The sequence below is a fragment of the Paroedura picta genome, chromosome 7 (genome assembly GCF_049243985.1).
Source record: "Paroedura picta isolate Pp20150507F chromosome 7, Ppicta_v3.0, whole genome shotgun sequence".
Classification (NCBI taxonomy): domain Eukaryota; kingdom Metazoa; phylum Chordata; class Lepidosauria; order Squamata; family Gekkonidae; genus Paroedura; species Paroedura picta.
The window spans coordinates 50792437-50910678 of NC_135375.1; the positions used below are offsets into that span (position 1 = coordinate 50792437).

The following is a 118242-nucleotide window of genomic DNA, read 5'->3' on the forward strand; positions in this document are numbered from 1 at the left end:
TACAGATATTGGTTGGAGCCATAAATTACAGATCTCATTCAACCACTCAGCTACACTTTATAATGAGTTTAGTATAAATATTTTATATAGAGTGTATTGTCACAGTTCTGACCTCTGAGGAAGACCCAGTAGGGTCGAAACACGTTTGATCTTATGTGCTGTTAGTTCTGTATAGTTTTTATTTATTTATTTATTTATTTATTATATTTATATACCGCCCTCCCCGGGGGTTCAGGGCGGTTTACATAAGAACAACAACAGTACATAAAACACTCTATAAACATGTGAATAACTTTACAATAATAACCGTATAACAATGTAACAGTATAAATAATATAGGCAGTACAACAATGCAACAATACGAACAGGTCCAGAGCATGTTGGTGGACTTCTGAGGGGGGGCAGGGGGGGAGCAGGGGCCTTTCAGTCACTGTTGATTGTGTCTGGTCTCAACCAAATGCCTGGCGGAAGAGCTCCTTTTTGCAGGCCCTGTGGAACTGTTTAAGCTCCATCAGGGCCCTGATCTCCTCTGGGAGCTCGTTCCACCAGGTGGGGGCCATGACAGAGAATGCTCTGGCCCTGGTTGAGACCAGGTGGACTTCTTTAGGGCCAGGGATCCTTAACTGGTTGGTGGCAGTGGAACGCAGAGCTCTTTTGGGGGCATAGGCGGGGAGGCGATCCCTCAGGTACACTGGGCCCTGACCGCATATGGCCTTGAAGGTAATTACCAGGACCTTTAGTCTGATCTGGAATTCAACTGGCAGCCATTGCAGCTGGTGGAAAACAGGCCGGATGTGAGACCTCCACGGTGTTGCTGTGAGGATCCTGGCTGCTGCATTTTGAACCAGCTGTAGTTTCCGGGTCAAGGCTAAGGGCAGGCCTGCGTAGAGCGAGTTACAAAAATCCAGTCTAGAGGTGACCGTTGCATGGATCACTGTGGCTAGTGTTCCGGGGCCAGGTAGGGCGCTAGTAGTTTGGCTTGGCGGAGATGGTAGAATGCCAGCCGTACTACCTTTGTGATCTGGGCTTCCATTGTGAGGGAAGCGTCCAGAATCACGCCTAGATTCCTGGCTGAGCAAGCCGTAGAGAGCTGTACACCATCCAGGGCAGGCAGACGCGCTTCCTCGCATGGGCCCTTCCTACCCAGCCACAGGACCTCCGTCTTTGAAGGATTGAGCTTCAGACGACTCTGCTTGAGCCACCTCGTCACTGCTTCCAGGCAGCTGGCTAATGCTTCTGGGGGAGAGTCAAGGCGGCCATCCATCAAGAGGAAGAGCTGGGCGTCATCTGCATATTGATAGCAACCCAGCCCGAACTTCCATACGAGTTGTGTGAGAGGGCGCATGAAGATGTTGAATAGGATAGGGGAGAGGACCGCCCCTTGTGGGACTCCACAAATAAGTTGCCGGCAGTCTGATGTTTTTTCTCCTATTGCAACCCTCTGTCCACGATCCCGGAGGAAGGAGATAAGCCATTGAAGGGCTGTCCCTTGTATTCCGGCATCGATGAGGCGGCGAGCTAGAAGCTCATGATCGACTGTGTCGAACGCTGCTGAGAGGTCTAGTAATATCAGCAGTGCCGACCTGCCTTGGCCCAACTGGCGACAGAGGTCATCCGTCAGGGCGACTAGCGCTGTCTCTACCCCATGGCCAGGCCGGAAACCTGATTGGGATTGGTCTAGGACCGAAGCTTCTTCCAGGTATTCCGTCAGTTCGTTTTCGACTGCCCTTTCTATCAACTTCCCCAGAAACGCTAAATGCGAGACGGGTCTGTAGTTGTTATGCTCTCGCGGATCTAGAGATGTTTTTATCAGCAGTGGGAGTACCACAGCCTCTTTCAATCCCTCCGGGAATTCTCCTGTTGTGAGAGATAGGTTGATTATCTCCCGGAGGGGGCCCTTTATCCTTATGCTAGCTGTTTTTAGTAGCCAGGATGGGCAAGGGTCTAGTGGGCATGTGGTTGGCCTTGCTGTTCTGTTTTTAATTGTGCACTTTAATAATCAACATTTTAAAATTATTTTATTGTACAGCTCCACTTCTGGGGGTGTGGCAGGGGATGTGGTCAGCTGACATCACTTCTGGGCTGATTTCAGAGGTTCCTCCATGGTCAAAATATTGAAAAAGGCTGAGCTAGATGAAAGACATAACTCTATATGAAACAAAACAAACACTGAAGGGAAGCGGAATCAAGGACACACAGCCTAAGTAGTGGCACCTCTTGCTGTCCACTAAGTCAGTGGTCCCCAACCCCCAGTCCGGAGATTGGTACCAGACCGCAGCTCCTCCTCGTCCTCCATCCCAGCTGCTGCCTTGGGGGCTGCCCTGCCACTGTGCCGCCAGCTCACTTTTGGTGCTCTCCAGCGGCTGTCATGGCGGGGGCTCCCCTTCGGAGTGGCAGTGCACAGCTGCTGCTGGCATCACCCCCCAGTGGGCAGCGGGAAGTCAGGGGTGCCGGCGGGAAAGAAAGTGGAGCAGGGGCTCAGTGATAAAATGGTTGGGGACCACTGCATTAAGTAATACTTACCAAGACAAATGGAAAGCAGTATGAGGGGTATAATCAAATGGTTGGGGGCAATAAACAGGAACAAGGTTACCATAAGAGATTGTCAGAAAAAAGGCAGAACCTATAGATACATAGATGCATGGCAGAATTAATCATTTCTGACACTGAGCCAGCTTGATCTCATCATATGTTGGAAGCTAAGCAGGGTCAGTCTTGATTATTCCTTGAATGGAAGAACACTCTGGGTTGCAATAAGTCAATTGAACTCGATGGCAATTTCTACTACCAGATGATATATTTGCCCAAGGAAGTTTGTGATTAATATATTTTTGTTTTGCATAATCAGAAATGAGTCTCCAGTCTCTGATCAAGTGGCAGATCAAAGTGCTCTCCACAATGTAGTGTGCAGAGTGCTGACAAGTTGCAGTTGATTGTAGGCTTTCAAGGCAAGACACCATCAGAGATGGTTTGCCTTTCTCTGTATAGCGATCCTGGAATTTTCTGGTGGTCTCCCATCAAAATACTAACCAGGACAACCCAGCATAGTTTCCAAGATCTGGTGAGATTGGACTAGCCTGGGCCATCTATGTCAGGGCATGCTCCATAATATTTTCTTGCACTTGCAGGGTGACAAAAAGCCTTTCCAAGATTCCACCCACTAATCAATGAAGACTTAGTCTAGGACAAAGAACTTTGGAAAGATTTTAGAAGGGTATATTGAAGAGACCAGAGAATGAGGTGGCTGGATGGAGTCACTGAAGCAGTAGGTGCAAATTTTTTTTTTTATTGTAATGATTTTTTTTATTTTCATAAAGATAGAAATATAGGATGCAACACGAGTTATTGATACAAAAAGCAGTAAATAAAATATAATCATCATTTGAAAATATACGACCCCACATTGACTCCACAGTGATATAAACTTTTGCCCAAAACTCTAAGAGCCATCCACATTTCCACTACATTAAAAAAAAGAGGCCTGTTTAGATATACAAAAGAAAAGTTATTATTAATCAACTTACTTGAGAGATCGTAGACCTCACGTTAACTGCTTGATACAATCTAAGAGCTATCCTGGCAGATATTTCTAGGTTTAAGTGAGATGCTTAACATTAAACATTTCTTATAGAACAGTATGAGTTTTGGCCCTGTATCAATACCCTGATGAAGGGAGAGGAAAGTTGGGCTTTGCCTTAAAGATGTACAAAGAAAAAAAATTACAAAAGGATTTCATAATTTCTCCTTATCGTTAATACAGATACATCTACAAAACCATTTATACTTGACCCATTCTAAGAGCCATCCTGACAGGTATAAGTTGAGAGCTTTGCATTTTGTACAGATCAATATGAGCTTTGGCCCTATAACAATACACCAATAAAAAAAATAAGGGGGGAAAGCCCCATTTTATATTTCCAACACTAACGATTATATTACCTATATGCCTACTAAGGAAAAGAAACAAGAGAGAAAAAAGCTACTGCTTCCCCTTTTTCATAAAAATAGCAATGTAGGATACAGTATATGTTGTTAATACAGAGAATAATAAGATTTCCAGGTTTAGATTAAATGCTTAACATTAAACATAGAACAATATAAGCTTTCAGTATTCTATAGCTTCTCCTTATCCTTAATTCTGATACATCTACAAAACAATTTATACTTGACCCATTCTAAGAGCCATCCTGACAGGTATATTTTCAGATTTAGGTTGAAAGCTTAACATTAAACATTTTCTACAGGTCAGTGTAGGCTTTGGCCCTAGAACAATACACTAATAGAAGAAAGAAAAAATAGGGGGGGAGAACCCCATTTTATATTTCCAACACTAATGATTATATTACCTATATGCCTACAAAGGAAAAGAAACAAGAAACAAGAGAGAAAGAGACACTGCTTCCCCTTTTTCATAAAAATAGAAATATAGAATACAGTATAACATTAAACATAAAACAATATGAGCTTTCGGTCTTCTTAAGGGGGTCTCATCTCGAGGCTTGCTACATCTCGTTGTTCCCGTAGACTTATATTCTGTCCCATTGGCCTTTGGCGTAGAAAGTGCAGTTGTACTCTTTCCCGCAGAATATGCATCGATAAATCTTGAGGCCGTTGCACCTCCTGGACTCCAGTATCAATACAATTTTTTCCCCAAAGAGCTCCTTTAAATCGGTTACTTTCACTGCAGATCCATATTTCTTTTGATTGATTTTTGTACACTGTTGCTTTGAGATGGCTGTATGTCTTTTTAAAAAGGGTGTCCTTATCTGGGCTGCAGAGCTCCGGCATCCCATTTTCCGTCTCCAGAATTTCAGATTTCTCTTCTACTGTTGGTTTTCCACCTTGTTTAGAGCTGTCATCAGCCACTGTTGTTGATCCATCATTCATATTGGAGACTTCTTCCTTGCCATCTTGGATCTCCTTGGAGATATTTTTGACCAATCCATCTATAAATACTTTGAAATCTTGGGTTTGTACCCCTATTAGATGAGCCAATCTTTTTAACATAGACATGTTTTTGACTTTAAAAAAACCCGGCCTCAAACAATTTTACAAGTGGCCAGTAGAGGTCCTCTGTTTTATCCTCTGGCATGTGACGTATTGAAGTCAGTTAAGGCAGATATTCTCGTGCTGGCACAGAGTTCTCGTGAGATCTTCCCATTCACAGCTCTTATCTCTTATCTCCGAAAACCAAAACAATTACAATAAGAGCTTTTGCCAATTAATTCGAGTTGATTTGAGTCTTTCTTCTGCTTAGTTAGGAGAATTAGCCTGCCTCATAACGAGATGGCTTCGGGCAGAGCAGAGTAAGAGGAGGGGGGAAACAAAGGGCTTTGATGCAGGAAGAGAGACGGAGAAAAAAAAACCAGAGATACTTGCAGTAAATGATGTTTTGGAACTCAGACGATGTCCTCCCCTCAGTTCAAAACGTTCATTTGTGGTAAATCATTGTGTAGGGTTGAAGCAGATACTTTAAGATTAAAGAAAGAAAAGAAAGTCCGAGATAGAAAATGGCAGTCATCCTCTGGACCTGGAGCGCTGACAGCCTATAATGCAGGGAGATATACTCCCTAAAGGATTGGAGACGGCCCCAAGAACTTCCTGGGTAGAAAGGTGAGGTGGGGTTTGCGTACCCCTCCTCTTTTCTGCCAATTGCTTGCGCAATTGACCCCTGTCAGGCTTCAGAGATAGCAGAGCAGATGCCCTGCCACCCTCTCAGGGCGACATCTTTAGCCACACCTCCCAGTAGGTGCAAATTTAAATGGACTCCGGGGAATGGTAGAGGACAGGAAGGCCTGGAGGAACATTGTCCATGAGGTCACGATGGGTCGGACACCACTTCGCACCTAACAACAACAACAACAATTGAAGAGACTATTAATTTTTTTTAATACTGTGTTTTGAATAAATTTGCAAGGAATCCCACCCCTCACCCACAATTAAATCAAACTATGACATATTGAATACATGTGATATTGTTTTGCTACTTGTATTGATAATAACAAGGGATAAAATATGACATTATGATCTAATAACAATTTAAAGTACCTACAAAATACATTTGATCGAGACAATGGAGAAAGGAACTGGGTATCTACTAAAGCATGGGAAATATTGGCTCTACAATACCACTTTTAAAATTATTGTCTGTCTCCAGCCTTGGATGCAATCATAATTTTTTAAAATGCAAAGGTGGAAAAGGCTCTAATTGATGTAACTGAAATAAGTCTCTAATCTCTGCCACCAATCTCAGCCACCACGAGCCAGTTCGTCTGGGAGTGGTAGGATAAAAGTCTAATAAATAAATAACTAAAAATAATAAATAATAATTGCATTGCCAATTCTGATTTTCTTGTTAGTTTTGTTTTTATTTTATTTATTATTCCTTTTTTATTCTGCCTGCCTGGTAGACCAGCTCAGAGCAGTGCTCAGCATCAATAAAATTATAATATAATTAAAATAATACATATAAAAATAATACATATTAAATACCTCCTATTTAAAGCCATATTTAAATAACAGCAAAATCAATTACTGCTAGGGTTTCTAGTGCCATCCCCTTTGTCTGTTGCCAGATTAAGATGTAGACATGGGAGTGTTTTTTTAAAAGGGGGTCCATTAGATGTGATGATTTAAAAGAGAGGTAAATCTGCAACCAGAAGAAGGAATACCGCCACTATTCCTATGTTCATGGACCATAGTAGTCTTATAAGTCTAAATGTCATGAGTAAATGCTTGGAAATACTTCCCAGGCATGCAGCAGGAAAACAATAAGGTAAATCAAGCAGATGAAGGCAAATAATAGTTTCAAGAAACTGAGCTGTTGTTTGTACTACTACCTCTTCATCCAGGCACTTCAATAGTATAAATAGCAATAAACCTTATAATCTCTATTCTGTTGCCACTGGCAAATATAGCTAGCCCTTTGGAATTTATTTGAGATAATTCAGTGGTTCCCATACTTTTTCAGGCTCTCACCCGCTTGGCTCCCAGGCCACATCCCTAGTGCCTCCCCCCCTCCCCATATAAATATATACACTTCTTTCCTGGTGTTAGGTCTATTGCAAATTCAAAACACACTATATTGCCTACACTTCTGCTTTGGTTGTTGTGGAGCAGCCATATTTTAGTATGGAAAAACCATATAAGTTCTTCGTAAAAATCATTTGTAAAAGCCACTCTGAGTCCTCATTGGCGGTAGAAAGAGAGAGGGAGGGAGAGAGAAGCAAGTAGCAGAAAATCCAATGACCAGGAGGAACCAGCCTCCCAAAGACGGAGACTTTGAGGAACTTTGCCAACCCTGGGTTAAGAAGTTCCTGAGACCTGCGGTGGAGCCTGGGAAGGACAGAAGGAAATGAGCTCATCAAGACCATGCTCTCATCCAGCCCACCTTCAGGAAGCTAAGCTGAGTTTGCTGTGGTCAGTATTGGGATGGGAGACCACTAAGGAAGTTCAGGGCTGCTACTACCTAGAGGCAGGCAATGGCAAGCCACCTTGGAATGTCTCTTACCAGGAAAATGCAGCCACAGCAGGAAGAGTCTGCTACTCCCCTACTGCCCCCAAATTCCTCACCGCCCCCTAGAGCCTTCCACAACACACAGTGGGGTCTATTGCCCACTTTGGGAGCCCCTAATGCAATTAGTTCTGGCTCCACAATAAATATATTTCCTCCACTTTAGTTATGTAATCATATAATCTTTCACATTTTCCCAGTTTTGCTATAAGTATTGTACATGTTTTAAGATGAGCTGTCATTCATTTTACGTTCTACCATTTGCAGCTGTACTTGGTAGCAAAACTCCAGGAATACAATGCTATGCATGATTAGTATTTTTTTGGTGGGGTTGCTTTCAAGTCACAGCTGACTTATGGTGGTCCCACAGGGTTTTCAATGCAAAAGATGCACAGAGATGATTTGCTATTGCCTGTCTTTGCATCATGACCCTGGTTTTCCTTGAAGATCTCCTATCCAAATATTAGCCAGTCAACACTGCTGAGCTTCTGAGATCTGAGGAGAGCAGGTTAACCTGGGGTATCCAGGTCATGCCCCACTTAGTACAGGTAAGATATTAAGGCCATACATATGCTAACATGTGAATCTGTGGAATTGGGCTGGAGTAACTCTACACAGGATTGCACAGCACCTTAGAGACTGGAATATGTATCTTCTAATTTTTTATGCAGTGTTCAGGATTAATTGCAATTTCTCATGGCTCATGCCAATTAATTTCTAGTAATGGCTTTGGGCATCTCTTAAAAATATTTTGATTCAAAAAAATCTGGAAACAATATTTCTTCTCTGTTCAAATATAAACCATAAATTGCACCAAACAATTCCCAATAAACAATTCCTTTAAAAAAATTAACAACTATAGATGTTTTTGTTTTATTTATTTTTATTTTCATAATCTGCTCTCCCTGGAGGCTCAGGGCAGGACTTTGCTAATTTAACTGTCCAAACTACAAAGAATTTAGGAAACAATTTTCTGTGCAAGGCAAGAATGAGATTAACTGGCTTTTGAGCATTTCTCATAGCTCCAGATTCCAGGCAGCAAGTATATACAGCACACTAGGAGGAGGATGGATTGGGCCTATGTCAACCCAAGCTGATGCAGTTTTTTTTTGCAACATTTAAATATGCAAAAAGTTACTCATTGAATCAATGAAAACCTACTAAGAATGGTACGCGATAGAAAAAGTGAGAAAGATCTAATGAAGTTTCACGAAGGTCTGGAATGTATAGTAACATGCACACGCACACACCCCTTTACAAATCCTATGCAAGGTCCTGCGTCTACTGCTTTGGACAGCGACAGAAGGGGGATCCCGGTCACTTCAGGAATACATCCGTGGCTCTTTGCCCCTTGCGCCCCGCCTCCTGCGTGCTTAATCTCAAACGCGGCAAAGGGCAGACTAACTATGCAAATTCCAACCCTCGCTACCGAATGGCTTCATTGTCAAGCGCCGGATCCACCCCAGTCCCGCCTCGCCAGCAGCTGTTCTCGCAGCAGGTGTGAGAGGCTGTGAATGAGACGCCACATCGCTTCGCGCAGGCGCCATTGACTTCTCTCGCCCCCCCCCCCCCCGGCCGGTCTTCGGCAAGCTGCCCGAGCTCCGTTGTAGCTGGGATTCCCTCCCCCGCACATGCGCTTTCTGTAGTCTCCAGACAAGATGGCGCCGTAGAGGCTAGTCCGGGAGCTGAAGAGAGGGAAAAGGGGGCGGCGGCAGCAGCAGCTGCTAAGTAGGACCGTGCCGAGGGAGAAGAGGCCCGGCGGGCGGGCTGAGCGGAGCAGGGCAGCAGGCGGGCCTCGCCTGTGCCCGCTGAGGAATGAGGCGCTGGGGCGGCGGGATGACCGGGACCAGCCCCGAACCTTCCCCCCGCTGCTGCTGCCGCCGGCGCCTCCCCCTGTGAGGAAGGGAGCGTGTCCCGCACGGCCTTCACTGCGGCGCCCCGGATGCGCGAGCGGCTGCCTTCTCGCTTCCCCGCGGGGCCGAGTCCCCCGAGCATCGGCCGCGACGGAGGCAGCGGCGGAGTCCCGGGAGCGGCAGCCGTGGCGCTGCACACAGTGGCCAACGACCGCGAGGGCAGGTGAGTGTGAGGTGCGGCTCCAGCCCCCGGGCAGGCAGGCAGGCAGGCAGGCAGACCCACGCCCCCTCCGCGGGCAGAGCGCCGCCATCCCGGCACTTCCTCTCTCGGGCAACTGGAGTCGGAGCTTTAGGGCGGCTTTTGAAGGGGCGTGCCTCTTTCAGAACCTCCCACCTTCTCAGGGCAGCAGACCCCATTGTCTGTGTGACTTCCTTGCATCCCTGCTCGGGGACTCTTATTTCAGGGAAGAGACAGGTTAGTCTCCCTGTATCGAGTATTGCTGGTAAGCCAGAGTCTGGGCAAAATTTGTGGCCTTAAAAGTTTCCTGTAGTGTACTGTTTCTGGGTTGGGATTCAACGTGGGGAGGAAGGGGAGGGGTTTTCAGTGCGTTAAGGTTATCAGGGTTGGTGGTAAATGTATCGCAAGAGGGAAAACTTGCATGGGTTCCCTTACAAGTAGTAGAATGTGGAGCCAGGAGATGAGAGTCCAAAACATAGAACAAATCCCATTCGTTAGATTCTGGTGGTAGGAAGTTATGGCTTAGAGCAGTACCTGTTCATATGAAACAGTTTTTGGATTTGAAAAACGTAGTTCTGAAACTGACAACTATATATCAGTTATATACACACATGCTGCCCCGTCTTTATAGGCCAGGATCTGTACCCTACTTGTTTAATGGGGAGGTCCTTCTTTTATTCTTAGTAACTTATTAATACCCTAAACTTCTTGCTACACTTAATACATCTCTTGGCAGAAAGATTTTTTAATTTTTTGTCTATTCCTAGCTATGGTGGATCTGTGTCAGGGCCTGTTCAGATGTTACAAGTGCTGTTCCATGCTTCCACATGGCAGCAGTGCCTCTAGGTCTGTAACATTTGAAAGCTGACTGTTTACTTAATGTAGAGTAGCTTGATTTTGTGGTGCACTTTTATACCACGTTTGCAGATTTTACTGATAGTAGGAGAGACAGTATAGAAATTTAATAAATAATACTTGATGCTGATGTGGAGATATTGAGCCAACCAAAATAATAAGCAGTCTTACAAGTCATAGCACTGATACCAAGCAGAATCATTTTCAGGCTTATGACAGAAAATGTAATGCTTGAATAAACATTCAGAAATAGTGAATAAAAATGGTGACTAGTTGCTGTAGATTAATCCTGAGTGGAAAGAGATTGTGGTAGATGACATAAATATCAACAATTCATTATTCCAGGGATATCCATTATTCCTCATGCCAATACATATTTTGATTATCAGATGGAATGAAGATGATTGTTAACTGATTGGCATTTGTAGACAGGGAGGGTTGAATTCCCAATTTTGCCATATTTTGCCAGTCTTTGAGTTGCTGTTCATCCATCCAATACTATTTTTGTCTGTTCAGATATCGAGCTGTATGGAGACAAGGGGAGTCTAGCTTTGCTTCTTGGTGAGTGATCTCTGCTGCTTTACTTTTACTGATCTTCTTTGGGACAAGAATTGTTGCAATGGTAGTGTCTGCTTGATTAACTTTTATTCCTATGTGATTATTCTCTGTTTTAGTTCATGTTATGAATTGTGATAAACACCAGTGAATCTGAGAACAATTTGAATTTGTTCCTGAAACTTCTAGAGCTGCTATTAGAGATTTTCAAGATTTGTAAGCCATGATGAACCTGATTGTTGGATGCTGGATCTGCATTATCTTGCCATAGCCAATAATGAGATTTCTGTCTACTTCCTATCTGGGAAATGAGTCTATGTGGAAGGAGTTGTGAGAATGACTGAAAGAAGTTCTATGTGCTATCACAAATGATTAATAATAGATGCTTAAGCTTGCTTTTATGTTACTCTTCTTCCTTGACACCAGTAAGTGGCTGTTGATTATTTAAGGAAATTCTGTGCTAGTGGCAGATCTCCTCAAGATGGCTATTACTGACATAGTTGATTCTCCTTTGTTGGGAGTATGTGTTTGGTAGGCTGATCTAAATTTTGAAGCAGGCTTTGAATGTTTCCATATGGTGGTAACCTTCCATGCACAGAATGCAGTAGGTAGACTTGGGAACAGACATTCAAAACAATGTTTATTTATTTTATTTATATTTATATACCACTGCTCTCAAATGTTTTGTGGTGGTTTACAAGATCAATAAAATCCTCTAAAATAGCAGTCCCCAACCTTTCTCAGGTCGGGGACAGCCGACGGCCCGGGTGCTGCGAAAACGTGCACACGCAGTTGCCGCGCATGTGCGTTTTCGCCACCAGGTGGCGCTAACGCGCATGCGCGGCAACTGCACATACACGTTTTTGCCACCAGGGGCGATACGTACGTGCGTGCGTGGCAACTGCGCACATGCGTGTTTGCGTCACTGGCGTGCCGGCGGCTGCACCTGCCTCTTCCCTTCCTTCTCACTGCAGGCGGGTGGAGGCAGGCGTGGCTGCCGGTAGCCCGGCACCGTGGCCTTTGCAGCCCGGCACCGGGCTGCAGACCGGTGGTTGATGACCCCTGCTCTAAAATACCCCATTAATACAATAACATAATAATAGTAACATAACAATATGGCGGACAATAAAATACCACCCATTCCCCCATTCAGCATGGGTCAAACTCTCTTTCTACCGGGAAGCAAGGAACCTAGTTGGCCTCAGAGATCCTCAGATGGCAACAACTGGGTACTGCTCTGGCCTTAGCCATACACGGAAGAGCTCCATCTTGCAGGCCCTGTGGAAAGCTGACAACTCCAACAGGGCCCTTAGCTATTCTGGGAGCTCATTCCACCAGGTTGGGGCCAGGGCTGAAAAAGCCCTGGTCAAGGCCAGGTGTATATCTCAGGGGCCTGGGACAACTATTAAATTCATACCCACAGAGCGAAGAGCCCTGCGGGGGCATAAACAGATAAGTGGTCCCGCAGATAGATAGGACCCAGGCCGTGTAAAGCCCTAAAGGTTAAAACCAAAACCTTAAATTTGATCTGGAAGCAGACTGGTAACCAGTGCAGGTGGCATCGCACCTGCTGGAGATGGGCCCTCCGAGATGTTCCACTGAGGACCCTTGCAGCTGCATTTTGTACCAGCTGCAATTTCCAGTTCAAAGCCAAGGCCCGCGTAAGGCGTAGAGCGAGTTACAGTAGTCTAGTCTGGAAGTGACGGTTGCATGCAACACTGTAGCCAAGGGCAGGTAGGGTACTAGTAGCTGTGCTTGGTACAGATGAAAAAAATGCCATCCAGGCTACTTTCGTGACCTGAGCCTCCATGGAAAGGGAGGCATCAAAGGTCACCCCCAAATTCCTGACTACTGGTGCCAGTGTTAATTTCACCCCATCCAGGCATGGGAGGCATGCTTCCTGGTCCTGCCCCCCTCTACCCAGCCACAAGACCTCCGTCTTGGGGGGGTTGAGTTTCAGGCAACTTTGCCTGAGCCATCCATGTTCATGATGGTAATAGCAGAAGCCTAATGGTCATCCTCAGCCGACCTTGAAATAATTCTAATTCAGTGAATTTATGTATATGGTGGATTTGGAATTTAGTGTGTGTGGTGTTTAAATACTGTGAACTTAAATTAGATGACTTTGGATCAGGAGCATCCAGATACCTTCTGGTTTGACAGCCACAATGATAGAAACCCTTTGGTAGAAAGGTGGAGTCTGCCCCATTTTACAGAATCTTCTGTCTCAACAACGCTGAAAAGTAAATAATGCTTTAAACAACTACCTCAACATTTATGATTGCACAAGTATATAAACTATATTAGAAATATCAAATAATATTAAGAACTATGCAGAACTTAGGTATGCTGGGAGTGCTATAATGCTATTCAATTCAGTTATGCGAAGAGACTGCCAAGTGACCAAAGAGTCAGGAAACAGTAGTTCAGTAAAGATCATAAGGTCCCTTAGCATATTCTTACTCTTGCATGTGTTTCCTCTTGAAATCCTGTTTTTATTTCCCCTTTAGAGAAGGCTCCATTACGGATGCAGATATTCATCCCAAGGGAGTTACCATCTTAACTGAATGGGTTTTTTTTAATAGAAGAGTAACTATGATATGAAACTTTCAGGAATGTAGAATTATTCTTGATTTCTGCAAATTGAGAACATCTGTTGTCCTGGAAGCTTTACTCGTCATGCCTTTCAAATAGGTTATGTTTACAGGAAGCAAAATTTAAAAAGTATTGTCTACTGCCTTGTGTACACTCCTGTTGACTACCCCAAAAAAGACTGAAGAGCAAAAATATAAATAAAAATTAAGTTCACTATTTAGAATCAGTACAATTTTAACATATTAAGTATTCTTTAACAAATAAATAATAAAGGCTATTTAATATGTTTAGATTGTATGGATTCCAAAAAAGTGGACTTGTTTTCGCTCCTCAACCATTATTTTGGCAAGGTTTGTGTTATTTGTGCAGATATACTCCCCCCCTTTCCACATAGTCTCATTATACATAAGAAACTCTTCAAAGTTACAGCTTTAAAAAACCTTTCATTTTTCTTTCTGTATTCTATTCATTTGGTTTCATTGATTTTGTACTGGTTATGTATTTTGGATTAGTAAAGAATTGACCCAGAGTTAGACAGATGTACATGTAACCTGGAAACCAAATAGAAGCGTGTTGGAATTGTATTCTTCAAACTTCATTAAAATGTAAATAACTATCCATAGTTTATTCCTTCCTTTAAACAACTGTGTTGCAGATAACTTATTAGAGGAAATCCTGAACTATGATGGTTTATAGGCCAGTCACACACATTCTAATGTAGATTAAAGATTTACCTCATGAAAAGATACCTTCATACCATTTGTTATCCTAGTGATTGATATATTCATTTATGTACTTTATTTCTATCCAAACTTCCCTGCTACATTTCAAGTCAGATTATTACAGAATATAAAAACAGCACAAAACATAAAATAAATAGTGCAATATAAGATGATTCTGTAATTTACCCTGAAAGGAATACCCCTTTTCTTTTCAGGTTTTCTCTCTCTTTTTTGCCCAAATAGTAGGATTGCTTTTAACAGACATCTGATGTTTTATTTGGCACAACCATAAAAGTATCCTAAAATAGCTGTAGGATCCGGAGGTGTAGTGCATTTTCTGATACCTCTGCCTAAAGTATAATGAATTTGTCCTTCATGAAAATTTGCTGGTGGTTTTCATTGTGGTTGTACTGATGTAATATCCTGGGTGGGCTCTCTTGTGAATGTTGTATTGCATGGTAAGAATCAATACAGTAGTCAAAACCAGTCCCAGCGTTTTTGTGAGCCCTTAAAGAAATCCCCCCCCCCCCCCCGTTGTCAGTCTTCACCTGGAAGAAGTGAGCTGTGCAAATTGAGAATTTTCTTATGCTGTCTCTGATTTTTTGGGGTGCTCTGTTGAAAGTGAGAATTTTGGTGCTGTTGGGTAAGTGGGCCCTTTTCCAGTCCTCAGAGCATGGACAAATGCCTGCCCTTATAACCTTATGAAGCCAACCCTGGCAGTTTGTCCTCCTACAAAACATACACTTAAGGGAGACTCTTCCCTCCCCAAAGAATTACTTGGAAATTGTCTGAATGTGGTACTTTATTTAAATTGACAATTTTCTGTTTTTATTAGCAATGTTAAGAATTGCCGTTCTGTTAGACTTGTAAGATATTTGAATTAGTATGGATTTGGTGGTTTCCATGAAAGTTCGGATGCCAGTTCAAGTGACAGCTTTCTAATTAAATTCTAAATGTCATTGTTAGACCTTGAGAACTGGACTTGGTTCATGAAGCTTTTTCCAAAAAAATGTTTCAAGTGCAATAAATTGAAAAGAGTGAATTGAATGGGAAAGGAGTTCTCATCCTCTTTAACCAATGGATTTGTGTACTGCTTTATTTGCATGAAAAAGTAGATTTCTGTACATGGCTGTCTTTATTCTTTTCTCATTTACTGGGGAACAAAATGTCTTGACTCTTTAGCTCTTAAATAGTGCTTACATTCGTTGACAAAGTATTCAGTAACCTTGTTAGCTTGTTAATAATACAAAACAATAAAAAGTAGGGTTATTTTTATATGGTTGTGGTGGAATATATGGTATTGTTTTTATCTTAATAATTTAATTTTAAAATTGCTACTATTACATTGCTTCTAAGGCACTTGCTTAGCTCTAGTGAACAGTCAACGACAATATGATTCTTTAGGAAAATATTTATTATATACTTTTATATAAATTGTATATATAGCTTGTCTGGAAAAAGAATGTTTAGTTTTTCCTTAGGCTTTCAAAATTGTGTGTTTGGAATTTTTTAAATGACAAACTGACATACCCTTTAAAGTACTATATTGTAATAATGGCTAGGGCAGTCTCACTTAACCCATTATTGATTCCTACTCATTGTTGCTTATTGTCATTTAGACAGTTTTTAATCCATATGAGAACCTGTCCTCTTATCCCCTGACTGCTAAGTTTATTCAGGAGTCTTTGGTGAGGTATCTTGTCAAAAGCCTTGTGAAAGTCCAGGATCTAATTTGTATTGGGTTACCGCTGTCTGCATGCTTATTCACTTTCTCAAAGAACTCCAAAAGGTTGGTGATGCAGGAATTCCCTTAGCCGTAGCCACTTTGATTTGCCATCAGCAGGCTTTGTCGCTCTATGTTCCTAACAAGTCTATCTTTGAGCAGTATGACTCTTTCTGTTTATATCATTCATATGTGTTGACTTGATCTTGTTCTAGTATCTTTCTGTACAGGATTATTTAATGCAGTATCTATGAAAATACAGCAGCCCTGTCTAGAACTGCTTAGGAGTGTAGGATAGAGCAGCTATTGGCTGAGAGTAAGCTCATACTTTAGAGCAGCCTTTCTCAACTTGCTCAGGCTTTAAGAAATGACAGAAGTGGCACAATTGTGCAGGAAAATATGGTTTTGGGGGAACAAAAATACAAGGACTTTAGTAAAAGGTGAAAAATTTATACGATCTGAAGAGAAACCAGAGTATACATTTATGTACTATGGAGCACTAAAATACTTCATTAAAAAGAAAAGACTGATCTTTTTCTGTTTTCTGTTTCCACATGCTGAAAATATACTTCAAAACAATATGAAACAAAAACTGACAAGAGAATTTCATTTGAACAAGGTCTTTTGAAATAGAGGAGGCTAAGTTAACCCATGTAGGCAGATTCTAGCTTGCCTTGCTCAGATAAAAAAATGATAATCTTGATAACTGCCAGAAGTTTTATTGACTATGAGTAATAAGTTACCGTCATACCCGTCTTAATACTTGTAGCTTTTTGACCAAATATACTCCTGAGGAATTTAAATGAAACTTTGTAGATACAGGTCATTCAAACTATATTCTGTACCAATGTTACTCTTACATTAGGAAAAATCTTGTCTTTAAAAAAATAAAAAGCCATAGTTACAGTCCAATCCTTGTGATAGATCAGTTGTTAGTTTTGTAAGTATTATACATAATTTTAGTTGTGATTAACATCAGGTTAGGAACTTAATGGATTCGTGAAATTTAGAAGGAACAGAATATGTCAAACTTTAAGCAGACCTTGACTGTCACCATTTAGCCTTCAGGTGTGGTGATTCGACACCTGAGGTTGTTGATTCCTGCTTTATAATAAAATCCTGAAAATCTTAGTAATAACTATAGTTCTCATATCTTTTTAAAGCCAGGATCCTATAATTTAAATAATGATCAGAATCTTAAGTACTGTGGATGCCATGTATTCATGGGGCTGTAACATTCTGTTGCTTTTGTGAAACCTCTTATATGTAACATGGTAATGATGTGCTGTTTTGGGGTTTTAACCAACACCACCTTCACACATTTAGATTTTATTTTTATTTTTTTAAGATTTCAGGGTTTTTTCCCCTGCAAATTTCAGGCATTGTTCAGGTTTGTAGAAACATCTGTCTTGTCTGTTCACTGCTCCAGTCACCAGATTTAAATATCCTGATATTTGCCCACTTTTGCTGTTATTTATTTATTTTATTTATTTATCTTTATATTTCTATCCCACTGCTCCCCCAAGGGCTCACGGCAGCTCACAATAAAACCCAATAAAAACTTATCAAAACCAATAATTAAACTACATAAAACAATCCAAGCACGGCGGTAAAAACAGGGGTGAGGGATAATTCCCTTCCCAACACTAACCTTGGGATGGATGGGGGCTGATGACCTCAGTCTACCTAATGGCCCTGCTAGATTTCAAAAGTGGGGCAAGGCAGGGAGGGGGGCCAGATGCACTCTTGCACGCCGACCTCAACCATAGACCTGGCAGAAAAGCTCTGTCTTACAGGCCCTGCGGAATGCTGGAAGCTCCTGCGGGGCCCACAGCTCTTCCGGGAGCTCATTCCACCAGGTGGGGGCCAGGACCGAGAAGGCCCTGGCCCTGGTTGTGGCCAGGCGTGCTTCCTGGGGGCCGGGAATGACCAACAAATGAGACCCCACAGAGTGTAACGCCCTGTGTGGGGACATAGGGCGAGAGACGGTCCTTAAGGTATTTGGGTCCCAGACTGCGGAGGGCCTTGAAAGTAAGAGCCAGCACCTTAAACCGGATCCAGGCAGCAACTGGCAACCAATGCAGCTGCCTCAGCACTGACTGAACATGGGTCCTCCAAGATGTCCGAGTGAGGACCCTAGCAGCGGCATTTTTCACCAGCTGTAACTTCCAGATCGAGCCTAAGGGCAGGCCTGCGTAGAGCGAGTTTCAGAAATCTATTCTGGAGATAACTGTCGCATAGATCACGGTGGCCAGATGTTCATAGGACAGGTAGGGCACTAATAGCTTTGCCCGGTGAAGGTGGAAAAACGCCTGGCTAGCTACCTTCTTGACCCGGACCTCTAATGTCAACGAGGCATCCAAGGTCACCCCCAAATTCCTGGCCGGTTAGAATACATGATAATTTAGAAGTAAAATAGCATAATAGTTTCAGTAGGATTCCTAAAGGGATAGTTTCATATAAGTACAGTTCTTTAAAGTTCCTTAAATAGACCTAGCCACAAAAGATTTTATTTATTCACTTGCCCTAGGCTAACAGCTTCCATCAAGAAAATGGATTTTTCTTAACCTCCACAGTACCTCATTCACTCTGTTCACCCATCAGCTCTCAAATACCCTTACATACAAACCTTCTCTACAAACCCATTTAACTCCACCCCCTAAGGTGCAACTACGATCCAATCATAACATGTCACCCAATCAAATGCCCCTTCTGATTCTAGTGTTCATCATTTTAAACAACACCCCACACATTAAATCATTAATTAAATCATAGAAATAACAAGCAAAATATTTTATAGAGCAAAACACGACAGGGGTTTTCAGCTTCTTGTTACTGTCAGTACCCCCTCCCTTCCTTGAACAGCTCCCTTGAAGTTCAAGGAGCTGTTTTTGGAATGAAAAACTAGCAACACACAGTGTGTGTTCAGAAGTATAGAAGCATGAGCCGGTTTGGTGTAGTGGTTAGGTGCGGACTTTTAATCTGGCATGCCGGGTTCGATTCTGCACTCCTCCACATGCAGCCAGCTGGGTGACCTTGGGCTTGCCACAGCACTGATAAAACTGTTCTGACCACCAGTGATATCAGGGCTCATTCAGGGTGTCTGTTGTGGGAACAGGAAAGGGAAGGCGAGTGTAAGCTGCTTTGAGCCTCCTCCAGGTAGAGAAAAGCGGCATATAAGAACCTACTCTTCTCCTCCTCCTCCTCCTCCTCCGGATCTTGTTCAACCTGAGTTGTAAAGTCTCTTTCTTGAGGCAAGAGAATGATGTTGGCAATACTTTTGGAAATGTGTTGCTCTTCTTGTAAGACTTGTTTTGCTTGCACCTCCAGATCGGTTATCCTCCAGATGGTTTAAGTCTGTGTGGATATTACTAGCAAGGGGCCTCAGATAAGGCAGGAAATGCCCCTGTGTTCTTAATCATCACTATCATCTATCTGTCTGTCTGTCTACCTATCTATCTACCTATTTTTGGCCTGCCACTCCCAAAATGGCTCGTGGCGGGTTACAACATAAGTAAAAACCCCAATAAATGTACCCCTAAAATGCCCAACTATTCAAAGCACACACAAAATCAGTATACAAGATGTCCAGAAGTGGCGGAAACTACATAAAAACTAACCTGGCCCACTGTTAACCATGGGGGGGGCAGAAAAAGGGGTTGCTGACCAATCATCCGCTGTAAGGGTAACCCAGGGGGCGGGGTTCAGCTCTTCCTTAGCGCGCTGGCCTCAACCATAAACCTGGCGGAAGAGCTCCGTCTCGCAGGCCTTGCGGAATGCCAGAAGCTCCTGCAGGGCCTGTAGCTCTTCTGGGAGCTCATTCCACCAGGTAGGGGTCAGGACGAAAAAAACCGTGGCCCTGGTGAAGGCCAGACGTGCTTCCTGGGGGCTGGGTATGACCAACAGATTTGTACCCACAGAGCGTAAAGCCCTGTGGAGGGGACATATAGCGAGAGGTGGTCCCTCAAGTATGTGGGTCCCAGACCATGCAGGGCCTTAAAGACTAATACAAGCACCTTGAACCCGGATCCAGGAAGCATCCGGTAGCCAATGTAGCTGCCTCAGCACAGGCTGGATATAGACCCTAGGGTCCCTAGCAGCCACATTTTGCACCAGCTGTAACTTCCGTATCAAGCCCAAGGGCAGGCCTGCGTAAAGCGAGTTACAGAAATCTATTATATGTACACACATGCTTGTTTTCTGTCTTGTACTTTTACCTCAAATTCCCTGCTTTATTTTCTGTATCCAGGACACAGAAATAAAGTCACAAGCTGGTTAAGTGCTTGTCTCCTTTCTATCTTTTTCTTTTCTCTAAGATTTATTGTACCGAACTGGGCGCCTTAAGTACATCAGTCTAAAGGTCTCTTTTTTACTCCTGGTCTCAGGTTAAATTGTTTTTACAAGCAGGAGATGATCTTGCTTGGCACAGGAGCAGATTTGGATAACAGCCTGTTTGGGAAAGCTTTTGGAGTAACTAGATCTGCTTGTTTTGAATGAAGGGAGGTTATTTTTTCAGATCAAATGAGGAGCTTGGAAGTGCTTATGGTCCCCAGCATTGTTGTTTGAAAAACAAATTGTTATAGTGAGCAAAAGTGCCTTCTACCAGCTCCATATAGTTCACTAACTCTCCTTTTGTTACAGTTAGAGTGATGGTCCCCAACCAGCGTGAAGGCCCTGGCACTGGGTCACGGCTCCCTGCCTCCGCAGTGCCGCGCCGGGCTGCACATGCGCGTTTGCGTCCGCGCATGGGCCACAGAGGGCCACACATGCGTGTTTGCATGGGCCTCCGCAGGGCCGAGCCGAGCCACACATGCATGTTTGCGCCCGCGCATGAGCCACAGAGGGCCACACATGCACGTTAGCATGGGCCTCCGCAGGGCCGCGCATGCACGTTTGCACCTGCGCCTTGGCCACAGAGGGCCACACATGCGCGTTTGCATGGGCCTCCGCAAGGCCGCGGAGTGCCTCATATGCACCTTTGCGGCCGTGCATGGTGCAAACTCGCATGCATGGCATGCACGGCCGGGCGATCGCTGGTCTGCAACCTGAAAAAGGTTGCGGACCACTGAGTTAGAGGACTTAGCCACATATTAATTCATGAAAGCTTGCAGTTGGATTGCTTCATGTGGGGCCTTCTGGGAAACATAGAAACGTCAACTGGTGCAGAATGTAGCAACATAATTATTATGGGGAACTAGCCAACAGGAACACACCTTATCTATTTTAATACAGCTGTATTAGTTGCTAGTTCATTTCAGGGTGCTGTCTTTAACACTTTAAGCCCCTCACAGCCTGGGACTTGCATATCTAAAATATCGTCAGTTACAGTCCATCTACTCTCCCACTAAGGGTCACCTGCTTGGTCTCCACCAGAGTCTGCTGCTTTTAAATAGGAACTCGCCGTTTTATGGAACAGACTAGTAATCAAGCCCGCTGCAGGGGAATGCAGCGGGCGCTAGAACCTTACAGTGGTCTTCGGCGTGCTGGTCTGCGGCTCCTTCAGCGGTGGCGGCGAGCTTCTGGCAGGCTGGTCCGAGGGTCCACTTCTCGGCGCTCTCGCGGCCAGGCATGGCAGCGGCCGGGGCTTCGCTCCTCCTCCGGCGCCGCCGCCTCCTTCTGCTCCTGCCGGCCGCCTGCGCGTCCCCTTCGGCCGCCGCTTGTCCGCCGATGCCGCCGCTCCTGCCCCTGCTGTTCCTGGTGGCCAGCGGGCCCGGCCCCTCGGCGGCGGCGCGGGGAGAGCCGGGCGGCGGCGGCGGCGGCGGGGGAACGGCAGGCGGCGGTGCGGCGGCAGGCAGCGGCGGCGGCGGAGGTCCGGGCTTCTGGCAGGCTGGTCCGAGGGTCCCTCGTCGTCATCGGCGAGCTTCTTTCGCGACTGCCGCCGCCGAGCTTCGCGCGACTGCCGGGGGCTCCCCCGGGCGGTGGCCTGACGCGGTGAGAGGCGCTTCGTGCCTCTCACCACGTCAGGTCAGGAGGAACTGCGAGCCGCGCTGCGCGCGGCTCGCAGTTGCTGGAGCTGGGAATCGGAGGGACTAATCGGCAGGCGCTTCGCGCCTACCAATTGGTCCCTCTGATTGTCTGTCATGAGGAAGGGTCCAATCCGGACCCTTCCTCATCATGGATTAATCCCACCTCCAGACCCCTTACCGAATTATATAGTCCGTGGCGCCCGTGGCGCCACGGGCGGTTTAAAGATGCCCAGAGGAGTGAGAGGGTGGCTTGTCTTGGAGGTTTAGAGAGGGTGTGCAAGCTTGTTGTATTTACTGTTTAATGGATTATGAATTACAGGTGCTTCTTGTCTTTTTTGGGGGGGGGTTAATTGGTTGTTAATAAACATATGGCTAAATGGCAGACATCAGGAGAGATTTCCATCAGCATTTAAAAATGCAGCCTCTGGAAATATCCATCTTCACTGATAAATTGTAAATTCAGAAATGACAATATTTAAGCCACTACTGAATAATAGAACTATCATGCGTGTATCAGGTTAAAATTTAAATGAAATAGGTGTGTATCAGTAGGAAAAGCAAAAGTTCAAAGAGATTTAATATTCTTCTTACATACATCCCAAGGGAAGTCTGCTGGTAACTTCTACTGCCATAACAAATTGCAACTGATTTATGCAATTCTATAGGGCTATCAAGGCAAGAGGCATTCAGAGTTGGTTTTGTCATTGCCTGGCTCTGTATAGCAACCTTCTGTGGTGGTCTCCCATTCAAATACTAGCCATAGTTAACCCTGATTAACTTCCAATATCTGATGAAATCAGGCTAATCTAGGCTATCCAGGTCAGGGCAAAGCTAGTGTTTGATCATTTTAATCAGCAGACTGCATCTGTATTTTCACACAGGCTACAAAAGCGAGTTCTGTATGTAAAATCTGCCTGATACAAAGTAAGCAGTACACCTGGCAGGCAGCCTCTCATGCTACGATATAACCTTCTGGGAAATGAATGAGTCCACAGGTCTGCTTTGTAAATTTGAAAAAATGTCCGTCTTTTATTTGAGAGTGACTCTTGTCCTGCTCAGACAGAATTTTAATTACTAAGTAAGAATGAAGCTATTAAGTGGTGAATTTAATCATAATAGATTAAAACAAATTACGTAATCCATCTGAATTGCGCCAAACTGCCTTGGAATTTGTGTAATAGTACATCAAAAATATACAAGCTGCTTGATAATGAAGTACACAATAGACTTTGTCTTAAGTAAAACCTGAGTTATCGCATGCATTTACTAAGATAAAAGAAAGCAGGATGTGCAATTGGCATAATCACTGCAAATGGTTTCCCCAGTATAGCTGTCCAGCAATGACTGCTTCAGTTTTAAACACTGCTATATGAGTGCACAAGAGCCTCTTGTGGCGCAGAGTGGTAAGGCAACCGTCTGAAAGCTTTGCCCATAAGGCTGGGAGTTCAATCCCAGCAGTCGGCTCAAGGTTGACTCAGCCTTCCATCCTTCCGAGGTCGGTAAAATGAGTACCCAGCTTGCTGGGGGGTAAACGGTCATGACTGGGGAAGGCACTGGCAAACCACCCCGTATTGAGTCTGCCATGAAAACGCTAGAGGGCGTCACCCCAAGGGTCAGACATGACTCGGTGCTTGCACAGGGGATACCTTTACCTTTACCTTTATATGAGTGCACAGATATATTCTTTACAATCTGTTGTGGGCATAATATATGCATTGAGGCATATAATATGGGTATTGTACAGATGCTATATACCATGAACAGTTTCCTTGACTGGGACAAAAATGCTAGCACTTAGCTGTTGGATTACAATCTTCATTTGTGTGCTGTCAGGGGGTCCCTCTGGCCAATGGGGGCCACTCTGAGTCCCACCCCCTTCTGCCTGGTGTTGTATGAGGGGGGAAGAAGGGATGTCTTCTTTGGAATCCTCCTCACTCAACTCTGGTGATTTTGGAAGAGAAGCTGGGCTAGGGTTGGTCTCCATCTCTGGGCCTCCAAAGGTCCCCTGCTCCACTCCTCCCTCTGTCCCATTCCTTCATTCTTCTTTCATCTCTCATTCTCCACACTCCTACCTCCTTTCTACTTACTTTTATTTCACTTTCTACTCACTCGCTTTCTACTCACTCTTGCTCTCTCTGGTCGTCTGATTTCTTTCTCCACCGCATTCAACCCCGTGTCTCAGGCCTGCCCCCCTTTTATCCACCCCCTCATTCCAACCCTTACCCCACCTGAGTGCACAAATCACCCTTCCTCAGTGTTCTAGCTGGCGCCACCCCTCATACTGTGACTTGGATGCATGGCTGCGCCCAGCTCTTTTGACGTGCCAGGCTAGCAGGGAGGTTTGGATGCTGCTCCAGGTCTGAGGCTTGGGGAGTGGAACTCAGCAGTGAATTCACCTCTGCAGCATCCTCGCTTTGATCTGGTTTCTTTCCTTCTCCACCAGGAGCTTCTTAACAGACATTCCTTCCCCCACCACTGGGGTGAGCCCTGCTAGGAGCAAAGAGCCTGTTCCGTGGTGCTGCGGGAGGGGGTGGTCACAGACAGGATTATTATTATTATTATATTTATATTTATACCCCGCCTCCCCCCGAAGGCGCGAGGCGGCTTACAGAACCCCGTCCCCTAAAACCATAAAATGACAATAAAAACCGATAATTTACAGTAATGGCAACAGCGATGGCGTAATCTACTCATTTGCTCTCCGCTTCCTCAACTACGGAGGGGGGTGACGCTCTCTACTGCCAGTTTGTGAGGGGGGGCTGATCTTCTTTCCGCCCGGCCTCAGTTATAAGCCTGGCGGAAGAGCTCCGTCTTACAGGCCCTGCAGAATGCTGGTAATTCCCGCAGGGCCCTCAGCTCTTCCGGGAGCTCATTCCACCAGGTTGGGGCCAGGACCGAAAAGGCCCTGGCCCTAGTCGAGGCCAGGTGGGCTTCCTTGGGGCCGGGAACGACCAGTAGGTTAGCCCCCGCAGAGCATAAAGCCCTGCGGGGGGATATAGGGCAAAAGGCGGTCCCTCATATATGCTGGGCCTAGACCACGGATGGCCTTGAATGTCAAAACCAAAACCTTGAACCTGATCCGGAAGGCGACCGGTAACCAATGCAGCTGCCTCAGAACTGGCTGGATGTGAGCCCTCCATGGTGTAGCTGTGAGGACTCTAGCAGCCGCATTTTGGATGAGTTGCAGTTTCCGGATCAAGCCCAGAGGCTGGCCGGTGTAGAGCGAGTTACAGAAATCTAGTCTAGAGGTGACCGTCGCATGGATCACTGTGGCCAGGTGTTCGGAGGACAGATAGGGCGCTAGTAGCCGAGCCTGGCGAAGATGGAAAAATGCCCGGCTAGCTACCTGTTTAACCTGTGCCTCGAGTGTTAGTGAGGCATCAATGGTCACCCCTAAATTCCTGGCCTGAGACGCGATATTAAGTTGCGTCCCGGCCAGAAAGGGTAAGCGCGCTTCCTGATCTGCTCCCCTACGGCCCAACCACAGCACCTCCGTCTTGGAGGGGTTGAGTTTCAGGCGACTCTGCTCGAGCCATCCAGCTACGGCTTCCAAACATCTGGCAAATGGATCTGGGGGGGAGTCCGGGTGGCCTTCCATGAGGAGAAAGAGCTGGGTGTCATCAGCGTTCTGGTGGCAACCCAGCCCATAGCTCTGTACCAGTTGAGCCAGAGGGTGCATAAAGATGTTAAATAATGTAGGAGAGAGCACCGAGCCCTGTGGGACCCCACAAGGGAGCCGGTAAGGGCCGGATACTTCCTCTCCCACGGCTACCCTCTGTGTCCGGTTTTGGAGGAAGGAGCGTATCCAGCGTAACGCTGTACCCCTTATCCCCGTACCGGCAAGGCGGCTCGCTAGCAGCTCGTGATCGACCACGTCAAACGCGGCCGACAGATCTAAAAGAACTAGCACAGCAGAGCCACCTCGGTCAAGCTGGCGACGGAGGTCATCCAACAACGAGACCAACACAGTCTCCACCCCATGACCAGGGCGGAAGCCAGACTGATATGGATTGAGTGCCGAAGTATCTTCCAGGAACGCTAGGAACGCAGCCCTTTCCACCACCTTACCCAGGAACGCTAAATGCGCTACTGGGCGGTAGCTTGCAGAGTCATGTGGGTCCAGGGATGGCTTCTTGAGGAGAGGGCACACCATCGCCTCCTTCAGCACCTCAGGAAACTCCCCCAACTGGAGAGAGCAGTTAACAATATCCCTGAGCTGCTCACCTATCCGTCCATCCCTCCCCTTAAGGAGCCAAGACGGACAGGGATCAAGGGGGCAGGTGGTTGGATAAAAACCCTTTGCTTTTAGAAGTATGCCATTCTTGTAGACATATCTGTAGAAGTGGATAATTCCTATTTCACATATATTTATTACTTTTAAAATGCCACTGAAATTTGGCATGAAAAATCTGTTGTAATACAAACATTTCAAGGTATTTATTTATGTATTACATTTATATACCACCCTCCCCTAAGGCTGGGGATTTCTATAAAAGCTGCCACTGAACCCAGAGAATTAAAGATCTGGAAGAGATTTTAAGGTCATATCATTCAACTTCCAGCTTTAAGGCAGGTTCCAAGAATTTACATAGAAAGGTTAGGTAGATTGTCACATTCATGTATGAGACAGTGTTGTGTAGCGATTTGAGTATCAGACTAGAATATGAGAGAATCAGGTTTGAATCTCCACACACTCCCATGGAAGCTTGCTGGGGGATCTTGGGCCAGTCACGGAAAGGCTAATTTACCTCTCAGGGCTGTTGTGAGAATAAAGTAGGAGAGATGGGAATGTGCAGTGGATTCCTGTTGGGCAGCAAAGCAGGGTGTAAATGAAGTAAATAATGTCCAACAGCTGAAAGTGCTGAATTAAATTAGTATTTTCTATTTATTTATTTTATTTTTCAATTTGAAGGCTTCCCTTCTCCGAAGTACTGATTATTTTCTGTAGCAACGATCAAATGTCTATGCTGTTGTTAGCATAGCTCAGCATTTAAGGTGGCAATAGTTTATTGTAATATGAGTTGTTTGGTTAAATGGGATAAGATTTGGTGCATGTCCATTTGCTATTACTTGATGTATCTACGCACCTTAAATATTGTTTGCCGTTTTCCTTCAATGCATTGCAAAGGTTGCTGTCCTTTCCTAGTTACCCTCCCCATAACTCCTGCCAGATCTTTCAGGCAGAAGATTGGCAAGAGTCAGGGTGGGTAGGGAAAAAAAGAAGCACTGGATGTGAACTAGAGTACGTTACATTCTCTAGTGTGAACTGAGCTGGCTGGGCTGGGCTGGAAGCTGGGAGCACACGTGACTGGAATGTGTCTGTATTGGTTCTGGCTCTAGCGCAGCTGGTGAATACAGGAGGGGACTGGGTGTTGAAGACTGAATGGAGGTGCAGTTGGTGTCGGAGATGGGGTAGGTGAATGTTAGCGTTACATTTCTCTTAGAAACAAGCATGGAGCATTTATCATGACATCATTGTTCCATTTGGCTACGGGGTGACAAATGCTGGGAAATAGCCTGATCTTCCCCCCCCCCCTTTCTGCTTCTATAGAGAGAAGCGAGGAAGTGATTCCTAAGGTTTTGATCCATGTTTTTGACAGAATGGGAGAAGGAGGTGAGGGTGAGTAGAGAATGGGATAAAAAAAAGACTCTCTTGTAAACCGAAATGGTTGTTTTAAAGGTTTTAAACGTATGAGAGGGGAGAATAGTATCTTAGGAGACGGATAAAGGTCAAAAAAGAATGAAATGGATTCATTGCTTGGAGGAATGAACGCTTGAGCCCATTGAAACCTCCCTTCTCCCTCCTCCTCCATCCTGTCAGTAGCAGCAGCAGCCAGATAAAGGGACACAAAGCAGTGGAGGAGATGCCTTGATTTGAATCTAACAACCCCACAATGCAAGGTCTGTGGGGGAAGTATGAGGAAGGTATTGTAGAGAATGGACTAATTGTAACTTGGGGAGATTAAGATTTGTTTTTGCATGATATGCATGATATTACAAAGCCACTAACACTCCCTGCTTGAAAATGCTGCAAAATCCCAATGCCTTTGTTGGTGACGGATGTATAGCTGGCATTTCTGCAGTTTACTGCAGCAGTTTTTTGCTCCTTTACTGAAAGGAAAAAGCTGCATAGAGACGAGAGCTTGTGCTGCACTGCTGCACCCAGAAATGCAGTGAAGCAGTAGGGCTAAGTGACTGCCACTGCTTAAAAAATTAAAAGAAAATGCTGAAATGGAAAATAAAGAGAAAAGGACAACAGTATCTACCCAAACCTTCTGACTTCATCTAGTCATCATCAAATGAGATACTGGGAGTTATTCAATCTTGGGTACTATTAGTAATCTTAATAAATTATGTATAAAGTAGTGGCTCCTTTCTTTTTTCTTGTCAAATGCAGCTTTTAAATGTAATAATTAAGTCAGTTTTAATCAATCATGACTATTGAGGGAAATTAGGATTTTTATTTAGGCAGAATCCAAAAAAGTACTAAACTTGAATTATTAAAATGGAAGAAAAATTAAATTCATAGTAAATAAGAAGCAGGAATCATTTTATGGACACCTTTCTTTTTCTGGGGATGAGCTCCTTGAGTTGTGTGCTATATTTAGTTAGAGCCTAGAAATGATGAAGTCAGAATTGTAAGTTTTATTCATTATGCAAATCACTTGTAGTCTTTCATGACTCAAATAATACCCTTGCTCACTAAAAAAGATAATATAGCTTATACATTTTATATGTCCAGGACTTCTTCTTAGCATGTAAAATGTTTTAACAAAGCCTTCAATTTTACAAGTGGACTTCCAATTTTTATTTTTTATTTTATTGGTAGTAGGCCTCTGAATCCTTAGCCTTCCTTATAATGTTTATAACATATGGTAGAAGCATAATAAGCATTTATGTGGCCTGCCTGAAAAAATGATTTAAATAAAACTTCTTAAATTTTGTATCCTTTGTTAAGTGGAGTATTAGCTAAAATGAATGTGTATCATCATTTTTCATTTATACTGGAATAAAAAGTCAACCTCTGGTTGGCAGTGTCTATCCATAAAAATGTTTGTTTCCGTCCCCCCTCCCTCCCCGCCCCAGTAGACCTGGTGGAGAAGAAGACAGAAAATTTGAATTAAGCTAAATCTTTTCATTGATTGTTCAATGTTGACTATCTATAGAGGCATTTTATTTAAATAGTCTTGAATTACACATTTTACTGTAGGCTACATGAAGATTTGCATGTCAATATGATGAATGTTACTGATCTTGTCTTGGATGAGTGAGTAGGTTAGAAACTTACGTTATAACAATTAATTCATATATAACAATGGGAAATATTTGTAACTGGTGTTTAGTTCAGCTAGGTTTACCTTATTGCCTGTTTATGAGGATCCAATTGATGGATTTCCCATTATGACATGCTAAAGTCACTGTGCTGGCTCCCTTGTGATCCTGAATTAATATTCTTTGTAATTTACTGCCACATCATCTCATTGTATGAATCATGTCTTCATGAAGAAGTAATGGGGAGATTATACTTTTTTCTTGAACTGTGTTTTGTTTTGTCTCAAAAAGCATACTGTTAATATAACATAGCCAAAATGCAATCCTAACAAGTACCACACCCTTCTTAGTCCAGACTTATAAAAGAATATAATACTGCTTAGGATGGCACAGTTTATGGTTGTCTCTCCCTTCCCCTCAGTAGCACTTACTAAGGCAAAATTTTAAAAAGCATGATTTGATTACTTTGGAGAGTCTGAAACCAGATATTGTATTATGATCACTTATCTTTGTCTTCACTCACACTGTCCCCCCCCCCTTCCTGGCAGCAACCCCCGTTGCATAGTCCTATTGCCTTTGAAAGTAAGGAAAAGAACATTAATGCAGTTTATCTATGGAAAATAGTGGAGGGGTGTGTGGTGTTATAGAGCTCAGTGCTCTCTGTATGGGGAGGCAGCATGGGAAATTGAAATCCTGCAGAGGTAACAGCTGTACTACAGATTGTCTTTCCTCACTGCAGAAATGCAGCAACACAATATAGCTGCCCTTACTCTGACTGCAGTTGGTGCCACAGGAGAATCAAGGGAGAACAGATGTTGTGGCTGCTAGTCTGTGTTTGTGCTGTCTTCTCCCCATGCCTCAGGAGAGACAGAGAGTTCACATGCAGCAGCACTTGCACCCCAGCTGGTTGATTAGATGCTGTTTTTACTCATTGCAGTTGGCTGGATGAGTGCCCAGTTACAAAGTTGTATGATGGGATAATTAATGCTTAAAGGTTGTAGATTTTTAAAAATTTGCTTTCAAAACTGAAAAAGTCTTGAAATTAGGTGTATAAAGCAAAGCTGGCAACCTGAGTTTTTAACCAAGCTAGCAACCTTCACCATACTGTTTGAAATGCTTTGATAAAGCAAATTTAACCATGTTTCCTTTTTAAATGTACTATACTTAACAAGTAGAAAACTTTCATTTGTTGTGTTGTTGTAATTTGTTCCTTTTAGCTGAACTTTGAATCGTAAAGTAAGATTTGCTTCAAATTGATGTAAATAAAATTCTTGTCTGTGTCAGTACTATGTCTAAAATAGGGCTCAAAAGATCCCAGGTGCCAGGGAACCGTGGGAGTTAGTATGGGGGGCGGGGGGCTACTACTTTCAGTAATACTATTGCAGTATCTTCCAGCTTTTCTCAGCAGGAGTACATTTATCATTTTGGATCAGAATGTTTATTGAATGATATAAAATGTGAGTGAAATTCTTTATATGGTTTGTTTATGTCCAATATTCAACTAAATCTAACTTTTAAAAACAATAATGGAATTACAAGTAAGGTTAGACTAGAGTAAACAGGGTTACCCTGTATTTACTTACACTTTTTATTTCTTTAATAACATTACAAGAAACTGTTGATTTTAGGATCAAATTTGTAGCAGCAATAATTAGAAAATATGGGCATTATAATCTGAAATCCTGAAGACTAAAGAATGGAATTTCTCTCTTAAACATTTGTTAAAGTGGCTAGTCAAAGAACAAGCAAGAAAAGGCCAATCTAAAATGTAACGATTTTTATAATGTTTGTGATGTGTTCATGAATGGACACCTAAGTATTTTCTCCCAGGAAAACTGCTACCTGTAGTCTAGAGATGGGCTTTAATTCTGAGCAGTCCCAGATCTCACCTGGAGGTTGGCATCCCTTCTCAGTTGGCTTTCTTTTTCACTTCCCACTCCTCTTTGTCACTTGACCCTAGGCTAGGTCACCTTGTTAGTCTTTCTGTAGCTGAGCCCCCAGATGCCCTTTACATGACTGAAAGAACCAACCCCCCAATGTTACTGTTAATTGTTATTTATATGTGGTTTTGTAATCTTTTGATACCTTATTTGAAAGTTGTTGATGTTACAGTCTATATATCGTTCCATGTAAGTTATATAATGTTCAGTGTAAACTGCCCAGAGCTGCAAAGAAATGGGCAGTATAGAAATATAAATAAATAAATAAGTATACACCTGAACCAATAAACATGGGATAAGTAGATCATCATCCATATTGCCGTTATGCAAAATGGAGATGGTGGCCTTTCTGAGAAGAGGTTGTTCAATGAATAGCATGTTGATTATGGATCAAGGAAACATGGCTTCAAGGCCTTACACATTTGGGGTCAGGTCATCTCCAAACAGTTACAAGTTCCTAGTTATTCTTCACAGACATAGTAAGGGCTTCAAAGTGGGATAACTAAGGACTTGCATACAGTAAGACAGCCAGCTTGGTGTAGTGGCTAGGAGCACCAACTTCTAATCTGGCGAGTCAGTTTTGATTCCCCACTCCTACACATGTGGCCAGTTGGGTGACCTTGGGCTCACCACAGCACTGATAAAGCTGTTCTGACTGAGCAGTCAGGGTGCTCTCAGCTTCACCTGCCTCACAGGGTGTCTGTTGTGGGGAGAGGAAAGGGAAGGTGATTGTTAGCCACTTTGAGTGTAAGCCACTTCCAATTTTTCCTTAAGAAAAACGGGGTTCCCCCACTCAATATTACTCCAAAGTTCTTAGTTCTCCCCACCCCTGGCCGCTAGCTGGATCATGGTGCTTTTGTTGAACTACCTTTTGTGTTCCAGTGAGTATCATTAATATACCTAAGAGGGGTAGCTGTGTTAGTTTTGTCTGAAACAGCAGAAAAGAGCAAGAGTCCTGCAGAACCTTAATGACTAACTAAATTTGTAGCAGAGTATGAGCTCTCATGAACCACAAATTTTGTTGGCCTTTAAGGTGTTACTGGATTCTTGCTCTTTTCTACTGTCCATTTTGGGTTAAATAATTATAACACATGGCATTTGCTTGATTCATCTGATCCTGTATTGATTGCATTAGTGTTGAGAGAAATTCTAGCTTAAAGGCAAGAGAAATGGCAGTTAAATGCTTAAAACAATAAAAAGTAGGGATGGGCAAGAACCTAAAAAATAAAACCCTGAACTGAGCCAGAATTGTCCTGAACTGGCCAGTTTGGATCCGGGGGAATGGGGAATTACCTAGGAAGAATTAAATGGCTGCCAGCCATTTAACCCATTCATTCCACTTCCCCCTGCTTTGATGGGTTAAGCTGAAATGTTTGTGAGACATTTCAGTAGTCGGTTTTGCTTCCTCCCGCTTGGAATTGGGGAGCGGAATAGAAGTGTTTTTAATATTTTGAACATTAAATCACTTCGCCATTGCCAGGTTTACATGGCTGGCAGTGAGGTGGGTGCATCCATCCGCTGCTAGGCTGAAATGGCTGTGAGCCATTTCACTGGTCCATTTCACTTCCCCCTGGATTGAAACTGATGGGTTAAATGGCTTACAGCTAATTAAGCCTAATAGCTAATTGGCAGACCTACCATGGTCAGCTGTTAGATTGAAATGGCCTTAACAGCCAAACTGAACCAGATAGAAGTCCAGTAAATGTTCAGTAAAGGTGCCTTCCCTTCAGCTTCAGGGGCTATGAAACTGGGCCAACTTTGTGCCAAATTTTGGCATATGAACCAGTTCATGCCCATCCCTAATAAAAAGTAAGATTTACAGGGCTATTACCCGAACACATTTTGGAAAAAACATGTATAATTAACTATTCTGGTACATTTCCCTAATGTCCTTTTGAAAGTAACCGAAAGATCAATATGCCAAAGATACTTGCAGCTTTGCCAAATGTCAGAAGATGAAGGTGCTTGAAAACCAGCAATTGTAGGACAATTGTCTACAAAATGTGTACAGTCCAACTTATATTCAAGTAATACAAAACTGACAATAAAACCACACAAATAATATCTGTAAATAACAAGAAGAAAACTGTCCTTTATAATGGCATATAGGATCCCAAAGATGGCTTTGAAAGGTGGACTTATGCCTCAAAAGCATATTTCTTTGGTCATTCAAGACCCCTGAAAAGGCTCTTTTCCTCCTTACATTGGAGTGTAGAGTAAGGCTCTGCCTATAGATCTTGACAGGAGCCAAGTGGCATCATATGCAGAGAGACACTCTGAAAGGCTCTCAATCCTTGAAAGGCTTTAAAAGTTAAGACCTGCACTTTGGATTCTGCCCAGGATTCCTTAGAAATTAATTTTATTTTCAAATTTCTGTGCTGCCCTTCTCTGAAAACTCAGGGCAGCTCATAGCATGTCAAAAATAAACAATAATTTAAAACATTTTAAACATTAAAAACAATTAGATTTACATTAAAACACATTCAGACAATCTGGGAACTCTCTGCCTACTCTCCAGTAGGAGGTAGAAGAAGGCAAAGTTCAATTGTTGGAATATTGGATGGCTTACAAATATTTGTCATTTATGTCATTAATTTATATAGTGCAAACATTAAAACAGTGTTTGTTGCAACAGTGCAAACACTACAACAATTGTTTCAGGCTCCATGTAAGTGATGTCATCCTGAACAGTTTTGTTATTAAGTTTTGTTTACAAAGACACATACCAGAATACAAAAGAAAAATTCCATTATGCAATATATATCACAACAGTAACCTTTACTGTAGTCAACAAATCTGTTCCACTTAATATTTCTGGTAAGGGCTTGGAGGAGGAGCTGGTCTTGTGCTACTCAGCACTTAACACCCACTCAGGGTGGCTGTCCCGCCCCTGAGTGCCTCCTCCTCCTCCAACTGGCTTACCTGTCTGTCCAGTGGCCAGCCAGTCACCTTCCATTCTCCACCTCTGACCACCCCTTCCTCCTTCCACTTCCCTCCGAGGCTCGGAGGTTGCAGATCCCTGCTGCATGAGAGCTGCCCCTGCCAGTGAGTTCCCTTCCTGGGGGCCTCCAGCCTGCAGCCTTTCCAGGTCCTGGGGGGGGGGCATCTGCAGAGTTCTTCCACTCCAACCCCCAGTCTAACGCCCATTGTATTCTTGAATGCAATGGGCTTTGCCCCTAGTCACTATATAAGTTACCAGTGTCTTCATAAATCTTATAGTCGAGTTCTAGATGCATATAGAATTCTCTCTTGATATCCTTCAGGGTTCAGTACAACAACACGGAGTAAAACTGAGGGATCGTATCTCCCAATTAGTTTCCTGAAGATCATTACATTCAGCAAATACCAACTTACTGGTGATCCCTGGCCCCAGAGAAATCTGACTGGCCTCTATCAGTATCAAGGCCTTTTTGGCCTTGGCTCCTGCCTGGTGGAATGACCTGCCAATGGAGATCAGGGCCCTGACAGAGCTACCAAGTTTCTGCAGGGCCTGTAAAATGGTGTTCTTCCTGTGTACTTACAGTTAAGGCCAGAGCTGTTCAGAAATATACTAGGCTTCCCTCCTTACCTCTCCTATACTCCCCACCTCATATACTCCTCTACCCACTGCCGCTAGAAAACTGCTACATCACCAACAAGACCATGGTGGTTGATAAATGGGCAGAATGGTAGAACACTATGCATCTTAGGAATTTTATTTTAGGAATTTTATTTTAAAATGGTTTATTGACTTATAATTTTAAATATATAATTCACTGTTGTAAATCACCTTGAGCCCTTCAGGGTGGGACGATCTAGAAATTAAATAATGAGAATAAATTTCACTTGATGACAGAGATAACAGAGACCATTGGATAACACAAAAATGACCATTCTTCAGAAATATTTTGTCTCATTGCATTCCCCCACATATGTATCAAGTTTGCCTGGACTTCATAGCAAAGGCTGCAGTCACTATTAGAATTGTTGTATATTTCAGCGTGCTCTTGGTATAGCAATTTAAGGGCGTATTTTCAAAATATGACTAAAAAGATTAAACCAGTCAACTTTAAACGCGGGCACAACTCTGGAGTTAAACTGGTAACCTAAGGCCATATGTCATGTTTTTTCATAGATTTTAGTGACACCACCTGCAAATTCTTTCAGAATATTGTAGAAACTTTAGGGCACAATTTCTGTTAAAAGCCATAAATGATTCAACTATGTTATATCTCTCACAATCTCATTTGAGAAAACTATTTAGCTGTGAGTATTAAAATGTTAACAAGGCTGGAGGCTTTCCCATCAGAACTGGAGGAATTGAAATCAAACCTGAGAAGCAGCTGAGCACTGCTATGATTCTTATTGAATTCGCTGTTAGCATTTTTCATGAAATATTTGTTATTCTTTTAAAAAATGAATTGGAAATAACAGAGCAACAATGTATTAATTTAGTTACATGTCACTTAATGTTTCTGTGAAATATTACCCTATTATATTATTCAGCTAGAAGATGAAATGTATTCTAAACAATCAAGCATTCCTCAGAGTTCACAATGCTTTCTATAGAACAGACAAACCAAAAATATATAATATTTTTGCTTGCTTTAGGTCCAGGGGTAGCCCAGGATGGCTGCAGTGTCATATGATCAGTTGTTAAAACAAGTAGAAGCATTAAAAATGGAGAACTCAAACCTTCGACAAGAACTGGAAGACAATTCAAATCATCTTACAAAACTGGAAACTGAAGCATCTAATATGAAGGTATAAGCATTATTTGAGTTAAATAACACATCTAGATTGCTGGTTTCAGTCATATGGTGTCAAACTTCTGCCATAGAAATCAGTAGATGCTCTGTTTTGTGCATTGGTATGATTACCTTCTCTTACATATGACCTTAATTATGCTGGACCTACTCACTTACAGAAGGGAATGGAAAGTCATTGTAACTAGGAGACACACACCATATGTGTTAGTATATATGCAGCTAATAAAAATATAGGGTCATATCCTAACTGTGTTGCATGTGCAGAAGGGGACTATTCTACTGCAGCCTCTGCATCTCCTGAAAAAGTTCCCTTCTGAATGTCTGAGACTCTCAGGAGTGTTCCATTGGGGACTGCTGCTTGCAGAGAGAATGAAAATCAGGAAGTCTCCTTTCATAAGTGGAAGCACCTCCTTGTTCTCTAGGGCTTCTTTAAATTGCATACCTCTGTATTTACTACTATATTTACTACTACAATACAATGTGTTCAGCAGTATGCCTGGCAAAGCTGGTATATGGTGAGAGAGAAGTCCTTCTTCCACCTAAAACACTTTCCACTCAAAGTGAGGTTGCTGCAGCTCCTCCTTGTGTCACCATTTCAATGTGACAATCCTGTACATATGGAAAAGTATATGCTTCTGAATCTCCCTTCTCCAATATTGCCAGTTGACACTAGGAAGCAGTTGAGTCATAGCATGGGCTCCTCCCATGTTACCTTGATTGTACAAGACTGAACAATGTTGTAGTGGTTCCTGGTAAATTAAGAATTTTATTTATTTATTTAGATTTATATACCGCCCTCCCCGAAGGCTCAGGGCGGTTTACATTAAAACTAATCAACGATACAAGAATGGGACTGTTAGACTTCCCTACTTTTCCACAGACCTCCTTGTACACAGAGGCAGGACTTCAGAGATAAGAGGAAGGATAGCCATTTCAAAGTGAGTGTGAATAGAGAGGATGTGGCCCCAGTATACTGTATTCGCGCACACCCCATTCTGCATCTGAATAGGTGTGATAGCAGGGATGTCAGCCTGCTTCTACTCTGGGCAGATTAATATTGCATTGTGCTACTGAGACAGCCTCCTTATAGCATTCATTGTAATTTTCCTGCTTCTTAACTGAAGTGTTCATATAACTCTTGTGGGCTTGCAGTTACTGGAAGTTCAACCCAGCCAAAGGTCCTGCTCTGCTGTTTTTATGTATTTATGTCTAGGCACTAATTAGTCTTGTTGTTCAAAATGTTATTGGCTTGAGAACAGACCTTAAAAGCATTAAAAAAGCTAAATAAAATTGAATTAATAATGAAATACATTATATGCCTTCTTGGGTAAAGTTAAGCAAGATTGAGCCTGTGACAGGTATTGTCATCAAAATGATGGGGAAGGCAATTTTTCTTCTGGGTAAAGTATTCGGTCTGAGACAAAGTTTATATTAAGAAAGGAAAATCCCTTTAATGATGCAATGAGGAAGTTTTAAATACAGTAGTACAAAATGAATGTATCTGTTTCAGTATAAAATAGAATTTTGGGTTTCTACTATTCAGACTTCATTTGAAGCTGGTTTTCCTTTAGTCCTGGGTTGCAAAATTATACATTTCCATATCCCTCAGGACTAGGGATGGACACAGACTGGTTCACAAGCCAAAATTCATCACAAATTTTGCTCAGTTCATGCACCCTCAACTGAGGTTTGGAGGAGGTGCCTCCACTGAACATTTCTAGGACATTTGTCCTGTTATGAAATTCAGGCCATTTAAACCTAACAGCTGATAAGGGCAATCCACCCATCAGCTGTTAGGTTTAAATGGCTGTGATGAAAGAACAAAAGAGGGAACAAAGTAACTAAACCTGTATAAACAAACTAGGAACCTAAAAGATTGAGCAGCAGCAGAATATTAAATGTTAAAATATAACTATTTATTTCAGTTCATGTGCAACATATAAAATTTTAAAATAGTCACGCACTATTGCACAAATCAAGTGTATTGGCACTTGGATGAATGACAAATGAACAAAAAACTTGAAACGTGTTTCAACTCCTTTGGGAGTCTTTTTCATTAAATGAGACACCTGAGAATACACTCAGGCTAAGAAAGGGCTTCAATATGGGTGGCACTTTGAAGAATAAATATTTTAATTGGTGGGTTCCAAGATATATATATGGGCACATTTTATAAGTGGGAGCTTCTTCATTCGTATTTTTTCCACCTTATAGTCCCTATTATTACATCACATGACTGTATTTAAATATTAGTCCACTGAAGAAGACATTGTTGTTTTTTGTTTTGTTTTTTGTCATTCTTCCATGTGTCAATATGCTTTGGATTATTGCAATAGTACGTGACTAGTGTTGATGTTTTAAAATTTTATATGTGCACATGAATTGAAATAAATATTTGTATTTTAATCTTTAAATGGCTGCGAGCCATTTAAACTATCAATTTTGCTCCCCCTGCCTTCCAAGTGGGGGAAGCAATACAGAAATGGTTGTCAGCCGTTTCACTGATTGGTTTGACTTCCCCTCACTTCAAAGTGGGAGGGAGAAAAATTGATGGCTGAAATGGCTGTGAGCCATTTAAACTTAACAGCTTGGTGGGTCTACACATCAGCTGTCTGGTTTAAATGGCTGTCTGCTATTTCAGCAGACTGTTTTGCTACCCCCTTACTCAGGACCTCCAGCTCTTTCATACATGGTTAATATGTAATGCTTGTTTCTCTATTACAATTCAAAGCCGCAAGGTTTATTACATTCTAACATTTATGGTTTTGAATAGTAATTTGCTAGGCTAAAACTGACATTATATTAAAGGAAATTAAGACTTCTGCCTAGAGTTATTCAACTTCTAATATGTGGACTTGCTTTTTTTCAACAATATAACATGTTCAGAGGGTATCCCCACCCCTGAGCCAATCAGGAAGGGCAGAATATAAAATTAAAATTATTATTCTTATTGTATTGTGGCTAAAAAAATCCACAGAATTTATAGTTTTATTTATTTATTTATTTATTTATCATACTTTTATACCGCCCTCCCCGGAGGCTCAGGTAGTCCATATTAATTATTGGATGCACAAGTCACACAATTGCATTTCTGAAATAATCAGGAATACTTTCTAAACAGCAAGAATCTAGTGATCAGGTACATGAGAGGGGAGGCAGAGCAGCACCAGCTCTGATAATGGCACTAGCATATGACTGTTTAAATATATGTCAGTTTTTCTTATTTTCCTTTCTCTAGTAATTGTTCATTCAGATTGTGCTTTACATATTTAAGACTGCTTCTTAACATGTATAGATTCAAATGAATCACTGTGCTTGTCTGAAGTAGCACAACAAAAATAGAGTCCAATAGTACCTTCAAGCACAACAAAAATAGAGTCCAATAGTACCTTCAAGACCAACAAAGATTTATTCAAGGTGTGAGCTTTCGAGTGCATGCACTCTTCCTCAGACTAAATGAACAACCATCATAACTGTGGAGATATAAGGCAAAAGCAAATTGTGGCATGTTATCTTTATCTAAATTTTGAAGGGGCAAAGGATTCCATCTTTCTTTTGTATATGCCAGATGTTAGGGAAATGGTGCTATATAGGTTGATTTTTTTTTCAGAGGCTGTTTTTGCCTGTGGCAAGGATTCTTTAATGGATCTGGTTGGTCAAAGATGCTCAGTGAGGCAAAGTATCCCTTTAACACAAATGGACTTTAATTATAGAAAAGAAAACAAGTTACAATATACATAGATCTTTCTTACATCCATCTAGTCACTGGGGCTTCCTATCACAACAATTGTTCTCTGCATCTTCAGATCTCCAGTGATGCCCACTCGTCTTCCTCTTTTATACATTTCAGACTGTTGGCGCAGCCTGAACACCTGGCAACTTAGGGTTAATTCATGCTGTTGGAACTTTTAACAAGGCCGAATGAGTAGGAGGAAGTAAATCTGCAGCCACTTTGGTTATGGACATGGTTGCCAATATGTTTGAAGCTGGAATAATGTGGGCTGAATAAGGAGGAATCTCATACCCCCACCCCTCAAATGTTGAGCCAGCGAGGCTCAGCTGCTGGATTCTCTCCTAGGCTAGCTGTGGCTGCCTGTGGCTGCTGCAGTGCTTGGATCCCCAGGGGCTGCCCGTGTCCACTGTCAATGCACTTGGGCCCACAGCAGCTGCAATCATGTCTAGGCCTATGAGTTTTTATATATGTATCTTACTTTTAATTTTAACTGGTTGTATAACCTGTTTTCATAATACTATGATTTGATTCTTAACTTCCTTGGAGGTCCTGCTGCCAGTAGTCATCGTTTTCCAGGTGGAGCCTGGAGATCTATTGGAATTACAATTCATTGCCAGACTTGAATTCAGTTCCTCTGGAGTAAATGACAGCATTGAAGGGTAGATTTTATGGCATTGAATCCCTGATGAGCACCTCCCCCTCCCTGTGCTTCTGAATTTCCTGGAATTTCTCAACCCATAGTTAGCAACCCTTGCCCCCCAAAAACTAGTTTAGCACAGAATTGCAGTATAGAATTATGTGTGCTTTATACTGCATCTTTTTGTGTGTGTCTGGAACAAACAAACAATATACAGTTTTTTCCTGAGGGAACAGTAATTTAGCTATTATAACTTTAATATGACTCCAATATTACCGTTTGGGATTCTTATATGAGTGGATTTGTTTGCTGTTTTCCTCCTAGCAATTCAAAATGCATTTTTCTTCTGCTTTATATTCTGTACATTGTAAAAGCCTTAAGACAGATCAGTTAGGTAGACATTTCCTGACAACAATTGTGAATAGGAGAAACGCATGCTTTTTGAAAACTACTATTTTTAATTCTAAACAAAGTAAGTCTATAGATGGCTGTTTCTACATGAGTGGAATGGCTGAAAGGTCTTTCTTTAATTATTTGCTCATGGGTACATTGTGACTTCTACAAGCAGATTAGAAAGTATAAGACAAGACAAATCAGTTTTGAGTCCTGTGGATTTTTTGCCTTCTGGCCATTCAATTTAGTTCCGTTATTAGTGAAGTTTCTAGAATATTCCCCCCCCCACACCATCACGTCTTACTTGAATTTAGGCCAACAGGCATTAATAGCCTAGAAGTCTAGTGGCCTCTTAATCTAATAATTGCTGTTTATGTTCATTTTTTTGTGATTTCATTAGTCTACTTATTTATTGCAGGTTTGTATCTCACCTTTCTCCAGGAACTTCAGTTGACAAAAGATGCAATAAAATCACAAATTACTTGTCAGCTATTCCATGAGATTTGTCTGGCCAAATAGGTTGTGGTTTGAACAGATAAAGATTGCAGAAATCTAGAAGGGGACACTAAGAATATAGGGTGATCCAGAACAGCCTAATTGTATGGTTTAATTGATCAAATGTTCACTTTTGATGCATTAATGTCAGTCTTAGTTTTATATGTAGATTTATTATATCTGATGCCTGACCACTTGGGATATGCTGTGACATTTGTGCTTCATTATGATAAGAAATGTTAAAAAACAAATCAAAATGGGGGAACACATCCCCTCCAGTTTTACTACAGAGCTTGAGTGTTGCTATTTTTTCTTACCTTTATTTTATTGCTATTTTTTCTTACCTTTATTTTATATTAAAGATTATCACTACAATATGAGTAGACTTTATATATATTATAATTTATTTCACTATTTGTAGATCTTTTCCACTTTGTCAGACTTCATTAAGTAGCAGAGTTAGGCCAATAAAAGCACAATTGTAGTAACATGTGGAAATTTATCTACTATGATGATTTATCATGCTGCTTTCATAGTACATGCATTGTCAGGCACCAAAGTAAATACGCTACCACTCCCACTCTTTTCTGTGACTACAAATATTTTATTACTAATGTATTCTGCAGTGTGTTTTTCTCTCCTGCTTCAACACTTTTATAAAACGCCAGTTGAGGTGTTATCACAGAATTTATTATTCCTCCTGAACATTTGTCTACCATTTGTAATTACTGCAGAATACAATGCTTCATTGATCCCCCCCCCCGATTATATTAATTTGCATGTTCACATTCAGATTCTGGAACAGAATATCTACTGGGCAAATGGTATGATGATCTTAATAATTTAAATGCTTCCTGCCAATATATATTTTCAGTAATCAATCATAGTGTCTTAGAGGCATTGGTCATTTTTTTCTTCATCTTCATGTGTTATCTATAAATGAGGCTATTTATATAAATGTTGATGGAAATATCAGTTCATCATCAACAGATGAAGTTGACTGGATAAAATATTTTTGAACACAGACATCACAGAAGAAATAGGGTTTCTGGAGTATAAAATTTAGTGCTACTTCTACTGTACCTCATCTCTTTTATACTAATGAAAGCTTTTTTAATGTCTGCAAGGCATTTTTTTTACATATAAGGATGTGTTTGATCATCCTGGTAGCATTTGGAAATTCATGTTTCATTTGGTAGTATTTGTACTGCACAGTTTTTCCCCAGAAGGATTTAAAAAGTGGAAATGCTGCTATATGTTAGAAGATAGCTGCACCATTTTGCTGAGGAAGAGAAAAAAAGGGATTTTGTAATGATGTCCATGTATACATGAATACTATTCTGCTGATGCCAGCATGTCACAGTTTTGTAATGGGGCCTCTCCAGTAAGGTTGACTGTGAGCCTCTTCGCCCAAAAAGAATGATTTGTTCAGAAGTATTACAGTATTAGAAACAAATTACATGAGTTATCAAACTATTGAACTGTAAGAGTGACGTTTAATATTGAACCCACAATAAATGGGAATTTGTTTCTTTCAATAATATCTGCACACCTAGATGCTATTTTCTTCCTCCTTTGGCTACTAGTTGAGAGTTTTTCCTCTCAGTTTTTGGTGCAGTTTCCATGCTGCCTCCTTCAGATCTGGTTTTGCTTCCTGCAAGGAAAGTTACTTGTTTGCAAATTTGTGGTTGTGTCTCACAGTGGCTGGAGGGAGAGGTGAAAAGCAGAACAGGAGGCATGTCATGGTTTACAGGCACAAAGCCCTGCATTCCCCCCTTATGAAAATTAGCTACTTTTGCAAGTGCAGAAATGCTGAGATTTAGGAGCTATATACCTTTAGCGGGGTACTGTCCATAGAGTCCATAGAGCAACAGTGAGAACCGGGCATGGAATCACTGATTGGTTCAAAATTGAGTAAGGAGTCGGCGAGGCTGTATACTGTCACCTTGCCCATTTAATTTGTATGTGGAGCATATCATGAGAAAGGCTGGGTTAGATGAGTGACAAATTGGGATCAAGATTGCAGAGAGAAATATCAACAACCTCAGATATGCAGATGATACCACTCTAATGGCAGAAAATGAAGAGGAACTAAAGAGACTCTTGATGCGGGTGAAGGAGGAGAGTGCAAAAGTTGGCTTGAAACTCAACATCAAGAAAACTAAGATCATGGCATTCAGCCCTCTTAATTCCTGGCAAATAGATGGGAAGAAATGGAGGTAGTGACAGACTTTATTTTCCTGTGCTCCAAGATCCCTGCAGATGGGGACTGCAGCAAAGAAATTAAAAGACACTTGCTCCTGGGGAGGAAAGCTATGGCAAATCTAGACAGCATCCTAAAAAGCAGAGACATCACCCTGCCAACGAAAGTGTGTCTAGTTAAGGCTATGGTCTTCCCAGTTGCAATGTATGGCTTTGAAAGTTGATCCATAAGGAAGGCCAAGCGTCAAAGAATTGAGGCTTTTGAACTTTGGTGCTGAAGAAGACTCTTGCGAGTCCCTTGGACTGCAAGGCGAACAAACCGGTCAATCCTAGAGGAGATCAGCCCTGACTGCTCCTTAGAAGGCCAGATCCTGAAGATGAAACTTAAATACTTCGGCCACCTCATGAGAAGGAAGGACTCCCTGGAGAAGAGCCTAATGCTGGGAGCAATTGAGGGCAAAAGAAGAAGGGGATGACACAGAAGGAGCTGGTTGGATGGAGTCACAGAAGCAGTTGGTACGAACTTAAATGGACTCTGGGGAATGGTAGAGGACAGGAAGGCCTGGAGGATCATTGTCCATGGGGTCGTGATGGGTCGGACATGACTTCACACCTAACAACAACAACAACCTTTAGCGGTATATTTCAGATATTATTTTAGCCGATTAAAAATCAGATAATTTTTTGTTTTGTTTTTATTCTGAGATATCACCTGTATGGCCAGCTGCGATGGCAGGAGCTGAGAGCTTTACGCCACCTGGACTGAGGTTGGCTTCTCTTGCAACTTGATTTAAACCGAGGTGCAAGAGGAGCCAGTCCAGGATCATCTAGGCTAGTGGGAGCAAGGAGATTCCAGCCAGTCCTGCATGCAGTGGAAAGAGACCTCCTCACCCCCATAGATCCTGCGGCCAGCTTCTCCTGCAGCACAGTTGGGTCTAATAGACTCAAACAAAAAAATGTCCACACCCTGAATTTACAGTATGCTAACCCTATATTTAAAAATTCTAGGAGGTGCTAAAGAGCCTTTTGTGGCGCAGAGTGGTAATGCAGCAGACATGCAGTCTGAAAGCTCTGCCCACGGGGCTGGGAGTTCAATCGCAGCAGCCGGCTCAAGGTTAACTCAGCCTTCCATCCTTCTGAGGTTGGTAAAATGAGTACCCAGCTTGCTGGGGGGTAAACGGTAATGACTGGGGATGGCACTGACAAAACCCCACCCTGTATTGAGTCTGCCATGAAAACGCTAGAGGGCATCACCCCAAGGGTCAGACATGACTTGGTGCTTGCACAGGGGTACCTTCACCCTGTATTTTAAAGCATTTCACTTATTCAAAAAGAGAAAATATTGCATTTTTAAAATCTCCCAAAATTAATTAATTAGACTTGTATGCCCCCCCTCTAGGCCAGTCTCCACTGGAAACATTTTTTTATTTAAAAAGCACAGATAGTTTTCCTGAATTTTCCTGTTTTTTGTGTTTGTGTGTGTGTGTTCATTTGTTCAATGATGGAATATTACCAGAAATGTAAACATCAGCTCCCTCCTTTCATACTGTAATTGGTTTGCTTAGTACTGGAACTCTGAGCTCTTTGCATGTGTGTTTCTAAAACTGTTCATTGAAAAGTCCCAAAACTTTCACTTAAAGTGGCTAGCTAAGCTTTTGGTAGAGAAATTTATAAATTTAAATTAGGAGTAACTGGCAGAATTCAGCCATTCTGGTGGTGAGGGTGAGGTGTTGCAGAATCTTTGGTATCCCGTTGTGGTATAGTTTCTTAATAACATTGATGTATTCTAGGAGGTGCTAAAGCAGCTGCAAGGAAGCATTGAAGATGAGGCAATGGCTTCATCTGGACAGATCGATTTGCTGGAACGTCTTAAAGGTAACTTCGAAGAGGGTTATCTGTTTGAGCAATTGTTGTTCATATAAAGAAATCTTTAGCTTAGGTCAGCAATAGATAATCTATATTAGTGGACTCTGGTCTGTTTTATAGAAGCCAGTCTGTGAGAAGAAAATGCAGTTGGCTACAAAATTACTGCCTGCAGTCAGACTCAGATTTTATGCTACCTAGTAATACAGATTTAAGGAACATGTTTCAGGCATAGCAATGGCACTCTTGCCTGTTTTTCACATAATGTGAAAATGTTTCATTAATATATAAGCAAACATTTTATCATTTGGTAGAGCTTCCAGGGGTCAAACAAAACAGCATCACAAGTTGGTTATCATTTCACAGAATCACAGAATCATAGAGTTGGAAGGGGCCATACAGGCCATCTAGTCCAACCCCCTGCTCAACGCAGGATTAGCCCTAAGCACCCTAAAGCATCCAAGAAAAGTGTGCATCCAACCTTTGCTTGAAGACTTCCAGTGAGGGGGCGCTCACCACCTCCTTTATTAATAATTTTCTGCACCAATTTTCTTAAAAGGCTGATATTTGCAGAACATTTTGCTTTTTAAATTCACTCTCTTGTTTTGTGGAGATTCATGTGACTGAATAAGATATACATAGAATCTGCACTTTTTCTCTTTACTTAGAATTGAACTTGGACAGCAACAGCTTCCCTGGAGTGAAGTTACGGCCAAAGATGTCCATGCGTTCATGTGGCAGCAGAGAAGGATCTGTATCTTGTCGTTCAGGAGAATGCAGTCCTGTTCCCATGGGATCGTTTCCCAGAAGAGGTTTCATGAATGGAAGCAGAGAGAGCACAGGCTATCTAGAAGAACTAGAGAAGGAAAGGTAACCTTTATAATTCAATCTGATGGTTTTCTGAAGAAGTAAAAAATGTCAATGAATTATTAACCTAATTCAGAAGTTAACTTACTGTAACTCTGGCTTCAATCCAGCAACCTGTAGTCCATTTACGAAAGCAGGTTTTCATTTGCAAACTGTTTTTGTTGCATGCACATGGAACTGATATGGTGTTGATGTATTTTACATATCTATGCCTGGGCTGGCACTGGTAAGTCTTCTTTCTTTATTTTACAGTCATTTAGACCAAAATTCCAGATGCACTACTATACAATAGCAGTTTATAAAAAGGGAAGGTAATACATAAAAAGGTTAAAAATGCATCAGCAGTAAAACTTAAAAACTTCTCAATCATAAAAAGTCAACATTTAAAAAGCATTAAATACCATTGACTATTTTACAAAAACAAAATGAGACATGAAAGCAATAAAACTATTAAAACTGTTAAAATATAAAACAAAAAACAAGATTAAGAGACATACCATAAAAGCTACTAACCAAAAAACAAGAAATTCTGTGGACCTATTGTCGAAGTTACAATGGCTATACATCAGTGACCGAATCTTTCCTAGTTCTTAAAGCTAGCCATGCAAATTTTGCTACTTTTCTAGTTAAAAAATTATTTGAATCTGATAGCAATAGTTGCAGGCGATGCTTTCTAAGGCTGAGGGGGCATTCTATAAGCAAAGATAGTAAGCATAATATTGCAGGTCTTAAATTGGCCCAGTTGGTGTATAAATTGGACCTAATCATTCTGAATGGTTCAGTAAAAACAGACTATTCAGTAGAAGTTACCTTCTGGTCGGGTGACAAAATTACCATTGACTGTATAATAATATCTAAAAATCTGATGCAGAGCTCAGTAGAATTTGAGGTATCCTCTTTCTATGACAGTGACCATTTTCTACTTATAGTATGCTGTCCTATCCCTACTGAACAACCCCGCTTATTACAGCGATATGAGGGCACGTCTAATGAGGAAAACTGCATTCGTAGAGTTAAATGGAATATGAAGACAGATAAATTTATGAGCAGTCTTTTCGGCTCTCAGTCCTTCATTAACAGGACGGAGAAGTTCCTATTATGCAATGAAAATTCTATGTCTGTAGGTGCCCTTGATACCCTTGTAGAGAGCTTCCAGGAGATTCTAAGAAGCATAAGATCAGAATCAAGCAAGCACGCACATGGCCATTCTAAATTCTGGTTTGATCAGGAGTGCAGGTCCCTCAAAAAGACACTGAGAGTTCTGCACGCCTGCTATAGGTTTAACCCTATGTGGACTCTAATAATGGAGATCAAACAACTAAAACAAAAATATGATATTTATTAAAAAGAAAAAGGCCATGCTGGAAGCCTGGGAGCACTGGTAAGTCTTGCTTAATACAGTTCTTATGAGTAAGCTGTTGCACTGTGGCTGCCTTTTAGAATCCTAATTTCTTCTGTTCAGGAGTGTAAACTTCTGTAGCTATTTTCTTTCTTTTTCTGTTTTACAACTGTTGATTCCTTATTTCACGCTTGTGCTGGTATTGAGGGCTTGGCTCAAAAAATTCTGTGTCCAGGTTTATTCCTATTTGGGGGGTGCCAGCCTCCCCCCCAAGAGTTCCAGTCTACACAGAGCACCTGGTGTGTAAGGCAGAATGGGTCCCCATATCCTCATTAATTTTTAGGTAGAGCACAAAAGAATATTGAGAAGCAAAGCACTGGTGCCCTAATTGTAGTGATTTCTGCTCTATTTCTGTACGTAAGCCATTGCTGATGGGGTATTTTCTCCCAAGTGGGCCTTTCAAATGGTTTATTTATAGCAACAGAGTCTCTTCCCTTGTAGTCTCGAAACTCTGAAATGCTTTCCGACTGCAATGTAACATTGTACGTATCTATTGTCTCCTATTTGCGTGGGCTGTGGTAACTTCCATAAAACATCAGCTATAAAAATGCAGAGTTTGAATGATACTGCAGAGTTCCTCACACAATACGTAATAGAGCATATAAGAAAAAAGCAGATCATCACAATAATGTTTCTACAATTATGGAAGTATGTTGTAATAATATGCTCATTAAAAACGGAGATCAAATTTGGTTGTGATTATTCTATTATATTTGTGTTTTATGTTCTATTATATATCAGGAAGAAGTTCCTGACACTTAGAGCGGTTTCTCAGTGGAACAGGCTTCCTCAGGAGGTGGTAGGTTCTCCATCTTTGGAAATTTTTAAGCAGAGGCTGGATAGCCATCTGACAGAGACGCTGATTCTGTGAAGGCAAAGGGGTGGCAGGTTACAGTGGATGAGAGATAGGGTTGTGAGTGTCCTGCAGACTGCAGTGGGTTGGACTAGATGACCCATGAGGTCATCCAACTCTATTATTCTATGACTAGAACCAAAGCCCATATTATGTGGGAATAAAATGGGTGCTAGGCGGGCCGGGCCGGGGAAGCCTTTGCAGGGCGAAGGCTTCCCGGGGGCTGGGGCTGTGCAGGCAGGTGCTAGCGATCGGGGGCGTTCTCCCGTCCTCAGGGACAGTCTCGCCGCGTCCGTGAGGCGACAAGGCTGTCATGGGGGCGGGAGAAGGGCGGTGGGCGGCGTCCAGGCGGCTGTGAGCTGGGGCGTGTGCGTGGGCTCACCTTGGCGTAATGGCGGGCAGCAAGGCAACCCAAAGCAGGCGCCGCGACGAGGAGGCAGGGCGGCTTGGGCTAGTGGGCCGTACGAGGGTCGGGGCGGCGGCAGCAATCAGACATGCCTGTTAAAGGCGCGGAGAGGGAGTTGTCGGGAGGCGCGTCGGCAAGGAGGCAGGGCAGCGTGTGCTGGGGGGCGGGGCGAGGGGTGCGTCTGCGAGTTGGGCAGGGGAACCAGGCATGCACAAGAGTCCACGCATGCCTGGTTCATTCCAGCGCATTTGCGAAGGCCATGCGGGCCGAGCGGCCTCCCTGCGGCGCAGCGGGAAGGAGTGAAAAGGGTCGGCGAAGCGGAGAATGGCGTCAGGGTGAGTACTGTGGCAGCAATGGGCCGGGGACAGGGACGGCCGGGAGCGCGGCGGGTCGAGAGGCGGCTGGTGGGCGTTGTGTCATTGTGGGAGGGGTGCGGAAAGGGTTCAGGGGATCGAGGGGGGTAGTCGGCGGTGGGTGGGTGTGTTTAGTGTGCAGGAAGCGGTGGTGGCGCAGAAGCATGTTGTTGGCAGCGTGAGTGCGGGGGGTGGGAAAGGAACAGGGACGCCACGTCTTAGACGTGATTTCCCTGTTCCTTTCTCCACGGGGAGGAGTGGTCAGCGGGAGGACTCACCAGGCCGGAGGTCTGTGCCATCTGCGCGGTGAGTCCCCTGGTGGCCTGGGCGAGCCTGGGGCAAGCAGCCAATGGGGAGTCGTGCTTCACACGGCTCCCCATTGGCTGCTTGGCCCTTGATTGCCACTCGGAGGGGCGAATCAGGACCTGCTTTGAGGCTCCTGATTCGTCCCAGTGAGTTTTTATCCTGGGCGGAGCCCGCCCTAACTCCTCCCCAGGTGCCCTTACCGCTTTATTTAATCCGCTCTGCAGGAGCGGTTAAAGATTCTATTCTATTATTCTTAAGTTCTGGATTGGTGTATACTTTTGCATAGGTCGGATATAAATATTTTAAATACATAAAATTTAAGTTAAAGAAATGTAGCTATCACTATCAGATAAATGCTGCCATTAACAGTCCTGTAGGCATCAGAAATGAAATTAGATTTTTACTTTGAAATGAACTTAGCTAAGGAGAAATAAAATCATCACTCTGCCCATGAAAATTTAAAGGAATCCCATTGTAACCCCTGAAGTATTGCTGACATTAAATCAGTCAAAGACTTCCAAGATTTTTTTTCACAGAGAAATTTTGGGGTTTGTTCTAACTTAGAGTTGTCATTCTAATATATTTTCATATGATGTTTCATATAGTATTCTAATAAAAGTTTAAAGTAGAATATTGTTAAGAATGTAGGTATAGTTTATAAGCTACTGCAGCTTTTCCATTTAACTTCTTGTTTGTAATAATATTAAAAAAAACTATTTTCTTAGTAAAATATGAATGAAATTTGAACACTTGTGTATATATGCATCTTCATTAAATGTTCAAATTTTAAAACTTTTATTAAGGTAAAATGTTCTAAATAAAAGAAATAGATTAACCTAATCTTGTTCTCTCGTATGTCTTAAACATGGACCATAATTTATCTATTCATACCCCATCTTCATTTTTCTGAAAAGCAATAAATATAGACATCCTTAGCCTTAATGGGCCAATCCAATTTTTTTGGGATATCTTTGTTTCCATGTTTTAGTAAAAGTTAGCCTGCCTGCAATCAGTCAGTTTAAAATTCATTGACTTTCTGAAACAAATTTCAACAGGTGTAAATGAGACTGCAGTCTCCAGGTCTTTGCATTCCAAAATTTGTTAGCTCATTTATATGTCCAATACATAGGACATCCCTTCGGGGATTTTCAGTGTGAACAAGTGCTAATTGAGAAATTATGTATTTTTGCTAGGCACTGAAGGGATAGATGTCACTGGTGTGAAATATTAAATTATGTTAAGAGGCTGACTAGGAATAAGGAGCTGTGCGTAAATAGATTTCGTCTTCTATAACCTAGATCTTTGTCCCATTTAAAATCAGATAGGCATTTTGTTTAAAATATATGTTTTATTGAGCAAGAAATAGTTTCTCATAACATTTGTACCTAGTTAAATCCAGTACAGCAAAGATTATTTTAAATATTTCTTTGATGGTTTACATAAAACATGACTATGATCCATCCGGTTTCTGATGCATGATTGACATCTTATGCACAGCCATTCTCTTTTCAAACTGACAAGAGTTTGAACAGGCAGTCAAGGAATTGGGAAAAAAGCCTCTTATTCAAGGAGAAAATAGGAGGTGGTAATATACAGTATGTACTGTATGAATTAAGTCAACAGGAATAGTTCTTTTTTACATTTCTCAGTGTTATTAATAAAATAGAATAGAAAGTATTAGAGTAAGCATAGGATTGTAATACAACCGCTGCAAGATCAAAATATTAATATAAATGTGTGTTCCTCATATAGCATGCTGTCATATTCCATAACTAGGGGCAAAGCCCGTTGTATCCAAGAATACAATGGGCGCTAGAGCTTGGTAGTGGGAAGAGGTAGGGGAGGAGTTGTCCAGTCCGTAAGGGTTGAATGTATGTGTTGTGTGGGAGTTTGTGGTGGCATGGTGGCAAATGAGGGCATGGGTGTGGAGATATGGGTGTCAAGAACCTGTGGTGTGGAATGTTTGTTGAGTGTGGGATAGGACTGACCTTTGGGAATTTTGGCATAGTGGTTACAGATGAGCTTTCCAGAGCCATCTCCTCAGATATGTGAAGGGAAAATCAGGCTGGAGACTCTTCTTAGGGGAAGATTACATGGCAACCAATTCCTCCCAGTTCTGCGTCATTTCCCTTCTTGTGTGAATTAGGCCACATTCACCGAAATGCCCCTCTACCCTAATACACATGGGGTAGTCACAGTACACAGGTGTCCACCCTGTTCCCTCTATCTCCCATGTTTTCACTGTTGGTAAAATGTTATGTGCCCACATGCTTCTTTCATGGTTGCTCCTTAGAAGAATGGATTTTTGTACCCTATTGCTTACTACCCAAAGGAGTCTCAAAGCGGTTTACAAACACCTTTTCCATTTGTCTCTCCACAATAGTCAACCTGTGAGGTATGTGGGGTTGTGAGAGTTCTGAGAGAACTGGGAATGGGCCGCAGTGACCCAGCAGGCCTCAGGTGTCTCAAAGCATTTTCCAATCGTCTTCCCTTTCTCTCCCCATAGCAGACTCCACATGAGGGAGGTGGGGTAGCGAGCCTCACAGGGAAGCTGGCAACCCTAAGAGCAAAGCTCTCTGTGCACAGCAGTCTTGACCTTAGTAAGGTTTTTTATACTGGTTTTTTTTATTTGCCAGGGCAAGGTTATTTGCCAGGCCAATAAGTCATTACAGTTACTATGTGTCTCCAGACATTTACTTGTTCTCTATTTACAGTTTCAGGCTGTAAATATTTATTTAGATCTTCCTGCACTTTCCAGACTCACTGGACTGATGCTGGTCTGTCTGTCTGCACCCCAGAATACAAACAGTTGCTGGTAAGGGCTGGCCATAACTCATAGGCCAAGAGGGACACTCCTGCACCACTCCCTACCAACTGCACGCAAAAAAGGCTCATTTGAAGGCTGGACTCTGAGGCATTGTATGATTTTTGAAGTCCCACCTCCAAACCTCCAGGAATATTTCCAACCCAGGGGTAGCCAACCTACTGGTGTGGCCTGGAGAGTTCCTGGAATTACAGCTCACCTGCAGAGTATAAAGATCTGCTCCCCAGGCAGAAAGGGCTACTTTGGACAGGGTTGTGGTAGAGAAGAAACATTTAAGGCTTCCCACACAGGTTGTTGTTGAATTGAAAGACTTGAGACCTACTGCACAGGGTTGTTGTGCAGATGAAACAGGAGACAAAAGAGCCAGTTTCCTCTGCAGAATAACGCTGTGCAGTGGCCTCAAATCTGCAGAGAGTTGCAAAGAAGAAAGACACATGGCTTGGCTGTGTCTAACCTCCGGGCAGAGCAGTATTTTAAGTGAGAAGGGGCTTTTCTGTGGCCTCCCTGTCAGGTAGATGTTTGGCAGAAGGGGAAAGTCCCCCCCCTCAAAACGAAGGCCCTCAGGCTCCCCTGTGTTGCTCTTGGAAAGGCCTCCTTCCCTCAGTCAGGGGCTGTCAGAGGTTCCTTCTCAGCAGGCCTGAAGGGGGGAGGGGGAGTACTCTGCAGCCTCCTGCCAGCTCTGTTAGGGTTCTGAGGCAATTCGCAGTTGGACATGACAGTTAGGACAGCCTTGGGGCGAAAAGGGCTGGCACAGCCTGTCCAAGCCTCTGTTCTCACCCCACTTGGCAGCCCTACTGACCTCCTCTCCCTTTGGTGGTCAGGAGCAGACTGGCAGCCAGACTGGGCTGGGTGAATGGAATGTTGGTCTGTCCTGGTGAGGGGCCAATAGGAAGGCGCTTTGCGCGCCTCCCGATTGGCTGCTTGGCCCTGGATGGACACTCGGAGGGCCCAATCAGGAGCCGCTTCCTGATTGGGCCCTCTGAGTTTTTATCCTGGACAGGGCCCGCCCTAACTCCTCCCTAGGTGGCCTTACCCTTTTATTTAATAGGAGCGGTTAAAGATATTGCATTGTACTAATCTCAGGTTTTTAGTCTTTGTCTACTCACAAGCATGTGCCCATATCCAAGAATACATTTTAGATATTTTTTTCATTGTCCACATGGACAATACCTATGCATCTGCACAAGACATCCATTTTATATAGGCCTTCCTTTTCTCCTGTCCACGTTTTCCTTTGAGGCAGAAGACATCTTATTTTTTTTCACCTTCCTGTTTCTGGTTAGAATTGCCCCCTCCTCAGTTCTTCTCTTGACTTAGCTAGAGAGAGAGCAGCATAGTCAGACAGCATAGCAGGCTTTGCTATTTCCAACATCTATTTCTATTTACTTACCTCTCACCTCTAACTTCCTTCCTAAAAGCCTCCATCTACTTCTACCTCCAGCTTACTTTCATTCATTTTTATCTTTGGCTACCCTTCCTCCAGCAGGAAAGAAGGAAGCCAGCCTTCCATTTGGGCAGTCGACCAATCACGTTGTGACTTATCCCAATGGTTTTGGAACAAGAAATCAATGGGTTTTGCTTAGAAACTGACATGGATGTTCCTTTAATGGTGGGAAGTAGGGAGTTGACAAGGCAGTCAGACATGCAGTCCTGGGTCATCCCATGCTTGTCGCTTGAGAAGGCCTCTGGCAAGGTGAAAAAGTATGCCAAAATTGCAGCTGTGGCACCATCAGAGGTTCCTGAGGGGAAAGCACCACACAGCAACCATTTTGTGGAGGCATTGATTCCTGGAGGTGTCATCTTGTTTGATGGCCCAGAAAGGGGAGGAAGTAAACAGTCTATTCAACAGGAGAGGAACATAAGCACCCTCAGGCATTCCAATTTATCCGCTGACTTATTACAGGTTATCAGGAAATCTATTAAGGAGGAAATTTCTACCCTGTTTGAAGCTACTGATAGGCAATATGATAGATCACAGGTTAGTTATGCCTCCTCCCCATCTCCCCCCCCATACAGGTGAGGATCATGAGCTCAGTTGACACAAGGTCTGGCCAACCAAAGCTGCTAGGAAGAGAGGGAGGTGCAGCCCTGTCAGAGACCATGGTAATTCCTCAGGCAGTGATACCAAAACCAGGGAGGAAGGGAGAGTTCCTCACAGATGAGGAAGACGGGGAGGAAATGGAGTTTCCAGTACCCTCCAAGAAATTCTTTAAGAGTGAGGAGTACCAATATTTACTCTGCAAATCCTTAGCAGCCTTAGATTTAAAACAAACCCCATTCTCAGAGAAATAAGGATCTATATACCCAAAAATCCAAGTGTTATGAAGGGAATAAAGAATTTTTCCCACCTGAAACACTCCACTTCAGATGTTTCCTCTCCCTGATTATTTCAAGACAGTTTAGGGCTGAGTGGGTAAAGCCAATGGCTAATTATTTCCTGCTTTTGTTATAAAACTTTATTGTTTACCAGATTACACAACGACTTCCTTCAAGTCCCAATTATAGACACTACTATTGTGGCTCTACAGTCCTCTGGTCCTGTATCAGGATGGGGGGGAGTATTTAAGGGATACCCACAATAAAAAAAACTGATTATGTACTAAGAAAATCACATGAAGCTATTAAAATATCTTTCAGAGCTTCATGTAAAATTGTTGATGTCCTTTGTAAAGCATTGTTTATTTTGCTCTCTAAAGAATAGCAGCCTTGAAGTTCTAAATATGACACCAATTCCTGGAGTCCCTATCAGCCAGAATCAGCACATTTGGGGCATTTCACATAACAGCAGTTGGGGTGGGGGAGGTCACATTTCTTGAGACCAAAATAGTAGCCGGAATCCAAGCCATTAAATATAAATAAAATTCAATTCAGTTCAGTTGTAAAGGATCTAAATTGATAAAGACTTTGTGTTTCTGTTGTTTGTACACAGAAGGATAATATTTGTGTTTGTGGATGTGTCTTTTTTCCTCAATTGTGAGAGCAATAGTGTGACAGCTAAACTTAAATATACTTAGGGTGTTGTATCACAAGTACCTATTTTTCTTTGTAGCTGTGGAAAATGAGGCACATAAGTGAATAGTACCCATCAAATCACTGGGAAAGGCCAAAAGAGAAACTTAGTCCTCTGGACCAAAATTCTCCTATGTTTCTCTCTTTCCAACATGTAGTAAATCTTTATGAATTATATTCCTTTTTTATGTAGATCACTCTTGCTTGCTGAGCTTGAAAAGGAAGAGAAGGAAAAAGACTGGTATTATGCTCAGCTTCAGAATTTGACAAAGAGGATAGATAGCCTTCCTCTTACTGAAAACGTAAGTGATGCTGGTAGTAGTGTGTATTCTCCAATATAATTTTTGGATTATAATGAAACCCAAAGGAACTTGCCAAAGGAACTTCCATTTTGCAGAGATTGGGGGATGTGTTTTGGAGGTGTTACTTTCTCCAAATTTTAGGCATATTCTTCTGCCAAGCTATTCCTCATGATTCTGTGAATTTCAGGAGGCAGGAAAATATCATTAATTGAGTGGAAATCCATTTGCAGGTTTCTAGATCCTAACTAATATAAATAATTGGTATATTGTGTGTTATGATAGAAAGTAATTAATTCAGCTCTAGGGCAAATATGTCATGTAATCTTTCCTAAAACGTATAAATGAAACTGCAGAGCTAAAATACATACAAAAACATAAAAATAGCAATTAAAACATTGGTCAAGAAGGAGGGATAAATGAGGGTCTGCCAAAGGCATCAAAAAGTTTTACCTGGTGGTGGAAGATGACACCAGAATGGGTCAGGCAAATCTTCCTGGAGAAGTTTAGTGCCATGACCAAGAACCTTTCCTTGTTTATCATCTGCATAATTTCAGAAGGTGGGGACACCCAAAGATTACCATAGTGATTGGGCAGATTCAGAAGGGAATGAATAGTCTTTCTGGTATTTTGAGCCCATATAGGGCTTTGAAGGTCACGAACAAACTGGGAGCCAATGTAGATGGGCAAAGACTAGAATAATATGGTCCCTACGCCCTACCCCAATCAGTATCCTGGCAGCTGTATTCTGTTGAAACTGATGTTTCTGAACATTTTTCAAGGACACCCTTGTGTAGTGGGCATTGCAAACATCAAATCTTAATGTAACCAGGGAGTGTACCGCAGTATTCAGGTCCTTTGTGTCTAGCAAAGGCCACAGTTGAAGCTTCCAAAAGGCATGTCTGGCCACAGCTGCCACCTGCTTATTAGCCTGCATCCAATCTAAAATTAGGGAAATGAAAATGTGATTCAGAAGAATGTCACTGTGTCTTGTACACTCCTGTCCCTCCTTCATCCCAAGCAGTGCTAAGGGGAATGGGATTGGGCCTACTATTTGCAAACATTTAAAGAAGCATCTTTTTCAGCAGGGAAAGGAGATTGTGAGGTCAACAAAGTACTCAGCTAATATTTTCCAGGTATATCTTCTTTTACCTGGGGTAGGAATGGTTATATCTTATGGAATAGTTCCAAATTATCAGTGCTATTGTGCCTGTCCTACCATGACATTCACGTGGTTTGTTCTGTATTCTAAACAATAGGGTTACATTTTAGTTGTTTTATATGGATTATATGCATATTAGGTCAATATAATAAGCAACTCAAATTCTTTTATTCCTTGTTTTGGTCCCAGTTCTCCTTGCAGACCGATATGACTAGAAGGCAATTGGAATATGAAGCAAGGCAGATCAGAGCTGCCATGGAAGAACAGCTAGGCACTTGCCAGGACATGGAAAAGAGGGCACAGGTAAATTTATCAGTTGAGATACTTGAAATATTTGCATACTTTTGCAGCCTCAATATCTAACATTCTAAAGATGTGTACCTTTTAACAGTTCAGTCCTGAGTTACCTCTTTCTGACCATTAACTTCATTTGGCTTAGAATATAATTCTTGTACTATATAATTAATAATTTACTTTATGATTTGAAGAATTCAAATGTCTGTGGCTGGTTTAGTCTGACTTTCTTTCAGTACCTGGGACTCAGGTCCCAATTGAAAGACTCTTCAAATGATTATGTCTTTGCCTTAAGCTTGTGTGTTCCCTTCACCAAATCTAGTTACTACAGTAATAGGTAAACCTTTGGGAAGGCATGTGAACTCCCAGGTCTCTATGGCTAATAATAATTATAATAGACATAATAATCTTAATAACAATAAAATGTCCCATTTTGAATAGATATAAATTATATGGTATATTTCAATCATTATTTGCTGTATCTTTTTGTAATGCACTGTGTGACATCTTGTTGAAAAACCAGGGAGGGCGGTATATAAATATAATAAATAATAAATAATAAATCGAATAAAAGATAATATGGATTCATAAAATCACATTATGGATGAATATGTGTTTTCTTGATGGAGAATCTCAGAAAAAATCTTTGGGGAACTTGTGTATAGTGCCATTATCCAACTGTTCCTGCATAACTTCAGCATTCTATGTACCAATGCATATAGATACTTATTCCAAATAATTATCAGAGCATAGTCTGACATGACTTTATTTTAATTAATTTATTTTCGGACTTATATGCCATAATTCCCTGAGAGCTCAGAGTGATTTACAATATATCAAACAATTAAGCAGGAGCTAAAATATTTTAAAGAGCCTCTTGTGGCGCAGACTGGTAAGACAGCAGACATGCAGTCTGAAAGCTCTGCCCATGAGGCTGGGAGTTCAATTCCAGCAGCCGGCTGAAGGTTGACTCAGCCTTCCATCCTTCCGAGATGGTTATATGAGTACCCAGCTTGTTGGGGGGCAAATGATAATGACTGGGGAAGGCACTGGCAAACCACCCTGTATTGAGTCTGCCATGAAAACGCTAGAGGGCGTCACCCCAAGGGTCAGGCATGACCCAGTGCTTGCACAGGGGATACCTTTACCTTAAAATATTTTAAACATTAAAATCAAATGTACATTAAAAATAATTTGAGCTCGCCACCTTCTCTCTGTTGGGAGGGGAGGTAAAGTGCTACAATGTTATTAACTGGGTAGTGTACGAATAGTTGTCATTTATGTAGGAAAAGCCAGCTATTGTTGGTGTTCTGTAGACCTCAACTATAGGCCTGGTGGAACAGAGAACTTGCAGGCCCCTCTGAACTGTTTTAAGTCCCACAGAACTCTGATCTCACTCAAGAATGCATTCCATCAGGCCGTTGCCAGGGCTGAAGAAGCCCTGGCTCTGGTTTAAGCCAATTTGACTTCTCTGGGGCAAGGGATCTTGAGCAGATTTTGTATGCTTGATCACAAGTTTTTCTGAGGGGGATAAGTGGGAGGGGAGGCCCCACAGGTATGGAGGCCCCAGATCAGTTAAGGCTTTAAAGGTCATACCCAGGCTCCTGACAGTGGTCAGAGTTGTTAGCTAGACCCCGTAATGCGTCACCTTGAACTTCTGTCTTAGCTGGATTCAACCTCAGCCGATTCCACTTGAGCCAGTCCACCACCATCTCCAGGCAATTTGTCAGCATACTCAGGAGTATAGATGGATGGCTGTCCATCAACATATACAGATGTCTGTCATCAGCATATTGATGACATCCCAGCTTGAAGCTGCAGATTAGCTGGGCAAAGCAATTGTTTTTGGAACTCAACTTGAAAGTGTTCTACCTTGCAGAGGTGACTTCTTACTTAACAACTGATAGGGCTGGAGACTTGGTTCCTCTATTTTTCAGCTGAAGGTTAGGTTAGAAGGACTGCCTTCTTGTGGGACAAGGACAATTACCAATTTAATCTATGTAACCATTTTATCTGCTTAACTTGATTAAAAAAACTTCACAATTTGGGAGGGAAGCTCGTATTGAATATTTTCTGTTTTGGAATAAATGAAATGAATTTTCTCCACTTGCTCAGTCTCCAAAAAGAGGTTTCTCCATGGCTTCAACATGTTCTACACATTTGATCGTGTATATGTCAATTTGTAGGGGTGGGTTTTAGATGTGCTAATGTTTTCTATCTTATTAGTAACTTTAAAGGTTAATACCTAGAAATCCATACATAGTTTCAACAGAATATCTTATGTTAGATACAAACGCTGTGAGTGGTGTTCTAGTTAGAAAACTTCTTTCTTGCTTCCCTTCCATCTTGTGGAGTTCTTCCAAACACTTGCTGCTCCCTGAGGTGTAGACTCAGTGAACAGTTTAGGACAGCGGTTCTCAACGTTCTTGAGGCCACGACCCCAACTTCGGCAGCAGCAGCATGTGTGGGCACATGTGCACAGGGGCACAACAATCAAGCTGGCGTGGAGGCGGCGAGTGCTATGGCTCCGCCGCCTCTGCCTGCTGCTGCTGAAGTTGGGGTCGTGATTCAGGAAGGAGGCGACCACGGGGAAGCTCCTCTCCCTACCCGGCTGCTGCACCTGTCCTCCTCGCCCGCCGCTGCTTTCACCTCTATGAGACAGAGAGAGAGTGCAGCCGGGAGGGACAGGCGGGGAGGACAGACCAGCGCCGCCACACCACCTGCAGGCTGCAGCGGAGATGGTGGGCTCTGGGATGCTCGGGGCCTCTTGCTTGTGTCCCCAGGTCGGCTGGGGCTCCTCATGGGAGGCGGCAGGTGCAGCGGGCACTCCTTTCCCCTTTCTCAGTCCTGGCAAATGGCTGCTACCGCGCATTCCTTGGGGCAGCCAGTCACTCAGGTGGCGGGTGCTCCGGCACGCCACTTGCACCAGCGGCAGCAACATTGAGCTCTGGGCGAGTGCGGACGGGAGGGGAGCGAAGGGAGAGTATCCATTTGGGGAGGAAAGGAGACAATGGGGGGCGGGGAGGTCTGCCGTCGCCTCCACCCGCCTCCACCGGCCACCACCGCCGTGGCCAGCAACAGGGGTGACCCAGCGGAAAGGGCCAAGCAACCCCAAATGGGGTCAGGACCCCACTGGTTTAGGAGGCTGTTCACTTGAGAATAAAGACAGCATTTACTTTGGAACAACTTCTTTGTGCCTTCCTCTCCTGTAAGGCTATTTTTGATCCAATCTATTGGTTTCTTAATGTTATTTTATTCCCTTTCCAATGGATTGTGTCCAGTTGTTGACTTCCACTGATGGAAGTCTTATGCCAGTGGAGGAAGAGGGGCTGATTTTATCTTCCCACTGTGGATTCCTACAACATATAGCACTGTTCCTGGGCTGCAGCTTGAGCAGAACTCTTTCCATTTGGCTGTAACTCAGTGTTTCTGTGCTTTAAATCTCTCTCATATCATTTTTAGCATTTCAGAATTCCATCTTGGATTCTGTGTCCTGTGGAACCAAAAAACACTGGGGAGGGGATGATTTAGGAGTGGAAGTTGTATTCAGAGAACCAGTGGAATGTACTTTCCCTTCCTGTATCTTCTCCATTCTAAATTCACAAAAGACTACAGCTGGCAAGGTTTCATATTCAATATATTCTGGCAATAACTATTATGTTCTGGCTTTGACTGTGTTCGTATGTTAACACAACATCCAGTAATGAAGCAAGTACTGCACTGCATCGTATTTTTAGTTCTGTAGTCTAATCTAATAACAATTCCTCCATCCAGTAACACCTTCACATTTTGTTGTTTCAGGTAAGAGTGGCTAGAATTCAACAAATAGAGAAGGATATTCTTCGTATTAGACAGCTGCTGCAGTCCCAAGTTGCTGAAGCTGAGGTCAGTGTTTTTCTGAATTTTATTTAGACTCAAACATGTTGCTGGTTACTGCAATGTAATTCCATGTTTGAAGTGCTAAATATTTTAAACACCAACAGTGATGGTGCCGTTGCTGCGTGGCTCCTGATTGGCCCCTTGGCCCGGACTTACAGCAGAGCCAATCAGGAGGTGCTTCGCGCCTCCCGATTGGCCCCTTCGAGTTTTTATCCTGGATTTGCCCGGCCCCTTTCTCCTCCCACATTACGGCTTTATTTTTACTGCTCCCAGAGCGGTTTACAGATAAGAGAATATAGGTGCAGAGGTATACAGGAGTCAGTTGCCCATTAATTGGCACCCACGCCTCCCTCTCCCCCGCAGCGCGGCGCTCACGGCCGATTCCCTCTAGCAGCCAATTCTCTCAAGCCTAGGCCCACGGGGGGGGGGGGGAGAGGGAGGCGCAGGCACCAGCATGCTGACAGGCGCAGATGCACAGGCATGGAGCTGCCGGGAGCGATTGGCCACCAAAACGGCCGATTTGCTCAAGCCTAGGCCCGCGGCTAGGCTTGAACAATTCGGCCGTTGAACCAGCCGATAACCCCTGGCGCAGTGAGCGCTGCACCACAGGGGGAGGGAGATGCTCCCGCTGGTGCACTGGTGCTTCCCTCCTCTCGCCGCGGCCCAGTACCGAGGGTTCCATGGACCGGTACCAGTCTGCGGCCTGGGAGTTGGGGGACCCATGCCTTAGGACTCGAAGAACATTGTTGCCCCCAAATTTGACTCTCATGCACCTGGCTCCCAGGCCCCCTTAAGGGGACTATGTTTCTTGGATTTTCAAGGAACTCAACCCCTGCATGATGTCCCTCAGTCCTGTACTCAAGTGTCAGCAGCCACTAGTGAGAATAATGCTAATTTAATAGTACTGTAGTTGTACATACATAGAACATAATTTTTTTGGGCCACAATTCCAAGGCCTACTAGTCAATCAGAACCATAGGTTACTCATGGAGTAGCAGGGCTACAGAAAGCAGTGTGAGTTGCCTGGTTGAGAGTCATTGCTTGGCACAATTTTTCAGTGTTGTTCTGTCTTCTCCCCTCCTTCACTTGACACAACATTTGCTCCATATTAGAGCTGACATTTCTACATCCTCTATGCTGTGAGTTAATATCAAATTGAAGGTAAGGTCTTCAAGTTCCACTTTTAGTAAATTCAGACTTGGCTCACTTGTGTGCTCCATATCTCAAGGACAACACCACCCTTCAGTTTGACAAACACTAGTTTACATAACTGGTAATTTCTCCTATGGTGAAATGGTATGCTATTGGCTTTGCAAGGCTTAGTGTATATGCCAGGAATATTTGCAGAAGAAGAGGTGGGAGTTACTTTTCCCCTACTGTGAACATAAGGTTTCCATGCTTTTGGAAGTGCCTAGTACTGGGCTATGGGCCCCATGGTTCAAGGGGCCCCACCCGTGCTTGTCAGCAATTGCCTGAATTGAGTGACAGACATCTTGTCAGAGAGTGCATGTGCAAAGAACTTATGTGCATAGTTCTGGCGCTTTTCTGCTCCACCGGCTTCGACTGAGGCAAGGAGCCTCATTGCCTGGGATCATCATGCTGCAGAGGAGGAGACGGAGAGTGATTGTGCTGAAGAGGAGGTGGCAGGGGCGGCAAGGCAGGTGTGAGTCAGCTGGCTAGATCTGGAGGAGTTTTTGGATTCCATCCCATTAAACACTTCGAAGGGATTTGTTCATTGCCGTGTTGTAGAAGATGGGCTTTACAGACTTCCTTTTGCAAAACATATCCAAGCTGGGCTCCTACAGATCTGCTCCAGCTGCCAAATACAAAAATATGAGGAGGGAAACCTGCAGGAAAGCCTGGCTTCAGCTAAGATCCCAAATGAATCCCAGAGGTTCACTTTTGCAGGAGGGTGCCCTCTGAACTGCAGAGTAGCTGGCACATGTAAAAGGATTTCTGGGAGAAACATTAATGCTCTGTAATTACAGTCCTTAAAAAGGATGACAGTCTCTGAATGTACTCAAATTTTAAATATTGGGTTGTTTTCTTTTTTCATGCTAAGGAATTTCAGGATAATAATAGTAAATATTTTCAGCAAAATGAAGATATCAGTTGCTTCCAAAGTTCCAAAATATCCCTGGGAAGGGTCCCCTGCTGTTACCTTTGCAGCAGTGCCAGTTGTGCTGTGCTAAGGCCCCTCTGGCTCTGGTGCTACATGCCCTGTGTTTCCTTACATCAGGCTTGGAGGTGCCCTGAACATATAATTTCCATATGTAACAAACTTTGAAATATAGTCAACAATTAATGCAGACATAGTGATCTGAAGAACAATGCTTTAGATTGCCATTAGGGAGAAAGGCATGGATGACCTCCGATGTTAGTTGGATCGAGGCAGATCGGCGCTGCCGGTACTGCTGGATCTTATGACAGTGTTCAGTCTAATCAATCATGAGCTTCTTGGTTGCTACCACACTGCCTGTGGAATCTGGGGGACAGCCCTGAAATTGCTGATCTCCTTTCTCCAGAGTTGCATTCAGGGATGAACAATCCAGCTGCTGTTAGCTCCCTTGGGGAGTGCCACAGGGTGCTGTTCTGTCCCCCACACCGTTCAACATCTTTATGTGCCCTCTTGCCCAGCTGGTTTGGGGATTTGGTCTTGGGTGTCATCAGTATGTTGATGACACCCAAGTCTATATTCTAATGGATGGCCAACCAGATTCATCCCTTTAGACATTTGCCTGTTGCTTAGCAGTGACAATCTGGATCAAGAAGAATTGCCTGAGATACAACTTTTGAAGACGGAGGTCCTGTGGCTGAGGAGGAGGGGGGCAGGAGAGGAAGTATGCCTGCCCATCCTAGACGGAGTGCAACTGACATTAGCACAATCTGCTAAGAATTTAGGAGTGATTGTTGATGCCTCCTTATCTATTGAGTCTCACTAGACTAGCACAGCTGGTGTTCTAATATCTTCGCGAAACTAAGGTACTAGTGCCCTACATGTTCCTGGATTACCTAGCCACAGTGATGCATGCAACAGTCACCTCCAAGCTGGATTACTGTAACTTGCTCTACAGGGGGCCTACCTTTGACCCTGATCTGGGTCCAAAATGCAGCATTGCAGGTTCTCACCAAAATACCACAGAGAGCCTGCGTTCAGCTGCATTGGCTCCCAATGGAATTGACTTTCGATGAAAAATCAGGTTCATGATTTTGGCATTAACCTTTAAGGCCATTCACAGCTTGGGCCTCTAGTACCTAAGGTACCACCTTGCTGACTATGCCCCCTGTAGAGTGTTATGGTTCACAAATTCCAACTGGCTGGTTGTCCCTAGCCCCCAAGATGTACACTTGGCCTTTTTGGTCCTGAGCCCAGCCTGGTGATAGGAGCTCTCAGAAGATCTGCGGGCCTTTCAGCCTCTCAGGAACTTTCACAGTTACAAAAGGCTAGCAAACCAGAGCTCTTCTACAATGCATTTGGTTGGGGCCAATGCATGATTTGTGGTATAACATTTCATTGGCCTCCTCCCATTAAAAACCCAGAAGAGCTCCCCCCTGGAACAAGTAAGCTCTGAGGAATCTAATATTAGCAAGTAGGCTGTGCTGAATTGGAAATTCTACTTATCTTATAGTTTTAATTGTATTTTATTATTTTATGATTTATGTTTTAACTAGCTTCAAAGTCCGTTGGTAACAATGGGCTTTGAAAAGCCCCCCCCAGCACCGAGCACACCCAGCGCCCCAGGGAGGCTGCGGGTGTGCTCTGGGGCCGCGGGGAAGCCATCCCCGGCCCCCTCCCCCCACACTGAGGCCACGTCTGGGCCCTCTGTCTGGGCCCCCCTCGCCCGTGGCGCGGCCTACCCCCCCCCGGGGCTAGAAGCACACCCGGGACTTCATGGAAGCCATTGGTGTGCTTTTGGGCCCTGGAAGAAGGTCTCCTCCCCCCCCTCCAGCCACGGCACAGCCTCCCCGGGGCTTCTTCAAGGCTACAGGCATGCTTCTGGGGCTGGGGGGAAGGCCCCCTCCCCCCGACCATGGCACGGCCTTCCCCCCAGGGAAGCCATCCCCAGCCCCCCCACTCCCTGCCAAGGCTGCAGATTCTCTGGTGAGGCAACGGGCGCACTTCGTGGGCCTGGGGAAGGCATCCCCAGCCCCTTCCTCCAGCAAGGCCGCAGCTTGTCTGGGACCCGCGGAGCACACCCACCACCTCAGTGAGGTGGCAGGTGCGCTCAGCGGGCCTGGGGAAGGCATCCCCGGCCCCCTCCCTCATCGCCAAAATCACGGCTTGCCCAGGGCCTGCGGAGCTGGGAAAGCAATCCCCAGCCCCCTTGGGGAAAGGAACCCCTCCCTTCTCCCCACCCCAGGGCACTTACATGTGTCCTGGGGAGCGTCTGGGGCAATGGTGGCAGAGAGCCCCTGGCCGGCTGGGTGGGCGGGAGTAGGCTGGGCTTGTGAGAGGCAGGGCCCAATCAAGTCCCGATTGGGCCCTCACCCGGGCTGGCAATGCCCACTCTTCGCCCACTTAGGACTCAGCATCTTATGTAACAGCGACCTGCAGTTAAAGATGTATTTATCATGTTGGGATAATGTATTTATCCTGTTGTAAACCTCCCTGAGCTAGTATTCAGCAGGGATGATTATATAAATTCAAATATAATGGAATTTATATAACCTGCCCCCTCTCCCTCTCCCCCCCCCAGAAATCCGCCAAGACTCCTGGGCCTGTTGTATTATTATTGTTTAATACTGTTATACAGTTACTTTGTTATTATCAGTCATTAATATTAATGTTATAATTAGTTATATGTATTGTTTCATGTATATTTTCTTCAGTTCCAAATAAACAAACAAACAAACAATACCTGCCACCACAACAATTTTCACTGTATGTGTGTGCAGAAAAATATTCAAACAGTTCCTTTTTAAAAGCATCCTGTTACACAGTTTTGACTTGAAACATTGAAGAGGTAATATTAGAGTTATTCATGACTTCACTCCCTGACATTTTATAGCAGCCATGTTGTTGTTGTTTTCAGTTGTGGTAGCCATTTTGTGTCTGTAACCCACCACCCAGTGCCTGAATTTCAAAGGTTCTCTCAGGCTCAAAAACATTGGTGATGGCTGAGAAAGAATAATTGTAAGTGTATAATATAGCTTTAGAAACATGTAATTGGATGTAGGATACCATGTTGCTACATTGGCTTTATGCTAATTCCCACCACCACCACCCAACATTCTTGTCATTAGTGTTTAACTTAAGGAGTGTTACCTAATGTGGTACATTTGGAGACCACAGTACTTCCTGTTGGGTCCCTAGTGCCCATTTGTTTCTTCCCTCAAATCAAGAAGGCAGTCCTGGCTTTCCTCTTCCTCAGCGGAAGTAAAGACATCACCTATGTATTTGAAGGTTGGACCAATCCTGGTGTAATGAACTCCTGGAAAACATCAGGACCCGTCGCAACAACCCTTCCTGCCTCACCCGCCGGCACCCGGGGAGTGGCCCCGGCAGCCGGTCGCTTCCCCTTCCCACTGCCCCTGAGAAGACCTCGCGGAGACAGCCCTTCCTGCCCCACCCACCAGTTCCTGGGGACTGCAGCCGATGGGGTGGTGCCTTCCCCTCCCCGCTTGCCACAAGAAGGCCTGCCGCCCCATCTATGACGTGGCGACAACCCTTCCCAGCCCACATGGCACCTCCGCCGCTCACCCGCTACCCTGCCAAAGCCCATTTATTTTAAATGGGCTTGGCTCCTAGTGCATATATATAAATATGCAAATATATAACACCCCACAGCAACCATTTTGTGGTGGCAGTTTCTCATTCTCAATATTCTAATGAATAATAATGAAAAACCTGAGCCTTGTAGACTACTTTTTGGAGCCCACCATCTGAATTTCACACTCAAAGCTCAGTTCCTGTTCCCTAGCTTTAGCCATAAGAATAAGCTCATGCTGACGCAGCATAGGAAAATAATTATCCTTCCGTTTGTAAGTATGCTCCCCTGTAAGCGGTCCTGTGAACAGTGGTTTGTGATCAGTTTTTTTTAAGGACATGTACATAACTGTCTGTATGCAGTTTTGTGTTCCTGAATTTTTTTCCTTAAGATTTTGTCACATTTGGAAGCATTTCACTTAAACTATCAAAAAAAAATCTGGTTTAATTTTCTAAGAATTTCCTTATATGTGCAGGAAAAGCGCTCAATTTCCTAGCTATGCTGTACCGTTTCTCTCAGATCATTACTGGATAAGGACAAATTGCGTAAATTTTGCTTGTGTAAAAAAGGATGTTTCAGCATGGGTCTGAAATGTGGAAAGATGCCATTAGTATGGCACCGATGTAGTATGGCACTGTGTATTTTAGGTTATCCCTCCCACATAATGATTTGATTGCAAAGCATAAGTAATACTTTAACTGCTCCAGTTGTAGCCTCCAGTAAATACATAGATCATGTGATATTGCAGCAGAGACAGTTGTTTGCTCCAATTCTGTTATATTTCTGATAGTGATGTGAGCACAGCTGGTGAAGGACGGTGTTTTGTGTCTCACAGCAAATCCTTTGTCTTCTAGGGCTGTAATCCTCAGAGGACATGCTTCACTTTCATCCTGCAATTTTGCTAAGACACTCGGTTTTGGCTGCTAATTATTGAGGCTAGAGGTTATGAAATACAAAGCATAGTTCATTGGCTTTGTGAAGCGACAGAATTGACACATTTCACTGCTTACAAATCTTTGAGTGAAGTGTACTGTGCTTCTGTATGTAATGTCATAAACTCTTGCCTTAACAGAGGACACCTTCAAGCAAGCATGATACAGGCTCGCATGAAGCTGAGAGGCAAAATGAAAGTCAAGGAGCAGGAGAAATCAGCATGGCAACTGCTGGCAGTAGTCAGGTAAGGGCAGGATTTCATTTATTAGTAATGCTTAAAATGCAATGTATTTGTGGGTGGGATCTGGTAATTCTCCCAATGCGATATAATCATATCAAAATGGATTTCTACATATATACATGAAATAAAAGAAATCTTGCTGGTGGAGCAGATGAAAGCTCTTTAATATGTTGCAAAGAATTTTTCTAAATAGGTAATTCAAATACCTTGTACTGTGAATTAATACAGTTCTTGTCCAAAGTCTTGTTGTTTTATATACAGATCAGTAAAAGACCCGAAACTACTGTTGTCATTGTTTTCAACTTTAAAATACAGTTGATAAAAGGAGTTGTACTTGATAAGAATTTTAATTGTCCTCTAAAATACTGCCATTTTCATAGTTTGAAACAAGTTTTTACCTAAAATAATTTTTGATGTATATTCTGTAAGCCATTGATGAAACTGATTATTCAATCAGATTAATGAGATAGGGAGATAGATGCATTTTAAAATAACTGTTAGCTGCTTGTTTGCTAGATATGTTACTCAGACACTGTCCTGTCTTGCTCTAATTTATTTGCAGAAAATTTTGGCATTGCAGATATTTTTGCTTGTTTAATATAGCAATGTATTTTGCTTTCATTAGTATTTTATAATATAAAAAATGTGCTTTAGAATCTCAGTACCAGTTACTGAAAATTTCCTCCCTTCAAACAATGATCACAGAACATATTTTAATATTTTTCTTTTAATTTGTAAAATAATATTATATTAATATAATGTGGTTTTAAATTTTATGTTTGCACTTAGTATCATTGACGTTATTCAGTTAAGTGGTAGATTAAAGCTTTGAAATATATTTTATTCCTATTCAGTTTACTTGTTTCTGAACAAGAACTAGATGCTCTGCTTTAATGAAGGATTCTGTCAAAACATTGCTTTGGTTTTTTTTAAACTCAGATATTATAAATAAAATTTAATAAGACTGATGTAACAACTGTGGTAATTATAAAATTGTAGGCTTATTTTAAATTGTATATGAGAAACTGCTTGATGAAAAAAGTACCTTATAGTTTGTTTGGTAGGAATGCAGGATAAATGAATCTTGTTTTTTGTTAATAATAGTTTGAGTTTTTCCTCTTAAAAATGCTGCTTTAAAGCATTAATCTCTTTTTTCTCCTCTAGCTTTATAGATATGGCGATTCAATTTGTCTGGCAGTGAGACATCTGGGGATTACTTGTTTTATGCAAGGCCAGGGAGGGGAGGTTTAATGGCTTGGGCACCATTATTTTATTTGTGGGAACTCGTTTCAATCTACCTTGTGTTTGCTAGAAAAGGGATTTATCAGAGTTAAAAAATCCTAAAGCAGTTGTTGTTCTAGCTATTTATTTTTTACAGTCAAACAAACATTACAGTTAAAGATGTGCTCACCATGGATGGTGTTTGTGAAGAGGCAACCTTTTTTTCTTCTGCATATCTACTCTGTTGTATATTATGTTCTGTTGAAAGTAAAAGTTGAATGTTTCCCAGTTAATTGAAATTCACGCTTTTTACAATAAAAAAATTCTTCTGCAAGTGTGTTCAGGGAAACTATTCAGGGAATATATGGCATATGAGACCTGTGAACATTGATGGGAAGGAGGCCCTTATCAGAGTAATCAGCCATTTGACTACATTTTTGATATTGTTATACTGGTTCTGCCTTTACTAGATTAGTTAACAAATATAGTTCAACCTAGAACTTTTAAACAATTCTAGTGAACTTAGCTCATTAGTAGCACAATGGATAACTAAGCTCTGTCTCATATCTGAAGCAAATTTGATATAATTGTTTCAGTATAGTAGTCATCATTATGCCCCCAGAGGTTCAGTTTTTGCACCTTCATTCGTTTACTTTGGTGGCCAGGGAATAGAGATGGGTACAAACCTAAAAAAGCCAGTTTGGGACAAGCCCCCAAAGTAAACCCTGAACTGAGGTAAACCAGTATAGGAAGCACATTTCTCCATTTCTCCTTGCATGGCAAGCTGTGGCCAAGAGAAGGGGTGCAAGGATCGCCCTGGAAAGGACTTACTTTCCTCTTTTTGCCTTGGCTGGGTGAAAGGGGGAAGAAATCATCCTGGAATGGACTCCCTTCTATTTTTCTCTTGGCTGTTGATCACCCTGGCCAGGAGAATTGGGAAGACGCTTCCTATCTCCTGGATCTTCTCTGAGGAAGACGCTTCCCATCTCCCTCTCTCCTGGCCACACATTTAGGGGGAAGGAATCGCATTCTCATCTCCCTTTTCCTGACTGCAGCTCTCCCTGCCTGAAGCTCTCCCTGCCAGCTCAGCAGTCTTGAATTTCCTTATGCTGCCCTTTTGAACTTGGTTGCAATAATAAGCTTGAAACCGCTGGACCTGTACGAGAAGGTTCTCCTTGCTTTCTCCTTGATGCCCTCACAGTTTCTCATGGCTGCTGCTCCCTGCAGCCAGGAGAAAGGTAGTAGTGGAAGGGAGTCCCCCCACTTTTTCTTGAGAGATTCCTTCCCCCTTTCTTCTGGTCATATGGCCAGGAGAGAAGATGTCTCATGGCTGGCACATTCCAGGGAAGGCTATTCTAGGAAAGCAGAGTCACATCAAAATCACAAGATGTCATAGTCCCATTGTATACGGCACTGGTCAGACCACACCTGGAGTACTGTGTGTAGTTCTGGAGGCCTCACTTCAAGAAAGATGTGGATAAAATTGAAAGGGTACAGAGGAGAGCGACGAGGATGATCTGGGGCCAAGGGACCAAGCCCTCTGAAGATAGGTTGAGGGACTTGGGAATGTTCAGCCTGGAGAAAAGGAGGTTGAGAGGGGACATGATAGCCCTCTTTAAGTATTTGAAAGGTTGTCACTTGGAGGAGGGCAGGATGCTGTTCCCGTTGGCTGCAGAGGAAAGGACGCGCAGTAATGGGTTTAAATTACAAGTACGATATAGGCTAGATATCAGAAAAAAATTTCACAGAGTAGTTCAGCAGTGGAATAGACCGCCTAAGGAGGTGGTGATCTCTCCCTCACTGGCAGTCTTCAAACAAAAGTTGGATACACACTTTTATTGGATGCTTTAGGATGCTTTGGGCTGATCCTGCATTGAGCAGGGGGTTGGACTAGATGGCCTGTGTGGCCCCTTCCAACTCTATGATTCCTTGTCAGCATCTTTGCATAGTTCCTTTAAACAGGCTGTGCAATTGAGCCTGAGACAAAGGGGCTGCAGGAGTGAGCCAAAGACTGCTGAGCTGGTGAGGAGAACTGCAGAGTCAGGGGAGAGGGAGATGGGATGTCTCTTCATTGTCAATCCTGCCTCCTTTTTTCCTGACTGGTTAATCCCATTTAAAGGGGCTATGCCAGGGAATCAGAGGTGGTGGCTGTCTCTCTGGCATAGTCTCTTTAAATGGGCTGTACCAGTGAGCTTGAGGCAACTGGGTAAGCACAGAAAAGGTTCTCTGTACTGGCTCAGCTGTCTCTGGCTGCTTCAAATAGCCCTTTAAATAGCTTGTATGAGGAATTCTGCAGCTGCAATGCTGGGGAAAGCTCTCTTTGCTCTCCTAGCTGTGGGCTCCTTCGTGCAGCCCAGTTTAAAGGGGTTGCAGGAGAGAGCTCAAGACCAATGAGCTGACAGGAAGAACTCTCTGTAGTAGGAAACTTGTCTGCAGTTGGGCCTGTGGCAGAAGTTCTCTCCAATGGTTCTGCTGGCTTGGACTCTCTCCTGCAGCTCTTTTAAACCAGGCTGCACCAGGAAGCCTGCAGCTTAGATGGCAGGGAGAATTCTCCCCCTGTTGGCTTAAATGGCTTCTTATGGAAAGCTTTCTTCTGGTGGAAGTTCAGAGAAGTTCATTGGGGTTAGTCAGTTTAAAAACCTTGGTTTGCAAGTTCTGAACTGAACCAAAATTGTGACAAACTTTCATTTGTCAACTGGTTCTTGCCCATCCTTACTGGGGAACCATTTTATGCACAGAAAGTTGCAGCCTCTCTTCTCTTATTTATGCAACCAGTTCTGCTATATCCCATCCTGCAGTCAACTCAAGTTTGTGTAATTGTATTTAATAGATTGTTTTATTTTTCATTGTCTGAATCACTGGTTTGCATATTTGACTTCTTCATACATAGCATAGAGCAGCCATATATGCAGGAAGGTGCTTGTGTCAAATATGTATCAATCTTTTGTTACTGCTTGTTCAATATGTTAATAGTAGGCAGAACATAATTTTTTAAATCTAAAACACATTCAATTTTGAAACATCTGGAATAAATAGCCTTGTGATTTGTCATTTATTTGGAATCAGTAATGTCTATAGCAGAAAAGTTTTTCAGGAGTATTAAAGTAAAAAAAAAAGAAGAAGAGTTGTCCCTGAATAGGCAGTGTATGAAGATCATCTGCCATTGGACAGGCAGTCAGGTTGCAAACTGCACCACTGCGTGTCTCTTCTACTTCCTCAGCAACTGGGCAAGCATCCAAGTCACAAATTGCTTCTGTCTGCCCTCACCTTTATTTATTTATTTTCCTACACTAAACTTAATTCTCCAATCCTGGAAAATGCACACTGTGGCAGTTTCCTACATGGTTCTTTCTGTCTTGCGAAATCAGTAGAAAGAGTGCCAGAAACAGAGTTTCCTTCCTGTTGATCTGTATTTTCTTGGCTGGGGAACTTCAGCTGTTTGTATTTATGTGTCTCTCTCTTCTCCTTTAGTGTTAAGACCAGAGAGATGAGGGGCAACTTTTATAGCACATCACTGTCATCTCCTGTTATTTTATGTTGCTGCTGCCAAGCTGTTTCCTAATCAGAGATGGAGTGTGGGGTTGTGCAGCAACATCATTCTTCCACTGTTGGCAGTGAGTTTCTCTAATTTAGGTAACAGTAGATAGTAGGATTGTAGAGGAAATACAGGGCCATCCTGCTTGTCAGAATAGAGCTTAGATTGTGGAAATTAAGTGCTTTTAGAGTTCACTTGTAAAAGCTTTGATCTTGGGGTTTTCTCCCCCAAAAGAGGTTTGTTGGAGGGTGCTTTCTGTGTGGTAGGCAATTCTGTGCTAGCCAGGTGGAAGAAGAAAAAACTTTCATTCTGTTTGGAAGCTAGACAACCCCCTCATTTATAGCTGTATCATCCCATAGCCAGAGATTCTTACAATGTATTCAGATTCACAGCAATATTTTGGGCACATTTCTGTGTAGAATTCTTTCAGAGTTCATTAGTGAATAAAAAGTAGAGGATGGCAAGTTTTTGATTAGTTGTGATTAATGTTCTTCAGATTACGTGGAAAGGCTGACAACAAGAAAAACCTGGGTGGTGGGATTCCTCATGGTTCACCTTTAGGCTGGCCATGTAAGAGGTAGCAGAAGCCTTCAATAAATGAAGCAGATTTACATTGACTTCAGAATGACCTGCTAGGATATCTGTGCCAGAATCGCTTTCTTCAGGAGTGGAACATCTTCATTTTTTTAACTTCGCCTATGTGCATTTTTCTGTGTATCTTTAACAGTAATATTAGTAGATTGAGGTGGGTGATTGGAAACACTAGAACAAAGTTTGAGTCCAGTGGCAACAAAATTTAATTCTGTGTATAAGCTTTGGTGTGCAAAAGGATGACATGGCTTTCTACTATGATACAGTAACAATATGGCTTTTATTTTTATTGTGTTGCTTTATCAAGTTAATTTAATCAAATTGTTATAACTATTATGTAATAGTAAAGATAACTGAATTGTAAAATGTTGGAATTAAAATAATTTTGTGCTATACAAACCATTTTGTCACTTACCTGTAGGGTTCAGCGACTCGAACTGATCATGAAACATCTAGTGTTATGAGTTCTAACAGTTACTCTGTTCCTCGAAGACTGACAAGTCACCTCGGAACAAAGGTAACCTAACAATATCACAGATTGCTAACAATATCTCATTGTTTCATGGAATTATACAAATAAGTTATAATCTGAATTTGCTGTATTTGCTTTCAGGAGCATGTAACCCAATACTACAGCAATTACACTATAGCCCAATTCTATAGCCCAATTCAAGCTGTTGTTTTTGTTCTTTAAAGCTTTACAAGGCTTGGCACTAGGGTATCTGAAGGACCATTTTCTCCCATATATTCCTGCCTAGGAATTAAGATCACAGGGAGAGGCCCTTTGGACTCCCATCAATCAAAGATGCTCATCTGGTGGGTACAAAAGTGATGCCATTTTTCAGTAGCAGCCCCATGATTATGGAACAATTCACCTGGCCTCTAATTCGACAATAATGGTGTTTAAAATCTTGAGCTCTAACAATCAAGGAAAAACTTACCATGTAATGCAAATACAGGACAACAGATATAGACATTTTTCAGTTAAGGGAGCAAGGCTGGGTGTTCTTGGTTGAGTATACTGCCATGATTTGTTTTAGCTCTTTATGTTTTTGGTGGATTTATCATGCTGACAGGTATGTCAAAATCTCTTTGACTTTGAAGAAGATTATGTATCAGTACAGGTAAGGAGCTGGCACCCTGTCATTGAATTGCTGAATTGGAATTTTGCAGTTCTTTACTGGTTGGATTGTGACATTATTGGCTGAATTGGAATTTCACATTAATTTGACCTGGATGGAGCTCTGCAGCAGTAGAATACGGTCCATGATTACTGATCCTGGAAAAAGCTCTATACTGTTTAAAGATTTGGATTTTACAAAGATTGATAAAGTTTGATACATTCATTTCTGGTGACTGAATGTGGATAATGTAACGTTTGGTTTTTAAAAATGTGTATACTTGTTAAATTGTATCTGCATTAAATAAGTTTTGTGTAGTGATAGCTTAATTATTAGAGCTCATATTTTAAGCACAATTCTTGTTATTATATTGACTATTGGATTCATGTACTTTGTACTCTTGTTTGCAATTTAAATAAAGAAATGCCTTTTTATTTTTGGGCAAGTGCTTGCATTTCATGCATTCTGCACTAATTTTCATTACCTGCCTCCTGTTCATTTATGAATATAAAAATGTTACTATAAAGACTTTGTAACTTTTGTATTTTGTGTCCATTGGTCTTTGCTTTTGTTTAACATTGGCTGACAATCTAACTTATCATTAAAAATGCTTCTAGAAACATGTTCTTTGCCACCATTACAAAGATGCTCTGATTGTTCCAGGATATATTTTGATGATCATATTTAATTACAGAAGTTATTAAGATGCTTCCATATACAACTTTAAAAGTATTATTAATATAGATGTATCTGTGATAGAAGGCTAAATCAGTCACCTCAGCCTTTCCATTGATATGCTCTTAGCCTTAAAAATTATGAAGATCTTGAACCCTTCTTTTTTCTTCATGTTAATGTTCTTTGTGTTATAAAGAGCTTTAATTTAATGACCAATTAAGAATTCAATATGTCGTAGAATTATTTGAAATCATAACAAAATATTCCTAGTGAAATGTGCCTTCCATGCCTTAAATTACATTTGATTTTTTTAAGATGACATAACTAATTTAAAATCATTCATTCCTCAGGTAGAAATGGTGTATTCGTTGTTATCAATGCTGGGTACTCATGATAAAGATGATATGTCACGAACTTTGCTAGCAATGTCGAGCTCACAAGATAGCTGCATAGCCATGCGCCAGTCTGGATGTCTTCCCCTCCTCATCCAACTTCTACATGGCAATGACAAAGACTCTGTTTTGTTGGGAAACTCCCGGGGCAGCAAGGAGGCCCGTGCCAGGGCTAGTGCAGCACTACATAATATCATTCATTCGCAGCCTGATGATAAACGAGGCAGGCGGGAAATACGCGTCCTCCATCTTCTAGAGCAAATCCGAGCTTACTGTGAAACATGTTGGGAATGGCAGGAAGCACATGATCAGGGCATGGACCAGGACAAAAACCCAAGTATGTTGGCTATAATGCTTCAAGTGTTACAAATAGATTGTAAAAGCAGTATGAAATATTATTGATATTTTGTCTAATCTTCAAAGGAACAAAATAAGCTATATAAAGTGTGTGACCTAAATGCATTTCTTAGCATTATGTTGTTGTTGTTATGTGCGAAGTCGTGTCCGACCCATCGCGACCCCATGGACAATGATCCTCCAGGCCTTCCTATCCTCTACCATTCCCTGGAGTCCTTTTAAGTTTGCACCTACTGCTTCAGTGACTCCATCCATCCACCTCATTCTCTGTCGTCCCCTTCTTCTTTTGCCCTCGATCACTCCCAGCATTAGGCTCTTCTCCAGGGAGTCCTTCCTTCTCATGAGGTGGCCAAAGTATTTGAGTTTCATCTTCAGGATCTGGCCTTCTAAAGAGCAGTCAGGGCTGATCTCCTCTAGGACTGACCGGTTTGTTCGCCTTGCAGTCCAAGGGACTCGCAAGAGTCTTCTCCAGCACCAGAGTTCAAAAGCCTCAATTCTTTGACGCTCGACCTTCCTTATGGTCCAACTTTCGCAGCCATACATTGCAACTGGGAATACCATAGCCTTGACTAAACGCACTTTTGTTGGTAGAGTGATGTCTCTGCTTTTTAGGATGCTGTCTAGATTTGCCATAGCTTTCCTCCCTAGGAGCAAGCGTCTTTTAATTTCTTTGCTGCAGTCCCCATCTGCAGTGATCTTGGAGCCGAGGAAAATAAAATCTGTCACTATCTCCATTTCTTCCCCATCTATTTGCCAGGAATTGAGAGGGCCGGCTGCCATGATCTTTGTTTTCTTGATGTTGAGTTTCAAGCCAACTTTTGCACTGTCCTCCTTCACCCGCATCAACAGGCTCTTTAGTTCCTCTTCACTTTCTGCCATTAGAGTGGTATCATCTGCATATCTGAGGTTGTTGATATTTCTCCCTGCAATCTTGATCCCAATTTGTGACTCCTCTAATCCCGCCTTTCTCATGATGTGCTCCGCATACAAGTTAAATAGGCAAGGCAACAGTATACAGCCTTGCCGAACTCCTTTCTCAATTTTGAACCAATCCGTGATTCCATGTTCAGTTCTCACTGTTGCTTCTTGACCTGCATATAAATTTCTCAAGAGACAAATAAGATGCTCTGGTATTCCCATCTCTTTAAGAACTTGCCACAATTTGTTGTGCTCCACACAATCAAAGGCTTTAGCATAGTCAATGAAGCAGAAGTAGATGTTTTTCTGGAACTCCCTAGCTTTTTCCATGATCCAGCGTATGTTGGCAATTTGATCTCTAGTTCCTCTACCTCTTCGAAATCCTGCCTGTACTTCTGGAAGTTCTCGGTCCACATATTGCTGGAGCCTAGCTTGTAGGATTTTGAGCATAACTTTGCTAGCATGAGAAATGAGTGCAATGGTGCGGTAGTTTGAACATTCTTTGGCATTGCCCTTCTTTGGGATTGGAATGTAAACTGACCTTTTCCAATCCTGTGGCCACTGCTGAGTTTTCCAAATTTGCTGGCATATTGAGTGTAGCACTTTTACTGCATCGTCCTTTAAGATTTTGAATAGTTCAACTGGAATGCTGTCACCACCACTAGCTTTATTGTTGCTCAGACTTCCTAAGGCCCATTTGACTTCACATTCCAGGATGTCTGGCTCCAGGTCAGTAACTACCCCACTGTGGTCATCAGGGATGTTAAGCTCGCTCTTGTATAGTTCTTCTGTATAATTTTGCCACCTTTGCTTAATCTCATCTGCTTCTGTGAGGTCCCTACCATTTTGGTCCCTTATCATACCCATCTTTGCATGAAACGTTCTCTTCATATCTCCAATTTTCTTGAAAAGATCTCTGGTCCTCCCCATTCTATTGTTTTCTTCTATTTGTTTGCACTGTTCATTTAAGAAGGCATTCTTATCTCTTCTAGCTTTTCTCTGGAATTCTGCATTCAATTGGGTGTATCTTTCTCTTTCTCCCTTGCCTTTCACTTTCCTTCTCTCCTTAGCTATTTGTAAAGCTTCCTCAGACAGCCATTTTGATTTCTTGCATTTCTTTTTCTTTGGGATGGTTTTAGTTGCTACCTCTTGTACAATGTCGCGAACCTCCGTCCATAGTTCTTCAGGCACTCTGTCTATCAGATCTAATTCCTTATTCCTTAAATCTATTTGTCAGCATTATGTACAGTAAACCATTTAAAAAAAATCAATAAATGTGATACATTTGGATGTAATCTAAAGTATGTATATGTTGGTACAACCTTCTAAGTAAAATAATCATTTTCTGTTCCTTTTCACCATTAGGTTAGCCTATATAGAAGTACTAGTTTGGAGGCAGGAAGATGTTTTGGATGGTACAAATGCTATGTCTGTCTAATTCAGTCTAAGAATCTTCAGTGTCACCTATCAAGTTTTAAGTTTTTTGCCAGCAATGAGAACCAAGGCAGCTTTCAGACAATACAGAATTAAGACACTCCTACATTTATTATATTGTCACACAAAAACCAAATCACTGCCACGTATAAGGACCAATTCAGAAGATAAACATAGGTCACTCTACAACCAAGTGCTTTCATTGTGTTCATTAGATCCAACACAGTGGGTTATTGCCTCCCCTGTCTCATTGCAGCACAAATGGAAAAGCACAGATGGTGGGTTCAGGGTGAGGGCTGCAGTGAGAAGTGGGATGGCAAAACCATACCTCCTCTTCCAACAGCAGAAACTTACAGCAGGAGAGAAGCCAATGTATGCAGTAGTTAGAATGGCTTTTTACTTTTCTGATCTTAAGTTATCCAATCATTTTAAAGCCTGACTGCTAAATGTACCTAATTAGTCCAAGTAAATAATAATCTTCTTCTTGTAACCCAGTGCCAGCTCCAGTTGATCATCAGATCTGCCCTGCAGTGTGTGTTCTAATGAAGCTTTCATTTGATGAAGAGCACAGGCATGCAATGAATGAACTTGGTAAGACCTAAATGGATTACTCTCTTTGTTCATACAGTTGCTATAAGTTTTGTGCCTCATAGCTAGAATGAAGTAAATAGATATAAAAGATAATCAAGCAATCACTTGTCACGTTTGACTGTGTGTTTAGATGAAGTGGCTGTATAGCCTCATTATGTAAGAGTAAAAAACTTATGTAAATGTCAGAAGTGGTGCAGATGTTTGAAAATATATGGACTATACTTTCTCCTATTTATACCCTGCTTTCTTTCCCAGTGGGACTAGTGTTCCCTCTAAGCTGTGGAGTGTTGAGAGCAAAAATTCCACTTTGCAAACCAAAAAAGTTACTAGCATTAAAGTTCCGAGTGAGTCTATGTATGACTATCGTGTAAATTAATTATTTAGAAGATTATTACTATAACCTTGTAAAAATAACGTAAGGCTTGAAAAAATCCAAACACAGTGGTTCTTGTTTTCATGTATATGTTAATATGTCCTGAAAAGTTAGTGCCAGAGTATCTCTGAATGCCAGTGCACCACTAAACTCAGGTAATTTCAGCTCCATATTTTGACAGATCCTTAGTGTTTAAGAGTTACCTTGCAGAAATCTAAGATGCCTTTAATGTAAAAAGGAGAAATTATAGGGAGGAAAAAACAAACTATAAAGTGAAAGCAGCTACTAGATACTTTACCAGAGCAGTTTCCAAAAGCAACCACGTCAATAAAAGTTATTAGCAGAAACTAAGGAGAGTTTAATAAATGCATTATAGTCTACAAACAAACAACAAAAGAAGCTTCTCTGTTCAAAGCAAGCATGTACTAGAAAATAGCCTGAAACATGCACAATAAAGGTAATGCACTAGCACAGTGGTTCTCAACCTAGGGGTCATGACCGCATTTGGGGTCACCTGGCCCCTTTGGGGTCTGCAGGTTGGTTGCAACAGAGGCGGCCGGGGGCAGTGATGGGCAGCAGCAGTGGCCGCAAGCAGCCGCGGCAGACAGCGGTGACAGACGGCCGGCGGCAGCAGAGTCATTGCAATGGCTGCCTCCATGCTGCCAGACCATTTTGCGTGTGCGTGCCTGTACGCGTGCATGCTGTCCACGTGTCCACATGCCGCCCTCGCCGCCACAGTTGGGGACACGGAATTGGAGCAGTTCAAAACTATTGCAGTAGCACCTTAAATAAGCCAGGGTTCCCATACCTCATCTATACCCCTTATGAACCTATCTGCTTCCCTGACAACAAATATAACTTGGAAGAAATATCTCTAATACAGCTAGAAGGTTAAAGAGGACTAAAAAGATGGATTTCATCCCCACTTCCCAAACACACATTTCTTGTACATTCTTTATACCCATGTTCCTGAAATCACAAGGGGGAAAACCATCATGCTTTCTCATAACTCCTCTTCTGCACATAGTTTAAATTCTTGTTGTTTCAGAAGATCAATTTGATATTGCTGCTGCAGCATATTGAGTAACACAGGATTCTTCACAAAGAACTTCGTGTAAATCTGAAGCTGCATGGTTTCCAAATCCGAGGATGCATTTATGATCCCCATTCTTTGGAATCAGCACAGCAGCAACTGTACAGCAAAGGCATTAAAGCAGGCACTTGATCTTGCTTCTGGTTTCCTGGAGAGACCAGCTGAACAGAGACTGCAACAGAATCCAAAATTCCAAGCCTTTTGCAGGGAGTGTGGGGGGTGGGGAAGGGGAGCAAGATAGACCAGTTTCCCATAGCAAATCTGACACGATTGCTCTTTAATTGTATGCTCTGTATAGTTCAAATTCATTTTGTACAGTAGAGAAAAAACTTTAATGCCCTACATTTTTAGGACAGGAATTTCTCCACCTTTGCTTTCTTTAAGACTCCGTGCCACAAACTTTATTAAAGTTATATGAGGGAACATCACAGCTATTTGCAGATCAATCAAGAAAAAAACTGCTCATAGTGAAATGAAACCATTCTGGAGAGGAGAGGAGAAGGATTAGAAAATCAACTTTAAGTATCTATCTTAACCAAAGACTGTTCTTGGTCCTGAGGGACCACCTCTCTGTACAAACCCCCCCCCCCCCGAGCTCTGCGGTCAGCAAATGACAATCCCCGGCCCTAAAGCTGTGTGCTTGGCCTCGCTCAGAGCCAGGGCCTTTTCAACTCTGGCTTCAGCCTGGTGGACTGAGCTGCCAGCAGAAATGCCGGCCTTTTCAAAGCTCTCAAAGTTCCAAAGGACCTGCAAAATAGTGCTGTTCCACTGGGCATTTGGTTGAGATCTGGGCTGCACCTCAACTATCCATCTGGGCCCCCTGCGGATGAGTGCCCCCTCTCTGATCCAAACTTTTCTGAAATACATCCCAGTTTGTTTGCCTGGCCTGTTGGGTTGTTCAGCTAGAACGGCGGTTCTCAACCTGGGGGTCGGGGCCCCTTTGGGGATTGAATGACCCTTTCACAGGGGTCATGGCAGGGCAAGCAGCTTGTCCAGGAGGGCACCATCCACACAACAGCCTTGCAGGGTAGATCGAGATAGAGCGTTTTTCTGTCTGGAACAGTGGAAAAGAGCGAGATTGGCATGGTGGGACAAGAGGCAGAACTGAGCTGAGAAACCCCAGAAAAAAACCCAATTTATATACCATCATGAACAATGGATCTTCATGCCATTGGTAAGTTTCGGCTTAATTTCTGTGTAAGAACACTTGCATAATTTTATGGTTGAGGAACAACATGAGGAACTGTATTAAAGAGTCATGGCATTACGAAGTTTGAGAACCACTGAGCTATAATGAAGCAAGTTAATAGGAATCTGCTCTAATTGTATTTTATAATTTTACTTGATGCATTTGTATTCTGTATTCTTTTATTGTTGTACACAACCCTGGGACCAATTTCTGGAGAGGGGTGGTTTAGAAATCTCAAAATAAATAAATCTGTTCATTGAAATACCACATTATTGTTGTTTTTAATGCCAAATATTTAATCATATGCATTTCTGTGTAAGGTTAAGTGTTGTTGTTAGGTGCGAAGTCGTGAACCCATCGCGACCCCGTGGACAATGATCCTCCAGGCCTTCCTGTCCTCTACCATTCCCCAGAGTCCATTTAAGTTTGCACCTACTGCTTCAGTGACTCCATCCAGCCATCTCATTCTCTGTCGCCCCCTTCTTCTTTTGCCCTCGATCGCTCCCAGCATTAGGCTCTTCTCCAGGGAGTCCTTCCTTCTCATGAGGTGGCCAAAGTATTTGAGTTTCATCTTCAGGATCTGGCCTTCTAAGGAGCAGTCAGGGCTGATCTCCTCTAGGACTGACCGGTTTGTTTGCCTTGCAGTCCAAGGGACTCGCAAGAGTAAGGTTAAGTACTGGTATACAAAGAAAAGAGGGGAAAGGTGCACTCTGCCTGTGTGCCCCATGCCACTGTGTCCCAAATGGTAGGTGGAAAAGAAACATGCTGAGAGAGAACCCTGTAGGCCCTGAGTCAACCCGCACCTCACCTAAGTAGAGCTTCCAACAGGGGGCAGCCAGGGCATGAACAGGACTATTACCAGCTTGGGAAAAGGGTGGGAGCCACCCACTTCTTCTCTGCTGCTGTCCCGCTCCTCAGACTGGCCAGACAGCCAACCACAAACTTTCCCTGCCCCCTACTCTGCTCCCCTTCCCACACGTATCAAGGAGAGGGCTGAGAAAAGTAATCCATGAGAAGTTCTTTCAAGGAAAATCCAACTGCACCTAGCCACCTGTCATGCACCAGCTGCTTCCATCTAACTCTTCTGAGGATGACCTGAGCTGTGGGGAAGCATCTCTACCCGGGCAGCTAGACGCACAAGAAGTGCATTCAGGGACTGCAGAAGAGCAGGTGGGAGAGCTACAAAGCACCCTACGTGGGGCCGTCTAGGGAGCAGGCTGAGCCAGGAGTGTTAGCATAAGCACACTCACCACGTCGTCAGCTTCACTCGAGGCCTTCTGCAGGCTGTCCGACTGATAGCTCTTCCCCCCCCCCCCAAACAGCTGTAAGTCATCACAGAAAGCATAATTAGGAGTTAGGCAGTGGAAAGCAGAGTGCACGCCTCACCAGATGCCAAGGTTTGATAATTGACTAAGTCTTCTTGAGAGGAGATCTGAAAGGACTGCTTGGGTATTTAAGAGCAGCAGGGGGTTGATGCTCCCTGTCCAAGCAACTGTGTATTTTGCCTAGCTAACCATCATGCCAAAGTTCTGCCTAAATCCTCACCTCCCAGCTTTCTTGACCCTGACCGTGGAACGACTGTCAACCACTCCCTAACACTTAGATGTGGAACAGAAAAGGACTGATATTGGAAAAGCCCTCTCTCTGCCTGAACGCCACCTGCTGAAACCTGACCCATGCCCTCAGCCTGACCTTTGACTGTGACAGTTCATGACACTTAGTGATACCCACCTAGTCACGCCCTACAGCCAGAACACAGTAGGCGTCACTAGCCAGTAAATCCCACCCTCCTGGAATGTCTTTGCCTAGTGTTGAACCAAAAATCTATGTGCAAAAGGATGAAAATTTGTGCACTTGTCCACATTAACACAGCTTACAGGGAACACTGGTGGGATCCCAAGGGACTTGTAACATTTTTTCCATTTTTATTGTTCATAAATAGTAGCAGGATTGGTATGGAAGTCACTGCTGTAGCCTGTGTCTGCTCTGTGGGGTTTTCAGTTTCATGAGCACAGAACTGATGTGTTTTAAAAACTAAATCTTTGACAGCTGCACATTAATAAATGTAAAGGAATACAAAATAAAAGTACTTTTATGGATCAAAATTCATTTTAATTTAAATGTTTGAATATTACTAATACAGTGTACATTATGGAAAACACATTCTAGCAACATTAATCAATTGTAAATAAGTCTCAGGCATAGGATCATAGAGTTGGAAGGGGCTGTGCAGGCCATCTAGCCCAACCCCTTGCTCAATGCAGGATCAGTGTAAAGCATCCAGGATAAGTATCTGTCCAGCTGATGCTTGTAGACTGCCAGTGAGGGGGAGCTTACCACCTCCTTACAGTCAATTCCACTGCTGAACTACTCTGACTGAAATTTTCTGATATCTAGCATCTTTAATCTAATAGACTTATTTTGTGATTCCAGTTTTCATGGACAAGCTACATCAGATGTATGAAGTGGATCCTATCATTATCTCTGTATTAATTTAAATGATCTGGTGAATGCCACACATTTCACTGAAAACAAGCACAACCTAAACGTTTTGGGGATTTTTTGTCATAAACTCTAGCATCCAGGTCCTGAGACCACTTCCTTCCTGGCACTGGAAAACAATAGGGATGTGTTTTCAAAACATAAGAAAACATTTCTATAATAGGGAAATTGTGGGACACCAAATTATCAAGGAAAGGCAGGAAGCTCAAAAGGCCGTGTTAATGTTAGTGGTAAGAGCTTTCCAAGTCAACCAGTACAAGAGAATGGAAGAGAGAGAAGAAATAGGTTGTGATGCCTGAAGCTTCCACATCAAAGTGGTACTCTAGGATAGCGGTCCCCAACCTTCTTGTGGTTGGGGACCGCCTTTGGGGGTGTGGGAGAGCCGGTGGCCCGGCCGCCACAGCTGCGCGTAAACGTGCATGCGCAGTTGCCGTGCATGCATGTTTTTGCCACCAGGTGTCGCTAACGCACCTGCGCGTTTGCATCGCCAGCAGCCGCGCCTGCCTCTTTCCCCCCCTCTCGCTGCAGGGGGAGAGGCAGGCGCAGCCGCTGGCGGCCCAGTACTGTATTGGGCCGCAGAACGGGGGTTGAGGACCCCCGCTCTAGGATAGTACCCACATGAATTTGGTAATCATACTTTAAAATATCTGCCAGAGAATGGAAGTGGGATGGATACTGTGCCAAAAGTGCCATATGTAGAATTGGGCTTTTCTGTCCATTTTTAATATATGATGGTTTATCATATTTGAAGAACCACCTCTGTTACATTTTGCTGTTTTTGAGAAACTGGAGCGGAAAGTCCGCATGCATAATGAACATCAGTTTACATAGATTAGTTTCCCCTTTGATATACTATAATATCCAGATGAAATTTGCATTTGCAATCTACATGGTATGAGGGCGGATTCCCCCTGTCTTCAGCCTTTTTAGTGTGTAATGATAGTTTTTAAAAGATATTAATGTTGGTGAATTGTAATAATTGCTTCAGATTACATTAGTTAAAAGGGTATGATTGTGTTCTTATATGTTACTGATATGTTAATTTCTCATGTGTTGGTGAGAAGTGCCATCAAGTTGCATCACAGGGTTTTCAAGGCAGGAGATGAACTGAGGCTTTGCCATTGCCTCCCTCTGCTTAGTAACCAAGATCAGGGCCCTAACTGAGCTATCACAGTTCTGCAGGGCCTGTAAGATGGTACTCTTCCACCAGGCCTATGGTTGAGATCAGGGTTGTTTAACACCATACGAACCTCTGTCCATTCCTCTCGGCATCCCTCTTCTCCTTCTTCTGCTGGCACATTACCAACTCTGCAGGCCAGATGGAGAATGGCAGGGGAAGAGTGGCTTTGTTAGTTTCTCACAGTTAATGGTTAATTTTAGTATTTTTATGCTGTTTGAATTGTGTTATTGGTTGTTTTTATCATACTGTTGTGAACTGTGCTGAGCATGTTCACTGAGAGGGTCAGTATAGACCTTTATTGGCATGCAAAAAAATAAAAATTGAATAATGGGCTAGTATACTAACTGAATACTAATAAATTGTTAGTCTCCCATCCAAGTAATATTGGGGGCCAAATCTTCTTAGCTTTCATGATCTGGTGAGATTGAGCTAGTTTTAGCCATCCCATAAATGACTCATCCTATTTTGATTCTGAGCTGAATTCTTTGCTTTTTACTTCAGGGCATTTATTGACACATGCCTGTTAGCCCAAGGCTGCATCATTATATATATATATATGCATTGCTACCCAGAAAAAATCTAGCATATAAAATATATATGATTCTGTTCAAGAAAATGTTATATTTGTATATTTATATTAGCAATCCAAAGCTATAATACTAACATTTATCATGGAGTTAAACCCATTGAGCTCTTTAAATATTTAATTTTACGTATTTCTAGCTTTCAGTGGTGACTATGCCATGCATGAAGAAACTCTTCTTGGGACAATAGGACAAAGGAAAAATATGGCAGCTTTGAATGCTTGGAGTATATTTTATTATAAACTGGGGTATATAAATTATGCAAATACGAAGTTTTATTCAACTTGGAACATATTGGTCAATCAATCAATCAGTCTTTATTTTACGATCATGCAGACCACAATTACATATTGGTCACTTTTCTTCTTTCTAGAGTTCTTACTTCTCTATCTTAATATGCTTCTGTACTTTGAGATCAGTTCTCAATAAACTTGAATGTTTGTAATTATTCACTTGTATCACCTCTGGCATTTTGGGGAAGAAATATTAGTTTTAGTTATTTCGGATGCTTCCTTTATAGGTGGGTTGCAGGCCATTGCAGAATTACTGCAGGTGGACTGTGAAATGTATGGACTCACTAATGACCACTATAGTGTCACATTAAGACGATATGCTGGAATGGCTCTTACGAATTTAACTTTTGGAGATGTAGCCAATAAGGTAGGCTTTTGTTTTTGGGTTTGGGGTTTATTTATATATTTATGATTCGACTTAAATTCCGCCACTCTTGAAACCTGGCTTGTGGCTAACAGTATAAAAACCCTCCATAAAACTGTAACCCCATTACATCTAAAACTTAATCAATTCCAGACAGCTGTGGCCAACCTTACCTCCCCCATCTCAACAGATGGGAGACACCATATGGCAGTGGGTATCAAGGTATCCACACCGATCTAATTTTCTCAAGGGTGGGGGAGAGCCCAGATCTTAACCAGCCGGGCCTCAATCAAAAACTTGGTGGAAGAGCTCCATCTTCCAGGCCTTGCAGAATTTCGAAAGCTCCGTCAGGACCCTTAGCTCACCTGGGAGCTCATTCTACCAGGTTGGGGTCAGGACTGAAAAAGCCCTAGTCTGGGTCAAGGCCAGGCGAACTTCTGTTGCCAGTATTAATTTTAGGCTGTAGTGATATATCTGGGTATGGAATAGAGCTTAGCAAACAGCTTTGATTCAACAACAATTGTACAACAATAAAGAACGTGTTTGTTATAGAAGCATGAAATTGATGTCTTAGTTCAATTCATCAGTTTAAAGTAGGAATTGTCTGCTTCAATTTCAATTTTTTACGAAGCATACTGTTAGTTTTGACAGTTATGAAGATTGATTTCTGGTAGTTTAAATTAAGCTTACTAAAATGTTTGTCATTTTATTTAATCTTGCATTATTTAAATTGATACATTCTGTACTATAGCTACATCTTTAATTTCACATAATGTATTGAAGAATGGAAGTTTATCAGAGGGTAAAAGTTTCGTTGGGGTAAAAGTTGCATATATATAGAATAAAAGGACTTAATTTAGTTAAGTTGAACTATCACAAATGATTCAATCTGCTGTTATTCAGCTTTATTCAATTTCCTTATTATGTAATATGTTATGATTTTTTCATTAAAATAAACACAAACATTAACATTTAACTTCCTGATAAGAGTTGTTTAATCATTCTTTTAATCTTGCTCTGACTTGTAAATAGGCTACGTTATGTTCTATGAAGGGATGCATGAGAGCTCTTGTAGCCCAGCTAAAATCAGAAAGTGAAGATTTACAGCAGGTAAATATTATTTATTAGTAGGGTGTCTTTATTCTGTATTTTCCCATTTGCTGCTTCCCATTAATTCAAACTTTTGACTAGGGAGGAATCCCTGGAATATATTTCAGGTTTTGAGGAACCCCGGAAGTGCTGTCAGCTGGCCACGCCTCCCTGCCGTGCTCCCAGAAATTATGTCACCCAGATACTCCCATTGGATGTGACCGGACCACTCCCACTCCCATACCCACAGGACATGATGTCTCTATGCCTCCCCCTCTCCTGCTGCATCACCAGAATTAATGTGTTTAACCCCACGTCATCCGCACCTACATTTGACTGTTATGTATTAATGCAATAATTGCATTGCTAGAGTTGCCATCCTCCAGGTGGTGTTTGGATATCTCCCTCTATTACAAGTGGCCTCCTGGTGATAAGGGCTGGAGAGGACTGCTTTGTAAAGTGGGCTCTGACATTACTCCACTGAAGTCCACCTCCTTCCCAATCTCTACCCTGCTCAGTCTCCACCCCCAAATCTGCAGGCATTTCCCAAGCCACAGCTGGCAAACTCAACCCCTGTTCAGTGCCCCTGCCCAACTATGCCATAGTAGGCAGCCAGCTAAGCTTTTGGTAAAGGCCACAAATCCCCTGGGGAGCTCTTGTGGAACCCTTGTTGAGAATCCCTGCATTAATTTGAAACAATTTTCTTAGATCAGATAATCAACAGACTTCTGTTTTTTCATTCTGGTCTTCCCTTATGATTTTTGCTTCATTAGGTGATTGCAAGTGTGCTGAGGAATTTGTCTTGGCGAGCAGATGTGAACAGTAAGAAGACTCTACGTGAGGTTGGAAGTGTAAAAGCATTGATGGAATGTGCTCTGGAAGTTAAAAAGGTACATCTTCAAAGGAATATTTTATAGTGTCTATTTTTGGTGTCTTTTTCATAAAATGAAATTCTACTCACTAATTGAATAATAGGCTTACCAGTTCCTACTGTATTGGTCTGTTTCTATTTTATAGTAGCCAAGATATTTTAATACTCTCATTGCATTTTAGAATTGGCTACTGACAATAGAGCTGTTATAAGACAACAAGCGAAATAGCTTGATCCTTGTTTCACCTGGGGATTCTAATTCAGTGTTTTCCTTGCTTTCTCTGTAGGAGTCCACACTAAAAAGTGTATTGAGTGCCTTATGGAATTTATCAGCCCATTGCACTGAGAATAAAGCTGACATATGTGCTGTAGATGGTGCTCTTGCTTTTTTAGTTGGCACATTGACTTACCGAAGCCAAACAAATACTTTGGCCATCATTGAAAGTGGAGGAGGAATACTGCGTAATGTTTCCAGCTTGATTGCTACAAATGAGGACCATAGGTAAGCTGCTTGATAGGTAGGTCAGTAATGTAATTATTGTTAAGGTTTTGAAGAATCAAGATATCTGCAATTGCACTGCTCAGAAATTCCTGCTCAGATCATTGCAGACTGAGAATTGCCTATGAGAGGTATTGGTTCAGGTCAGGCGTACTTGGTTCAGTTAAGCCAATAAAGGTTATTGTAATCAGCTGAATGTTAGCCAGTCCACAAAATATATGCTGGATCCAGTAATCAGTTCTGCTAACAGAAATGATTTTCATCAGCAATGCAAAACTTGCCCCTTCTCAGCACAGCACAAAATTCTGTTCCCGGTATACGGGGAACCCCCTGAAACAGCAGGGGAAGGTGTCATACCTGTGACAGAAGGGGGTTGCTGCTGAATAATACCCTGTTAGTGGATGCAACTCAATGATAAGTTAAAATGCATCAAACAAGAATATGAAGCCATGGTTTGAAATTGTATTATTAACCACAAATTAGTCTTCTGTGGTTTTTGAATAATGTACTAATGCAAACTTTGTGGTTTGTTCCCTAATGCCACCCTCACCAGAGTACCAGAGATGTTTGTAGAGGTCATTGATGAATGAATGGAAGATATGATTGATGTCTGCAAGCCAAATCCTAGTTTCACAAACTAACTGTAGTTAAAATAAATTGTAGTGTGGAAATTGTCAAGCCAAAGTGAAACAGCATTTTCAAAAGCACAGTGAATACTGTCACCTCTTTGAAACCCTGGGCTTTAAATTTATGAACATATGATACGGAGTTATATTATCACCAAAATATAATGGCAATACATTTGGGGGGTTGGAAATTTAGTTAAAGTGATACTTAATTTGTTATGTTCACATCTTAATTCTAGGCAAATTCTGAGAGAGAACAGCTGCTTGCAAACTCTGCTACATCACTTGAAGTCTCACAGCTTAACAATAGTCAGCAATGCATGTGGAACCTTGTGGAACCTCTCTGCACGGAATGCAAAGGACCAGGAAGCATTATGGGATATGGGAGCAGTAAGCATGCTCAAAAATCTCATACATTCAAAGCACAAGATGATTGCCATGGGCAGTGCTGCAGCTTTAAGAAACCTAATGGCAAACAGACCTGCAAAATATAAAGATGCTAACATCATGTCTCCAGGTTCGAGCTTGCCATCTCTTCACGTTAGAAAGCAGAAAGCACTGGAAGCAGAGTTAGATGCTCAACATTTATCTGAAACTTTTGACAATATTGATAATTTAAGTCCCAAAACATCTCACCGTAATAAGCAAAGACATAAACAAAATGTGTATGGTGAATATGTTTTGGATGCTAATCGACACGATGATGGAGTTAATAGGTCAGAAAATTTTAATGCTGGCAACCTGACTGTGCTTTCACCATATTTAAATACAACTGTGTTGCCTGGCTCTTCTTCCTCAAACAGAGGAAATACAGAGGGTTCCCGGTCTGAAAAGGACAGGAGCTTGGATAGAGAACGTGCAATGGGATTAACTAGCTATCATTCAGCAACAGAGAATCCTGGGAACTCTTCTAAACGAATAGGAATGCAGATCTCTACTTCTACAGCCCAGATTTCCAAAGTAATGGATGAAGTAAGTATGCATATTACACAGGATGAGAGAAGTGGTGGTTCTGTAGCTGAAATGCACTGTTTGTCAGAAGAGAGGAATGCATTAAGGAGAGCATCTACTGCCCATTCTCATACCAGTGCTTATAACTTTCCTAAATCTGAGAATAGGACCTGTCCTGTACCTTATGCAAAAGTGGAGTACAAGAGAGCCTCTAATGATAGCTTAAACAGTGTCAGCAGCAGTGACGGATATGGGAAAAGAGGACAGATGAAGCCTATTGAATCTTATTCTGAAGATGATGAAAGTAAATTTTGCAGTTATGGACAGTATCCAGCTGATTTAGCCCATAAAATACACAGTGCTAACCATATGGATGACAATGATGGAGAGTTGGACACGCCAATAAATTACAGCCTAAAATATTCTGATGAGCAGCTGAATTCTGGAAGGCAGAGCCCATCACAGAACGAAAGATGGGCAAGACCCAAACATGTAATAGAAGAGGAAATAAAACAGAATGAACAAAGACAGTCCCGAAGTCAAAGTGGAGCCTACCCAGTATACGCTGAAAGTGGTGATGATAAACACATAAGCTACCAATCACCTTTTGGTCAACAAGAGTGTGTGTCTCCTTTCAGATCAAGAGACTCCAACAGTACAGAGCAGAACAGAATAAACTGCAGTCATGGGATAAATCCAAAAGCGAACCAGTCCTTATGCCAGGTTGATGATTATGAAGATGATAAGCCAACCAACTATAGTGAGCGTTATTCTGAGGAAGAACAACATGAGGAAGATCAGCCAACTAACTATAGCATAAAATACAATGAAGAGGAGCATCATGTAGATCAGCCAATTGATTACAGTCTCAAATACTCAACAGATGTCCCTCCCTCTGCACAGAAACCATCCTTTTCTTTTTCAAAGAGCCCAGCGATAAAGAACACCAAAACAGATCATATTTCTTCAGCCACTGGGAACATGTCAACTTCAGTTGGTCCAAAGAGACATAATCAGCTCCATCCAAATTCAGCTCAGAGTAGAAGTAATCACAGTCAGAAACCTACTTCTTGCAAAGCACCATCCATCAACCAGGAAACAATACAAACCTATTGCGTAGAAGATACCCCAATATGTTTTTCAAGATGTAGTTCTCTGTCATCTTTGTCATCAGCTGAGGATGAAACGGGGCGTGATCAAGCAACACGTAGAGCAGACAGTGATAACTCTATGAAGCTGGTAGGAATGAAAGAAAATAATGGGAATCTGTCTGCAGCTAGTACAGTAAATGAGACATCATCAGCATCTCAGCACATCAGAACAAAATCGAATAGACTTCAGGCTTCTAATCTATCCCCTTCAGATACTGCTAGGCATAAAGCTGTTGAATTTTCTTCAGGAGCTAAATCTCCTTCAAAAAGTGGTGCTCAGACTCCCAAGAGTCCACCGGAGCATTACGTGCAAGAAACTCCACTCATGTTTAGCAGGTGTACCTCTGTAAGTTCTTTGGATAGTTTTGAGAGTCGTTCAATTGCTAGTTCCGTTCAGAGTGAGCCTTGCAGTGGGATGGTAAGTGGTATTATAAGTCCAAGTGACCTTCCAGATAGCCCAGGACAAACAATGCCGCCAAGCAGAAGCAAAACACCACCCCCTGCACAAACAACACAAGTGAAGAGAGAAGCAGCCAAAAGCAAAGTGCCTAGCACTGAAAAGAGAGAATCTGCACCAAGGCAAACTGCAGTTAGTACAGCTGTTCAACGAGTGCAGGTATTGCAAGATGCAGATACTTTGTTACATTTTGCTACAGAAAGCACACCTGATGGGTTTTCTTGTTCATCAAGCTTAAGTGCTTTGAGTCTTGATGAACCTTTTATACAAAAAGATGTAGAACTAAGAATAATGCCACCTGTACATGAAGATGATCCTGGGAATGATGAAGAACTTGAACAGCCAAATGATACAAAGATTGATCAGGATAAGACAACAGAGAAGACCACAGAATCTGAAAAAGATATACTGGATGATTCTGATGATGATGATATTGAAATACTAGAAGAGTGTATTATTTCTGCTATGCCAACAAAATCTTCACGTAAAGCCAAAAAGCCTTCTCAGGTAACTGCTTCAAAAATACCTCCACCTGTAGCCAGGAAACCAAGCCAATTGCCAGTGTATAAACTTCTCCCTTCTCAAAGCAGATTACATTCTCAAAAGCATGTTAGTTTTACACCTGGAGATGATATGCCACGTGTATATTGCGTTGAGGGAACGCCAATAAATTTCTCAACAGCTACATCTCTGAGTGATCTTACAATAGAATCACCACCAAATGAATTGGCTAACACTGATAATGCTGGTACAGGGATGGAATCAACTGAGTTTGAAAAAAGAGATACCATTCCTACAGAAGGCAGAAATACTGATGATAAGCACAGGGGGAAAAATCCAACTGGGTCTGTTGTTGGGTTGGATGATGAGAAAACAGAAGAAGGTGATGACATTCTCACAGAGTGTATTAATTCTGCTATGCCAAAAGGGAAGAGTCACAAGCCTTTTAGAGTGAAAAAGATAATGGATCAAATTCAGCAAGCATCGACGTCCTCATCCATGAGTAATAAAAGTCAACTAGAAGTTGAGAAAAAGAAACCAACTTCACCTGTAAAGCCCATGCCCCAAAGCAATGAATATAGAGCACGCTTACGAAAAACAACAGAGCCAAAAACTAATTTTAATAATGAAAGGACCCACACAGATAACAAAGAAACAAAGAAACAAAATCTTAAAAATAGCTCAAGGGACTGTAATGATAAACTTCCAAATAATGAAGAGCGTTCAAGAGGAAGCTTTTCATTTGATTCTCCCCATCATTACACTCCAATTGAAGGAACTCCATATTGTTTTTCACGAAATGATTCCTTGAGTTCTTTAGATTTTGATGATGATGTAGATCTCACAAGGGAGAAGGCAGAACTGAGAAAGGGGAAAGAAAGTGAAATTAAATCTAATGCAAATACAGAGCACACTTCAAACCAGCAGTCAAGCAGTAGAGCACAAGCTTGCCAGAAACATGCTCCAACAGGGCGAAATCAGTCTAAAGCTTTGATACAGAAACATAGCCCCTTCCCCCAGTCATCCAAAGATATTACAGATAGAAGTGCAGCTACAGATGAAAAAATGCAAAACTTTGCCATAGAAAATACTCCTGTTTGTTTTTCTCGTAATTCATCTTTGAGTTCTCTTAGTGATATTGATCAAGAAAACAACAACAACAAAGAAAGTGAGCCTATAGAACAAATAGGACCATCTGATGTACAGGTAGAATCAAACAGACCACAAACATCTGGCTATGCTCCTAAATCATTTCATGTTGAAGATACTCCTGTATGTTTTTCAAGAAACAGTTCTCTCAGTTCTCTTAGTATTGATTCTGAAGATGATCTTTTGCAAGAATGTATTAGTTCTGCTATGCCTAAAAAGAAAAAGCCTTCAAGGTCAAGAGGGGACAATGAAAAAGGCAGCTGTAGAAACATGGGAGGCATTTTAGCAGAAGATTTGACACTGGACTTGAAAGATATACAGAGGCCTGATTCAGAGAATGGCTTTTCACCTGATTCAGAGAATTTTGATTGGAAAGCTATTCAAGAAGGTGCAAATTCTATAGTCAGCAGTTTACATCAGGCAGCTGCTGCAGCATCACTGTCCAGGCAAGCCTCATCCGATTCAGATTCGATCCTTTCATTAAAATCTGGAATTTCCTTAGGGTCACCCTTTCATCTTACACCTGATCAAGAGGAGAAACCTTTTACTAGCAATAAGGGTCCAAGAATTATTAAGCCTGGAGAGAAAAGTACACTGGAATCCAAGAAAGTGGAATCTGAAAATAAGGGTATCAAAGGGGGAAAGAAAGTATATAAAAGTATGATTACAGGTAAAGCTCGTTCCAATTCAGAACTTACAAGTCACTTGAAACAGCCACTGCAAACAAACATGCCCTCAATCTCCCGAGGTAGGACAATGATTCATATTCCTGGAGTTCGAAATAGTTCTTCGAGTACAAGTCCTGTTTCCAAAAAAGGACCACAGCTAAAGAGTACAGCCTCCAAAAGTCCTAATGAAAGCCAGAGTTCCCCCAGAGTAACAAAACCATCTGTGAAATCTGAGCCAAGCCCTATATCCAGACAGCCATCACAACAAGGTGGAGCAAGTAAAGGGCCTTCTCGGTCAGGCTCTAGAGATTCTACACCCTCAAGACCACAACAGCAACCATTATCCAGGCCTCTACAGTCTCCTGGCCGAAATTCAATTTCACCAGGCAGAAATGGCATAAGTCCTCCAAATAAACTCTCCCAGCTGCCAAGAACATCATCTCCAAGTACAGCTTCCACCAAATCGTCAGGTTCAGGGAGAATGGCATACACATCACCAGGCAGACAAATGAGTCAACAAACTGTAGCAAAGCAAACAGGGTTGCCCAAAAGTGCCAGTGGTATTCCCAGAAGTGAGTCTGCCTCAAAAGGATTAAATCAGGTTCCTGGTGTTAGTGGATCTAACAAAAAGGCTGAACTGTCTAGGATGTCATCTACCAAATCCAGCGGGAGTGAATCTGACAGATCCGAGAGGCCTGTTTTAGTACGCCAGTCAACTTTTATTAAAGAAACTCCAAGTCCCACTTTAAGAAGGAAATTAGAGGAGTCTGCTTCATTTGAATCTTTGTCTCCTTCTAGACCAGATTCCCCCACCCAATCCCACACACAGACCCCAGTTCTAAGTCCTTCACTTCCTGATATGTCTTTGTCTACTCATTCAACAATCCAAACTGGTGGCTGGCGAAAGTTACCGCCTAACCTGATGCCTTCTTTAGAATACAGTGATGGAAGACCAACAAAACGCCATGACATATCTCGGTCTCATTCTGAGAGTCCTTCAAGGCTACCAATTAATAGATCCGGGACATGGAAGCGTGAACACAGTAAACATTCCTCATCACTTCCGCGTGTAAGCACTTGGCGAAGGACTGGAAGTTCTTCCTCAATTCTCTCAGCTTCTTCTGAATCCAGTGAAAAGGCAAAAAGTGAGGATGAAAAGCAACATGTCAGTCCTTTTTCTGGAGTCAAGCAATCTAAAGAGAGTCAAGCGCCAGCAAAAGGTACTTGGAGAAAGATCAAAGAAAATGAAATTCCTCAAATAATGACTAGTCCTCCTCAGAATACCTCATGTGCTACCAATGGTGCTGATTCAAATACTTTAATTTACCAAATGGCGCCTGCTGTCTCTAAGACGGAGGATGTGTGGGTGAGGATTGAGGACTGCCCTATTAATAATCCTAGATCTGGAAAATCTCCCACAGGAAACACTCCCCCAATTATTGACTGTGTTTCAGAGAAAGGGAACATGAATAGTAAAGAGTCAAAAGATCTTCATGGGAAACAAAATACAGGAAATGGAAATGTCCCTATTCGTACCATGGGTTTAGAAAACCACCTAAACTCATTCATTCAAACAGATAGTCCAGACAAGAAAGGAACTGAAACAAAACCTGTGCTAAGCAATCCTATCCCGGCCCCAGAGGCTAGTGAAGGCTTCATTAGTGAGCGTACGCCATTCAGCTCCAGCAGCTCCAGCAAACACAGTTCCCCCAGTGGAGCTGTTGCAGCAAGAGTAACTCCTTTCAACTACAACCCAAGCCCCAGAAAAAGCAGTGCAGATAATGGTTCTACACGACCATCACAGATACCAACGCCAGTCAATAACAGCACAAAAAAACGAGATTCAAAGACTGAAAATGCAGATTCAAGTGGTGCTCAGAGTCCTAAGCGCCACTCTGGATCCTACCTGGTGACTTCTGTTTAACTAAAACTGCTGATCCATTATGCTATATGTGAAATTTTTAAATGGAACTATACAAGATGGTGTTCTTTTCATTTTGTAAATAAGTTTGATTCTTGTAGAGGGTCCTTGTTCTGGAAGCCATATTTGATATTCTTTGTCTTCACTGGTAATGCTCTTGAGGGATTCCCGATTGATAGGTTAGCAATAAAATTGCTAAAGTGATTATATTTGTACAGTATGTTTTACATATATTTAATTAACATCCCATATCTTTAATTGTTTGGGAGGGGGGAATTCAGGAAAGATGACCAACAGATTTAAAAAAAAGGATTCTATTGCTATATCTCTCATTTTTAGATTTTCAAAATGACTAAAACTACATCAGGGAGAAATTGGTATTATTTATGCAAAAATACTCTGTTTTAGTATTTGTGAAGCCACCTAACCTTATAATTAATCATGTGGCTGTGAAATTCACAGTAATATGGTTTCTGCTGAACAAGCTTGTTTTTTCTGCATGGATAGAACTGATTGTTCATTTTCTGAAATAATGTTTAACATTTCTGTGGTCACATAATATGCATAGATAGTAATGGTGTAATCTACCTTTTGTTGTGCTCTGGAAAAAAGGAAAGGAAATCTGTGTACGTGTAAACCCTGAACAAAATTATTTTACCGGAACTAGATTTTATCCAACAGTAGGTAGGATTTTTGCTATGCTGTAACTTGATGTATATTCTGGTATTTGAGGTGAGATGGCTGCTCTTTTATTAATGAGACATGGGTAAGGTCTCAACAGAAACTAATGAACATTTCAGAATAAATTATTGCTGTATGTAAATTTCGTTGTGTGTTACTTTTGCAGTACTTATGAAATCAATGTTTAATTTTGGTATTTTTGAACAATTCTCTCTGTATGACATAAAATGCACTTATTCTAAAAGCTCTTTGGGGACAATCCAGACTTCACCATAATGACTGGAAACATTTCCATGGATTGTAATGGATCAGGATTGTACCCACTCCTTGTACGGTCACATTGGTTCTCTTCCAGTTCATAGTAGCTGTTAATATACCCATGAAACAGCTGCAGTAGTCAGGTAGAGCACTGGGGTGTGCAGCTGAGACTTTTTAGTTGATTTCAGGTATAGACAGAGGCTAAAAGAAGTACTTCCATATAGTTTTTATATCTGGACAGCCTAGAATGCTATTGTGTATACAAATAAGATTTTTTACAGTTGTAAAAAAAACTGGAAAAAGTATACAGTTAGAAGTTTAAGTGCGGTTTAAGTATTTCCTTTTGTATTTTTTTAAATTTGAGCAAGACTAACAACTAATGTACTAAATTTAAGTGAGTTGGCAGAAAATAAGTTTTGTACATTAAACTGCTACAGATAATCCAACTTTGTATTCACATATGCTTTGACTTAAGAGACCTTCATTAGACTGTTTAAAATGGAAGTATTCTTACAAACTTAAGTGCCTCAATCCAAATATAGCAACATATGTGTGCACATGGTTAATTAAAACAGTAGTGAGCAAGTCAAGTGTATACCTCAGGCAGGCTTCCATTTTTACAATCATGCATGTAATTGTTTGGTAGCAGGGTTCAGAATCTGCTTAGGAGTACCTTCCTACACATTTACCAGCATATTGACAACACAGGATAGTGCTACCTGTGTGGCAAACAACCGCAGCAAGTGTTTTCAGTAATTTTACTTATCAGTGCAAATGTTAAATTTTATATTAACACAAGCTGCTGTTCACAAGACAACAGCATGCTTTTTCAAACAATTCAATATATTATTTGTACTCCTTGTCCCTTAATTAACTGTTTAATCCAATGATGCACACTCTAGAGATGTCCTGGTGAGTCCAATAATGCTTTGAAACACCAGATCCAAGAAAAACATAGCTATTTATCCCTAGGATAATTAAGATAAGCTAATTTTAAGAAACATGAACAGTTAGTCTTTATTCTCTACCCCAAAAGGCAGTGGGGTTGTATCCAAGCAGAACATGCACATGTGGGAGAGGACCATAATTTCCTTGCTTAGTACCCACCCCCACCCCCACCCCCACCCCCATCTCATAGCGCTGTTTACAAGGGTTCTGTGGCTTCCTGCAACCATTTTGTGGAAACATTATTATTACAGCTCTATCTATGATCATTTGGATTCAACACTATGTGCTTATTTCTTCTGTTCCTTGCTCTTCTGAGCATATTAAATAACATATATAGGTAGAATGCCTTATATAGACATGAGCCCTGCCTACCTAATATACAGCCTTCAGCTTTTTCCACAGAGTATACTGTACGTTTCAGTGTATCATGTTCACTGACCCTGAATCCAGCAAGGAGAGAGAAGATCAGTATTTGTTCATTGGTGTGAATTATTTTCCTTGCACTGCCAGAAGGTAATGGGGAGTACAGCTCCAGAGAATCCCAAACAAGGCTGTTGCATGAATTCTTTAATGGATGACTGGCAAACCTTCATGGCAGCTTGTCTTTACTGATGCTGTTAAAAAAAATGTACTTGCGGAATACTGCTTTTTTGTTTCTACTGAATTAACCACTAATTTAATGGGATTCAGTAACGATGCACAGTATAGGTAAAACAAGTTATATCATCTTTTTAAAAAATGTTACTGAGTCCTATAAAGTTTTCCTGCTTCTGCCCCACATCTGGTAATGAGAGAACTATTCATTTTCTCCAGTTTCCTGATTTTGTGACTCAATGTACAAGCCAAGTGGTTTTATCTTCTTTTGTAACTTAATGCTGACAAATTGAAATAAATTAATGACAAACAACATTTCATTTTTGTGTGAACAACGGTTGGGTCAAAACAAATGGGAAAATTGTAATGTTTAGTGTTTTACAATGTGTTTAATTTCAATGTAAGTGGATGGGTGACCATTTTTTGCCCTTATCTCCCTATGAAAAGCATTCAATTAACTGTGATTAATTACTCTTAAATGGAATTATTTATTGTTCCCACTGATGTACTTTACCTTCTATGCTTTCTGACTTGTACACTATCCATTACAGTTCATCATGTACTGACAATGTCAAATCTCTGAAACTTATGATACAACATTTTATATCTCTCTGACAAATCAACCCTGAGCAGAGATCTGAGTTAGTTTGATTTCAAAGCAGTATCTCTATTAACATGTTTGAGAAGCATGAACGTTCTTTGTATATTTTTAATGTGTGAAAGAAATTAAAATTAAGAACTCTTGTGTTTAGCAAAACTTAATGTGTAAAATGTACAGTTAGATGCCCAGCACTAGAGAAGGACTTGCCCTGCAAAAAAGACTTCTAAATTCCTCAATTGCACCCAAAGGATTGTAAAAAAATTAATTATTTCAAAGAAAACACGTTCAGTCCAAAGTCTACCTTTACCCATCAACCTTATTTAAGTTTATCTGTACCAGACCAACTCTGTTTAGGCTAAATAGATAAATGCAGGTTCAGTGAAGTACACAACCCAAATTTTCACTGCTTAGGATCTAATAATGAACGCAACCGGGACTAAAATGCAGTGCCAACTCTTGCTGGGGAAAAACATATGCTTTTACTATTGATTATAGTATCCTGTTTCTAGAAAAGTAATCTTGAGCATTTTGGAGCAAAAACAGGCCTGAAAAGGTACATACTGTGTCTGCTCCTCTTTAAAAATTGCTGAAACACTAAATTCATCCTATAAGATAGTATAAGGTTTGGTATCCACTATAGTTGTCTTTACATTAGTGGCTGCAAACACTTCTTTCTCTTGCTTCAGCCTTTGCTCATGTTTGTCAGAATCCTTAAGTGGGAGATCTGAAAAATAGATTTAGGACAAGTGCCATGGAAAATAGAACCATGGATCCTGTTTGTCTTGCATAAAATGTTTTTCTTAACATTTTATGCAGTAGTACCTCTGTCCAGTTCTATTAATAGGGGGCATGCTGTAAAATTATGTTAATAATTAGTACTTCCGGTATCTTGTCAACTTTTCAGCCTATTTTTCTTTTGTGTAATTCTGAACATTTGTCTTTAACATTGGATTAGATTCAACCAGCTTTTATCCTGGTAAGAAAGGGAGTGTGTGTGTGTATGGAGGAGAGGGGTCCCCTTTGTCGACCAAAAGGCCTGTGAAGGGGGAATCATGGGACCAGCTTGGAAAAAACTGGTATGATCTGGATCCTACATTGAAGACAAGAACTGAGTGAGATTGGATGAGAAAACCCCTGCCTGTTGCCAATCTAGTGCCATTGTGCTCTCAGTCATATTTATGCAAGTTCTTTTTTGAAATGTAAAGCACAACTCCAAAGGGCAGGTTGTTTGTTTTTTGGTTTGATATCCCTCTAAATCAATTTGAATCCATGCATGCTTTACCTGTAAAAAAGCTTAAAGCAAACAGGCCTTGGCATACCATTGACTTCCTAACCTCTGATGTTGTAAACAATTTTACAGTGAGCTACTGACACCTGTGTTTTTAAATTAATCAGATATCTTTCTGATAGCGTCACTTAAGCGATGTATAGGCTTAGAGAATTACCAGATGCCTTGTCAAAGTTCTTACCCCAACACTGCATAATCATCCACTAGCTTGAAACAATTCATTTGAAGTAAGAAGTTTGAACCTTTGTTCTTTCCAATTAATCTACAGGTACTTTTTTTGCATATGACCTTGAGCAATACCACCTGCCCTGTAAAACACCATGGACAATGCCAATAACAGCCCAGGCTAGGAGCATTTCATCTCAGTGACTGTTCAATAGTTCTAGAAATAAATTGGCACAATCTAGTCAAAATTTAAGCAGTTTTAAAACAGATGTAACTCTCCCACTGAAGGCTGGGCACTGCTGTTTCTGTTATTAGATATCTCAGCAGAATTCAGCAAAACATGAGTTCATTGTGATCTACCTCATTGACATCGGGATATGTGGGTCAGCAATACAGTGGCTTGTCTCCTCTCTCCAAGGTTGAGGACAGGGTTGCTTTAGGGGATGGACAGTCACACTGCTACCAACTCCAATGTGGGGTGCCACAGGGTGTAATTCCCTATTAAACATTTGTATGCACCCTCTAGCAAAGCTGGCCCAGAGATATGGGCTTGGGTGTCACCAGTATGCTGATGATACCCTGCTGTATCTGTTAATGAGCGACCAGCCAAAAGCCAGCATAGTGTAGTAGTTAAGAGTGGCAGCTTCTAATCTGGTGAGCCAGGTTTGATTCCCTGCAACTTCACATGCAGCCAGCTGGGTGATCTTGGGCTCATCACAGCCCTGATAAAGCTGTTCTGACCGAGCAGTAATATCAGGATTCCCTCCGCCTCACCTACCTCACGGGGTATCTGTTGTGGGGGGAGGAAGGGAAGGCGCTTGTAAGCTGATTTGAGACTCCTTTGGGCAATGAAAAATGGGATATAAAAATCAACTCTTCTACTCCATCCAAATCCTTTGCCAGTGTCTGGGAGCTATGACAAAATGGCTTCAGCAAAGATACCTGAAGCTTAACCCCCTGAAGACGTAGGTCCTCTGGCTGGGAAGGAAGGATCCAGAAGAGGAAGCATGTCTCCTCTGCCTTGAAAGGATGCAGCTGAGAACTACACATAATGTCAAAAACTTGGGAGTGAGCCTCGAAGCCTCCCTCACTATGGAGGTGTAGGTCACAAAAACAGCTCAGAAGGCATATTTCCACCTGCACCAAGTAAAGCTACTAGTGCACTACCTGGCCCCAGAACACCTAGCCACAGTAGGTCACCTCCAGGTTAGACTACTGTAACTCACTCTGTGAGTCTAGCTGGAAACTACAACTGGTGCAGAATGTGGCTGCCCAGATCCTTACAAGGACCCCATGGACAGCCCACATTCTATCTGCTCTCCAACAACTGCACTGGCTGCAGGTTGAATTCTGGTTCAGGTTCAAGGTGTTGGTCTTCAAGGTCTTAGGTAGTCTGGGCCCTGCATATCTGGGAGACCGCTTCTCCCAATATGTCCCCCAAAGAACGCTACGATCAGCTAATTCCAAATTCCTAGTGGTACCTGGCCCCAAGAGGTTTGACTGCAATCAGAGCCAGAGCCTTTTCGGCCCTGACACCAGCCTGGTGGAATGAGCTGCCAGCAAAGCACAGAGCCCTATAGGGCACTCTTCCTCCGAGGCCAATGCAGCACAGCAATATTGAAACAGGCCTCCTTTCCCCTCCAGCTTCCCACCATCACTAGAGTCACAACTCTCGGACCCAAAACTCAACTCAGCAATTATTTTTAGAGGGAAGGTCAGAGCATTTATACAATTAAAACAAACTAGTTTTTAATTGCCTACTATCTTTAAAGTCATGTATATATTGACGTTTAAATTTTGTTAACTACCCTGAGACTCTTGCAACAGAGGGGCAATCTACAAATCAAATAAATAATAGGTCCATGACACTTACAAATTTGTGCTGGACTCTGCCTATTTTATTTTATTGATAGCTGCAAGATTTAAAACATTTAGTTTGAAATGCTATTAAGCTTCTGTATCTACACGTCCTACAAGGAACCAGCAAAAATTGTACTTTCCCCTGCTTGAGAAGCCTTGCTGATGCAAGGTGAATGGTGGAAAGTACAGAGTGGGGCAAGCTTAAAAGCTTTAGCGATATCAACATAATATTTTGTGGCAAAGATCTAAAAGTTTCTCCCCCCGCCAAGTTTCATCTCCTAGGAATTTTATTCAGCATAGGGAGACTTTTTTCCTTAATGCCAGAAGTACTTCATACAATCTACCGTATATCTTCATTCATTAGAGGTGTTGCCAACCCAGAAAAATGCAGTCTGTATGCATATGTGTTTGTGAGCGAGGGTCATTGCTACTGGATGCAGTAAAAGCCAAACAGCATTTCTTAAGACTTGGCAGATAGTAGTTTGACAACATCAAGGAATATGTTACCTCCTCCCAGTGATGCCTTTTTCTAGCCTAGCTGGACTGGTGCATTTGAATGTAATATAAAATACCATGTGATCACAAGTACAGGACATTTATTTTCCCCAGGCAGCTGGCACCCCTACTGCTACGAGAATGTCCGAGGGCTATGCAGGAGCAATAGTGTATGGCTGCACTCATTGGTCTCTGGATCAGACTGATTGTGTGCATGTGGTATATGGAGATTCCTTTGGGCAATAAAAAGCTGGGTACAAAGAAACAGCTTTTCTTCTTTAAACTAGAGATGCATCCAAATCTCCACTGCTACACAAGCCACTGGGTGGACACACCTTTCACTGACCAGTCTTACAGAATAGCGGGTGGTATTAGGATAAAATGGAAGTTGGCATACTGCTATCCACTCTGAACAACTTGGAAGGAAAATGAGATTTAAAAAATCAATTTCCGGGTTTCACTGCTAGGCTTCATCACCTGATGACACAGGTGATAGTTGCATAACTATCCATAGTTGCATGTGTTCTGTAAACACAGCAAAGCAGTCCTACAAGGACAAGTGTATACTTTAGGCTAATGTCTGATGGCTCAGGGAAATTTTGACCAAAGCATGCTTTCCTTATGTATTAACTGCTTGGTGCTTCAAATACCATTCTTTTACTTGTTCTGAAGAGAGTTGTGTAGACAGTGGCTGAATACTTGTAGCTTCGTAATGTGAATTACGCTTCGTAATGTGAATAGAGCCTCTTGTGGTGCAGAGTGGTAAGGCAGCAGTCATGCAGTCTGAAAGCTCTCTCTGCCCATGAGGCTGGGAGTTCGATCCCAGCAGCCGGCTCAGGGTTGACTCAGCCTTCCATTCTTCCAAGGTCGGTAACATGAGTACCCAGCTTGCTTGCTGGGGGGTAAACGGTAATGACTGGGGGAGGCACTGGCAAACCACCCCGTATTGAGTCTGCCATGAAAACGCTATAGAGCAGCTGTCCGCAAGCTTTCACACGCTGCTGACCGCTGCTCCGGAGTCCGGGGAGAGGGCGGCTTTGCGCCGCCGGCATGCCGGCGGCTGCGGCTCCCCCTCCTGGCCCTTCCGGGCCGCCAACAAATCGGCCGCTAAAGCGGCCGATTAGCTTGCAGCTCGGCAAGCTTCTCTTCCCTCCCCTCCCGAAACAAGAAGCTTGCTGGGCCGTGAGCTAATCGGCTGCTTTGGCGGCCGATTTGCTTGCGGCCTGGCGAGCTTCTCGCTTCGGGGGGGGAGGGAAGAAGGAGCCGCAGCCCGGTGCCAAGGCCTTCGCGGCCCAGCACCAGGCCGCGGCCCGCGGGTTGGGGACCACTGCTATAGAGTAGTGATCCCCAACCTGTGGGCCGCGGACCACATGTGGTCCTTCAACTAATTGGAGGTGGGCCCCGAAGGACGCCTTCTCTCCCCCCCCGGCCCTTTACTTCATCCCCCCCAGCCCTTTACAACACACTTCATTGTTGTGGCATGCCTGTATCTTATTTTGAAGGGATGTTTAAACATTACCATAGTGATCAGAGAGCGCTAGGGCAGTGGTTGAGAGTAGAGGAGTAAACTACCCCCCCCCCCACCGGGCCTCAGTAAAAGGCGTTGTGTGGTCCCGGGTGATAAAAAGGTTGGGGACCACTGCTATAGAGCATCACCCCAAGGGTCAGACATGACTCGGTGCTTGCACAGGGGATACCTTTCCCTTTAATGTGAATAAGGCTGAGGTGGCTTTGAGGCATTATGTTGTTCCTCCTATTTGTTCAATGCATACCTCACAAAATGCTTGTGTTCTAAAGGCATCTGGCTGTATTCCAAATAGCTTGAAGTTCTTCAGGCAGTTTAAAGAATTAAAAGAGAATTTAATTTCAGAAGATGCCCTTAAGGTACACTTGCCTGTGAAACAGACATTCCAAACCCTTGGGAGGAAAGCTTCTTGATACTTGAGTGATATTTATGATTAAACTGGTAAAGGCATTCATAAAGGATTGTAATAAAACTTGGCTACAGTTAAGCAGTGTCATTCCAATCAGATAAAGGGATCCAAAAAGCTGTGACCAGACAGTAGGTAGACACCAGAATCTAAGTACTAATGCCATGTCTCTGCAATGGGATGTGTTTTCCAGTGCAGCTAATGAAGGCTTTTTACAGGCAAGCTGGATTAGTACATTTCCATTGAAATTTAAAAATGTGAGAAAACACAAGAGATGAGTACTGATGGGAGGAAGTTATTGTTTCACCAGTGAACCACTGTTACAGTGAGTGAATCTTTTGACTTGATGAAATATTATCTTGAGCAAAGACATGAGAGCTACTGTTAAAATGTCTTGAGACAAGTGAAATATTTAGAGTGGGTTTCTTTGTCTAAACCAGTTAATGATTTCACTCTCCACCTCCCGGCTGTGGGAGTAACATATGATCAGTAACATACTCAGCTGGAGGAATAAGGCTGTGTAAATTGTGTAAACAACCACCGCAGTTAATGTTTTTTTATTTGGCAATTTATTAAGCCTAAAATGTTATCAGACAGGACAGAAATGTGCACTGCTTAAATGCACATGGAAATGTGTTTTCTCATTTTTCAGGTTCATCTTCCTAGTCTCCTGTTCTCTTGTGATCTAGAGACAGTTTTTAAAATTTTTTTAGTGAAGCTGTACTTGGTATAACAATTTTTAAGACCTATGAAATGTATGATTTAGCAGGCTTCAGCTTTAATGCTAGTCAGGGAATTACTTGGAAAATTATATTAAACACCTGCATACTATCCTATGGCTTGAAAAATGAAGCATCAAAGTTCCTTCCCTAAAGATCATGCACACAAGGCCTCCAGAGCGTTTGTCTGAGTGCCTTTTGTTTAAGTGAAGTACTTAAAATGCATATTCGTAAACTGAGACCAAGGGCTTGGGGGTAGGGATGTATTTTCCTCTAGCAACTGCTGCTTTTTCAAGCTCATACCATTTAATGTTAGCGAGCTATCCAGACGTAACATTAATAAAGTAGAGAGATTTCTTTTGACAACTGAAGAAATGCAGAGATTATGGATGCCATATATTTGGATAAATCACTTTATGAGTTTGTGAACTTAACTGACAAATTAGTAGAAACATTTCAGCATGGATGTTTAAGAAATCCTGACTGACTGCACAAAAAGAATCTACGAGTGCATCATAATGATGCATGTTAACTCAGGTGCAGTGTTTCACAAAAAACAAAAAGGGAAGGACTTACAAAGGTTGAATGTCTGTATTAGGGTTGGGTGCTCTGCGCCTGTGCGTGTGTGCCGATCGGCATGCCAGCGCCCACACCTCCCCCCCCTCGCGCCGCGGTGCTGGCTGCTTCGGGCGGGAACGGCTGCTTCGGACGCCGAAGTGCCCAAACCTAGTTTGTATTGTTGTTAAAATTATATTACTTTTATTGTGCACTTTAAAAAAACAGCTATAGGAATTTAAAATATATATCCAGTCCATAGGCTATTGCAAACCAGTATGCTATATATTCAATAAAACCAGGACGGATTTATTGAATACATAAAGTATTTTGGAACTTTTAATCAATCTTATATCGTGTTTTAGAGCCTCTTGTGGCGCAGAGTGGTAAGGCAGCCGTCTGAAAGCTTTGCCCATGAGGCTGGGAGTTCAATCCCAGCAGCCGGCTCAAGGTTGACTCAGCCTTCCATCCTTCCGAGGTCGGTAAAATGAGTACCCAGCTTGCTGGGGGGTAAACGGTGATGACTGGGGAAGGCACTGGCAAACCACCCCGTATTGAGTCTGCCATGAAAACGCTAGAGGGCGTCACCCCAAGGGTCAGACATGACTCGGTGCTTGCACAGGGGATACCTTTACCTTTACATCGTGTTTTACTGTTTTATATTTGGTACTGGTCATTGACAAAAATAAATAAATGTATGTTCCTTACTTTTCAGTATATTATGCACTATGTGAACCAACAGACCAGCGGTTTTGAACCACCATCAGGCCGCAACCTCAACTGCGGTGGCAGCAGCAGGGTTAGTGCACTCACGGGTGGGGCAGCATGCACAAGTGGGAGAGGCAGACAGAAAGGCACGGACAGAGCAGATGCGTTACCTGTTGGACGCCCACCCACCCACACCCACCTTCCTGCGGATTCACTCACCTGAGGAAGGGTGAGTTACAGGAAAGCTGGGCTGGCCCCCCAGGCAGAAGCCCAGATCAGCTCTGCCGCCTCCGGGAGGTGCAGCTGCGCTCAAGCACAGCCCAAGCCCATAACTAGCTCTACGCTGGCCTGCTCTTATCCTTGACCCAGGAATTGTAGCTGCTGCAAAATGCAGTTGCAAGGGCTCTCCCAGGTACACCACAGAGAACCAACATTCAGTCAGTGCTGCGGCAGCTGCATTGGTTGCCAACTGTGTTCCAGATCATGTTTAAGGTTCTGGCTTGAACCTTTAAGGCCCTTCATGGTCAGAGTCCAGCGTATCTGAGGGACCATCTGACTACCTGTGACCCACACGGAGCATGATACTCTGTGAATCAGAACAGGTTGGTGGTCCCTAGTGTGAGAGAACTACACCTGACCAGGGCCTTTTCGGTCCTGGCCCCAATCTGGTGGAATGAGCTCCCAGGAGAACTTTTGCAGTTCTGCAGAGCCTGTAAAATGGAGCTCTTCCACCAGGCGTTTGGTTGAGGCCAGGTGGGGAAACATCAGTCAGTCCCTGCCTTGAATCCCCTCCACTGGGGAGCAGAAGGCGTATGCAGTCCTTTGAGTGCCACAAGGCCAGATGAGTGGTGGTGGATGAGGTTGCCGGATTTTAATTGATGTAAACCGCCATGAGCCAGCTGGCTGGGAGTGGCAGTAAATAAATTAAATGAAGCATTAATAACATAAAGGAAATAAACTTTGGCTCCATGGCCCGCGGTGTCTGAAATTCCGCTATTTATCAGCTCATCAGGATCCTTGCAGGTAAAGTATACGACTAATCGACCTCTCTCTGAAAATGGGAAATTGTTTGGGTAACTTGTGGCTGGAGATTTCCCGACAGCTGTGGACTGTATTCGTTCCCTAATTATCGTCTTCTCACCCACCTGCGAGAAGCAGCTTCTGCCTAGACACGCCCACCCTTTAGCGCGCCTACATCGCATGCGCACACGAAGATGGCAGCCTACGCAAAAGCCAAGTTCTTTTCTGAGCCTCTTAACCTCTCGCGATATCTGAACCGTTATTTTGCAGTCCGCTCTTCCGGAAGGCCGGGGTAAGAGCTACTCTCTTGCTATAGGCGCTTTCCTCTTGAGCGACATTTATCGGCGCCAATGGAATAAGGGAACGTTGCCGGTGGGCGGGCGGGATTTCCGGTTGTGTTCCCCGGTCTCTCGGCCAGCTTTCCTGGAGGCGCTGGCGGCAGAGGCGATGGCCTGGGCTGTGCCCTCGTTGCCCACCGACAAGTCTCGGTAACACGGGCGGGAGCGGGGAGGACTTCGTGTCTCGCGCCTGCCTTTCTGCTGCTCCCTGCAAGGCTGGGCTGGGGAGCGAGCTGGCCCGCATCCAAAGCCCTGGCGGTGCCCAGAGCAGTCCTGCCGGTAGTCCTTCCGGTCCGCGCAGTGTAAGGAGCCCGTGCTCCGGAGACACCTGGAGAGCGACGGACTTCTATTGTCTCGAGGCAGAGCCGCCACTCTTGAGCACCCCTATGCAGTCTTTGGTGCATCTTGAAAATGCTTAACACCGCCTAACTCAATTAACCCTCCAACGCATTCCTTTTAGCATTTTCAGATGGCGGATTAACGGCCTCCCCATCATGCACCTCTCTCTTACCTTTTAGGTGCTTTTTCCTTCTCCCCATCTGCCTTTTTTTTTTTTTGCTCTTTCCCTGCAGTATGGGATTGTGTAAAACTGGTTTTGGGGTTGATGGATTAAGGAAAGATAGTATTGGAAATTTTGAGTGATAAAAAGTAAAGTATGTGTTAATATTTGTAGGAACAAATCCCATAGCCCCATCACTATTTACTTGTAATTTGCGAGAGAAGTTCTTTTATCTATTTTTGATGATGATAGCTGTAGCTGCCTGCCTCAGCCAGCTCAGTTCATTGCGTTTCAGCTCTGCTCTTGTAATTGAGAATGCTGACTATTGTGACATGTATGCCATGTAACAGCTTGCAACTTTCTCTGCTTTTTATTTAGGTTCATTTGTGTCTACCCAGCCTACATAAATAACAAGAAGACAATAGCAGAAGGAAGAAGAATACCTCTTGACAAAGTAATTGTGGGTTTGGGGAAGGCAAAGTAGCCTTTACTGAAAGATAAAATTAACATGAAAAGAGATGCTGAAGGAGTTGAATATCTTATTTTCCAAAGCCTTGTGAACTGAAAAATTCCATTTGTCATTTTCTGTAAAGATATGTGTTTCATGGGTGCGGAATACCAATTCCTACTAGTATATTTTTAGATCCTGTATTAGTGGGGTAGAAAATTGTTTCAAATACTTATGCACTTTTCTGAATACACTCAATGTGTATATCTGACAGTTAATTAATGTTTATGAGCTTTCAAAATGGATTCATGAAGAAAAACTTAGGGCTGTAATAGCAGTTCTGTTGAATCAGACAAGGGTTTAGCATTCTGTTTGGCATAGATGTTAAGGCCTTTCCCTGTTGGTACTCCTTGAAATGCCTCTGAACACAGAGGTTCCATTTAATTATCATGGCTACTAATACCTTTTAACTGTTCTTAATGTATCTAGTCCTTTCAAAAGTCAACTAAATTAGTGGCAATCACTATATCCTACAATAAGTGAAATAAGCACCTCTTATGTCAATAGGGACAATCAGAATGTTTAGTTGTACCTCATAATGTTGCAGAAAGTTGTATTCTCTCTTCCATGTATACCAGAAAACCCATATTAATACTGTCAATTAATTTGAATAGATTCTGGCTTTTTAAACATCTGAATTTAATTGTAGGAATGTGTGCTTTGCCAATGTGTTTTGGTAATGCTGTGTTACTTCCCTCCCCCTGAATCATGTATGAGTTATATGAGATCTTTAAGTGTGGACAGTGCAATGGCAGGCAGGAGCAGACTGCATTTACTCTACTGGGGGAAATATTGGTGGGTCACTACCCTGAGCCTCTTCAATGGGGATGGTGAGCAGTTGCAGCACAGCGGTACTTAGTTTGGCTGCAATGGCCCAGGTGCTGTGTAAGCAATGGGGGAGGAGCATGAGTATGTGATAGCATCTGGCTTCACCCTGTGTGAGCCTGGAAGCGTAGTGGCTTGGTAGGAGAGGTGCCTGATGGCTTTTGTCAGTCCAGGTTCAGTGCATTCAGAACAGAGAATGAAGATGGTGACTTTCTCTTCTGCTGGCTCTTTGGCCCTCTATCAGAGAGACAGTGCATGTGTGTAGTGGCAAGAGAGTGTATTGTCCTTTTCCAGAATGCTTTTCAGTCCACCTGTTTTCAGAAAGTGCAAATTCATCTGATGTATAAATCTTTGTGTAATGCAAATATGTAGTAATTCAAAATGCCTGATTCATTTAGGCTGTTGAAAATCCCACATCTACAGAAATCCAAGATGTATGTGCAGCAATTGGACTTAATGTTCTTTTGGAGGTAATAACCGTTCCCCTGTTTCTTGTGTAATTTGACAACCTTTGGAACTTAAAAGTAGAAAGTTGTTCTGAGAATATACATTCCTAAGAGTGCATGCATATACTGAGGTACATATCTGAAACGTATCTTCATAGCTGTAACAACACTCAACCATAGGACTGGGGGAGGGGGAGTGTTGTGCTGTATCATAGTCATTAAGAGTGAGATTTAAAGTGGAAAATCCCTGCTTCAGTCTTTTCTTGGTTATCAGTGGTGGGTACATAAAAAGGTAAAGGTATCCCCTGTGCAAGCACCGGGTCATGTCTGAGCCTTAAGGTGACGCCCTCTAGTGTTTTCATGGCAGACTCAGTATGGGATGCTTTGCCAGTGCCTTCCCCAGTCATTACCGTTTTACCCCCCAGCAAGCTAGGTACTCATTTTACCAACCTCGGAAGGATGGAAGGCTGAGTCAACCTTGAGCCGGCTGTTGGGGTTGAACTCCCAGCCTCATGGGCAGAGCTTTCAGACTGCATGTCTGCTGTCTTACCACTCTGTGCCACAAGAGGTGGGTACATACTTGATTGCAAACAGCTTTTTAACCTACTGCAGGGATTCTCAACCAGTGTGCTAGGGCACACTGATGTGCCATTGGTGCAACTGAGGTGTACCACAGCAGGTTGAATTTTTTAAAGATTAAAAAAAAAAACTTTATATGGGCATGTCAACCCACCCTCTCCCAAGGTGGCCAGTGATGGGGTGGGAAGGGGAGACCCCCTCAAACATTCGAACCTTTGCCAGCTGTGGCTCTTGCCACTTAATTGACTTGTGGTGTTGTGGGTGATGCTAGAGTTGAGTAAGATGAATCCTTCCTTGGGGTGGGGGTGTCTTTTGGGAGTTTTATTGTTCCTTGTTTTAATTTAGGGTGTGGAAGAGCAGGTTTCCATGAGCCTCTAGTCCTTGGGTGGTGGGGAAAGGGGCTTTTTGCAGCCCAGTGCCCGCTGCTAGGTGCTGGCCGCAGAAGGCCCTTGACAAGTTCTGGGCCTTGGGTGGCCGGAAGAAGGGCTTTCTGTGACTCCAAAGAAGCCTATCTTTACATTGAAAGCTACATATCTGTGGGTTTCACATGGGCTGGTGATCCCAGATGTCCTAGTCCATTGTGCTTCATCTGTTGCAGAAAACTTTCAAATGAAACAATGGTTCCATTTATGTGATGTCACTTCCAGGTGACATGTCACTTTGAGGTGTGTGGGGCAGGGACACATGGCAAGCTGCCAATATTTCTGGTATGACTCAAAGCCTGAACAAATTTCAGGTGTGCCTCCACAATCAAAAGGTTGAGTAAGGCTGATGGGTTACTAAAAGGGTTATTAAAATATTTAGTAAATTCTTTAGGTGCTTATTAAAAACTTTGTATTTTTGTGTTATTTGAATTTATTGTTTGCTTTAAAAATCCTGTCTTTACCTAAATGTTAGAAAAACAAAATGTATCCAAGAGAATGGAACCGTGATGCTCAGTATAGGGGTAGAGTGCGGATTCAGCTGAAGCAAGATGATGGCAGTCCCTGTTTTCCTCAGTTTCCAACGCGTGAGTATAGGGGTAGTTTTGTGGGAAAAGCTTTATTTTATTTGTATTTAGTAGGCAAATTTTAGTTTAAATTATTAGGAAAAACGCTACACTCCATATACCATGGAAGATTGGAAATTTTGGAAGCCATTTTGTTCCTCTGTGAAAAGTGCCTGCCATATTTCAGTTACATTTTGGGGGGGAGTTGCATGAACAAGGTGAAAATATTCATAATTGTAATAGCGCATCTTAATGATTAAGATGTTGGATTCAGACCAAGAAGATCCAAGTTCAAATCACCATTTACCAGTGCTTCTCATTGGGTGACCTTAGGTCAGTCTCTCTCCACCTAAGCTACCTCACAGGATTGTTATGAGAATTAAAATAGATCCACATATGCTTCCCTGAGAAATGGCAGGATAGAAATGTAACTTAATAGGGATGCCACTTTGAACAGATTACATGAATTCACTTGGCAAGCAGAGGGCAAAATTGTGTTTTCAGAACAAAAGGAAGTCTAGTTTGCATCTCCATCCTGGCACTTAGTACTGTGAAAGTCAATCTCCTTGAAAATGCTGACCGCCTGTGTACAGGTGGAAATGTTCATTAAAAAATAACACAAGAAATCCTCTCAGTCTAAATCTTAAAACCCCCAAACATGTGTAAATATTTTTGCTACTATGTGTTATGCTAGAGGTTGAGTACTAGTAAATGGAATCAATGTAAAGAAATGTAAGAAGCTATAATTGTAGGAGGGTGTTAATAATTCTTACAATTAAGATATTTAAAGAACAAGACACAACATTTGTACAATGATCAATACAAAAACTATTCTGTGGAATATTGCATGGCTTATTTCTTTATTGATTGTGTATATTTTATGTGTATGCCTTTCTGTTAACGTGCTTTAGAGAGCTAACACTGATAGTGCACATAAATTGCAACAAAACATAGGATTCTTATGTAATTACTAGTCATAATATAACTTAAGAACTGAGTATGTGAGAAAATAATGTGGTTTTTTTCTTAGACTTTCTCTGGCGGTTAATTTCCTTGTGTTAGGTAGATATTATCTAATGGATGTGTGGATGAGAGCTGGAAATGGTGTGCATGCTGTCTTGGGTTCTGGAAGGATGGTGGAATGCAAATGCAGCATGTTGTACCTGTTCAGCACACTGTGTTTCCCCCCCTTTAGGTAAGTCTGTGATGCTTTATGCAGCAGAAACAATCCCCAAACTGAAAACAAGGACACAAAAAATGGGCGGCAGTGACCAAAGCCTACAGCAAGGAGAGGGGAGCAAAAAAGGCAAAGGGAAAAAGAAGAAATGAACGACTGGCACAAAAGCAGCACTTGGATGGGCAAAATGACCAGGAAGGCTTCTGGCCTGGAAGTGGAACCAGCTGGCAAGAACTGCTGAAACTCCTTTGTAGACAATGACTGAACTGGAATGGATTTGACTTTTGTATATTGTACAAGCCAGAACACCAACTTTCTCAACCCACAAAGTACTGGAAATGAGCATTTTGTGTATTTTTATTAAAGCCAAATAAATACATGATTTAAACTTGGTTGCTGCTAGTGCACAAAGCAGGTGGAACAGTGCAGTCTAGATTGGCAATAATGATGTGGGAGTGGGATAATTGTTATGTTGGAGTTCTAAACTGAGTTTCATTTATCTTATAAAACAAAGGAAACTCTTGCCTTTTGGAACCCAACAAAACAATTCTCCTTAAGGATTTATTGTCTAGAAAGGATAATGCAATAGGTTTCTCAAATAGAAATTTAAATTACTGGTTTTAACAAATTCCAGAGGAGTAGCAAAAACGGGATCCTGTGGTACTTCAAAATTCCAGTTCCTTTTTATGCTACCAAAAGCTTTAGGCTGTTTCATCACACGCATCGGATGAAATGGCTTGAAGTCCCTGAAAACTTGTGCTAGAATAACGTTAAGTGTTTGAAATGACAGACTATTCTGTTTTGAATCAGTACATTAATGTTCAGCCGAAACATCTTCCAATGCATGTTAGTTGATCAGTGGCCACATCTAGGTGGATGGGTGGGTGTAACAAGATTTAAATCTTTTGCTCATGTTGTGGGTTGGGAAGGTTGGCATGTCTCAATAGATAACTTGCATGTTCATTGTGTGAATTAGTGAGATACTAGCATTTAATAGTATTTGGACACTTGCCCCACATGTGAAACATCAATGCTAATCTTAAAACTATTGCTGGGAGCTTGTGGTGATGTTCCTACCTTTGTATTTCTGATAGTTTAGCATATTTGCCACACTTTTTGAACACAGTTACAACCATTTTTTAAACAAAGTTTAACAAATTTTTAACAAATTTAGAGACCAAAGTTTTATTCAAGGTGTGAGCTTTTGTGTGCATGTACACTTCCTCAGATACCATGGCATGGAATGGAAGTAAGTTCCAAGTTCCAGTGAAAGGTACCACATTGAAAGATCATCATACCTTGAATAAAACTTTGTGGGTCTTAAAGGTGCCAATGGCCTCTAAGCTTGTTCTGTTGCTTCAGATCAACACGGTTGCCCACTTGATACTATTTTTTAAAATAACCTATAATTGGCTTACATACCTTTGAATGCCCTCTGCCACCTGATATTGCCCAGCTATCCTCTGATCAAAGATGCTGTCCAAGCAAACTAAAATTAATGTTGTCCACCCCCCCCCCCCCAGTGTCTGGCATGGAAAACAGCTGTAGTACTTGGTGCATTTGAGAACAAGTTACTCATCACAGAGGAAAGAACAGGCAGAACAGATATGTTGCAAGAATTTTCTTTCAGCTGTCTTCTGTCATTACTCAGCACAGCAGTAGGCTGGTTTGGTATGGGAGATGGGAGGAGTATTTCCTTTTATTTAGCATCTGAGCCAAAGTGGAGGCCAAGAACTAGAAAGCCTGTCCCAACAAGAAGCCAGGTATTCTAGGTCAGGGGTAGTCAACCTGTGGTCCTCCAGATGTTCATGGACTACAATTCCCATGAGCCCCTGGCAGCCTTTGTAGACACTATGCAACAAAGCCTTACTAGAGTAATGTAAAAAGGCTGTCTTCAAAGAAGACCTTTGACCTTGCCTTCTACTGCATTAGAAATACACAGCCTTTGATAAACTAATACTAAGGTAGCCAAAGGACATCACTCATGACTAAAGCATCCTCAGCTACCTGAAATAAAGGTCTGGTTTTAATATGGAACAACATGTAAATTCTGTTTTAAAAACAGAACTCTCTTATTTAAATATTAACATACCATTTGGTTAGCCCACATAGGCATTCTGAAGTCTTTAACTGATTTTAGTTCTGTGAATGTGCTTGTTCATGTGTTCCCATGCCAGTCCCTCAAATCAGCATGTTTCAGCCTCAAGTGATTGATACAGTGCTTTTTTAATATATTTTTATTTTCAAAATAGTCATACATATTTGCAGTTCACATTATATTACGTTCAATAGGGTTCAGTCCAATGTTGTTCACGTTCCTCTTCCATTCATTTGTTTTTTCCAGCTAGGTTCATGTCTGATTAGAATTGTCCTAATCTAGTCCTTTTTTGATATGCTTGTCTAGATTCCCTTCTTCTTTCCTTCTTGTTTCTTTAGAGAAGTTGGCTAGAAGCTCCTGGTCCACATTTGGCGCTCATATTGCCGTTGCAGAACTGACTGTACTAGACATTTATCATTCGTACTGTACCCCAATGATCTAGAAAACAAAGAGGGAGAGGTGACTAGCCAGATTTGATTCATATTAATCATTCTTAAACGTTATAGCCTATCCTATTTGTAGGATAGCCCATAACTAGAGTTTAGTCAGTAAATTACAACACCCTCACATGGGATACCAAATTTTATTGTTTTGGGTTTTTTAAATTATTTTAATTAATATTCTGTTTTAGTAGTTGTCATAATACATGCGTAGATAATTATAAGAACATAGAAGACGTGTATGTTATTGGAAAGATTCACTTTAACACGGTCTTCTTACTGTTTATTACTTATTGTTACTTCTCCCAGGCGTAATAGTTTTCCTTTGTAGACCTTGAAGCATTCCCATCGCAGTTGAAAACCTTTGAGTAATTCCCTGTTAAGTAAGCTTGATAATTTGACTGTTGAGACACGATCTTCTAGCTTGTCCATTCAGACTTCTGTTTCGGGCAATGACGTCTGTTTCCATCTTTGTACCACTGTTAATTGTGCCACCACCGATGCATAAGTCTCTCAGCTCTCTTGGCATAGTTGTGGGCATGAAACTCAGTAACATGAATTTGGCATGCAATGAGAATTTATATTTCATTATGTCCTGCATCTCCGAGTGTACTTTGACCAAAATTTTTTTATGATTTCACAGGTCCACCACATGTGGTAAAAGGATCCAGCCGTTTTTTGACATCTCCAACATTTGCCATCTGTTTTTAAAGAGATTTTCCTTATATCAGTCAGTCAGTAACCTTTTATTGGCATAAAATTGTCCTTATATTTTGGGGGGTGATATACCATCTGTAGAATATTTTATACTATCCCTCTTTTAGTTGGTGAGATTTGGTTAATTTTAAGGTTTTTGACCCACTCTTCATATTGGATTGTGTGCCCAAAATTCTGCATCCATTTAGTCATGCATTTCTTGACTTGTTCTTCAAGATCAAGTGCTTTTGTGTGCATCTCCATGCTGGACATCACAGACCACAGTTAATGGTATTATCTAGTGGGTTTGTCAGACAGCTGCAGACATCATTACAATTTACCCACACCATTTCCCCCACTTTGGGAAGGAGTGTGTCACAATATGCTACATTACCATCTTTGTTCTTAGCCAACCTAAGGTGATCACAGCTAGAATGATACTTTCTTCCAATCCCCTGTATGAATTTTCAGCTCACTGTGAATTAAGGGAGACCTTTCTAAGCAAGGTACTATATTAATTTAGCCAATTGATACTCCACAAGCTTGCCTAAATTATAATGAATGGAAAGGAAGTCCCTAATAATCTTGCTGATACTTTTAAGATGTGAGTCTTTCAAATATTTGATCATTCCAGTCTTGTTTTGCAGTAGATTTGACTAAAGCTCATTCTAGCAAATGGGAATTCATAGCACAAGCTGTATTATTTGGTGAAATTCCTCTAGGTGGCAATCTCATCAAATTACTGAAATGCAAACTCCAAAGGCATAGGGAATCCTCATTTTAAGTCGTCTTATAGGTCTTACATGTACTAGTATACAGTGAATGTGTAAGTTCACAGATGCTGTGATTCTATTTGCAAGTGAAAGTCATGCTTGTGGCACAGATATGTTCTACCCACTGCCTTCATAAGCCAGGCTCAAGATGATAATGAGGCTGGAATGGACCCAACTTGCAGGCAGGGTTTCACTTGCTGGTATGATTTATTCCTTTTTACCTCTTTCAGAAGGAGGAGTGTTGCTGTTAAGGCAGCAATCCAGTGGAACCGGATCTGAGGAACTAGGCTGTGACTTATGAATGCTTATGCTAGGATAAATTTTGTTTTTCTTTGAGGTGATGCTGGACTCATTTTATTCTGCTGCCATCGGCTTATATAGCTATCCATATGGAAGGGTGGTACAACAATCAATAAATAAAATAAATAAATCTAGAATGACCTTAAAACACTGGCCTAATCAGGATACAGGAGGACTGGGCACTGATATAACCTGCCCTGAGTCCACAGAGCTAGGGCAAACAACAAATGTAATAAATAAGAATAAATGCTATGCTAATTTGGGATCTGTAGTGTTAACTTGAACTGCACTGTATAGGGGGCTGTAAAAGTAATTTAATATTAATTTAGATTGTTGGGGGAATCCCTCACTTTCTACAAAGTATAAAAAATCTAGCCAATAAATTACTCAGAGAATTTGCATTCCTAGAACTTGTAACTTTGATGTAGCTTCCACCTCCTCTTGACAGACTTGAGAGTCTGTTTGAATGTACAGATAGCCCCTGAATCAAAATGAGCACAGTTGGGCTTTTCAATTATGTGTTAACTGTCTAATATAGAGGGGATGCTTTCTACCAGCAGCAAATGAGTTACCTATTTCCACCCAGTGTGCACTTCTTGGAGAACAGCAAGCTCTTATGG

The 118242-nt window shown here is 42.3% G+C and overlaps 2 protein-coding genes across 8 annotated transcripts; both read left to right on the forward strand.

Moving 5' to 3' along the window:
* Positions 1–9180: 9180 nt before the first annotated feature.
* On the forward strand, positions 9181–99357 carry APC (APC regulator of Wnt signaling pathway). 7 transcript variants are annotated; one of them, XM_077347778.1, is made up of 17 exons: positions 9181–9589; positions 10976–11020; positions 35823–35975; positions 45231–45315; positions 45972–46173; positions 55514–55622; positions 56971–57084; positions 60877–60960; positions 67735–67839; positions 73605–73700; positions 75330–75708; positions 78576–78671; positions 86113–86252; positions 87282–87359; positions 88112–88228; positions 88497–88711; positions 89574–99357. In XM_077347778.1, the coding sequence occupies exons 3-17, from the start codon at positions 35841–35843 to the stop codon at positions 96133–96135; spliced, it is 8517 nt and encodes a 2838-aa protein (XP_077203893.1). In that variant the 5' UTR covers positions 9181–9589; positions 10976–11020; positions 35823–35840; the 3' UTR covers positions 96136–99357. The 7 variants fall into 7 exon arrangements, with proteins under 7 accessions (XP_077203893.1, XP_077203899.1, XP_077203900.1 ...); XM_077347779.1 differs by lacking the exon at positions 9181–9589 and adding an exon at positions 9783–9841; XM_077347781.1 differs by lacking the exon at positions 9181–9589 and adding an exon at positions 9847–9869.
* Positions 99358–108238: 8881 nt separating this feature from the next.
* SRP19 (signal recognition particle 19) lies at positions 108239–113707 on the forward strand. Its single transcript, XM_077347790.1, has 5 exons — positions 108239–108443; positions 109171–109246; positions 110524–110595; positions 112048–112159; positions 113334–113707. Exons 1-5 carry the CDS (start codon positions 108403–108405, stop codon positions 113465–113467), a joined length of 435 nt encoding a protein of 144 aa, XP_077203905.1. The 5' UTR covers positions 108239–108402; the 3' UTR covers positions 113468–113707.
* Positions 113708–118242: the final 4535 nt, after the last annotated feature.

Excerpts from the sequence above, each read along its gene's own strand:
- APC (XM_077347778.1), top strand. The coding sequence starts at position 35,841 with ATGGCTGCAGTGTCATATGATCAGTTGTTAAAACAAGTAGAAGCATTA. Across the intron at positions 78,672-86,112 it reads GCATGCAATGAATGAACTTG|GTGGGTTGCAGGCCATTGCA; the intron begins GTAAGACCTAAA and ends CTTCCTTTATAG. Across the intron at positions 88,712-89,573 it reads GCTACAAATGAGGACCATAG|GCAAATTCTGAGAGAGAACA; the intron begins GTAAGCTGCTTG and ends TCTTAATTCTAG.
- SRP19 (XM_077347790.1), top strand. The coding sequence starts at position 108,403 with ATGGCCTGGGCTGTGCCCTCGTTGCCCACCGACAAGTCTCG. Across the intron at positions 108,444-109,170 it reads TTGCCCACCGACAAGTCTCG|GTTCATTTGTGTCTACCCAG; the intron begins GTAACACGGGCG and ends CTTTTTATTTAG. Across the intron at positions 109,247-110,523 it reads GAAGAATACCTCTTGACAAA|GCTGTTGAAAATCCCACATC; the intron begins GTAATTGTGGGT and ends TGATTCATTTAG.